The sequence below is a fragment of the Pelophylax lessonae genome (genome assembly GCF_965119305.1).
Source record: "Pelophylax lessonae genome assembly, chromosome: 4".
NCBI lineage: Eukaryota > Metazoa > Chordata > Amphibia > Anura > Ranidae > Pelophylax > Pelophylax lessonae.
Genome location: NC_138771.1, coordinates 616,893,723 through 617,037,901, shown reverse-complemented (window position 1 = coordinate 617,037,901; position 144,179 = coordinate 616,893,723). Strand labels below are relative to the sequence as shown.

Here is a 144,179-nt window from a genome sequence, read left to right as displayed (position 1 = left end):
CGAGATCTCCAGGAGAGACTCTAATGCTGTCTGACACATGTGCGAGATGAAGTGCATGATGTCGGAACACTGAGATCTTGCAGTACAATATGGGGCCTGCCTGAAGGCACTAGTGATGTTGCCTTCCCAGGGAGCATCTGTGCGGCCGAGGCTATTGCCTTCCTAGAACCAGGAAGTGGATGCAAAAAAAGTAAATAAATCAGATGATTTCACATCAAAAGCAAGAGCAACGAGTCTAAGCTGTGCTTTCTTGCTTTCGCATTTGGAAAGTCCATGCAGAAGTGAAAATGAGGTTTGGTTAACCTCACAATCTGTGATACAATAAGAACCGTAGCAACTCATACAGCTGCCATATGATGCCTAGGATTCAGAGGGGGGGCCCATTAAGAAGGATGCTGGGAAAAGTCAACTTTGAAGTTTCCAGCATTGAAGTGAAGTCCAACCTCAGGATCCTTCTCACTAATTACAGATCCCTCTGGTAAGTAAAGAGTATTTCTCTATTGCTCATTGACAGACATAGTCCTCGGTGATTCAACACCCTCGGGTTATGCTGCCCTCTACAGGAGTAGGACTAGACAGGAAAGAAAACGTTCTGGCCACACCCTAGGGGCAGTCCCAGAGGGTATATCCTCTCACTTCCTGCTCTAGCAAATCAGTTTTTTTCTGTCTAGTTAGGAGTAAGGACCTAGATACCTTGCTGGGATCTTCTGTCCTGGCAGGATTTTTTTCTTAGAAAAGATTTTTTAGACAGCTTTTTTTCTCCAGTGTTCCTGTGAGATCTTCAAGCAAGAAAGCTGAACTGGGCGACGGGCTGGATGTTGAGATCCAGTGGTCACCCCAGTTCAGCCTACGAGCGCGTGCAGGCCATAGCTCCGCGCTGGGTCGGCCGCGACATAGTCCCACTGGACGGGGACTGACCCTGCGAGTTAAACGTCTCGCTGAAACGCCAAAGACCATGAGTCACGGCGTCCGTATTGGTCGACAGCCCTCCTACCTCGGTGGAGAGGGGTACTGTCAGGAGTTGGCGCCCGCCTGCTTCCGGTATGGTGAGTAGTATGTTCCCCCTTTCCCCCTGACGGGTCTTGTGGTGAACGCGGGCCCCTCTCTGTAATGGTAAGGATGGGTTCCCCTCTATCCTATAACATGTCACAGATCCCCCTAATTGAGTGGGATTTTTGTGTACAAGAAGCCAGGAGGCTTGGTTTGGGAGCTGACAATCTAATTGTAAAAATGTGAAAATGATTGTAGTCAGTGGCAGTACTGGAACTTTACTGTGATAGTATAAGGTATCCTACCTGTCAGAAGCCACAGGGCGATGTCTATACATGTATACTGCATTCCAGATCATTCCTCCAGCTAAGCAGATGCCTCCCGACGGCCACGGACCGCATACGGCCCGCCAGGGTCCGGTACCACCGACCATGCTGACCACCATGAGGGTGAAGGGTTGTGAGGCCGAGATCCTTCTGCAGACATGCCGCTATTCTGTGCAGGCCGCCGCCATTGTCTGGTAGATCGCACAAGGCCGCCATTTTGGTGTAGCCTCGTGTCTCCAGCATGGGGGCTGCCATGTTTGAGGTGACTCAAACACCTCATGGAGTCAGGGGGAGGCGCCGGCAGGCGTGTTAAGGGGCGGAGCTGCCTCCTTTACCCAGGAAATAGGGCCAAAGACTTCCTGTCTGTAACAAGACAAGCACTGAGCAAGCTGATGAAAACTTCTGTGCATCAGGGATGAGCCTTGGGGTCTCTCTCTCTCTCTCTCTCTCTCTCTCTCTCTCTCTCTCTCTCGTCCAAAAAGGCAGGTAACACTGAGGGGCGCTGTTGCGACTGGGGGACACAAAAAAAAAAAAAAAGTTTTTTACTTTGTCATTTTTTGTCGCTGGCAAGTGTCTTGTATAATCATTGACCCTGCCGCATAGGTATCCCCACCTGATCCCCTCAAGGTGGCCGCAGGACCCTCCAGTACCCCACTTGTTTTTAATGCATTATCGGCAGTTTTGGAGTCTTTGGTATCCCGGGTGGAGGTGGCCTGTCAGGGACGGGGGTCAAGAAGCGACCCCCGCCTACCCCTATTGTTTATCAGATACTTCAGGGGCTGTTTTCTCAGGTAATATCTCCTCAGCAGTGAGGAGCACGTTTCTGCCTCCGCCATAGCACAAGAGTGGTGGATGCACTATTTGTGTCCGTCCGGGAAACCTTTAGTCTTGAGGTTACACCGGCAGAGGTAGCTGAGACTGAGATTCCTTTTTGGTACTTGTTAGCCTACCAAAAGGGCGAAGGATTTTCCTTTACCCAAATGGGGTCGTTTTGAAACGAACCCCTGTTATTTCCAAACGCATGGCTAGGTGCTATCCGTTTGAGGAATTCCTCTTTATAAGATAGACGGTACCACCTGCTGTCTTACCACAGACTGTTAGGATAAAAGGACCTCGTAACTAACGAGGACCTTCCTTTTCTGCTCATAAAGAGTTGTTCGTTCCGCGAGGGCGGGCGATAAGGCGAAACCCTCCAAAGCCCCTTTAGAGGGGTTTCAAAGGGCGCTGGTCGGCTAAACAAAAAGTCCGGCTCAGCCAAGCCTGAAGATACAGCCTGATGCGCCCCTACCCATCTCTGGGGTGGGGGGGATGTCTTCACCGGTTTCTGGAGGACACAGGATCGAGTTTCGATCACTTCCACCGGTGCGATTCTTCCCTTCTAACATTGAACGGTTTCAGGGGTTCTATTCGAACCTATTCACAATGCCCAGGAAAGAGGGCAAGGTGCGTCCAAATCTGGACTTGGGAAGAAATAGAGTCCATCCGTACAGTGGTGGCCTCCTTGCATCAGGGGGATTTCCTGGCGTCCACAGACATTTAGGAGGCCTATCTTTATATCCCCATCATCGCAGGACATCAGCGTTTTTTCGCTTTCCCAAAGATCATCCCTGGTTCTCACCAGGAGACTGAACTATCTGGGCCTAAGGTTGGATACATCCTGGGCAACAGAGTTTCTCCTTGTGGAGAAACTCCAGAAGGTTCAGTCAACGATTCGGATGTTGCTGTCCGTCAATTGGCTGGGACTGATGGTGGCCTTCTTAGAGGCAGTACCGTATACCCAGTCTCATACCCGAATTCTCCTGAAGGAGATTATTTTTTAATGGAATCAGAATTCCGATTCCCTGGACAATCGGATCCGGTTGAGCGAGCGGACCAGGAAGTCTCCGATGCTCAACCAGGGGAAGTCATTTCTTCCGATAGTATCCAGATTACCAATAAGGGTATCGGAACTGAGAGCGATCAGATTTTGTCTGATTTACTGGATCGAGCAGCTCTAGAGCAGCCCGATTCGGATCCAATCGCATATGGCCTCTTCATCCAGAGGTTTTTCACTAGCTGTTCCTTCATTGGGACATCCCGGATGTGGATCTGTTGGCACCTTGGCTTAACAGGAAGGTGCGGAGGTTTGTAGCTCGTGCCGCGATCCTCTAGCGGACGCAGCAGAAACGCTGATTGCCCCGTGGGGGCAGTATCAGCTACGGCATGCCTTCCATCCTCTCAAGTTGCTGCGGGAACTTCTTCGCAGGATAGAGGTGGAGGGAATTCCAGTTATTCTGGAAATTCCGGACTGACCTCGTCGAGCCTGGTACGCCGACTTGGTGAGGCTAGTCGCGGACGCTCCTTGGAGACTTCCTCTCAGGGAGGATTTGCGGTCTCAGGGACCGATCTTCCATCTTACTTTACAGTCGCTGGCTTAATGGCCTGGCCATTGAGACCCAGGTACTGAAGGACAAGGGAGTGTCAGCTTCAGTTATTCCTACCTCCAGTTAAAGCAAGGAAAGCGACTTCCAGCACATGGAAGTCTTATATTGCATGGTGTGAATCTATTGGATTTCCCCCACATACCTATTCGGTGACCCGAATTTTGGTCTGTCTGCAACAAGGGGTTGAGCAGAAACTATCCTTGAGCACTATCAAGGGTCAGGTTTCAGCGTTAGCAATCTTCTTTCAGAAACCTTTGGCTAATCATTCCTTGGTGCGGAATTTCATCCAGGGGGTGCGACATCTGGCTCCGCCAGTGCGTGCACCCTTACCGCCTGGGATCTTAATTTAGTGTGGTCGGTTCTTCAGAAACTTCTCTTTGAAGATATTAGGGAGATTCCCTTGCTTACATTATCCCAGAAGGTGGCCTTCTTGGTGGCCATTACTTCTGCACGCAGGGTGTCAGAACTGGCCGCATTATCTTGTCGTTCCCCATATCTGGTGGTTCATAGGGATAAGGTGGTTCTTCTTCCGAATCCATCCTTCCTTCCTAAAGTGGTTTTCAGAGTTTTTCATCTGAATCTGAATCTGAATCTGAAAGTATTGTGTTACCTTCCCCGTGTCCTAAGACTAGCCATCCTTGGGAGTTTGCATTACACTCCTTGGATGGGGTTCAGAAGGATACACTTGACTACTACGAACTTGTTTTCGTAAGACGGACTCACTTTTTGTGATCACGGATAGCCCTTGAAGGGTGTTGCCTGTGTCTGCCGCGACCATATCTACATGGATCAGTCAGACGGTGGTACAGGCTTATTCTATTAAGGGTCGGAATCCTCCGTTCCCTGTTAGGGCGCACTTCACTTGAGCGCTCAGTACTTCCTGGGCCTATCGCCATCAGGCGTCAGTGGTCCAGGTATGTAAGGCGGCCACCTGGTCGTCGGTACATACCTTTTACAAAATTTTATAAGATTGATGTGATGGCATTGGCGGATGCCTCATTTGGCCGCAAGGTTTTGCAGGCCGCAATTTGAGGAGACCGGTGGTCTACCTCGGGGGTTTTTTTCTGTTGAAAAATTTCTGTTGAGTCTCATCATTGAGGATGAGCATTGTAAACTTCTAGTTGGCACCGGTTGGGCCTTCTAGATTGGATTTGATTTCCATTTTCCCACCCCCTCATTTGTGGTACTGCTTTGGGACGTCCCGAGGGTGTTGAATCACCGAGGACTACGTCTGTCAATGAGCGATAGAGAAAAATGGATTTTTGTAAAATCTTACCGTAAAATCCTTTTCTCTTAGCTCATTGTCAGACGTAGTACCCGCCCCTCTGTTTTTGAGTTGGGTTGGGTTAAATTCTCTAAACACTGCTTTGTGACATAACTGATTTGCTAGAGCAGGAAGTGAGAGGATATACCCTCTGGGACTGCCCCTAGGGTGTGGCCAGAACGTTTTCTTTCCTGTCTAGTCCTACTCCTGTAGAGGGCAGCATAACCCGAGGTTGTTGAATCACCGAGGACTACGTCTGTCAATGAGCTAAGAGAAAAGGATTTTACGGTAAGATTTTACAAAAATCAATTTTTTCTTGTCTTATCAGTGCCTCTTATTACTTCTGAACCTCGGCCACAGTATTAAACTAACACTGCGTGCCTAATGCACTCACAAATCCCAGTTTGTCCTCTCGAAAAACCTTAAAGGGCAAGTTCAATGAAAAATTGTAAAGGTGAAATATCTTGGCCACCCCTCCAGACTGCACATAATGGCCATGATGCCCTGTTCTGCTGGTGTAGAGGTTCGTTCACCACAATATGGAGTGAGTATCCATCATAATGCTCATGATCCCGCTGACCAATGAGAAGCACTTCTTCTGGGACACCTTTAGGGGAAGAAGCCTCTGATGCGCTTCTAATTGGTCAGCGGTTTGGGTGTGTGTGGGGGGGGGGGGTGTCCCGTTTGCACCATTTGCACCATTTTATTCTACAACTATGAATTTTATCCAAGGAACTGGTTTTAGTGTGCTGACTATGCTGACAGCTCTCCTTCCTTGATTTAAGCATACTTAAACTGGGACTTCACCCCTAAAAACGAGTTCTGTTAATCCTCTTTTCCACTACAACCCCTCCCTCCAATTTTGGAACTTTTTTGGGGGGTAGAATAGGTACCTAGTTTTGTCAGGTAACCCTCTTCTGCTTGAAGTTTACCCCATCCACAACCTACTGGGACATAACATAGGCCCCAGTAGGCTGCAGGACCATTTACAGGGCACAACGTGGGTCACACATGCACAGTGGGGAGCCGTAAGAAGTCACAGCCAGATTCCAGCACTCAACATGGCGCCGCTGGATACCTGAAGACCAGGAAAGAACCGGCTTGGGTGGGCACAGCTTTGGATCCCTGAACAGAAAAGTGTCTCTTAAGTCAGCAGCTACAGTATTTATAGTCATTTTTTTAAAAAAAACACTGAAAATCCTCTTTCACCACTCAGTTCCGGAAGGTTTACTCCCCTTCATGACCAGGTCTTTTTTTTTTTTTGTGAGACGGCACTGCTCTACTTTAAGTGACAATTGCGCGGTCGTGGGACACTGTTCATAAATACAATTTCTGTTTCGTTCATTGATGGACACAGCTCCTCATCTTCTTAACCATTGGTTATACTGCCCCCTACAGAAGTAGGACACTAGACAGAAAAAGAATCTGGCTACGCCAATGGGCAGTCCCAGGGGGTATACTCCCTCTCTCTGCTATAGGTACTCAGTTTTTTTTCTGCCTAGCCAGGACTAAGGACCTAGTTCCTTGCTGGGATTTCTGGTCCTGGCAATTTTTTTCTATTTAGATATAATTTTTTCTGCTGGGTTTTTTTTTCCTGTGAGTTTTTTTTCTTTTAAGATCACAATCATTTGCTGGACTGGGCGACAGGCTTGATAATCTAGATCTAGTGGTCACCCCAGTCTGGCCAGTGAGCGCACACAGACCTCAGCTTTGCGCTAGGTCGGTCGAGACATGGCCCCACCCGACAGGGGCTGGCCTGCAAGTTAAACGCCTCGCGAGGTCGCATATGGCTGGGTCTTGGCCCGAGTCCCAGCGTTCCTGGCTGACAGCACCCCTTTTTGATGGACAGCAGGTTCTGTCTGGAGTGGTGCCTGCCTGGTTCCTGATATGTTAAGTGACTGCCCCCCCCCTCCCCCTGGAGAGTTTTGGGGTGGACATGGGCTCCTCCATGGAACGGTCGGACCCCTGGGATCACCTCCTTCCTGTTAGGCACCCCTCTCATTGGTCTAGGGGTCCTTGTGGGCCATATCGCCCCCATCCGCCCCCCCTTCTTTTCTGATGCTGGGGCTATGGGGTGGCCTTGTCCACCGCTTGGGGTGGGGGCAGGGTGCTGTGCTGGCGATTGGGGGTGGCGCCACCAGCGACCCAGGGATTGGCTGGGGGGGGCTGTACCTGGTGGGGGCTCCTGCCAGGGGCCCCCCTTCCTACCTGTCCCATTTTGAGGCCTAGGGATCCCTCCTGGGAGCCTTATGGTGCTGCAATTTTGTTGTAGCTTGTGTGCTCAATGCACGGAGGCCATGTTTGTGTAGCCGGCGGCCATTTTGCGGTGGTTTAACATTGAAAATAGCGGCAGCCATGACAGTGGAGCCCTGTGGGTGGCGATTTTTGGAGGTGGTAGCCCCGCCTCATCCCCCGGTGTTGACTCCTGGATCTTTTTGACCTTCTGATCGACACACGTGGAGTTCAGATTATCTTGGTGGCTGCAGGTGCCTGTTTCTGCTGGGTGGTGAGTCTGGTTGGGTTCTTTCCCTCTCTGCTGGGGATCGATTAGGTGCTCTGCTACTGGCGACCGAGTGGTGGGGGGTCCCTTAGCAATGTTTTTACACCTTTTCTTGTGGGGTCCTTCTATTGACTCATGGAGTCTTTGGAACACTTTTCCCCACCTTATCCCTTCTTAGAGGCTGTAGGGCCCTACCGGGTCCCAACCATCCATCGATGCACTGACAGCAGTCCTGGAGTCCTTTGTGTCCTGTGTGGAGGTGGCTTTTGGGCGACGGGCTAGCTGTCTTCTCAGATCCTGATTCTTATTCAGCCACCGCAGACTTGGGATACTCTGGGGCTGCGACCACGTGCCCTGAGTTCTCAGATAGGAAGGATGATTCCTCCACTTCTGCAACCGCACATGAAAAGGTGCTGGTGGATGCACTGATTGTATCTGTGCGTAAGACCTTAAAAATGGAGGATGCAGCTGAAGCTGCTACGGAGGCGTCTGTTCCTTTTGGCACTCACAAGCCATCCAGAGCAGCAAACTTGTTTCCTTTCCCGACCTATTTTGACAGAATTGTCGTTAAAGAGTGGGAACGGCCAAAATGTCCCCTTGTGGTCCCTAAGTGATTTGCTATGCGTTACCCCTTTGAGGAGTCCCTTCTTAAAAAGTGGACTGTTCCGGCTGACAGGAAGGCAGAGGCTGTGGCCTGCAATATGTACACCCTGGCTGATTCGGCACTGAGGCTGGTATTTACCATTGCACTGGTGTCGCAAACTCTGATGCGGCTCCCCTAGTCACTAGGCTTTCTGTTTCAGCAGTAGTCCTTCAGCATATTTTTTGGCTCAAATGCTGGTCTGCGGACCAGACTTCTAATGCCTCGTACACACGCAACGATTATCGGCTGACCGATCGGCCGTCTTTTGTCCAGTGTTGTTGTGTTGGCTGAAATGTGCTCTAGACTGCACACTAATTTTCTCGGCCAACAAAAACCAACTTCAGAAGTGATGTCATGTGCTGGTTTACTTTCCGTGTGTTTTTTCTTCTCTGAGCATGCCCAGTCTTGCTCATCAGATTTTTGTCTGCCGAAATCTGTACTGACTGACGGAAAATCGGCCGTTCTGTTAAAGCCAACAAAAATTTTATAGCCTGCACACCAGATCTTGTTCGGCCGAAAAGTCGGAGTAGGTTGTCGAAAGCATCATACTAACAAGCCGAAAATCGGGCGATCGGGTGTTGGCCAAAAATTCACGGCCAACTATCGATGCGTGTGTACGAGGCATGAGACTGATCTTCCTTTTCAAGGAGATTGCCTGTTTGGATCTACCCTGGATGACATAATTAAGGGTCGCACAGGGGGGAAGAGTACCTTTCTTCCGCAGGCTACTACGGGCAAGGACCCTCATCGTAGACATGGGCCATCCTTCTCGGCTCATACGTTTTTTTCGTCCCTCAGGGGAGACTGACAAGTGATCAAAGCCATTCAGGGCCTCCTCTGGTGGATCCAAGCGAACTTGGTCTGGGAAGTCGAGAGTGGGCTTATCCAGAGCCCTCACCCGGTGGGGAGACGTCTTTGCTGGTTTCCGGACCCCTGAATATAAGTATGGTATAAGACAAGTGGGTCCACAAAGTCCTATGGTCCGGCTACAAGATCGAGTTTTGCTCTTACACCCCCCCCCCCCCGGCAAGGTTCTCACCTTCCAACTTGTGCCTGTCCCCATACCACTTACAGGGTCTGTTTGGGGCGATACAAGACTTGTTACTTCAAGGGTTGATTGTCCCGGTTCCAACATTGGAACGTTTCAGGGTTTTTACTCAAACCTGTTTACAGTTCCCAGGAAGGAAGGAAAGGTGCATCGAAGGAAAGGTGCATCCAAACCTGGACCTCAAGGTGCTGAACTGCTTTGTGAGGATGCAGAAGTCCAGAATGGAGTCCATTGGCACTGTGGCGGCATCCCCGCATCAAGGGGATTTTCTTGTCTCTATCGACATCAAGAATGCTTACCTTCACATTCCAATGTGTGCCGGTCCCCAGCGCTTCCTCCGCTTTGCCATGGGAGAGGAACATTATCAGTTTGTGGTGTTACCCTTTGATCTTGCCTCAGGTCTTAACAAAAGTGTTAGCCCCGGTGCTAGAATTGTTATGCCAACGGGGGATCGCGGTACTGGGCTACTAGGACTACTTCCTTCTGCGAGCGGAGTCTCCTACTGCTCTGGTGGAAAACCTGGAAGTCACCATACGAACTTTGAGGGAGTTCGGCTGGATTCTGAATTTTCAGAAGCCTGCTCTGGTTCCGTCCACAAAGCTGGACTATCTGGGTCTGACTCTGGACTCGGCCTTAGCCAGAGTGCTCCTTCCTCTAGAGTCTAGACAAACTCCAGAAACTGCAGGCTGTGATTCGTCTCCTGATGTTCGGCAGATGGTCATCCCTCCGGACTTGCATGCAGGTGCTGGGCCTGATGGTGTCTACCTTCGAGGTTCCATACGAGGTCTCTGCAAAGGGAGATTCTTGCCATATGGGACAAGACTCCACAGTCTCTGGACAATCGGATCCGGCCGAGCTGGGGAACGAAAGAGTCCCTGATATGGTGGCTTCGTTCTCCAGTGCTTTAGCTGGGCAAATCCTTTCTCCCCTTGTATTGGACAGTGGTCATCATGGATGCCAGCCTATCCGACTGGGGAGGTGTCCTCGGCTTCGGGCATCTGGACACTGGAAGAGTCCAGACTACCGATCAATGTCTTGGAACTCTGATCGATCAGACTGTGCCTGGAACATTGGACTGATCATCTTCAGGGATGTCCAGTGTGCATTCAATCTGACAATGCCACGGCTGTGGCTTATGTCAATCACCAGGGGGCAACAAGAACTGTCCCTGCGGCATTCTAAGGTGGGCAGAATGGTTTGTTCCAGCCCTCTCGGCCATACACATTCCCGGGGTGGAAAACTAGCAGGCGGATTACTTCAGCCAGCAGGCGTTGGACTAAGGGGAGTGGTTCCTTCATCTGAAGGTGTTTCATCAGTTGTGTCTCCGGTGAGGCATTCCTGAGGTGGATCTGTTGGCGTCCGAGCTCAACAGAAAGGTGCAGAGGTTTGTGGCTCAGTCACAGGATCCTTTGGTGGATGCCACAGACGCATTGGTGACCCCATGAGGTCAGTATTGTCTGATTTACACCTTTCCTCCTCTCAAGTTTCTGCCAAGACTTTTACGCAGAATCGAGGCAGAAGGGATTCCGGTCATTTTAGTGGGCCCCAGACTGGCCTCGTGGGCTTGGTACGCCAATCCTGCATCTGGTCGCCGACATTCCTTGGAAGCTTCCTCTCAGGGAGAATCTGCTGTACCAAGGACCAATTTTCCATCCTGATTTGCAGTTGTTGGCTTTGACGGCTTGAGTCAGTAATTCCAACACTGTTAAAAGCTAGGAAATCTACTTCTAGGAAGATCTACCATCGTGGAAGACATACATTGCGTGGTGTGAGTCTCTTGAGGTTCATCCTCGTTCTTTTTCGGTGGCTCGGATCTTGACCTTCAACGGGGGGGGTTGAGCAGAAACTGGCCTTGAGTACTATCAAGGGCCAGGTGTTGGCTTTAGCGGTCTTCTTTCAATGGCCCTTGGCCACACACTCCCTGGTGCATACTTTTCTTCTAGGAGTTCGGCACTTGGCTCCTCCAGTGCGGGCTTTCGTTACGGCCTTGGGACCTCAATTTGGTGTTCAGTCCTCCAGAAGCCTCCCTTTGAGAATCTTTGGGAGATTCCCCTGCTTCGCTGTCCCTAAAGGTGGGCTTTTTTGTGGCTATCACTTCTGCGTGCAGGGTGTCGGAATTGATGGCGTTATTCTGTCGTTCACCTTACTGGGTGGTTCACAGATATAAAGTGGTTCTTCGCCCCTGTACGTCATTCCTTCCAAAGGTTGTCTCTGATTTTCATTTGAATGAAGACATTGTGTTTGCTTTCCCTGTGTCCCAGGCCAAAACATCTGAAGAAAATTTATTTGCATGCTTTTGGATGTGGTCTGGGTGATTAGGGTGTACCTTGCAGCTACGGAGTCTTTTAGGAAATCTGACTCGCTATTTGTGCTCACAGATGGGTCTCGGAAAGGGTTTGCTTCCTCTGCGACCATTTCCAGATGGATCAGACAGATGGTGGTTCAGGCCTATTCCATCAAGGGTCAGGTTCCTCCTTTCCCTGTCAATTTGCATGCTACAAGGGCTCTCAGTGCCTCCTGGGCCTTCCGTCATCAGGCATCAGTCACGCAGGTTTGCAAGGCGGCCACCTGCTCGTCGATGCACACTTTCACAAAGTTCTATAAAGTGGATGTGTTGGCATCTGCAGATGCTTCCTTTGGCCGCAAAGCTTTGCAAGCTGCTGTTTTTTTTTTTTTTATCCTCTTTGAGGGTGTATTGTTCTTTTCAAGTGGGCTCCAGTTGTTTTGACTGAGCTCCTGTTTACCTGGTTGGCTATAGTTTAGCCTTGGGAATTTCTTTTATCGCTTTTATCATGTTTAACACTGCTTTGGGGCATCCCAATAGTTAAGAAGATCAGGAGCTGTGTCTGTCAGTGAACGAAAGAGAAAATTGGATTTTTGACTTACCGTAAAATCCATTTCTCTGATGTTCATTGATGGACACAGCGCCCCTCACCCCTCTGTGGAGTTGTAATTCTTCAGACACTGCTTGTAACAAAACTGAGTACCTATAGCAGAGAGAGGGAGCAAACCACCTGGACAGCCCATAGGTGTAGGCAGACTTTTTTTTTTCTGCCTAGTGTTCTATTCCTGTAGGGGGCAGTATAACCAATGGTTAAGAAGATCAGGAGCTGTGTCACCTGACCGCCTGAAGATTTACCCCCCTTCATGACTAGGTTGTTTGGTTGCAATACGGCACTGTGTTACTTTAACTGCTAATTGTGCAGTCATGCAACCCTGTACCCAAATAAAATGAGTGTAATTCTCCCCCCCCCCCCCCCATAAACAAAACTTTCTTTTGGTGTTTATTTGATCACCACTGCATTTATTTTTTGCGCTATAAACAAAAACTGACAATTTTGAAAAAGAAAACAAAACTATTTCTCTTTCGTTCATTAACGGACACAGCTCTCCATATTCAGAACCATAGGGTTATATTGCCCCCTACAGGAGTAGGAAACTAGGCAGAAAAAAGACTTGGCCATGCCTATGGGCAGCCCTATGTGGTATACATCCCCCTCTGCTATAGTCCCACAGTTTCTTTTTTTCTCTGCAGGAATAAGGACCTAGTTCCCTGCCAGGATCACTGGTCCTGGCATATTTACTTTTTCATCATGTTTTTTCTCCTGTTTTTGTACTGTGTGACCAACCAATTGCCAGACTGGGCTATGGGTTGTATATCTAGATCCAGTGGTCCCTCCAGTCTTGCCAGCCAGCACTGGGTTGGCCGCGACGTAACCCCAATGGATTGGGGCTGACCTGCAAGTTAAATGCCCCGCAAAGGGCATACGACCGGGTCTTGGACCAAGTCACAGCCTACATCAGGTTCCCCCCAGACCCCCCTTTTGTTTGGTGGTCCCTGTAGGCCATCTTGGTAGTTTTTTTTTTTCATCCCTCAGGGTCCACTTACAAGGGTTAAAAACCTTTCCAGTCTTCTTCAGGAGGTTCCAAGTGGCTCTGCTCTGGCAAGCCGAGAGAGGGGTTCTCTAGACCCGCAGACAAGGCTCCTTCAGCGTGAAGGTTGCGCCATCACCCATGGCTGGGGTTGGGAAGACGTCTTCGCTGATTTCTGGGCCCATGGACCTTGGTAAACTACAAATGGGTCCACAAAGTGATACTGTCCGGTTACAAGATGTAGTTTTATTCTTGCCCTCCGAAAAGGTTCTTTCCTTCTAATGTGTGTCTGTCCCTGGAACAATTGCAAGCTCTTATCGGGGAGGTGCAAGAGCTGTTGCATCAGCGTGTAATTGTCCCAGTTCCGTTATCAGAACGGTTTCAAGGTTTTTATTCCAACCTGTTCACGGTCCCAAAGAAGGAGGGCAAGGTACATCTGATTCTGGACCTCAAGACCCTAACTTCTTTGTGTGGCTACAGAAATTCAGAATGGAGTCCATTCGCACGGGATTGGCATCCCTCCATCATGGGGACTTTCTTGCCTCTATCGACATCAAGAATGCTTCCCTGCACAGTCAAATATGTAAAAAATATGTTTTATAAACTGTGCTCGTTATGGTAAAGGTCAAGCAGCAACTTACAGTGAGAGAACACAATATGCAAAATAAAATCAAAAAAGTTGCGCTATATATGAAAAATAAATGTAAGTAACAAGGTGAATAAAATGTAAATAAATTAAACTATTTAAATTGAATTATTAAATAAATGTGTAAAAGTATCGTAAGGGTTCATTTAAAACTAATGATTAATAGTCCCAAAAAGTCCCAAAAGTGAAAAAATGATAAGCCAAGAGTCTGAGATCTTCTTAGACAGAAAATAAATGATGACTCGTGACACACCTGAAGAATGGACTTTCCACCACCAGTGAAAACCACCACCATATGAAAAACCTGCTTACCAGATGAAAGTGACCTAAAAAGGTCGGAACGCCAAACAAAGCAAATAACGCTGATGAAAACCTCGCAGTGCTGTATCCATATTAAGGAAACTCCAGAAAGAGTATTTTTGTTGTTTGTGTAGATTTGGGCGGTTCAGGTTTTGGTGTTTTTTTGCCTTTTGGATCTGCTGGTTTCATAGTCCTTTCTTGTGATGCTGGCACCTTACTGCTCGCTGCTGAAGCTGCAGTCGAGGGTGCACTAGCAGTGGCGCTGGCACTTGTACTTCCTTGCTTTTTCTCCACCACCTTCCAGCAGCCAAAACCCAATAGACTACACCGGACCCAGACAAATATGTGCCAGACACCAGTGTTTCATCCGTTCTGCTGTGGGCACTATCAGATTGTGGCATTACCCTTTGGTCTCGCCTACGCCCCTCTTCACAAAAGTTTTGGCCCCTGTTCTGGTGTTGCTAAGTGAGTGGAGGATTGCGGTACTGGGCTACCTGGACAACATCCTCTTGCAAGCAGAGTCCTCTGCTGTCTTGATGGACAATGTTGAGATCACTATACAGACCTTGAAGGAGTTCAGTTGGCTTCTAAAATTACCAGAAGTCTGCTCTGATTCCATCCAGAAAATTGGATTATCTGGGTCTGACTGGTTTCAGCTATAGCCAGTGTTCCTTCCTCTGGACAAACTTCAGAAGCTGCATGCTGCGAGTCATCTACTGCTGTCCAGCAGGTGGTGCTCCCTCCGGACTTGCATGTGGGTGCTGGGCCTAATGGTATCTACCTACGAGGCACTCCCGTTTGCACAGTTCCATATGAGGTCCCTTCAAAGGGAGATCCTGGTGAAATGGGACAAGTGTCCGAGGTCTCTGGCTGAGCCAGGAAACCAGGGGGTCCCTGGTCTGGTGGCTTCACTCTTCGGCAGGGCAGATCCTTTCTCCCCTTGTATTGGACAGTGAACACCACGGATGCCAGTCTGTCTGGGTGGGGGAAGTGTCTTGGGACTGAGCTCTGCTCATTGTTGTTGGATGCTACGGGAGTCCAGAATACCAATCAATGTCTTGGAACTTCCGGCTATCAGGCTGTGCCTGGGTCACTGGACGGATTCAGTCAGACAATGACAAGGCGGTGGCTTATGTCAATCACCAAGGCGAAACAACAAAGAGTGTGTTGGCAGCCCTGTAAGTAGCCGGCGTTCTCTGGTGGGCAGAACGCTTTGTTCCGGCACTCTCCACTGTACACATTCTAGGAGTGGAAAACTGGCAGGCAGACTATCTCAGTTGGCAGGCGTTGGACCAAGGGGAGTGATCCCTTCATCCTGTGGTGTTTCAGATATTTCTCCGGTGGGGCTACCCGAGGTGGGTCTGTTGGTGTCTCTACTAAACAGAAAGGCACTGAGGTTTGCGGCAAGGTCAGGGGATCCTCTGGCGAATGACGCAGACGCTCTGGTTGCCCCGTGGGGACAGTATCGTCTGATCTACGCCTTCCCTCCTCTCAAGCTTATGCCGCGGCTTTTGCACAGGATCGAGTACGAAGGGCTTCTGGTCATTCTAGTGGTCCTGGACTGGCCTCGCCAGTCTTGGAACACCGACCTGGTGCATTTGGATGCTGACATCCCTTGGAGACTGCCTCTGAGGGAGGATCTGCTGTCCCTTTACAGTCCCTGGCTTTGACGGCCTGGCTGTTGAAAGCCAGTTGCTAAAGGATAAAAGTTTGCCAGGTTTGGTGATTCCGATACTGCTGACAGCTACGAAGTCTACCTCTAGGAAGATCTACCAGCGTAATTTTCATGGTGTGATGGTCACCCTCGTTTTTTTTCGGTGGCTCAGATTTTGACCATCCTTCAACAATCTTGTTGAGCAGAAGTTGTCCCTGAGTACCATAAAGGGCCAGATGTTGGCCTTGGCGTTCTTTCAGTGACCCCTGGCCACGCACTCCTTGGTGCATATTTTTATTCAAGGGGTTCGACATCTGACTCCACCGGTGCGGTCCCCTCTACTGCCGTGGGATTTAAACTTGGTGCTTTCGGTTCTCCAGAAGGCTCCCTTTGGAAATATTTGGGATATTTCCCTGCTTACACTGTCCCAGAAGGTGGCTATCACCTCTGCTCACAGGGTTTTGGAGCTGGCAGTGTTATCTTATTGTACCCCCTATCTGGTCATCCACAAAGATAAGGTGGTTCTTTGTTCATGTCTGTCATTCCTTTCTTAGGTAGTCCCTGATTTTCATTTGAATGAATACATTGTGTTGCCTTCCCTAATCACAGCAAAACCGGTGTGCGTGCCCTAGGCACGAGTGCAGAATCATGTGTGTGTGTGTGTGTGTGTGTATATATATATATATATATATATATATATATATATATATATACACATACACACACACACACACAGTATCTCACAAAATAGCTTTTCATGTGACAACACTGAAGAAATTACACTTTGTTACAATGTAAAGTAGTGAGTGTACAGCTTGTATAACAGTGTAAATTTGCTGTCCCCTCAAAATAACTCAACACACAGCCATTAATGTCTAAACTGCTGGCAACAAAAGTGAGTACACCCCTAAGTGTGTACTTATAAGTGTACTTATGTACTTTATAAGTACCTGAAATAATAATAATAAGTGAAAATGTCCAAAATGGGCCCAAAGTGTCAATATTTTGTGTGGCCACCCTTATTTTCCAGCACTGCCTTAACCACTAGCTGACCGCTCACGTTGCTGCTACTGCAGCAGAGTGGCTCGGCTGGGTCGCTGGATTCCTCCCTCTCTCTATTCAGACACAGCGAGAGTCGGGCCAGGGGAGGAGAGGCAGTGATCACCGCCGCTCTTCTCCGATCATTGGGGAAAGAGTGAGGAAATCCGCCCGGTTGTGTAAACAAAGCAGACGGATCTCCTCTGTGACAGGCAGGGACAGATCACAGGATTCAGCATAGCTGAACCTGCAATCTGTGTCTGTGTCACACAACCCCCTCCCCCACACACGTCAGTAAGCATGAGGCACACATTTAACCCCTCGATCACCAACAGTGTTAACCCCTTCTCTGCCAGTGTCCTTATTACAGTAACAGTGTATATTTATAGCACTGATTACTGTAGTAATGTCACTGGCACCCCCAAAAGTGTCAAATGTCAGTAAGGGGTCTGATCTGTCCGCCGCAATGTCGCAGTCCCGCAAAAAAATTGCAGATCGCCGCCATTACTAGTAAAAAATAAACAATAAAAATGACATCTTTCCCGTAGTTAGTAAACGTGATAACTTTTGCGCAAACCAAAATATGCTTATTGTGATTTTTTTTTTTTTTTTTTTACCAATTTTACCATAAATATGTAGCGGAAAACAAATTGGCCTGAAATGTTAAAGAATTTTGATTTGTAAATATTTTGGGGGGAATGTTATATATCAGAATGTGAAAAATATTGTGTTTTTTTTTTTCAAAATTGTCGCTCTTTTTTTTCAAAAATTAAAAATCGCACAGGTGATCAAATACCACCAAAAGAAAGCTCTATTTGTGGGGAAAAAAATAACATAAATTTAATTTGGGTACAGGGTCTCACGATCACGCAATTGTCCGTTAAAGTAACGCAGTGCCGAATCGCAAAATATGGCCTGGTCAGGAAGGGGGTAAAATCTTCCGGTCTTGAAGAGGTTAAAAATACGCTTCTTGAGAATTTTTTGTCAAAGACCTGTAGCTAAATACATTTTGGCCTAAATATATGACAAAAATTGAATATATTGGATATTTTCTAACTGTCAAAGTAGAAAATGTCAATTTTTGCGCAAAATTTTCGCTCTTTTTTTATTAATATCGCAAAAAATGAAAAGCGCAGAGGTGATCAAATACCACCAAAAGAAAGCTCTGTTTGTGGGAAAAAAAGCACATCAATTTTGTTTGGGTACAGGGTTGTATGACTGCGCAATTGTCCGTTAAAGTCGCGCAGTGCCAAGTTGAAAAAAGTGGCCTGGCCGTTAAGCAGGAAAATCCTCTGGGACTGAAGTGGTTAACCCTTTTGGGGATGGAGTTTACCAGAGCTTCACAGGTTCCCACTGGAGTCCTCTTCCACTCCTCCATGATGACATCACAGAGCTGGTGGATGTTAGAGACCTTGTGCTCCTCCACCTTCCCTTTGAGCATGTCCCACAGATGCTCATTAGTATGTAGGTCTGGAGACATACACTTGTGCTCATAAGTTTACATACCCTGGCAGAATTTATGATTTCTTGAGCATTTTTCTGAGAATATGAATGATAACTCAAAAACGTTTCTTTCACTCATGGTTCATGTTTGGCTGAAGCCATTTATTATCAATCAAATTTACTCTTTTTAAATCATAATGACAACCGAAACTACCCAAATGACCCTGATCAAAAGTTTACATACCCTAGTTCTTAATACCGTGTATTGCCCCCTTTAACTTAAATGACAACTTGAAGTCTTTTGTGGTGTTTGTGGATGAGGCTCTTTATTAGGGGTGCGCATTTTCACTGGTCTCACAATTCAATTACAATTATCATATCAACGATTCGATTCTGCGATGCATCACTATTACTGCCCACAATGTGCCCATGGTTTTTATTGAAAAACTATTTTTATGTTCATCTGCTCTTAAATAAAAAAAAAAAAAAAAAGGACACTTCCCTGCATATTGCAAAGTCTGAACATCAAACATCAGTCTGTGCTAATTTAATGGAGCAATTTACTTCAGAGGCTCTCAATAAAGTGACTGTACAATCCGTGCGCAACTGCGCGTGCGTGTCAGTGATGAGCAAAACTTTAAATCCATACAAAAAAAGTATCAATTAAGTATTTGTGAATGAAACCATAATTAATGAAATAATAATAAAAGATATTTATATTATAGATACAAAGGACACAAACCGCTACAATAAAACAAATGTTCCCAAACAGATGCCATTTCATTATCTATGGTTTGGCTTATGTCTTAGTGATCGTCGATTCACAAATACTTCATTACCTTTTTTGATGATTTCTGGTTTTGGACTTGGTTTTTTGGATTTCTGGACTTTATTGTTTAGTTTGATTATAATTTGCACATAAATTAACTGATGCAGAAGATACTGTCAGTGTGTCTGTGTTTAAACAAATGATGACTACTGTGCAATTGGGTCCGGGATGCTCACTCGGGGGGTCTCCCTCTGCCCACAAAGGCCTGTGTGAGGAGGATGGAGGACAGTGGACACTGGACATTGGACACTCGCTGGAGGACGGAGAACAGACATTTGTTGGGGGAGGAGGACCAGTACGCGTGTGGAAGCCGGGATGTTCGCTCCGACACTCAGGTCTCCCACAGCAGCCGGGGAGAACTGTCGGAGTAGAGATGAGCTCCGACGTGTTCAAGTTTGCACGTGCTCGATCCCGCCATGAAGCCGACACTGCACTCAGGTAATGACAGGCAGTGAGACATTTCCAGATATGTGCAGCTGCTGATCGGGAAATGTCTCACTGCCTGTGATTAGCGGAGTGCAGTGTCGGCTTACTGGCGGGATCGGGCAGGTGCGAACTCGAACACGTTAAGAGACAATTTGCACATGCACAATTGCACAGTAGTCATCATTTGTTTAAACACAGACACACTGACAGTATCTCCTGCATCAGTTAATTTGTGTGCAAATTATAATTAACTTAAACCATAAAGTGACTGTGTGTGCACTGTGCATGTATGAGTCAGTGATGAGCAAAACTGGCTTACTGGCGGGATCGGGCACGTGGAAACTCGAACACGCCGAAACTCTTCTCTATCCGAGAATCAGTGATTCCTGTCTCCTCCTGCAGCAACGCTGGGCGGCTGGAGATGACATCAGTGGGAGGCGGGAAAAGAGGGCGCGTTTAATGACCGTTTTCAAAGCGCCATCGCTGTGCGGAGAGGGAGGGGCGGTGCTACATGACGTCATTAGCACATCATTATTAAGCAGGTCGATGCAAAATCACGGGTGGCTGAATCGTGATGCATCGATGCTACAATTAAATTCAACACCCCTACTCTTTCTTTATCTTCTCAGATGGTAAAGCTGCCCATTCTTCCTTGCAAAAAAGCCTCCAGTTTCTTTAAATTTTTGGGCTGTCTTGCATGAACGGCACATTTCAGATCTCCCCAGAGTGGCTCAAAGATATTGCGTTCTGGAAACTGAGATGGCCACTCCAGAACCTTTACTTTATTCTGCTGTAGCCAATGAAAGGTCAACTTGGCCTTGTGTTTAGGATCATTGTCATGTTGGAATGTCCAAGTACGTCCCATACGCAGCTTCTGGGCTGATGAATGCAAATCTTCCTCCAGTATTTTTTGATAACATACTGCATTCATCTTGCCATCAATTCTGACCAAATTTCCTGTGCCTTTGTAGCTCACACATCCTCAAAACATCAGCTATCCACCTCCGTGTTTCACAGTAGGGATGGTGTACCTTTCATCATAGGCCTTGTTTACTCCTCTTCAAATGTAGCGTTTATGGTTTTGGCCAAAAAGCCCAATTTTGGTTTCATCACTCCAAATCAGTGCTTTAAGTGGGCCGGTATGCACTGGTACTCAGTACCGCCACTTCCAAATATGGCTCTTAAGCATACCGCCACCTCTCCGTGCGCCTTAGCGTACCAGTACGCTCATTTTGGACATCTGCGCCCTCAATTTAAATATGGGGGTGTGTGGCACGCTTCAGAAGTGGAAAACAAGGTTAAAAGTGTTAATTGTGGTTAGAATATATGTGTAGTGTAAAAAATGTGCTGATGTTACACCATTCCTTATCCTTGTGATTGTGACTATGTTGACCTTCAATCAAACCAAAATTTAAATAAATCAGTATAAGATCTATAAAGTGTTAAACCAGGTATTCCAAACTATAAAGTGCTGAGTGCTTTCAATCTTCAATAAATACATATCAAATCAACAAAGTCTTTAAACTCATTTAAATTAATAAAGTGCGATATCGGTGAATGTCCGTTTTTTCCTTCCACCATAGAAAAGTATATTCAACTATGTATCTTCAGCTTAAATCACAAAAGTGCTTCCATGCAAGCAAAAAAAGGTGCTGTGACTTGTTCCTCCACCAGGTGTCACTTCTAGGTGCTCTAAACTCTCACCTTAATGGAGTGTAAAAATCGCCTGTGTATATATATTTGACCCCCAGTTGGGTGATAAACGGCTTATGTGTCCTGTCTCCAGAGTCCTATTCGTGGTCCCGGGATACCTCTCAGGGTCCGTATTGGGGTGCCTTTTGTCCTAAGGGGTCCTTTACTCCTAGCATGACCTCAGGGCTCATCAAACACAGAGGGCCATCATGGTGCAGTATTTAAAACCAATTTTATTCATAAAAAAAAATCATTGCACTTACATTTCATCAACTTGTTATGGGCGTAGAAACAATTTGAATAGCGTTGGGAGAACTTGGCTCCGGTACGTAACGTCACTTCCGGTTTTTTGGTGGCTCCTCCTACGCGTTATGTCACGTCACGTGACTTCCTCAGGGAATACCTGGTTTAACAATTTATAGATCTTATACTGATTTATTTAAATTTTGGTTTGATTGAAGGTCAACATAGTCACAATCACAAGGATAAGGAATGGTGTAACATCAGCACATTTTTTACACTACACATATATTCTAACCACAATTAACACTTTTAACCTTGTTTTCCACTTCTGAAGCGCGCCACACACCCCCATATTTAAATTTTGTATTAACTGGTTCCTGGTACCAGTCTTGTGGTGCAGCAATAAGAAGGGACCTAAACTACCTCAGATAGCGCAGGAACCACCCACACACACATAATGTGCCCTCAATTGCCCCCCCAAGAATATTTCCCACTCCAGAGCCAGACCAGTCACCACCAGTGAGTCCCCCTGCTCTGGAGTCCCAGCCCAGGCCGGGGGGGGGGGTGCTTTGTGAGGGCCCTGATGTGGGGTGGGGGAGGGGGGGAAATTTATAGGCTATAATAGAGTACCGGCACCTCTTTTGGGCCACTTAAAGCACTGCTCCAAATGACTTTGCGCCTTTTATTGTAAGCGGTTACTTTGTGGCATTTGTGTAGTAATGGCTTTCTTCTGGTGACTCGACCATGCAGCCCATCTTTCTTCCAGTGCCCCCTTATTGTGCATCTTGAAACAGCCAGACCACATGTTTTCAGAGTCCTGTATTTCACCTGAAGTTATTTGTGGGTTTTTCTTTGCATCCTGAAAAATGTTCCTGGCAGTTGTGACTGAAAGTTTAGTTGGTCTTCCAGTTTGGTTTCAACAGAACCCCTCATTTTCCACTTCTTGATTAGAGTTTGAACACTGCTGATTGGCATTCTCAATTCCTTGGATATCTTTTTATATCCCTTTCCTGTTTTATAAAGTTCAACTACCTTTTCCTGTAGATCCTTTGACAATTCTTTTGCTTTCCCCATGACTCAGAATCATCAGTGCAGCATTAGTATTAGAGTGCATATTACAAGGAAATTGTCATGGTCTTACCTTTATCAGCCACTGTGGTCAGTGTGAGTAGAAAATGCCCCAGCATCAGTGCCCCCATCATTGCTTTTAATGGGAGGAATAGTGCCCTTTCTTCAATGAGAAGAATAGTGACCCATTGATGGTGCCAGCAGGGGAATGGTGCTCCACCATTTCTTCTTTTTCTTGTTCTCTTTCTTTTTTCTTTTTCTTTCTTTTTTATTTTTCTCTTTCTTTTTTATTTTCTTTTTTCTTTTTTTTCTTTCTTTTAATTTCCCCTTTTTCTCCTCCCTCCCTCCCAAAAATAATAAATAAAACCTTTAGGTGATCTATACACTTAAATTTTAATTTAATGGTATACAGTGGGTACGGAAAGTATTCAGACCCCCTTAAATTTTTCACTCTTTGTTATATTGCAGCCATTTGCTAAAATCATTTAAGTTCATTCTTCTTCCTCATGAATGTACACATAGCACCCCATACTGACAGAAAAACACAGAATTGTTGACATTGTTGCAGATTTATTAAAAAAGAAAAACCGAAATATCACATGGTCCTAAGTATTCAGATCCTTTGCTGTGACACACATATATTTTACTCAGGTGCTTTCCATTTCTTCTGATCATCCTTGAGATGGTTCTACACCTTCATTTGAGTCCAGCTGTGTTTGATTATACTGATTGGACTTGATTAGGAAAGCCACACACCTGTCTATATAAGACCTTCCAGATCACAATGCATGTCAGAGCAAATGAGAATCATGAGGTCAAAGGAACTGCCTGAAGAGCTCAGAGACAGAATTGTGGCAAGGCACAGATCTGGCCAAGGTTACAAAAAGATTTCTGCTGCACTTAAGGTTCCTAAGAGCACAGTGGCCTCCATAATCCTCAAATGGAAGACGTTTGGGACGACCAGAACCCTTCCTAGAGCTGGCCGTCCGGCCAAACTGAGCTATCGGGGGAGAAGGGCCTTGGTGAGAGAGGTAAAGAAGAACCCAAAGATCACTGTGGCTGAGCTCCATAGATGCAGTCAGGAGATGGGAGAAAGTTGTAGAAAGTCAACCATCACTGCAGCCCTCCATCAGTCGGGGCTTTATGGCAAAATGGCCCGACGGAAGCCTCTCCTCAGTGTAAGACACATGAAAGCCTGCATGGAGTTTGCTAAAAAAACACCTGAAGGACTCCAAGATGGTGAGAAATAAGATTCTCTGGTCTGATGAGACCAAAATAGAACTTTTTGGCCTTAATTCTAAGAGGTATGTGTGGAGAAAACCAGGCACTGCTCATCACTAAGGATGATCGAACGGTTCGGGTCGACCATCGGTTCGACCTGAACATTGGATGTTCGATATTCGGCCGAATACCGAACTTTTTGCGGCAAAAGTTCGGTATTCGGCCACCAGAACTGCCCAAAATGCACTGGGACAGGAACTGGTCTTTAAAAGCCCGTGATTGGCCCAGAAACGTCTGCAAAAGCCAATAAGGGGGCAGGAGTCTCCTAGGAACGTGATTGGAGTGACTACGGGGACCAGAGGCCAATCAGGAGTGAATACGCCCCACACTATATAAGATGGCCCCGCCTAACCCCTAGCACAGTTATCCAGATCCTGTTGAAGAGAGTTGAAGCAGTTCTCTGACTCCTGCTTTGCTACACTACATTTCCTACATATCGAGTGGTTCTAAAGCTCCATATAGCAGAATTGTATTTAGCTTACAGCCAGTGTAGTTAGATACAGCGATTGTGCTGGTTCTTAGAGTTACAAAAAAAAAAAACTTAAGGGACAGTGTCAGTCTTCTGCTGTATGGAGCTTTCTATTTAGTGGAAAGGGATATCTAGTGTAGTTAGGGAACTTTGTACTACATTAGTTATATTTAATAATTGAGTTTCTGTAGGGAAAGTGTGAGGGTTCTGTTTAGTGAGCACGTTGCACAGTGCTGCTGTATCACAGCAGGTGTACGTGCTTGCTAGGCAGCAAAATACAGTGACAACTTAACGCCTGTTGTTTAAAGCGTTAGGTGCACTGTACAAAAGCCTTTGCAACTGTGCGTGACACGCATCTGCTGTGCTGTATCCAGCGACAACTGTGGGTCGCATAGCAGTGTGCATTTTTCACCGCACACAGTTGCCAACGCATCAGTGACAACCTAACACCTGTTGTTCAAAGCGTTAGGTCCACTGTGCAAAAGCCTTTGCAACTGTGCGTGACACGCATCTGCTGTGCTGTATCCAGCGACAACTGTGGGTCGCATAGCAGTGTGCGTTTTTCACCGCACACAGTTGACAACGCATCAGTGACAACCTAACGCCTGTTGTTCAAAGCGTTAGGTCCACTGTGAAAAAGCCTTTGCAACTGTGCGTGACACGCATCTGCTGTGCTGTATCCAGCGACAACTGTGGGTCGCATAGCAGTGTGCGTTTTTCACCGCACACAGTTGCCAACGCATCAGTGACAAATATGCCTGATAGACCAAGAAAAGGCATACGTGGCCCTGCTGCGGAAAGGGGCACAGCTTCTAGGGTGTCTAGAGGCAGGGGTGGACATGGTGGTCAGTCCTCAGCCAGGCCACCATTTGGATTGTTCTCCGGCAGTGGCCAAGCTATACGTCCACAGTATGTACAGGAGGTGGTGGACTATATGACCAAACCCTCATCATCGGCATCATCTGCAACTACAGTGACCCAGGCAGAGAAAAGTGGTCAGTCTTCTGCAGTTGGCAGAACAAATACAGATGAGTCCATGTCCACCTCACGTCCTCCCTTAGACCCAACTTCAGACATGACAGAGGAGTCAGCTGAGCTGTTTGACCACAGTGTCGGCCATCTACTCCAGCCTGATGCTCAGTCCTTTATGGAGTCTGATGTTGGGTCTGAGTTTGAGGAGGAGGCAGAGCAAACAAGAGGGGAGAGCAGACGGCCAGCTCCATCTAAGGCCGCACCTGTTGTCTCCCGGGCCACTATACACACCTCATCTTGCTGGGCCTTTTTTGAGACATCCCATGCAGACAAAACAGTTGCGATCTGCAAGATTTGTAAGAAGGGTATAAAACGTGGCAAAAATGTCAACCACCTGGGTACAAGCTGCCTAAACAGGCATTTGATAACCCACCACTCGGCCCGTTGGCAGGAGCATTTAAAGAACCCACAAAAGGGCCAAAGATCGGTCAGTCGGCCTCCTAGTTCTCCTCGCGCTCCTCCTCATGCTCCATCTGCTCCACCTGCTCCACCTGCACATCAGTCTGTTCCTGGCCCTGCTATAGTCACTCGTCACCTGTTGTCAGCCTCCACTGACAGGGATGATGATATAGCAGGCAGTGTCTCATCTACCTCCAGCACACCACCAGCTGTAACATCTAGACGCCAAATTTCGATTCCACACATGCTGGAACGAAAAAAAATGTATACTCCCCGCCACCCACATGCCCAGCGTCTAAACAGTAGTTTGGCTAAACTACTGGCTCTGCAACTATTACCATTTAACCTGGTAGAGTCTGCTCCCTTCCGTGACTTCGCAAAATGTGCAGTTCCACAGTGGCAGGTGCAAAGTCGGCATTACTTTTCCCGTAAGGCCCTGCCATCCCTATACCAACATGTGGAAGGCAATGTAGTGTCGTCCCTGGCCAAGTCAGTCAGCCGTAAGATACACTTGACGGCTGACACTTGGTCAAGCAAACATGGGCAGGGACGGTACATTTCTGTCACTGCTCACTGGGTGACACTGCTTGCCAGCGGAAGGGATTGTAGCCAGGGCTCGGTGCTGCAGCCAGTGTTGCCCCCACATCTGCAAACAACTGGTGGTGTCGCTGATCCGGGTAGATCGATCACTTCTACCCCCTCCTGCTCCTCCTCCTCTACCTCCTCCTCTACCTCCTCCATGCCCTCCTCTGCAGAATGGTCCTTTGAATATGATGAGGTACCACGTAAACGTTCAAAGGGCTATTCTATGTCTCAGGCCAAAAGGTGTCACGCAGTGCTGCAGCTTGTGTGTCTAGGGGACAGGCAGCACACTGCCCCTCAGATTCTTGGGGCTCTGCAGGCACAGGCCCAGAGGTGGTTGACACCACGCCAGCTGCAGCCAGGGATGGTGGTTACTGATAATGGGTCAAACCTCCTGGCCGCCCTTCGTCAGGGAAAGTTAACCCATGTGCCATGCCTGGCGCATGTCCTGAATCTCGTGGTACAGCGGTTTTTGAACTCGTACCCGGGAATGCAGGATGTGCTAAGGATGGCAAGAAGGGTGTGCAGTCACTTCAGGCGGTCGTACAGTGCCACTGCACGTTTGGCCGAAGTGCAGCGCGAGTTTCACCTGCCGGTACACCGCCTCATCTGTGACATGCCCACCCGCTGGAACTCCACCTTGGCTATGCTGCAGCGCCTGTACACGCAGCAGAGGGCCCTCAATGAATACCTATGCGAGTACGGCACCAGCACTGGCTCTGCGCGCCTGGGCTTCTTTTCACCACGGCAGTGGCTTTTGATTAAGGATGCATGCGCTGTCCTCTCGCCATTTGAGGAGGCCACAAGGATGGTCAGCTGGGACAGCGCATGCATCAGTGACACCCTACCGGTACTGTTTTTGTTGGAGCACACTCTGCGTGGCATTATGGACAGGGCACTGGAGGCAGAGCAGCAGGAGGAAGAGGAGGACTTCCTTGCCTCTCAAGGCCCCCTTTATCCTGAGAATCCTGACCCCATTATGCCTAGCTCCCAGAGGCCCGAGCAGGATCCAGGGGTGGAAGAGGAGGAGGAGGAGGAGGATGATTCTGCGGGAACTTTTGCAGGGTTTGAGGAGGAGGAGGAGGAAGACATGCGGCAATCTGCAAGGCCTAGTTTGACTCCCTCGGGACACTTTGGAGTAGTGCGTGGCTGGGAGGAGGAGGAGCCCGTTGAAGATAATGTCGTTATGAGTGACCCCGAGGAGTCAGCTTCTCAGGCCTTCGCTAATTTGCGACGCATGGGAAACATCATGCTTCAGAGCCTGCGAAAGGACCCCAGAATCAAGGCCATTAAAGAGACTAACCACTATTGGTTGGCCACCCTACTTGACCCCCGGTACAAGTCTAAAGTCTCGGAGCTTTTCCCATCCACCCAGAGAGTCCACAGGATCAAATCCCTTGAGGACAGTCTCAAGAGGATTCTGGTGAACACGTTCCCCGACTCCCGTAGGGTGCAGGGGCGGGGACAACCTACCATGGATTCAACGGCTGGTCACGAGAGGAGTGTTGGAGAAGGCGTGCGGTTGACGGATGCCTTTCGGTCTTTTTTTAGTCCTCACCGCCCAGGCCTCTCAGCTGCCACATCGCATCGACACCGTCTGCATCACATGGTGGACGATTACGTGAGGGCACAAAGTGACACAGAGGGCTTTTCTTGGGACGATGCCGATACACTGGCATACTGGGTCTTAAGATTAGACCACTGGCCAGAACTGGCCCAGTATGCCATGGAGTTGTTGGCCTGCCCTGCTTCCAGTGTCCTATCGGAACGGGCATTCAGCGCAGCAGGAGGATTCGTCACAGACCATCGAACGAGACTCTCCACCGACTCAGTCGACCGTTTGACATTCATTAAAATGAATCAGTCGTGGATATCAAGCTTTGATGCACCTGATGCAGACCTTGTAGACTAGGCTATCGTTGTGATGTGGCAGCTGAGCCTCAGTTTAAGCCTGGACCATGGTGCCACCCTCAAACCCTCCTCTCATTCTCTTTACGTTCACAGAACCTCATTTTGGTTACAACAAAAACTAGCATGTTTGCGCACCTGTTCCACAGGTGCACACCTTTACAATTTTTGGGCCTCCTTCAACACCAGCTCTTTGGGGTTAAGGTGGGGAGGCTATGCTAAAACAAAAACTAGCATGTTTGCGCACCTGTTCCACAGGTGCACACCTTTACAATTTTTGGGCCTCCTTCAACACCAGCTCTTTGGGGTTAAGGTGGGGAGGCTATGCTAAAACAAAAACTACCATGTTTGCGCACCTGTTCTACAGGTGCACACCTTTACAATTTTTGGGCCTCCTTCAACACCAGCTCTTTGGGGTTAAGGTGGGGAGGCTATGCTAAAACAAAAACTACCATGTTTGCGCACCTGTTCCACAGGTGCACACCTTTACAATTTTTGGGCCTCCTTCAACACCAGCTCTTTGGGGTTAAGGTGGGGAGGCTATGCTAAAACAAAAACTACCATGTTTGCGCACCTGTTCCACAGGTGCACACCTTTACAATTTTTGGGCCTCCTTCAACACCAGCTCTTTGGGGTTAAGGTGGGGAGGCTATGCTAAACAAAAACTACCATGTTTGCGAACCTGTTCCACAGGTGCACACCTTTACAATTTTTGGGCCTTCTTCAACACCAGCTCTTTGGGGTTAAGGTGGGGAGGCTATGCTAAACAAAAACTACCATGTTTGCGAACCTGTTCCACAGGTGCACACCTTTACAATTTTTGGGCCTTCTTCAACACCAGCTCTTTGGGGTTAAGGTGGGGAGGCTATGCTAAACAAAAACTACCATGTTTGCGAACCTGTTCCACAGGTGCACACCTTTACAATTTTTGGGCCTCCTTCAAAGCCAGCTCTTTGGGGTTATGGTGGGGAGGCTCCGCCAACACCAAAACTACCATGTTTGCGCACCTGTTCCACATGTGCACACCTTCATAATTTTTACGCCTTCTTCAACACCAGCTCTTTAGGCTTACAGTGGCATGGCTCCGCCAACACCCAAACAACAATTTTTGCGCACCTGTCACACAGATGCATATCATTGTAATTTTTTTCCTTACAAAGGCAATTATTGCCTTCATTACCAGCACTTTCATAGGGATATGGTGTCAAGGCATCGTCCGCACCACCAAATGCCCAATTTTTAAGCATCCTTTACTTCTATTCAAAGTCAAGAGACAACAGTATTCATCCAAAACATCTCTAATCTTGTTCACTCTGCACTACATTGTGGCCCCTACCCCTAACCCTAACCGTCAATGTATCCGTGCATATATGTCTGTTTCTTGTGAGAATTCAAGTTAAAGTGCACCAAACACCATTTTACATGAAATAAAGTGCAATTACATACATCTTTGGACTTCTTGAAAACATTTGGTAATAAAAGCCCCATTGTGGAAATACACCCGTTAATTATATGCACATTTAAAGAGACAGCGCCTTTTTCCAAAAAAAAACTCTAATCTTGTTCCCAGTGCACTGCATTATGGCCCCATCATACACATTGGCTGTGCCCTTGATTAGGAGCAAAAGAAAGGTGCGGTTAAGCAAAAAAGTCATTTTTGAAGGTTTGGTATGCTGTAATTCTGGTTCTGGACATGCTACAGAGCTGAAACTTCACATGTACACCTTTTAGACCCCCAGACACTAAATCCAAAGAAATCTCTTTTTTTTTTTTTTTTTTAATTTTTTCAATAATTGGCTCTCTATCAAAAACGACAATTTTTAAGAACTTTTTTTTGTGTGATTAATAGTTAATGGGGCATGACCCAGAACCCTAGGCACTTTTTAGGGGCATTTATTGGGTTTTAGGGCTTCAAAATTGTGTTTTTTGATTCCAGAAGTTCGGGTCCCATTGATTTCAATGGGGTTCTGGAATCCGAACCAAACTTTCGGGAAGTTCGGGTGTTCTGGTCGAACCGAACTTTTCAAAAGTTCGATCATCCCTACTCATGACCTGTCCAATACAGTCCCAACAGTGAAGCATGGTGGTGGCAGCATCATGCTGTGGGGGTGTTTTTCAGCTGCAGGGACAGGACCACTGATTGCAATCGAGGAAAAGATGAATGCGGCCAAGTACAGGGATATCCTGGACAAAAACCTTCTCCAGAGTGCTCTGGACCTCAGACTGGGCCGAAGGTTTACCTTCCAACAAGACAATGACCCTAAGCACACAGCTAAAATAACGAAGGAGTGGCTTCACAACAACTCCGTGACTGTTCTTGAATGGCCCAGCCAGAGCCCTGACTTAAACCCAATTGAGCATCTCTGGAGAGACCTAAAAATGGCTGTCCACCAACGTTTACCATCCAACCTGACAGAACTGGAGAGGATCTGCAAGGAGGAATGGCAGAGGATCCCCAAATCCAGGTGTGAAAGACTTGTTGCATCTTTCCCAAAAAGACTCCTGGCTGTATTAGATCAAAAGGGGGCTTCTACTAAATACTGAGCAAAGGGTCTGAATACTTAGGACCATGTGATATTTCAGTTTTTCTTTTTTAATAAATCTGCAACAATGTCAACAATTCTGTGTTTTTCTGTCAGTATGGGGTGCTATGTGTACATTCATGAGGAAGAAGAATGAACTTAAATGATTTTAGCAAATGGCTGCAATATAACAAAGAGTGAAAAATTTAAGGGGGTCTGAATACTTTCCGTACCCACTGTATATACACATATACCAAGTAATTATAACACCAAATAATAATCCTGTGTAAGTGATAAAAAATTTAAGGGGTGTATATCAGGTTAAAAAAACATAATTATCAGCCCCATTCCACCCTATAAGTTGTGAAAATAAAAAAAGGAATCTGCTACCATAACACGGGTATTTAATGTCAAAGTACCGACCTAAAACTGCGGCGGGCGGTCCGGAAGTGGTTCAAGGATAAGTTCACCTTTGGGAGCATGTTCCATGTTTCACCTATTTTTAGGGTTGAACATGTAACATGTTCCTGCTCCTGCAGTCAATCCCCCCCCCTCCCTGTGATAGCGGGCCGGGGATCTTCTCCCCATACCCGCTGTCACTGTTTGAAAAGAGTGTGGGCGCTCTGCCCTCACGGCCGCGTCATTCATTCACAGAGTTCTGTAAATGAATGAACTACAAGTACTGGCAACCTTTGCAGCTGACAGCTTGTAGTTCTCAATGAACTACTAGGCCACTGTTGAGCGCTCTAGGTAGCTCATTGGTTCTTTCTGTCAGTGTGTAACTGCCTGTCCGTATAATAAGACATTTCCCTTTTTTTTTTTTTGTATGAGCCTGGAAAGCAATGCAGTGTCAGCCAGCACACATTTTGTACACTTCAAAAAAAGCTCATACATAAAAAAAAAAAAAAAAAAAGGAGCAGAGCAATGAATTGCATGCCTCCTCCTGCAGCCGGATCGGTGAATCGCTCCTGACGCTCTGCATTGCAGTGTGAATTGGCCCTTACTCCAGGCTATGCACATTCCAGCATGGCAGCAATCAGACATCGTGCTTCCTTATGGAAAGGAAGGGGGGACATCAGGTTTCTCCATACAGGAGGTTCTAAGTGGTCAGATGGTTTCAAGTAGTGATCAAATGATATGGGTTTTTCGTTGCCGATACCGATATTTTGGCCAATGCATATTGGTATCTGCCGATATTTTTGTACATTTAAAAATTTTTCTTTTTTTGACAGGTACTTATATGGAGGGATCTGGGGGTCTAAAAGACCCCAAACCCCTCCTCTGCACTTAAAAGCATTCAAAACGCCAAGTTTGGCTGTTTTGAATGTTGTCATCTTTTTGAATATGGCGCCAGACAGTACCCGGAAGTTATATCACTTATGATATCACTCCCGGGTTTTTGCATGGAGACCCGATCAGAGCCGAATGTGGCTTTGATTGGGTCTTCGGTGGCCGTGCAGGCTGGTTGCCCGGGTCTCCCAGTGGGATGGGAGACCTGGGCGAGCCGTGGTAGCAGTGGCGGAGCTAGACTTTTAAAACAGGGGTGGCAAAGGGGTGGCAAGGTATTATTTTGGGGGGTCAATATACAAAGTGTTCAATGTTTTATAGCAGAAAGTAAAAAGGATTTGTCGCTAATTTTATGTTTATAGCGCAAAATATAAAAACTGCAGAGTTGATCAAATACCGCCAAAAGAAATCTTTATTTGTGGGGAAAAAATACATCAGTTGTATTTGGGTACAACGTCGCACAACCTCACAATTGTCAGTTAAAGCAATGCAGTGCCGTATCGCAGAAAATGGTCTGGTCATTAAGGGGGAGTTGAAGTAGTTAAAGGGTCAGTTTTTTCAGATAATTTTGCCCATTTAAGACTTTTTTTTTCTGAGCGGTTAGGGGATGGTAAAAACAGGCAACTCAAAGTCTAGATCACAACTGGAACCCCTCTACATGTGCCACAGCCGCAATGGTTTATGTTAAGCCTATGTGAAATTTGGCTATCCAGGTCAATGGGGCCATGCCACAACCATAAGCCAAACACTTGGCTTGCTGTTGTGGCTTATTAGCCCCATAAAAAATCTGCCACTCTGCTAAAAAAAAAAAAGCAGGATTTAGGAGAATTATTATAAATCATTTTGCCCCCTTTAATAAATCATTGTAATGCCACCCATATTCCTGTCCTTTAACCGGTTGCCGACTGCGCACAGTATATTTACTGCGGCAGTCAGCCCTGGCCAGGCAGAGTGACGTAGATCTACGTCGAAAAGATGAAATTTTTTTTATTCCAATCAATAAATAAATTAAATGAATTCAGGGCAATAGATAAACAAATTAAATCAATTCAGTGCAATAAAAGACAAATAAATAGTGCCACTGGACAGTGTGCCAGTGTAAAATTATAATATTGCTTGTAGAAGGTGCCAGTGAGGCAAGTAAAGGAAGAAAATCCCACTGTGAGAGAAATCAGTGAATGAAGGTTGCATACACTAGCGTGGCCGCTAGATGTCGCAACTACAATACGACCTGTTTGGTGGTATTTGCTGGATTAGATGAGCACAGTCATGAGGGTTCCTTCTCCACGGCGAACAAGTATTGCCAGTTGATGTCATGGAACATAAGAAAAAGGGGACCCCATTTGTGCAGTAAAATAAGCGGCAATTTGAAAAGAATATAGACACACTCACGGTGTAGGCTGATAGCGATCAGTTGCGGTCTCCCGGGAAGCTTCCACGGTCAGATGCTGTTGAAACCGGAAGTGACGTATGATGCAATGGATCCTCTGACGAAACGCGTAAGGCGGGTCCATTGCGTCATACGTCACTTCCGGTTTCAACAGCATCTGACCGTGGAACGCGGAAGGATTATTTAATTTTATATGTGCACTATTTATTTATATTTATTTTTATTCACTGTTTTTCCGATCACTCACACTATTGCACATATATTTTAAAGTGACAAGGTGTCACTTAGAGGTAGCGCCGGGGCAACTTCTTTTGCACTTTCTATTATCTTAACCCCTCGGGGTTTTGTTGCTGGCAGCTTACACCTGTCTGTTATATATTATCTATACACTTCCATAGCGCTGGTCACCCTTGCCTTTCTAGATCTACGTCGCTCACCTGTCACTGGGTTTTGAGCCAATAGCGGGCGAGCGTGCGCCCGCTGAGGCGCGCGCCCGCCTCGGCTCGCTCACGTGCGGGCGTGTGACCGGCGGACCCGATGTCCGCCGGTCACACTACGATCATCAGTAGAGCGGGAGAAAGGCAGAGCGGCTTATGTAAACAAGCCGCCTGTCATTCTCCCCTGTCTAAAAATGGAGATCAGACGGTTCTACTATGTAGAACCGTTGATCTCTGTTTTTACACCAATAGCCATGTCCCACTACAGTTAGAATCACGCCCCTAGGACACACTTAACCCCTCCCTGTCCAATACAGTTAACCCCTTCCCTGCCAGTGTCATTTTTACAGTAACAGTGCATATGTATAGCACTGATTACTGCAGTAATGTCACTGGTACCCTCAAAAATGTCAGTCAAGGGTCCGATCTGTCCGCCGCAATGTCGCAGTACCGCAAAAAAAATCGCAGATCGCCGCCATTACTCGTTAAAAAAAAAAACACCAAAAATGACAAAAATCTTTCTCTTTGTTAGTAAACGCGATAACTTTTGCGCAAACCAATCAAAATACGCTTTTTGCGATTTTTTTTTACCAAACATATGTAGCATAAAACAAATTGGCTGAAAATGTTAAAAAATTTTGATTTTTACATTTTTTTTGGGGGGAATTTCATATAAAAAAAAGTGAAAAATATTGTTATTTTTGCAAAATTTACGCTCTTTTTTTGTTTATAGCGCATGATCGCACAGGTGATCAAATACCACCAAAAGAAAGCTCTGTTTGTGGGAAAAAAAAGGACGTGAATTTCGTTTAGGTACAGCGTCGCACGACCGCGCAATTGTCCGTTAAATTCACGCAGTAAAAAATCGCAAAACAACCCCTGGTCAGGAAGGGGGTAAAATCTTCCGGGGCTTAAGTGGTTAAAACAGGGTGACTGGCAGTAAGCTGACAGTAATGTTGCACAGGTGTTAGGGTACTTTCACCCTGGTAAAAGGGCAAGAATATGGGTGACATTACAATGACTTATTAAAGGGGGAAACATTTTTGGTAAGGAGCATAGACTGTACAGGAACAGGCGCTTCTACTACTTGGGCAAAACCGTCCCTCACCTCAGTCACTGCAGGCTGCCCAGGAACTCCTTTCAGAGCTGATCCATGCCTCACCAAGACAGGAAGACCGCGGGAATCGGGATGAAGATTTAAGGCATGTGATTGACAGACAGCGCTTCTGATGCACCCATTGGCTGGGTAAGTAGCAGGAGGCGGTGCAGCCTGCAAGATTTAGGCTGCACCGACTCCTGCTGCCTCCCCAGCCAATGGGTATTTGAGGTTCTCTCCTTAGTCGCCTCCCTCATGACATCATCCAGAATTGGGAGGACACAAAGTAAGATACAGGACGATTGGCCGGTCTTCCTGTCTTGGTGTGGGATGGATCGGCACTCCCCTGTGATTACTCTGCTCCTCCTCCCTCCCTCTGCCTACCAGCTCTCCATCCGCCTACCTCCGCAGCTCTCGTACGGCGATCCCCTGTGATTCCTCCACTGCCATGCACCCGCCCAGGATCGGGGTGGCAACAGGGGTGGCAAGGACTTCGTCTGGGGTGGCAATTGCCACCCCAGCTAACCCTCTGGCTCCGCCACTGCGTGGAAGGTGGCGGGAGGGGGATGTTCCCTCCCGCTCCTTGTAATGACAGCTGAGCGGCTTCTCAGTCGCATCGGTTGTCATTACAAGACAGCCGACCGTCGGCTATGGACGCCGGTACCGGGGTGATGCCTCTAGCTGCAGACAATTCTCTGGTACAAGCACTTTCCGAAAATATCGGCAATATCGGTAACCTCAGGGGCCGATTCCGATATATCGAGGAAAGTGCAGATGGGCTCTCGATATATCGGCTTTGCCGTTAATCGGTCGATCCCTAGTTTCAAGGTTCCTCTACATTTTGCATTGTTATCTCCAATAATGTTATTAGCTCTGGTCACCACTGGACTACAGAACACCTCCCCATCTTCCCATCTCAACAACATATTGAGGGTGTTCTGTAGTCTGGGGATGAAACCGATGAGCAGGACTAATAATAGTACTTGAGATAACACTACAGTATGCTCAGGAATTTGCAAGCTCACTGTATTTCCAGATTACCCGGTATATCTCTCCATTTGCACCTCACAAATGTGAACCAGCCCTTAGACAATGTTTAGTACCACCAGCAGGATTCTAGTAATTCAAGTCAGTGGCAGTCCTTGGCTGCCCCCATATAAGAAGCTTTGATATGCAGCATAGTTTTCTGAACTACCTCAATGAGAAACTATACTGCATTGTGGCCACAAGATGGAGCTGATGATCATAGGAATAATCAATTACAGAAAATACAGTGACCATTTGTCCAAAGAATGTTTTATAAATAGACCCCCCCCCCCCCCAAGTCTGCTTCTTGAACAATTAAAAAGAAGAAAAAAAAAAAGCTTGCAGACTTATAATGTTTTAACTAAAGTTCCATTTTATAAAGGAAGTAAAGCCTGTAAAAAAAAAAAAAAAATTGGTTACATGCAAAGTAAATGCATAATATGTTTTGGGTGCCCCCATAGCAAGCTGGTTGCTGTGGGGGGGACTCAACAGGAGGGAGGGGCCAGGAGCGCCTGCATGGGACCTGAGGAGGATCCGGGCTGCTCTGTGCAAAACCCACTGCACAGACAAGGGAAGTATAACATGATTGTTATTTAAAACAAGAAACTAGACTTTACAATCACTTGAAGCAAAAAAAAAAAGGTCACATGGTTTCCACCACCCCACTGCATTCCATTCTTGGACAACCCCGGTCATCCAGAGAACGCTTGTTCAGAATTTCTCTAAGGCATCATTAACACGTGTGGTTAGCAACAATGTACATCCCTAATAGTTTTTGTATAATGCAGCAGCAGCAACAGCCACACATGTAGGACACCCAACATTGGAGATGATTTATTCTTCCAAAGCAAATATGCGTTTGCTAACTGGTACTGACTACTATTCCAATGTTTCTCTTCTCCCCCCAGTTTTTCTCCCATCACTCAGCTAATGTGACCCCAATGCTGATGGAGAGGGGCGGGGGAGGGTCAAACAAGGTTGCTGTGCAGGCAACTGACATCCTCCTTATCAACTGATCATGCCATTGGTCATTAGGATGCTGGCAGCTAGAAGTTTATAATGTTGCACAATGAAAACCAGTGGGTGGCTTTATGTAACTAAAAGGCAGCCTTCATGCTCACGCCAGTTTGTATACAATTTTTGGGCAATTTTTAGGCATTTTGCCAAGATACCAAAAAAAAAAAAACCTCAAGGCACCCTGGTTAAAAAAGGTTGGTCTATGGGTCGGTTGGTCTACGGGCTGGTTGGCCGAAGACTATCAATCCCAGCCCCAGGATTCAGTAGATTCTTGCCTCTAGGATTTTCTGCTTGTCTAAGTGCCCATGTGAATGCAGCCTTCGAGTCGGTTCACACTGGGGCGACACGACTCTGTACTACTTCGGGGGAGACTTGTGGATTCCCATGCACCACGACTTCGGAGCGACTTGCAGGGACTTCACATAATGGAAGTCTATGCAAGTCGCCCCGATGTAGTACAGGACCCTTTTTCTAAGTCGGAGCGACTTGTGTCGCTCCTATTAGAACGGGTCCTGTAGCGGTCAATGGACCGCGAGGGAGCGCGACTTGTCAGGCTGACAAGTCGCCTGACAAGTCGCACTAGTGTGAACCGACTCTTAGAGTTTTCCATGAAAGGCAAGCCCAGCCAGACCCCTGAATTTTACCAGGATCCTCTCCAAATTTGTTAAATTTCCTCCCTCATAAATGGGCATTGGCAGTTCTTTATGGTCAATGGCTGGCTAAAGTCAGTGGTCACAATCCTCTTGTCAAGGAGCTTCCTTAGAGGGTACCTGATATCTGCGTTTAGAGCTGTAGTGAGCAGGTCTGCTATGTTTGTACCAAATGATGTAGTGACTCTAGTATACCACTAGGTGCTGCTACAGGACATATAGAAAGAACACAGATGGTAGAATCTGCAGGACATATTTTATTACTTTTAGGATTTCGTAATACTAGTTACTGGAATGTCCAGAAATCAGTTTAAAATTTTTTTTTCTTCTAATGTGCCCTTATCCATGTAAAAACACTGCATAAAAAATAATGACAAGAAAAACTACCATCTGCACATGGCATTGAGGCAAAAGTGATCTTGTGTTTTTTTGTTTTTTTTTGAGATCCTGGGAGCATTGAGGATCCTAATCTTTGCAAGAAGAGGCTCCAGCACTGTGCTGACATAGGCTAGTTTCACACTACCTTTAGCAAACGCATGGCAGCGCCATTAATTGTTATTGACACTCCTGTGCATCTGGTAATATGCATGCCAAACCACATGGGGCCACAGCTGGCTCAAATATGCATAAGTAATGCAACCAGGTAACCAGCATTTTCAGGCAACAATTTGTTTAATTTAGCTAATGAACCCCTTAAGAGCAAAGGACATGATATGCCCTCTCTTCTTTACTAAGCCTCGCTCTGATTCAAATGGATTTTGTTGATGATTAGTTGTGTCTGACTCTTCGTGACCTCATGGACCATAGTGCACCAGGCTTTCCTGTCCTCCACTGCCTCCCGGAGCTTGCTTAACTTTATGTTCATTGTTTCTATGATGCTATCTCTCAATCTTGTTTTCTGTCGTCCTCTTCTTCTTTTTCCTTCTAGGTTTCCCAGCATCAGGGTCTCTTCCAATGAGTCCTTCCTTGGCATTAGGTGGCCAGAGTATTTGAGTTTAGCTTCAGGATCTGTCCTTCCAGTGAAACTCCAGGGTTGATTTCCTTCAGGATGCCGTCCAAGTGACTTTCCTTCCTTATGGTCCAACTTTACAGCCATAGGTTACTACATAGCTTTGACTATACGGCACTTTGCCCGTAGGGTGATGTCTCTGCTTTTATAATGTTGTCCAGCTTTACCATTGCTTTCCTCCCAAGAAGCAAACGTCTCCTAATTTCATGGCTACCATCACCGTCTGCCGTGATCTTGGAGCTGGAGATAAAATCTAACAAAATTTCCATTTCTTCTCCTTCTATTTGCCAAGGAGTGATGGGACCGGTTGCCATTCATCTTAGTTTTCCTAATGTCCAATTTAAGGCCATATTTTGCTCTCCTTATTCATCTTCATTAAGAGACTCTGTAGTTGTTCTTCAATGGATGTGCTGCAGCGTTACGTTGATAAAATATATCTAGATTCCACCATCTTTGTTTTTTTTTCCTCTTGAGCCTAAGGGGTGGAGGGACTTGTCAGTCAGCGGTATCTGGACCAGAAGACCCTCTAAAGTCCCTGTCACTTCCAGAAATCCAGTCCCAGTTAGCCAAACCCTGTGCACACATTTTCCAGCTTGCGGACCAACAATTCAAGCACCAACAGACAGGGAATGATCATTACTGAGTAGTTAACCCTTTACACACACATGGTGGCCACCAATTGGTTTAAAGGAAATACGCACCTCTCACAACATCGGCTGTTGCAATTTCTTTAAGAAGGTCTACATTTCTGGCTGCTACACCCAGACAGGAATGTAACAGAGTTTTACATTACGATAGCTTCTTTCCAGTAGCCAAGTTCTTTCATTTCTATTTAGGGCAGTGGTTCTTAACCTTGTTGGAGGTACTGAACTGCACCAGTTTCATATGCGCATTCACCGAACCCTTCTTAATTGGAAAAATAAAATATGATTTTTTTCAAATTCAAAACATAGGTGCACAAAATGAACAAAACCATTAAGAACAAAGAACAAAACCATTAAAACATGATTTTCACACAAAAACATAATGAATATTTACAGCAAATTAGTGTGTCTTCTGCTGTTGTCTTTCAGAGACCAGTTCAGAAATGCGCGGCTTTATCTTGGCAAGTGCCACTCTCATGTCATTATCATGTCTCATGTCACCTCACTCTGGCCTGCTGTAAGGGGGGATCTATATGGGGGACGGGACCTCACCTCACCCTGGCCTGCTGTAAGGGGGGAGATCTATATGGGGGACGGGACCTCACCTCACCCTAGCCTGCTGTAAAAGGGGATCTATATGGGGGACCTGGTCCCCCATATAGATCCCCCCCTTACAGCAGGCCAGGGTGAGGTCCCCCATATAGATCCCCCTTACAGCAGGCCAGGGTGAGGTGAGGTCCCGTCCCCCATATAGATCTCCCCCCTTACAGCAGGCCAGGGTGAGGTGAGGTCCCATCCCCCATATAGATCTCCCCCCCTTACAGCAGGACAGGGTGAGGTGAGGTCCGGACCCTGGCCTGCTGTAAGGGGGGATCTATATGGGGGACCCCAGAGTGACCTAACCTCACCCTGGCCTGCTGTAGGGGGGATCTATATGGGGGACCTCATCTCACCCTGGCCTACTGTAAGGGGGGATCTATATGGGGGATCATGTCCCCATATAGATCCCCCTTACAGCAGGTGAGGTGAGGTGAGGTCCCGTCCCCCATTTAGATCCCCCCCCTTACAGCAGGCCAGGTTCCCCATAAAATAGATCCCCTTTACATAGTCTTCTCAGTGTTCTCACACAGTCAGTCACTAGACTAGTACAGCCAGTACTACTCTAGTCCTACCTTTTTTTTCACCTGTGTCCCGAATCCCGATCACAGGCTAGGTTTTCCTCCTGCAGGCTGCAGCACCACTGTCACCACTGGCTCTCTGGCCTCTCACCTGCCGGCTTCTTCTGCTGCTGCGGCTGCCTGGCCTGGTGGTTCTCGCCCGCGCTGCTCTGGGCGGCCGCTGCACGGGTTAGTCCCTCCCCCAGACAGTCCCTCTCCGCACCGCACGTCTGGCCTGTCTCCAATCCCCCCCCCCCCCCACCACCACTCCACAGTGTGCAACGCCAGCTCCAGCTGGATCGGATTCGGCCAGGAGCCGCCGAGCTGCTCAGCCAGCAGTGAGAGTGAGCCAGGGGCAGAGAGCGATGCGAGTGCGAGCGGAAGGACTTGCCCGAAACTGGAGAAATAGTCCCTGACAGCGAAGTGGTACTAGCGGAGGGTGTGCCGAACCCTCAAGACTGACCCACCGAACCCCTGGGGTTCGATCGAACCCAGGTTAAGAACCACTGATTTAGGGTATTCAGTGATTCAGCTTAAAGTGGACCTTTAACCCCTTCCCCTTCTCTTTGAAACCTTCAAACACCATTTAACCGCTTCAGTACTGGGCACTTTAACCCTCTTCCTGCCCAGGCCAGCTTTCAGCTTTCAGCATTGTCTCACTTTGAATGACAATTGCGCGGTCATACAATGCTGTACCCAAATGACGTTTTTAGCATTTTTTTTACGACAGGGCTTTCTTTTGGTGGCATTTAATCACCACTAGATTTGTTATTTTTTGCTAAAAAACAAAAACATCTTGGAAAAAGAGGTTTTTCTTAGTTTCTGTTGGAAAATTTTGTAAATAAGTAATTTTTCTCCTTTACTGATGTGTGCTGATGAGGCTGCACTGATGATGTGGCACTGATATGCAGTACTGGTGGGCGCTGATAGGGGCTCTGATGAGCAGGCACTAATGGGCACTGAAAGACAGCACTAATTGGCATCACTGATGGGCACTGATTGGCATCACTGATGGAAACTGATAGGCAGCATTGGCTGGCATCACTGATGGGCACTGTTGGGGCTGCACTGATAATCAGTGCCTCGATTATTTGTGCAGGTCTCCCCTGTGAGGAAATGCCACTGATGGGCTCTCCTCACACGCTGTCAGTGTAAGGAGAGGAAAGCCAATAACCGGCATTTCCTTGTTTACATGTGATTAGCTGTCATTGTACACAGCTGATCAAACTAGTATAGAGAAAAAGAATTCCCCTATTGGTGGGACTTTTGAGGCACTCACAAAATACAACGATTTCAAAAAATTGACAATATTTTATTGGAGAAAACAAAATAACAATATAATATAAAAGGCAAGTAGGATAAAATACATCACATGTGCAATTGGAAATAACCACACCAGTTCAGGGAGAATACTCAAATCCCGACTAGTTTCAGAGTTTAAACATTACTCCTTCTTCAGGGGGGAGAGTAAACCCTGGATAGTGGTATTCTATGCTGTGATGAATGGCACTAAGTGCCATTCATCACAGCATAGAATACCACTATCCAGGGTTTACTCTCCCCCCTGAAGAAGGAGTAATGTTTAAACTCCGAAACTAGTCGGGATTTGAGTCTTCTCCCTGAACTGGTGTGGTTATTTCCAATTGCACATGTGATGTATTTTATCCTACTTGCCTTTTATATTATATTGTTATTTTGTTTTCTCCAATAAAATATTGTCAATTTTTTGAAATCGTTGTATTTTGTGAGTGCCTCAAAAGTCCCACCAATAGGGGAATTCTTTTTCTTGAGATTATATTGGGATGCGGCACCACTAATAGTACCCAACACAGGTATTCCTTTTTAAACTAGTATAGAGCAGCGTCATCGGCTCTTTACCAAGATCGGGGATGCACCATGTTTGCGGGACACAACGTGCCACTGATCGGCGAGTAGGCGCGGTCAGAGTAGGACAACGTCATCTCAGGACAAGAGAGCCACCTTGTGCCCATCAATTGTCTATATGGGGGGCGGGAGGTGGTAAAATCAAATCAGTCTGAATATTAAACTTATGTGCGCTATTGTCCCCTTTTCCATTTTCTCTGCCCGATTTCCCCTCTTCCTGCATTCTCCTGCTCCCCGTTGCCAATGTTTTTCAGGTTCTCTTTGTCGTCCCACTAATGATGTTTGTACAAAATCTGGCAGAGGTTGGAAAAACACATTAATGAATGGATTAACAAAATCTGTCTGGTTTTCATTCATTTATTTACTACTATGTAACAGCCTCCTTGCTCACGAGACCTCATCTTTGTCCTCTTTGCAACTTTAAAACAAGATCTCCTGAATAGGCAGTGGTGACGTGACCTTCCCAAGAGACATCTATGTGGCCAGGGATTCCTCACTGCTGCCTTGAGGAACCCACATCAGAGTCAAGGTTTAAAAAACTACAACTTTGAAAAAGAAAATTGTTAATGATTTATGAACAGAAAGCAGAGTAATATAAATTAGCAGATAAAAAAGTCACTGCTCACCCCTGGTTTTTGGCATGTTACCTTGTAGAGATCTACAACATATGTGCATGCGTGGAAATACCCCACGTGTGTGCACTGCAAACATGCTGCCGGGTCTCTGTCGGCAGAAAGCAGTGCCAAATATGCACAGGCATGGTAATCCGCACCATGCATGGACCCTCAGCAAAACATAATGCCTACAGCACAGGGGGGTGGCGATGTCATTCTCATCTAGGTAAGGAAGATAAAAGTGCTGGGCTGCAGCCCTAAAAAAGGAGTAAGTCAGGAATCTTGCAATTGCGGAAAATGGAGGTGGGGATAAACCAGTAGGGGAAAAACATCTTTTTAGGGATGAAGGTACGCTTTATTGAATTTTTAATAGAGGTAAAGTTTATTAAAATAATAAACAAGATGATGCAGCACCCTCCTAGGTAGGTAGGTGCTAGGCAAAAGCATCTATTGCTCCTGCTTATCAAGGGAGCCTGATCTGTTAGGTCGCCGGTCACATTTCCAGGTGTGATTCACTGGGTTTGAGGGAGTGTCCCCACTGTATCCAATGAGGGAGCTTGTTGGACAGTGGAGGAAACCCAGCCAGTGACACATTGGCTTTTGTGGGACTCCCAGTGGGAGGGCATTCTTGCAATGCATCCTGGGATTGCTCATAAAAGCCGGGGGGACATGTGACAGGGTGTCTTTGGCGGGAAGCAGAGTCTTAGGAGGAGGCAGACAGCTGTCTCTCCTCCTGCTGTGTATGAGGAAGGTGGTTTCAGGCAGTCGGCCTAGTGAACCAGGTGTGGAGCTGTGCTGCAGAGGATCCAGTAAAGCTGACGGTGGAGCTGGTGGCAGAGTCTCTCTGGACAAACAGTGTCTGTGAGTACCGGGAGATTTGCCTAAAGCCCCGTACACACGTACCATTTGTCGGCCGTAAATATTGGGCCGACGACTGTTCGGCCAATTGTAGGCTTGTTAGTATGATGCTTCCGACAGCCGACAGCGCATTTTCGGCAGAACAGAATCGGGTGTGCAGGCATTAAAATTTTTGTTGGCCGTCACCAGAACGGCCGATTGTGCGCCAGTCAGTACAGATTTCGGCCGACAGACAGCATCTTAGCAAAACCGGGCATGCTCAGAAAAGAAAAAAGACAAGGAAAGTTAACCATCACATGACATCACTTCTGCAGTCGGCTGTTGTTGGCCGACAAAATTTGTGTGCAGTCTTTTGCAGTTTTCAGCAGACACGACAGCCCTGGACAAAAGACGGCCGATCGTTCGGCCGACCATCAGTACGTGTGTACGGGGCTTAAGGGTCAGCCCAGGAAGCCTAGGACCACTCTAACGAAGTCAGGGGATCAAGGGGCCAGCTCACACAGAGAGTTCCAGTAAAGGGGGTGCCTTATAGAGAATCCTGAAAAATAGGGACAAAGGGGGTACCAGGAAGGGCCCTGAAGACTGTTCTACAGTACAGTTAATCTTCTTAACTGCAGTAACAAGGTGAAACAGCGGCCTTGCCACATTCAGTTATTCAGCAGTACCAGCAAATTGTGCATAGTTATTCAAGTTGGAGTATCCCACTCATCCCTTCTCCTAACCAAGTTCTCAAACAAACTACAAAAAAACAAAACCCCTAGACTGTTTTCTGACTGAGCCAAGTACTTTGAGCATGCATTATTGCCAAGTTGTTGCTAAGGGTAACCCAGGGGAATCTGTAACCAGCAGCTCCCAAGGGAGCAGTGCTACATTAGTAAGTGTGTACAACATGTCAGATATGTAGACCTGAGTAATATTAACAAAGTAGACAAATCCAGACATAATATTCTCTAAACAGTATGTGGTGTAATAAATCCAGAGAGAGCAGAAGGGGAAATTAGGGGGGAGGGGGCAAAGGCGAGAAGAATGGAGGGGAGAGAAATGGGGTACAAGCAACGATTGAACTAAATAATGATTCACAAAGCTCCCTGGGTTCCTGACCAATATACATCAATTCATTATGACCAGACCTTGTCAAATTTGAGAGTTCCTACTTTCGTAAGTCTGTTTATAAAATGGCAAAACAGCATTCACTGCAGCTATCCAGTTATCTATCGTCGGTGAAGCAGACTGCTTCCACCTAATAAGGATTTCCCTTCTAGCATAATACAGAGCATAGAATAAAAATAGAAACTAGCTAAAACATCCTCCATGTTTCCCAACAGCACCAAAGCAGGGTCCTGCCTGAGGGCACAGCCACTAAAATTGTTTAAAGCATCAATCAGCTAATGGTTGAATATGGGGGCACATCCGCATCGTAAAAGAAAGTGCCAGGGGAAGATTGGCAGCGCGTGCGAAAGGGACTAACGTTAGCGTAAATAGCAGCCAGTCACTCTGGGGTATAATGGATCATGTGTAGAAATTTTAGTTGTAAAAACACATCCTTATTAGAAATCAGCATAATAACATACACAGTCTTCCCATTCCTCCTACATTATGTCTGGAATGTCACCTTTCTATTAATCATGTGTCTTAGTCAAGGTGAAGGCATGTGCAGACGCAAAATGGAGATAAAGAGAAGATAAGGGCTTCTCCAACACCCTCGACGTCAGCAGACGCTCCACCGAATCTGGCTGAAGGGCTACCGGGTCAGGAAATTGGGCTTGTATTGCATTTCTAAGTTGGAGGTATCTGAAATACATAGAGGCAGGTTTAAGCTCTCAGAAGGAGAATCTACCAGCTGAAAAAATGTGTTTCAGAGACGTAATCCCTTTAATGGTCCAAGCCTGGGGGTCTGGCAAACAGGGGAAATGCTGAAGCCGTGGATTACCCCAAAGGGGTATATGAGGGGAAAAATTAAAGACTTCCCTAGCCTGTTGCCACACTCTGATTGTCATGTGCTTAGGGACCATGACTAAGGAGTGAGCTTTAGGCCCCCTATAAACCAAGTTGTTCAAGGCCGCATAAGACCCTAAAAGAGCAGTTTCTGGGTTGTGCCAAGGCGATGACTAAACCACCTGCGGACGGTTACCAGTACTGCTGCCCAGTAATAGGTTTGAAAATTCTGCATCGCCAATCCCCCTTGGAAAAGGGGAGGCTTGAGTGTTTTTTAGGCCAATATCTGAGTTTTCCATGCCAAAACAAAAGACACAGAGAGGCTATCCAATTTTGTAAAAATCACCTTGGGAATAGAAATTGGAGTGTTCCTAAAAAAATGTGGGCAAATAGATCCTTTTTAGCAGATTCACTCTACCCACAAGCGACAACAGTAGGGCCTCCCAGGTCTGACATTTCCTAGTAAATTGAGTAGGCAAATGAGAAACCTTATCCTCAAGGTAAGCAGTCAAATTTCCTCTAACCTGGACCCCTAGGTAAGTGAACTCCCCCCACCACAGTAGTGTGGTGTGTGTGTATCCACCCCAGAATCCGAGGAATGAAGGGAAAAGAGAACCAACTTGTCCCAGTTAGTGCGTATACCAAAGTAATGACCAAACTGTTCTCTTATCTCCAGTGAAGAGCGCAAAGAGCAACCCGCATTAGCAGGGTATAACAATGCATGCAGAGACATTTTTCTTGAAGTAGACCAAGTGGAAATCCCTTTACCCTGGGGGTTCTGACACAGGAGTATTGCCAGGGGTTCTATTGCCAGGGCAAGAAGGCCTGGGGAAAGGGATCAGCCCTGCCCTGTTCCTCTACATGCTTTTATTGATTTCTAAATATCGTTTTAATTAAAAGAAAAATTGTGCAAGAAAAATTTACATAAAAGATATTCTAAAACCGACATAAGCAACAGTAAAAATGGAAAAAAAAAAAAGGCTTTAAAAGTGAAAAATACCTAAATGGAGTTCACCTGGCCTATGCTTCAGGGCAGATTTCTGATCACTTTCAGAGTCCAGTCTTTTATGGCAGAGTCACTGGTCCCCAGAATAGTTTCCTTGATAGTTTCAATGTTGAACGAGAGCTCGGAGATGGTAATCAAACAGCTTTTCTTGCCTCTAGAGAGGATATTACAGAACCAACTCCACCCAATCAAATGGTCTGAGGGGCAGTGCTGGATTACCAAAGAGGCAGAATAGGCATTGGCCTATGGGCCCCACACCATTTAATAGCCTCAAAATAATATAATGTTGATTTTATCTTGAAAAAAAATTACAAGGAATCTTTCTTAAATTGTTTACAAAAGATAGAAAAAAAGGAATAATGTAAAAGAAATTAATACTTTACATTAAAGACTCTGCAGGGAAAATACTGTATTAATGTAATGTACCCAATAACAACTTTAAGTACATAAACCAAAGTCATCAAAAGCACATTACAGCTTGTCTCCTAAAAGATCATCTTTCAGTTGTCAGTTTGCAAAAAATGATGGTGCAACCTACCGTACGTATGTGTAATGTACATTAATGATGGTCACCTCCATCTAGCAGTCAACTTGCACATTACTTTGTTCAATGTTATCCTACTAGAGCGAATGCAGAAGAGAAACCTGTGAGGGGGACCCCAAGGTTTCAACTGACTAGGGACCTCCACAGAGTTTAATCCAGCACTGCTGAGGAGCGTTTTGTGTGCGTGGGCTGGAAAATATGTTTAAAAGCTCAGCTAGCGAACCCTAATGTCAATTCTTCTTGGTACATCTGTATTTCCACATTACAAGCTTTCACAATCCAAAAACTAACATATTTGTAGCAGAATAAAATTACGGTTTGTTAGATGCCAAATATGATATATACGTAAAATTGATGTATATTACTCTTACGAGGCCAAAAGTGTCTTATTAGTCTTCTGGACCTTGTAAATGAAGCATGTTTGGTGTCTGATTGCTATCACATTAGTGTAACCACTTTTTAAGAATGTAGCTTCAGTTTTGTAGGAATTCTAGAGAATTTATGAAACGTAACTCTGTGTAGCTCAGCTGTAGGTCAATATAGAAGAAAAAACCCTAGCATAACAGATATGCAATCTAATGCTACATCCAAGACTGTTTATGACTTGGCAATTTGTGACAGGGCCTCAGAAAAGGTAATTTGATTGGGCTAAGTTCTGTTTATTATGTTTATGCATTCCATTTATCTTCTCTGCTGTTTGTCAAAGGTGTCTGATGCTGCGCTCTGATTTGTCATTAGTGTAACCTTCCATGCCTGCTTAGCATAGACATTCGATTTAAATCTGACCGTTTTTGTTACCAACTTGTAAAGCTGCAGATGGCACTGTGTTCAGTAGTGCTCCCCCATTCTTTTCACATAGTTTGGGGTTCGTCATTACAACCAAAGACTGGCTGTAATGACAGTTCATTTTCCACCTTGCCCAAATCCAACAGGCTGGATTTGATGGCATATTGTACAGCACATCACACTGGTATATAATGCTGTTTGACATTTTTGTATTGTATGTAATGAGAAAAAGTTAATCAAGTATAAGAGGAAACTAAGCATCTGAACTGCCGACTGTGGCGGTTTTTCACTTCCTCACAGTCTGTCATGTGTTATGTCCTCAATATCTTGAATACTCAATAAAACCCAACTTCCTCCACTGTGGACTGGACTTCCTCTTCAACCACCTACATGAAAGCTGAGATATGTTTATCAATATGAGGGTTTTCTATATGAATAAAAACAACACTAAAAAAAGGAAGGCGCTCCTAATGGGTGTCCTATCTAGCACTGGGCATTCATGCGTTGATCATGCAAAGGAGGGGTACTTCTAAGGTCTATACTGTACATCATAACTTTCAGTGCACGAAATTCAGAGCCAATACTGTTTGGAACAAAGCTCCCGGTAAGACGGGTGTCTATTGACTTCTTCTACACTAACCTTCCCTGTAACACCAAACGCCCTTGTCCCTCATAGCCCCAACCCTTACACTAACCCTTCCTGTCACACTAATCTTCCCTGTAACCCTCATAGTGATCCCCCTCCGAACTAAACTCTGCCATAGCCCCAATCTTTACACTAGCACTAACCTTCCTTTGACCCCCAACCCTTACACGAATCTTTCCTGTAACACTAATCTTCCCAGTAACCCTCATACTGATCCTTTTTCTAACTAAACTCTACCATAACTCCAACCTTTACACTAACAATAACCTTCCTCTGACCTCCAACCCTTACACTAATCCTCCTGTAACACTAATCTTCCCTGTAACCCTAAACTCCACTGTAACCCCAATCTTTACACTAATTCTAACCTTTCCTATATCCACAACCCTAACACTAATCCTTCCCATAACCCTAATCTTCCCTGTAACCCTAAACTCCACCGTAACCCCAATCTTTACACTAATTCTAACCTTTCCTATATCCACAACCCTAACACTAATCCTTCCCATAACCCTAATCTTCCCTGTAAACCCTACACAAATTCTTCATGTAACACTAAATTCCCCCGTAACCCTAACCCTTACACTAATCCTTCCTATGATCCCCAACCTTAACACTAATCCTTCCTGTAACACTAATCTTCCCTTTAACCCCCACACCAATTCTACATGTAACACCAAACTCCACCATAACCCCAACCTTTACACTAACCTTCCTGTGACCCCAAACCCTAACACTATTCCTTCCTGTAACACAAATCTTCCCTGTAACCCTCATACTGCTCCTCCATAACTCCAACCTTTACACTAACCTTTCTATGACCTCCAATCCTATAACGAATCCTTCCTGTAACACTAATCTTCCTTGTAACCCCCCACACCAATTCTTCATGTAACACTAAACTCCACCGTAACCCCAACCCTTACACTAATCCTTCCTGTGATCCCCAACCCTAACCCTTCCTGTAACACTAATCTTCCCTTTAACCCTCATACTCATACGAAAAACTCCACCATAACCGTAATCTTTACACTAATACTAACCTTTCCTATAGCCACAACCCTAACACTAATCCTTCATGTCACGCTTATCGTCCCTGTAACCCTCACACCAATTCTACATGTAACACCAAGCTCCACTGTAACCCCAACCTTTACACTAACCTTCCTGTGACCCCCCCAACCCTAACACTATTCCTTCCTGTAACACTAATCTTCCCTGTAACCTTCATTCTAATCCTCCTAATAATAAACTCCACCATAACACCAATCTTTACACTAACACTAACCTTTCCTATAGCCACAACCCTAACACTAATCCTTCCTGTAACACAAATCTTCCTTATATCCCTCACATTATTCATCCCTGTAACTCTAATCTCCACCCCCAAACCTTAAAATGGAACCTAGTCCATTACAACAAGCTTTTCTTATTTAGAGCTTGGAATAAAAAGAAAAAATCACTATTACAGTATCTGCCAACTACAACACCTTTTTGGGCCGGAAAGCAGCACTTCCTGTTTCTGGCTTAGGACAAGTCCAGCTGACTCCTGGGATTGTCACGTCACATGATGGCCATGTTTTACCAAGGGCATAGGCGCACTGACAGATTCAGCATACTTGCAGACACATCATTGTCTGGGATGTTTATACACATTTATAGGGATTTCTGGGCATGCACACGGACAATATAATGCCCAAACACAAGACGCTAGTGACATTTGCTACATGTGCCAAATACCGAGCAATGGTCTACAGCACATCTACACATGCGCTGGATAGTTGAAGATGTCACTTTACCTCTAATCTTCCCTGTAAACCCCAACCCTTACGCTAAACCTTCCTGTAACCCTTACATTAGAACCCCTTGTAACCCTAAGCCTGGCCTTCCATGTAACCCTAACACTAAATTTACCTTTGAAGGCTAAGTTTACCTTTTAGGAAGAATTTTATATTCATGATAAATAGAAACCTTTTCTTATGTCTTTTCTACCCAAGCCACCCCAATGTGCTTATCTCTCACTTACCTAGTCCATAGCGGCCTTCAGTTTGCTATGGACTAGGTAAATTAGAGATGAGAACAATTATTGGCTGTATGAGAACATTTTTATTTTGTGGATAGTTTGTAACCTATTGTATTGTATAAAACCTTCCCAATAAATATTTATTATGGAAAAAAAAGAACTAATAATGGCACCTAAAGAGCGACTAGTTTATTTTAGGTGTATAAAGGGTGCCATACACTATACATTCTGATTGTATAATTTATGAAAATCATACCTGCATCGTAAGATACGGTATCAGGATCCTGGCACCTCAGTCTACTGCTTTATTCCATTGAAATCACTAAACTTTATTTGTCATAACATATAACAATATTACCAATATAGGGACCTGCTGCCCTCTACTGTCTGTTATTGTTAGTGGCCTGTGCTTCTTACTGTGGTTTTATGTACATCACTCCCTGTCCCTGCTAACTGGGTCAGAAACCCCAGATTAGAGAGTTTTGGTATCTTTATAAAGGACAGAGAGATCTGAGCCTTGTGTCCTGTTTATGGAGTTGCTGCTGTTGCATTTTCAGCCAGATCAGACCCAGATAGCAAGCAATTGAGCTGCAAGTTTGAAAATGACTTGTTAAGCTATTGCTAAACACGCCAGGCTTTACACGCTTGTTGCATGATTGCAGCAAGTTCGCATTGCATGACTAAAGATCAATTTTCTTTGCAAACATTCTGCAAGTCTGCTGCAAGTTCTGGTTCAGTTCTGTTGTTCAATAGTCATCCCAAAACTGGGGTCACTGTGGCTGAATTTTCATACTGTAGATTCACCACTGCATCTTTGCTCTTGCTAGAGACTTGCCATGAAAATTTTCTACAAATTGAAAATTTTCAAATAGAACTTGTGCTGCAAGTACTCTGCATGTGTACAACTCGCCAAGTTAACAAGACTTGCAATTCAAAGCTGCCACAAATTTGTGGCACATTATCCTTGCTATCCAGGGAAAAGACTACTGTGTTTCCCCGAAAATAAGCCCGGGGTCTTATATTAATTTTGGCACCAAAAGACACAGTAGGGCTTATTTTCGGGGTAGGTCTTATAATGTTCTGTCCCTCTCCTCCCTCCCTGCGTGCCAAGAATCCAGTGTGAACCTAGTTTACAGTAGTGTATATAAAATCCTAGGATGCACTCCACCAGTGTTTCACGAATGTCCAGTGTGTGCCCCTGCAATACAACAGTCATTACATCACCGCTCTATGCCCAGCCATGGTAATCTCCCACTCCTGTCCTTCTCCTCCTAAAGCGTGGCTGCCAGAGGGGGACCCAAGCCCCTCCCCTCCACAGCCCACACAGAAGCGCAGGGTAGACTAGATTACAATACGGTAGTGTGAAATACCTTCTTCATCGCCGCTCCGGGCTCAGCTGATCTGCTGCCCTCTCCTCCCCTGCTGACAGCTGGGGGGTCACAGAAGCGCAGATGCAAAGGCATTTCCCACAATTCTAATCGAACACCCAGCTCCATCGCGCTACACCGCAGAGGGGAGGGGCAGACGTCCCCCTCCGACAGCCACCGTATGGTATGACAGGAGAAAGACACAGTGGGGAATCAGCTGGAAGCAGTGCGGCGATGCAGGGAAGGTATTTCACAGTATTATACTACAAAAACACACACTGGACACTATCCAAAACACCAACAAAGTGCATCCCAGGACTTTTCACACACCAAACTAGGGCTTATTTTCAGGGTAGGGCTTATATTGCAGCCCTCCCAAAAAATAACACTAGGTCTTATTTTCAGGGTAGGTCTTACTTTCGGGGAAACATGGTATAAACCAATAGGTTGGGACTAAAGTGCAGACTAGATAGGCTGACTCTGAGTTCCAAGACCACACCACAGTTCTTTCAAGTGAGAAGTCACACTCCAAGCTGGTTGGAGGATACCCCCATAACTGAAGATCCTGTCTTCAGGTCTCCAACATAAAGACAGATGCTGCATCATCCTCATGGGCCCCTGCAACTGGACTTGTCTGCAACATTCATCTGTAGGTATCTGTATTAATATATATATAGATATCCAGGTATATGTGCAGAATTCACCAGGACACCCTATCGGGCCCCTTGTTGATAATACCTGGATGCATGTACATTTCTCTTTCGTTCTTTGATGGACACAGCTCCTGATCTTCTTGACCATTGGGTTATACTGCCCCCTACAGGAGTAGGACACTAGGCAGAAAAGAACTTGACTACGCCTATGGTCAGTCCCAGGAGGTATACTTCCCCTCTCTGCAATAGGTACTCAGTTTTTTTTCTGCCTAGTCAGGAATAAGGACCTAGTTCCTTGCTTGGATCTCTGGTCCTGGCAATTTTTTTCTTTTTAGATAGATTTTTTCTCCTGGTTTTTTCCTGTGAGATCTGCAATCAACTACTAGACTGGGTGATAGGCTGATTAATATAGATGCAGTGGACACCCCAGTCTGGCCAGCGAGCACGTGCAGACCTCAGCTCCGTGCTAGGACATAGCCCCACTGGACGGGGGCTGGCCTGCGAATTTAATGCCTCGTGAGGTCGCATATGACCGGGTCTCAAACTGCGTCACAGCGTTTCTCCTGGCCGACAGCCTCCCCATTTCGATGGTGAGGAGGCTCAGTCTGGAGCCTGCCATGGCCCCCCCTTCCTGACCTTTGTCTTGCCTGGGCCCTAGGGATCGCTCCTGGGAGCCTCGTGGAGTCGCACGGGGCTGCCATTTTGTTGTAGCCTATTTGCTGTATAGCGTGGCGGCCATGTTTGTGTAGCCACTGCAGCCAATTTCCGTTAGTCCGGCATTGAAATCAATGGCGGCGATTAGTGTGGAGCCTTCTGGGCGGCGTTTTTAGCTGTTTATCCCCAGTGCTGACTCCTGGGCCTCTTTCCTTCCTGGATGCCGCACTTGGAGTGCTTTGATCCTGGTGCTGCCAGGGACTGCCTGGTGGGGTGGTAAGTCCAGTGGGGTCCTCTCCCTCTCTCTGCTGCAGGATCATGGGGTGCTCTGTTGCTGGCGACCGGGTAGTGTTACCAGCACGTGTCTATGGCCGTGCCTTTTTGCACTATAGTGGGGTACCCTTATTCCTCATGGAGTCTTTGGAACACATTTCCCCACCTGACCCCCTCTCAGAGCCTGTGGGGCTTTCCAGGTCCCAACCATCCATTGATGCACTGATGGCGGTCCTACCTAGAGTCCTTTGTGTTCCGGGTGGAGGTGGCTTTTGGGCAGCGGGGTAGTAAAAATCTGATCTGCTCGCCAAGGACGGGCCCACCTTGAGGGGTCTGAGGCCATGCACCCTGAGTTCTTAAATAGTGAGGATGATTCCTCCACTCCTGTAGCCGCACATGAAAAGGGGCCGGTGGACGCACTGATTGTGTCTGTGCGTGAGACTTTAAAAATGGAGGACACAGCTGAAGCTGAGATGGAGGCACATGTTCCCTTTGATACTCACAAACCATCTAGAGCGGCGAAGGTAGTCCATAAGAAGTGGACTGTTCCACCAGTGGTGGATCCCCCATTTTACGGGTTGAATAAGGCAACCATGATTCCGGTAGAAGAATCGCCGACTTTTAAGGATCTGGCTGACAAAGGCGGAGGCTGTGGCCTGCAGTATGTTTACTATGGTTTGCTCGGCACTCAGACTGGTCTTCACTATTGCCCTGGTGTCACAAACTCGGACAGAGTGGGCTAAGCTTTTACACCGTGAACTGGAGGGTGAGCAGCTTCCCCCTGCCTTTGCTGAGCTGGAGGACCAGTTGGTCCAGGGGCTACGAGTTTATCTGTGATGCCTCTTTGGATGTGGCTCCCCTGCTTTCTAGACTGTCTGTTTCGGCAGTGGTCCTTAGGCCTGTTTTGTGGCTCCAATGTTAGTTTTCAGATCAAACCTCTAAAAAAAGCCTTAACTGATCTTCCTTTTCTAGTGGATCGCCTGTTTGGAGCTATTCTGGATGACATCATTAGGAGTCTCACAGGGGGGAAGAGCACCTTTCTTACGCAGGCTAGTAAGGGTAAGGAACCTTGTCGCAGACGTGGCCCATCCACGGCTCGCAGGAAGTTTTTTCATTCTTCAGGGTCGGCTGACAAGGGTTCAAAGCCTTTCAAGACCTCTTTGGGGGATCCAAGCGGCCTTGGTCTGGCAAGTCCAAAGTGAGTTTTCCAAGTCCGCAGACAAGGCTCCTTTTGCATGAAGGTGCACCCTCACCTGTGCCTGGAGTGGGGGGACGTCTTCGCTGGTTTCTGGACCCGTGGACTTCCCTGGTGCAAGACAAGTGGGTCCATGAAGTGATATGGTCCAGCTACAAGATCCAGTTTCGTTCTTACCCTCCGGAAAGGTTATTTCCTTCCAATGTGCGTCTGTCCCTGGACAGATTGCAAGCCCTCTTTGGAGTGGTACAAGACCTGTTGCTTCAAGGGGTGATTTTTTCCGGTTCCAACTTCGGAACGTTTTCAGGTGTTCTATTCAAACCTGTTTACGGTCCTGAAGAAAGAAGGCAAGGTGCTTCCAGTTCTGGATCTCAAGGCTGTGCCATGCTTTGTGCAGGTACAGAAGTTCAGAATCGAGTCTGTTCGCACGGTGGTGGCATCTCTGCATCAGGGGGATTTCCTATCCTCTATCAACATCAAGGATGCTTATTTATACATTCCAATATGTGTCTTCACAAAGGTGTTGGCCCCGGTGCTGGCATTGTTACATCCGTGAGGGATCGCAGTGCTGGGCTACCTGGATGACCTTCTCTTGTGAGCAGAGTCTCCTAAGGCTCTGATGGACAATGTGGACATCACTATACGGACTCTGAGGGAGTTCAGCTGGCTTCTGAATTATCAGAAGTCAGCTCTGGTTCCTTCCAGAAAACTGGACTATCTGGGTCTGACTCTGGGTCTACCGATCAATGTCCTGGAACTCTGAGTGATCAGGCTGTGCCTGCATCACTGGATGGATTGCATTCATGGGTGTCCGGTGCAAATTTAATCGGACAATGCCACAGTGGTGGCTTATGTCAATCACCAGGGTGGAACAAGAAGTGTATTGGCAGCTTTGGAGGTAGCTGGCATTCTTCATTCAGCAGAACGGTTCGTTCGAGCCCTCTCCGCCGTACACATTCCAGGGGTGGAAAATTGGCAGGCGGATAATCTCAGTCGGCAGGCGTTGGACCAAGGGGAGTGGTCCCTTCATCTGGAGGTGTTTTGTCAGCTGTGTCTCCGGTGGAGCACCCCCGAGGTGGATCTGTTGGCCTCCCAGGCTCAACAGTAAGGTGCACAGGTAAGTGGCAACGGGATCTGCTAGTGAACGCCACAGACATGCTGGTGGCCTCCTGGGACCAGTATCATCTGATTTATGCCTTCCCTCCTCTCAAGCTTCCGGAGAGACTCTTGTGCAGGATCGAGGCAGAAGGAATTATGGTCATTCTAGTGGCCCTGGTCTGGCATCGCCGGTAATGGTATGCTGACCTGGTGCTGCTGGTCACCGACACCCCTTGGAGATTACCTCTGAGGGAGGATCTGCTGTCTCAAGGGCCAATCTTCCATCCTGCTTTACAGTTGCTGGCTTTGATGGCTTGGCTGTTGTAAGCCAGGTGCTGAAGGATAGAGGTTTGTCTGGGTCGGTGATTCCTACACTACTGAAAGCTAGGGAGTCTGCTTCTAGGCAGATCTACCATCGTACATGGAAAGACTACATGTCAGTAACGCAGGAGTGCAGGGCAGGTACTTGGTCATCGGTGCACACTTTCACAAAATTTTATAAAGTGGATGTGTTGGAATCTGCGGATGCTTCTTTTGCCTGCGAGGTTTTGCAGGCTGCTGTTTAGTGGGCTTGTTCCCTCTCTGGGGGTGTACTGTTTTTTTCAGGTGGGCTCCGTTTTTTTTGGGTGAGCTTCTTTTACCTTGTTGGCTATGGTTTAGTCTTGGGACATTTTTCTTGCTGTTCCACACCCCTCATGTTTGACACTGCTTTGGGACGTCCCAATGGTCAAGAAGAGCTGTGTCCATCGATGAACAAAAGAAAAAATGGGATTTTTGACTTACTGTAAAATCCATTTCTCTGATGTTCATTGACGGGCATGACTTTTTCAATCTATTCTTATATAAAGCTTGTAATATTTCTGTACTGGTGTGCATCTATATACTTATGGTTAATGTCATCTGCTCCCAATTACTTTGTTTAGATTACTGGTAATTTCCCAGGAAGGGAATCCCCTTTGCATACAGAGGCCCTGTTCTACTTTGTTACCAAAAACCAATTCTTCCAATTAGAGAAGCTTCTGGTTCTCTTATTTACCTACAGGCCTGGATACAGGGCCCGGATAGCAAGGACAACGTGCCACAAATTTGTGGCAGTGTTGAATTGTAAGTCTGTTAACTTTTACACTGGCAAGTTGTACACTTGCAGAGCACTTGAAGCACAACTTCTAGTTGACACGTTTCCAATGTGTAGCAAATTTGTGTGGCAAGTCTCTACAACTTTGCTCTTGCTAGTGGTGAGTCTACAGCAAGAGCTCTGCAAGTCTACAGCATTAAAATTCAGCTACAGTGACCCCATGTGGCGGGATGACTATTGTACGATATAACTGAATCAGAACTTGCAGCAGACTTACAGAATGTTTGCAAAGAAAGTTGATCTGTAGTCATGCAATGCGGACTTGCTGCAATTGTGTAACAAACTTGTGAAGCCTGGCAAGTCTAGCAATAGCTTAGCAAGTCATTTTCAAACTTGCAGTACAACTGCTTGCTATCTGGGGAGTGGTTAATAGAGTCCAAAAGGTATCTCAAAAGAGCTTGTCATTTTCTGTAATGGCGCAAAAGTATCGGGAGAGTTTGATTGGGCGCCAGTTATCTAAATGCGGACCATACCGGTACTTAAGGTGGGAATGGAAGAAGCCACATCTTTGGCAAAAATGGAGGCCACAGAATGATCCTGCCTGGGCTAAGTTGAGAAAGGAGGCATCCTTATACCTTGAAGTGGGGGGGCAGATGTTCCCGGTAGGTGGGGGTGAGGAGATCTTGGAGACCCATGAAAAGTTTGCAGTACACTATGCAAGGTAGGGCCAATCAGAGTTTGGATTCTGAGGGAAGTTGGTCACAAATCCATGAGAGGCCCTGCAGAGGAAGAGTTGCTGCTATTTTTTTGAGGATGAATTACTTCACAGTGCCTGCAGCTACAGAGGTCAGTGAGGCCTTGTTTTATAGTTTATTTACTACTGTCAATAATGTGTAAATATTTGAATATCCATACCCTGGCCAAAGAAGGAGGGCACCAATACAAGCCAATGTAGTTTTCTCAGTACAGGTCCCCTGTAAACTTTACCAAGTTGCTCAAAGCCGTTTTATAAAAAAAAAAAAATTATAAACCACTGGAAGTTCCATAGCCACATTCTTATAGCACCAGCAAATTCTCAAGCTCCTAAAATAGACTTAGAGCTACGAGCATATCCCTACCACAATTATACACACACAGTTTGAATGAAAGCTGTGTAACCTATCTGTATGTTTTTGACATGCTCAAGAAAGAACATACATACATACTCTGTGCAGACAGCATCTCCATTGGGGACTGATCCTGGGACCTCAGGTCCTAGTGAGAGCCCTTGTCATATATAGTAATTGTGTATAACTCTTCCAAACAAAGAATGCATTACAGCCAATAATAGTAGAAAAGAAAAATCTATTTAATAACCCCATTGACAAAAATAAAAAATAAAAAAATATATATATATATAATATATACAGTATAAATTTATATTCAAAATAAAATCATTGACTTTATTGTCATTAGGTAAGCAAAATATTAATTTGGCACACAATCTCTCTATAGGTATACATATAGGATATTAAAGTGAAACTCTGGGCAAAATAAAAAATGACATCTATGATGCAATCTATTAATACAATTAACACAACAGTCTTTCTTTTTCTGAGTCCCCCTGTAAACATAGTTGTATTACATATTGATCCAGTCAGTAGATCTGTTGTGTTTTCAACTTCCTTTAACAGTCCACGTTGTCCAGCAAAAGTGGAAGTTTGAGGGTTGAGAAAAACCATAGATCAGTGACAGAGGTGCTTATAGTCAGCCTTTAATTATTTTTAATAGGAAAAAAAATATTTCTGTAACTGCTTAAAATGTCTTAGTTCGATTTAGGCTTTCATTTTGGAGTCTCTTATGTAAAGTCCATGTAAATCTTTGTTAGGCGATCTAATATCACCCACTCCACAGGTTGACAGTGCTGCTGCTCTAAATATACAGTGGGCTAGTGAGTGTAGACACACCAGGCTCACCAGGTAAAATGAAAGGACAAAAAGCATAAAAAAGATAACGAATGCAGACACCAATGATTGGCAAGTTGAAATATATTACATTTGTTCTGTTGGATTTAAATACCCTTTACCTTAGCAAAATTTTTTATTTTGCTAATATTGTACTCCTGAGATACTGGAGCCAAAATAGTGCTACTACTCTGGGAAAATGAGTTAGAGAAGTAAGAAATTCTGCCACGAAGAACTGTAATTTTTTTTTTTTTTATAGTTTAGCATGACTTGGACCAACTGGGTATGATTTCATGATACAACTAAATCTAAAAACCTAATTCCTATAGTGACTTTAGTGACTGTCACTGAAATCCAATTAGGAGTAACAGATATCCCTGAAAAGAAATACCAATCCTGAGCCTGTACCGCCAAATGCTTTTCTAATAAAGAGACTGTGCCAGATGAAAACTCTTCATAAACTGACTCATCCTGGGATGCCAATCTCTAGGTCCCCCACCATGCTCAGTGGTTCAGTCTGCTGGCCACTATAAAACTGCTGTGTCCTAGAGAAACGAGGATTAGTGGAATAAACCATTACAGCTCAGTGGGGGACCAGGTGATTAACACTCCGAGTTCTGTTTGTTTCCTCAGCCTAGCTCTCTTCATAAAAGTGGGTTTAGATGAGTTCTAAAAGATTTATAATTTTGGAACAGCATGCTATGAGTTGAATGATCACATGTTCTGTTTTGGTTGTGCAAATGGGAACGGAGAGAGGACATGTGTTAATTCTGCGCAAGGCAACTGTGGATGGTCAGATAACTAAGAATAGGCCTATAGACATTAGATAGTTCCCAGATATCTATAGGTGTCCATTGATATTAGATGGTTATCAGGCATTGAGAGGTGCTCATGGGCATTAGATGATGAGCAGACACCTGAAGGTGACCATAGAGGTTAGACGGTGAGCAGACATCTAAAGCTGACCGTGGACGTTAGATGGTGATCAGATAACTAAAGGTGCCCATGGACATTAGATGGTGATCAGACATCAACAAGTGCCACAGACCATAGACTTTAGGAGGTAATCAGACATCTCAAGATGCCCAAGGACATTACCTTTTGTTTAGACAGCTAAAAGTGCCCATGATCGTTATATGTTATCAGACATCTAAAAGTACCCTAGCCCATGGACTTTAGATGGTTGTCAGACATCTAAAGGTGCCCATGGATGTTAAATGGTGATCAGACATCTGATCACCATTTAACATGGTGATCAGTCAGTTAAAAGGTGACCATAGATGTTAGCTGGTGATCAGGCAACTAAAGGTTCCCATTGACAATAGATGATGATCAGACATCTAAAAGTACCCCAGACCATGGACTTTAGATGGTTGTCAGACAACTAAAGCTGCCCATGGATGTTAGATGCTGATCAGACATCTAAAAGGGCCCATGGACATTAAATGGTGACCAGACATCTACAGGTGCCCCAGCCCATAGACTTTAGGTGGTGATCAGACATCTAAAGATGCCCATGGACGTTAGATTTTGTTTAGACTGCTAAAGGTGCCCATGAACGTTAGATGTTATCAGACGTCTAAAAGTACCCTTGCCCATAGAATTTAGATGATGGTCAGACATCTAAAGGTGCCCATGGATGTTAAATGGTGATCAGACATCTAAGAGGGCCCATAGACATTAGATGGTGATCGGTCAGTTAAAGCTGACCATAGATGTTAGCTGGTGATCAGGCAACTAAAGGTGCCCATTGACAATAGTTGGTGATCAGACATCTAAAAGTACCCGAGACCATGGACTTTAGATGGTTGTCAGACCAAGCTGCCCATGGATGTTAGATGGTAACACTGGCCTACAAACTTTGGGAAATTATCAACCCCTGAGATAAAATGTGCTAATGCTTACATATTTTGATTAGATGAATTAAAAAACAAGTGATAAAGGTGCTGATTGGCTAAAGTTTTTAAGATCTTTCACAAAAAAAGATTTATACACAGGTAAGTATACAGTATTTGCCTACAAGGGAGGGGGTTGTCCGATGATCATGATGCGTCGTAACTTCTCGACAAAGTACAGTAGAACAATGAAAATGGTACCATATGGAAGTGTATAAATGTATCTTCACTTTGAGACTAAGGCTCCATTTGTGACTTGCCATACACTGTTGGGCATCAAAGTTGCATGTGAAGTCCTTCTTCATGTTTTCCAATGATAACCATTCATATATGCACCACTTAAATTTGCAGAGACTTCAAAGTACTTCATGCAACATGAGGGCCAATGCCTACAATGTTAAGCCTCAGAAGTTGCATAAAAGCCGTACCTGAATGTTCTACAATGCAACAATTGTGCAACAGTTGTCCATTATCACTGGTTTAAAGCCAAAGTCATATCCAATTTGCACCCATCCAAAGTTGCGTCAAAGTTGCACTTCAAAGTCATACACGTGTGAATGGAGCCTTACGATTATTACCGAACTGTAATTTAGTGTTATTTTCTTGGAAGGTACATTTGTCTTGGTCAGATTTATGCATCACACAGTTACAGCTGGTGGCTTGTGAAAGTATCATTGCCTAAGATTTCCAAGGAACAGTTGCGTGATATTTTTCCACAGAAGCCAAGATGCCTCAAAACTGTGTAAACAATGCAGATAACTTCTGCTACATTTGTGGCGAGGTTATATTTGCATCTCAAAAATGCAGTATGACGTCAGTGGTAATAAAGACATACCACCTACAGTATTTTTTGGATGCAAAATAGGGGGATCAGGACAAGAGTTGGGCCCCTCATTATTGTTGCATTACATGTGCAACTTATCTGCGTCATTGGCTAAACAAGCAGAAAAAGTCCATGCCTTTCGCAGTTCCAATAGTGTGGAGGGAGCATGAAAATATTACATGAAAAACCAATTAATGAATGGAAAGTTATATTATTGGTATCAATATAAAGATACATTTCTAATGATTGGTGTGGCATCATTTTCATTGCTATATCACATTTTGCAAAATAGTTGTGGAGCGCATCCCCCCTCGTAATTTTGACTTATTTTGTAGCAATTTTGACCTGAGGCTGTATCTTGGAAACTGGGGGCAATTAATACTCAGGACTTCATTTTCCTTTATTCGTGACCCAATTCTGGTAAAATTTAGCTACTTTCATTTCCGAGGCTTTCTCCTTGTAAACCAGTGTAATCAGACATTTAAAGGTGACCATGGACATTAGAAGGTGACCAGAAGTCTATGTGGCAGCCATCTTTCCCAAATGCTGTTCTTGGGGGTGGAAAGAAATTGAATCTTTCATTGATGGCCAGGTCATGTACTTCCTAAAAGGCTGACTGATGCAAGACATTTACAAAGAAGGTAAGAACTTCAAATTGCCTTTTTAGGTTGCTTTTTATTTATTTTTTATAATCCCAAACTGTGAGAGATATTGCAATCTGTTACAATATGGTTCTTAAACACAAATCAGTCTTGTCAAAGAAAAGCATTTGCATTGCACAAGTATAAATAGAGATATGTGGATAGTTCAGAAACTATTTGTCCTATGGAATATTTCAGTGCAAAAAAAATGATACATTCCTAAAAATATATACAGATCTATAATCTCAAACAATCGAACAGTAAAATAAAAGAATGTAGTAAAAAAAAAAAAAAAACTTTAATAAATTAAAAAGCACTAAATAGAACCTGCTGCTGATGTATGAAAGAGTATGTAATCCTTGTGCAGCCCTTGTGGTCACCAAACACTCACAGTACCCACAATGTGACTTCAAATAGGACATCCTCTGGATAGGTCCTGTTCCAATGACGGTGTGTTGTCTGCATTCTTGCAGCCCTGAGTGTGAGCCCCAGTGAAGGTAGCTGGGGAATTATCATTGGCTCGGAGTAGTTTGATAAGAATAGAGATCTCGTCTATTTGCAGTCTCAGAGAACCGCAGACACACCCTAACATTTTTTATTAGGTCCAAAAAGCACAATGTAAAACACAGCAAGAAAACTCCTTGCAGTCTCTTAATGATAAGGATTGCATGAATCCCTTCTCTTTACTTGGCCTTGTTCAACTGTAAAATGGTAAAGGCCCTGTTTATCAAACTAGGAAAATTTAATTGTTTTGCTTTTATCAAAATGACACCTATATCAGAGTTTTTGCAGCCCATACTGATCCTAGAGGGAGGCTTACAGGATCAGTATGGGATCGGCCTTTAATAGCCTGCAGGTTTAAATAGAAAGCCATGTGACTGCTTATACTGGCCAATAATGACATGATAAATGACTGATCAATTTCAGATGCAATTGTTGCAAGTGATCTTAGCTTGATTCACAAAGCAATGATAAATATGGATTATTTTTGCATTTGATTGGTTTTCTACGAGGACTAAAATGAGTTTTTTGGGGAAATCATTTATTGATCAAACTGCCCATTTTGAGCTATTCGTTTGTTAGGTTCCCCTTAGAAAGAGAGAGAAAAAAAAAAACAATATGCTAGTTGTAGTTAGTCACATTCAACTGGACTTGTTCACCGGTATCAAATATGTTTTGTAGCTACTCCAAGCCTCTTTTCTAGTTCCAGTTAGTGCCAGGAAGATACCCCAACACCGGATACCAGTCCCCATGGAATGTGTAGATCAGGCATCACTAAATGGCAGACCACAGTCCAAATGAGGATCGAATGACAGTACCGCCCGGACCGCTGAAGTCACGCAACTCTTTCTTTGCATGACCTCCCTGCTTCTTTTCCCCACATCCCCATGGAATGTGTAGATCAGGCATCACTAAATGGCAGACCACAGTCCAAATGCGGATCGAATGACAGTACCGCCCAGACTGCTGAAGTCCCGCAACTCTTTCTTTGCATGGCCTCCCTGCTTCTTTTCCTGAGCCAGGCCGCAGGTCCTGATGCCTCCCAGCATCAGGCTGGGAGGCGTCAGGACCTCCCAGCCTGACGCCTCTCCCGTCCTCTGCCACATTGCAGAGGACGGGAGAGGTGTCAGGATGGGAGGTCCTGGGCAGGAACTGCAAGCAGGTAATTGGTTGCTAGGACACTGGGAGGTCCTAACAATCACCAACTGGTTAACAAGTTCAACAGCTCCCGCTCTTTGTCAAGACCTGCCCTGTGTAAGGTAGAACTGCGCATGAGGCTGCAAACACTGTGAAAGGGAAGGAGGACACTAAGGACACTGCTATGAAGGGAGGGTAAAGGAGGCTATGGACACTACTATGAAGGGGGGGACTTTGCCATTAAAGGTAAGGCAGAACTGTGATCTGGCAGGGGACACTATGACACAAAGGGGGGGGGGGGGACTGTGTTTTGGGGGTCAACTGTGATGTGAAGGGGGACTGAGGACAGTGATGTAAGGGGGGGCTGTGATGTGCAGGGGGGGACTGAGGACACTGATGTAAGTAGGGGACTGTGATATAAATATGGGGGGCTGTGATGGTAAGGATCTGATTCGTCACCCAAACATGCTATTCAGACCTCTGCTGGAAGAAAATTTTACTTACTGGACCACCATGAATTTTCATTCAATACCTCTGGTGTAGGTGTTGATTGTCCAAGGACAACAGGATAGGAGGTGTATAACGTGTTGAACCACCCACAATTTTCACACCTCCCATCCTGTTCTTGGACATTTAACATCTACACATTCCATGGTGGTTGAATTAAAGTATTTGGTGTGGAGGTAAATGCTGAAGTATCTTCCTAGCACTCATTGGAACTGAAGAAGTGGTTTGAATAACCTCCACAATATTATAGAATAAGTCTATTTGAATGTGAATAACTACTAATAGATATACCATGCTCCAGATAAATGAGAACCTTTCCAGAATACTTCCATATTTGTTTCCAAATATGAAGCCAAGGGAAAATATAAATAACAGGATTTACAGAGCATAGACTGAACATTAATAGATGTCGAGCTCCCAGTAGCTTGGAGTAATTCCACAGAGGAGGTTGCTGGTCTTGATAAAGCCTGTGACGTGTCTACTGACATGAGTATGTCATTGAGGTTGGGAATGTGCAAAGACAGGTCAGGAAGGATGGTGTGTATATAGGGTGTTCAAAGCCACAAGCTGACAATAAATGTACCCATAAACATAGGAATATGTTCCGGAAATTTGACTGCCACCATAAAACTGCAGAGAATTATGGTGGTGTAAATATGGTTAATCACAGTGGCTAAGCATACTGTGCAGAAACCTCAATCGCAACCCTAATATAAAGAAAAAATACAAAGTCCATTCCTATCCATTCTTGTCTCATAGGCTCGGATGTGACTACACTGGTAGGGGTAACCTATAGCCTGACAAATATTTCCCAAACATCACCTGGATTGGACAATGATTGTCCTATACCTATGGGTAGATAGTGGAAGAAGGCAGAAGCACAGTGACACATGCCATCTCTATATAAAAAAAAAAAAAAAAAAACAGTTTTTCCTATACATATTTCCTTATGCAACAGCTTTTTTCAATTTCAGTACTTATTATAAAAGATCTGGTTACATTTCAAAATTAGTTATAATTCCTGTTTTTCATAAGCACTGTCATTGACATGTTTGCTCATTTCCTATAGCAACACGTTCTCTAGATGGTATAACCGTTACAATTTATGTTTTATACCTGTTTTTGTCTTCTTGCTGGAACTGTTTCCCCTGTTTTGACTCTTTGACTTAGTTACCAATTAGCCATGAGCCATAGTTCATTTATTCTCTATTGACCAACAACGAAAGTGTACACAGAACTGACCTCATATGTATGGAGACACTTTACTGACTAATGCCTCGTACACACGTACCGATCGTCGGCCGACCGATCGGCCGCCTTTTGTCCAGGGCTGTCCTGTCCGCTGAAAAGTGCAAAAGACTGCACAAGAATTTTGTCCGCCGACTGCAGAAGTGATGTCATGTGATGGTTAACTTTCCCTGTGTTTTTTCTTCTCTGAGCATGCCCAGTCTTGCAAATCTGCTGATTGTCGGCCGAATTCTGTACTGACTAGCGAACAATCGGCCGTTCTGGTGTTGGCCAACAAAAATTTTAATGCCTGCACGACAGATTCTTTTCGGCCGAAAGTGCGCTGTCGGCTGTCGGAAGCATCATACTAACAAGCCGACAATCGGCCGATCGGTCGTCGGCCGAATATTTACGGCCGACAATCGGTACGTGTGTACGGGGGTTAAGGGGGCACTGCATGTAAGGATGCCCTTCTCCACTGACCACTAATGCCTCGTTTCCACTGAGTGGTACGGTACGGTACTGTACGGTTCAGTACGGTACGGTTCGGAACGCTATACATTGCGTTTCCACTGCCAATAGTACCCTTTCATGATAGGCGTGGTGTAGCAGGAAAGCTGTGATAGACGATTCTCTGTCAACCAATCAAAGTTCTGCAGAGTGTAGCTCCACCCTGTTGGTACGGTACTAATGTGCTTGGTACCCCAACGAAAGGGTACCAAAAAAGTGGTACGGTACGGTTCGGAATTAGGGTACCATTCATAATGGAAACGGCATAAAAAGCGTACCGTACCGAACCGTACCAGAAAGCTCAGTGGAAACGAGCCATAAGTAATTTTGCTAATGTAAAGAGCTTTTTTACACCTCCCACCTATATAAATGGAATCTTTAGAGGAGCCTTTACAATGACCCTTACTAACCATTAAAACACATTAAAAGCAAAATACCCTACAGATTACCACAAACACAAGTAAAAATGTATATTTTAAATTAGAGTTGTAAAGAGTACCTTTTAAAATTGGTTTTGGGGACCTGATCAAAATTTTGCCATAAGGCATTGTGAATTCTAGGTACAAACTTGCCAAAATGCAATCACCTATGGACTTTAATGTGTATAACAACCATTCTTGTTTTTAAATTCTGAATAAGTGTATATTGTAAAAAAAAAAATGTTGCATAAAGGCTGTATGTGTAAGTGTGACTGATCCCAGCAGGTGCTTAACATACTACTTTGTCACATGATCGCTGTCCAATCAGAGTGCTCTATTATCACTGATGGGTACCTGGCTACATTTATGGGACCAGGTGCAGTGAGCAGCCTTTTCTAACATCACACATGATTTCGAGAGATTTTGTATGAAGTGTTGACCCATCTACTGATGTGTTAGTATCATGGAGTAACTAGTTTTCAGGAAAACAAATTATTCTCCTCCAATCATGTGGTGTATTGCAGGGAACCTTTGTGTTCTCTTCAGAGACAAAAATCCTTCTACTCTAAGTGGCGTGGTGCCATGTTCAACAGAGCAGAAGCAAGCTGAAAGCTTTGTTTTAGACCGTGATAATGGTCCAGTTCTTCTGACCTTGCTAGAGATAGAGACCGGTCCATGCGTTGTCATAATTTTTTCTGCAGATGACAGATGAGACCTCAGTCAAAGTTATGTTTGTGGAAGGAATTAGATCCTCTGGCAGCACATATATTTCAGAAGATAGATGTGCTAATTTGCATCAGACAAAACATCTCCACAAATACAACCTGAAAAGCGATGAATTGATCAGATGGTGCACTAGGATCCTACAATGGCACGTTGTATTTTAGCGTATGGACCTGTCTACTCATATATGGTGTCCACGTTATAACGTAAGCTGCAAGCCAGTAGAAGGAACAGGGTCCCAGGATAGCATACAGTATTTCAAGCCACCTTTGTGTAGAAAGCTTTCGGTTTCTCTATATGAAGTTAAGATCATATAGCCACTTTTCTGAAATATAAACCTACGGCATCTGTCATTTTACGATGCAGGTTCTTTGACCTCTATGATGGAATCTTCTGACGGTGCTGCCGTGTACTCCACAGGTCTGCTTCCACAAGGTGTATTGAATTGATTGGCCTTCTTCTTCCGGCAATAAATGCCAGTAACAACTGCCACCAAGAAGAGAACGATAACAATTAATGAGATAATGGCTGTCTGCATGTGTTTCGTCTTACTTTGTTCGACTTCTGGATTTTGATGTTCGATAGACTTATCTTTGCCTGAGTAGGAAATAAAATAAAAGTAAAACCTCGGTAAATATATTAAAAGATAAAATGGTGTTGTGTTAGACGAAATACAAAGGTTTAAAATCTACAATCATAGATTGTTTTCCCATTTGTAGAACCGAACCTAATATTGTAATGCATTCATGTTATACCTTGGGCCAGGTGGTTGTTTGCTTTGTTGGGGTCCAGTGGTGTGGTATTCAAGTCACTGGGGGCCGCAGGACTTGCTGTTGTCATAGCTGCCCCAGGTTTTTCTGGTTCTGTGGACTGCCCAATGTTCTGTCCCCAGCTTTGTGTTGAGGGTCTCATGCTGGTCACAGGCGCTGTTGTTGGAGCGTTAGTTGTTGTGGTTAAAGGCTTCTCATTGGTGCCCTTAAAATGCTCTTTCTGAGAGCTTGAGGAGGTATCCTTCAGACACGTCCTGTCTTTGGAGAAAAGGACAAAAATAAGTTCTGCACATTCCCATCATACAACAAAACTGTAAACTTTTATATTCAGCTGCTACTTTTTACCTATAACCACTTCAAGTCCGGACTCTGTTATCCCCCCCTCCCCCAGTCCAGGCCAATTCAGCTTTCAGCACTGTCACACTTTGGATGACAATTACTCATGCAACACTGTACCCAAAATTACATTTTTATTTTATTTTATTTAAGACCAATGAAGGTTTTGTTTCGGTGGTATTTATCACCACAGGCTTTTTTTTTTTTTTTTTTTTCTTTGCTTAATAAACAAACAAAAAAAAAATACCATAAACTTTGAAAACAAAAGTTTTTATTAGTTTCTGTTATAACATTTTGCAAAAAATATATATATTTTTTCATAAATTTAGGCAAAAATTGGATTTTTGTCTTACCTTAAAATCCTTTTCTCTGAAGTTCATTGACCGACATTGCTCCAGAATCTTCTTGACCCTTGGGTTATACTGCCCCCTGCAGGAGCAGGACACTAGGCAGGAAAAAGCTTTACCACACCTATGGGGCAGTCCCAGGGGGGTATATTCCCACTTCCTGCTATAGGCATTCAGCATTCAGTTTAGTTGCAAGCAGTGTCAGAATAAAAATAACCCAACTCAATAGAGGGGTGGGTGCTGTGTCCGTCAATGAACATCAGAGAAAAGGATTTTACAGTAAGACAAAAATCCAATTTTCTCTTTCCTTCATTGACGGACACAGCTCCAGAATCCTCTTGACCATTGGGATGTCCCAAAGTAGTGTCAAACATGAGCAGTGGGAAAAAACACAGCAGAAAAAAAATTCCCAAAAGGCTAAACCTTGTCAACCAGGTAACATGGAGCTCAACCAGGAACCACTGGAACTCCCTTAAAAACAAAAAACATACACCCTCAAAGAAGACAAATCCTCTCAAACGGCGGCCTGCAAAATGTTGCAGCCAAAAGCAGCATCCGCAAATGCCAGCACATCTATTGTATACCATTTTGTGAAAGTGTGCACAGACCACCAGGTGGCCGCCTTGCCAACCTGCACCACTGTCGCCTGATGGCGGAAGGCCCAAAAGGCACTAAGCTCCCACATAGAAACCGCCTTAACAGGGAACGGAGGAACCTGACCCCTGATGGAATAGGCCTGCGCCACCGCCCGTCTTGTTCATCTGGAAATGGTCACGGCAGACACGACCAACCCTTTGCGAGGTCCATCCGTAAGGACAAATAGGAAGGCTGATTTCCTAAACAACTCAGTTGCCACAAGGTACATTCTGATCGGCCGACCCACATAAAGAGAGTGCAAGGCAATCTCCTTAAGATTTTCAGGCTTAGAACACAGGGAAGGCAGCACAATGTCTTTATTCAGAAGGAAACCAGAAAAAACCTTGTGAAGGAACGACTGGCAAGGGTGAAGCACCCCTTTATCTCTGTGAACCACCAGGTAAAGTGAGCAACAAGACAACGCCGCCAGCTCTGACACCCTGCGTGCAGAAGTAATAGCCACCAAGAAGGCCACCTTCTGGGACAATGTAAGCAGAGGAACCTCGAAAATATTTCTGAAAGGCTGGTACTGGAGAACCGATAGCACCAAATAAAGATCACACGGAGGCAATGGAGATCGTACAGGGGAGCTAAGTGGCGAATACCCTGCATAAAGGTGCGACCCAAAGAATGTGTAGCCAAAGTATGGCAAAAGAAGACTGCCAAGGCCGAAAACCTGGCCCTTGACGGTACCCAAGGCCAGGCGCTGCTCAACACCTCATTATAGGAATGCCAAAATCTGAGCCACCAAACGGGGATGAACCCCAAAAGACTCCTACCATGCAATGTGCGCCTTCCAGCACGATGTTAAAACCTTCCTAGAGGTAGATTTTTTAGTCTTTTACAATGTGGGAATCACCAATTCAGACAACTCCCTATCCGGCAACAGCCAAGCCGTTAAAGCCAGCGAGTGTAAAGCAGGATGGAAGATTGGCCCCTGGGCCAATAAATCTTCTCTGAGAGGAAGTCTCCAAAGGGCATCGGCTGTACCAGATCGGCATACCAAGACCGGCGAGGTTAGTCTGGAGCCACTAGGATGATCGGATCCCTTCTGCCTCGATCCATCAAAGGAGACGCGACAGAAGTTTCAGCGGGGGAAAGGCATATATCAGAAGATGATGGCCCCAAGGAGACACCAGTGCATCCCGAGACCTTGCCACAATTCTCTGTACCTTCCTGTTGAGACGAAAGGCCAAAAGGTCCACCTCAGGAGTTCCCTACTGGAGACACAGCTGAACTTTAGAAGGCCGGCTACCTCCCGAGCCACCAGGACACTTCTTGTGCCCCATTGGTGATAGACATATGCCATGGCAGTGGCATTGTCCGATAGATCCTTAACTGGCAGTCCTGAAGGCGATTTGTCCAACGAGCCAGACAAATGTTATCCTCCTGACTAGGCAGAAAAAAAAACTGAATGCCTATAGCAGGAAGTAGGAGTATATCCCCTGGGACTGCCCTATAGGTGTGGTAAAGCTTTTTCCTGCCTAGTGTCCTACTCCTGTAGGGGGCAGCATAACCCAATGGTCAAGAAGATTCTGGAGCTGTGTCCGTCAATGAATGAAAGAGAAATGTATTTTGCTATGGTAAAAATAACCCAAATCCGTGTATATTATATAGTCTGTGTGAAATTATGGAGTCTACAAACTATGGTATATATATATATATATGTAATATAAATAGAAGAGAAATTTCCGCGCTAGATGTGACAGAAAACCAAATGATTGAGAACAATAGTGAGCAGCTGGCACAAAATCAACTAACAGTGATTCAAAAAATACAATAAAAACCAAAAAGTGCAGCGCTGAAATCAGTATACAATTATATAGCTGAAAAGCTCATATAAAGAAAACAAAACAAAAAAGGAGAGGGGATAATGTCCAAATGAATAGTCCCAATATTAAGTGCAGAGATGTGAATCCACGTGCAAAATAACTTTCTTCCAGTGACACCAGGGAAAAGTGTAGGAAGGGGACACCCTTGTGCTCAGGTATAACAAGCAGCTTACCGAAATTCCGTGGCTGCTCAATTTAATGAGACAGCCTCTCCCAGCTAGTAGTAAACCAGTAGGTCAACCGATATCAAGCTCAGGTGCTTCGAAAGACTCCAAAAGCCGAAAGCCGTTTCCGGTGTGTTGTTAAACCGATCACATTAATATGTGGCACACTTGGAACTTCTCATATACTCCATTGAACGTAAAGCCATATGTAGAAAGAAACAGAGGCCCATAGCGTAATCCCGTAAACCAATAGGTAAATTTATTAAAAAAACTACTTACAATTTAAAAGACAAAAACAGGCATGTAGTATGTGCCGGTCATGGATCTAACCGCGGCGTCCCGCAAGTCTCCAGATCAGCATATGGATAAACAGCCGGCTTCGTTGGGGGGCGTGTGGACGTTTATGTCTGGGATCGCCAACGTTTCGTCATAAGAAAGACTTCTTCTGGGCGCCCGAAACCTTGCTTCCTCATCTGGCCTCCTATGCTAACTCTATTCTGGAAGACTCTTCTTTGCGTCCGGAGACTTTGCATGCGTATGTTTCGTTAATCCCGAAAGAAGGTAAAGACCCCTCTTTATGTTCCAGCTATCGTCCCATTTCTTTGTTAAATGTCGATGTTAAATTATATGCCAAGGTAATCGCCAATAGATTACTCCCTTTTTTACCCGCTAGTATCGCTAGCAGTCAAACTGGTTTCATTCCTGGTCGTGAGGTGAGGGACAATGTGTCACGTACAATTTCACTTTTATCTTTTGTTCGCCGGCGCTCCCAACCCACCCTGTTGCTTTCCACGGATGCTGAAAAAGCGTTCGACAGGGTGGACTGGGAGTTCCTGATGGCGACACTACAGGCGTTTGGTCTAGGCCCCCGCCTGTGTCGTTTGATTAATGCGTTATATAAATCCCCTACTGCTCAGATTAAGGTTAATGGTATCCTTAGCAAATCAATTAAGCTCTCTAATGGGACCAGACAGGGCTGCCCGCTCTCCCCTATACTTTTTGTTTTATCTTTGGAACCTTTTCTGGCTAGAATTCAAGCAAACCCCTCGATTCACGGTATCACGGTCGGGTCTATGTCACAGAAATACGCGGCTTATGCGGACGATGTTCTTTTTTATGTACAACAACCCATGATATCTCTGCCTAATCTTCTTTCTGAATTTGATAGATATAGTGCTTTGTCTAATTTTAAAATCAATTTAACGAAGTCGGAAATCTTAAACGTTACAATTGCCCCGGCAATGGCACATGACATCAGCCCAGCATTTCCCTTTATATGGCAACCTTATTCTTTTAAATACTTAGGGGTACATATTACTGCCCAGGTGGAGGATCTAGCACGAGCAAATTATATTCCTTTACTTAACACAATTAGAGCTAACTTTGCGAATTGGCATCATTTAGCCACCTCTTGGATAGGGAGGGTGAATGTTGTCAAGATGAATGTGTTGCCCAGGGTGCTCTTCATGTTTCAAATGCTTCCGTTTAATATACCCGTCAATTTGGTGAGGACCTTAAATTCTTTGGTTAGAGCATATGTTTGGCGCCGCTCACAGCCTCGGCTTGCGCTCTCGCTACTTTCGCGGGGCAAAAGCCGCGGGGGGTTGGCGGTGCCGGACTTCGGGAGATATCTGAATGCCATCTCCCTGGTTCGGATAGCCGATTGGAAATTTCATACAGAGGAAAAGCTCTGGGTTCAGCTGGAGCAGAAGCTGGCAAATACAGCATTATATACTCAACTTTGGATACCGCCGGAGACTAGAAATTTTGCTGACACCATTTCGCCTTTAACCAGTTCGGTTTTCCGCATCTGGGATCGGCTTCATAGGCTCTATAAAATTCCATACAACTCACCGCTTATGCCGATTTTAGGCCATAGCCTTTTCCCGCCTGGTTATAAAGATCACTCTTTCTCCCAGTGGCTACCACAGGCCAATGCTACGCTGTTGCATCATATAACGGGGATGGAAGGAATACTCCCATTCTCTAAAATATGCCAGGCCTCACCAAAGACATTTATGGATTGCTGGAAATACCACCAACTCCAGCAATTTGTGAAAAAACTGCCTCACCCCTTACGCAACATACATTCCTTGAACCCGATTGAACAAATCCTAGCACGCCCTGAATCAAGTAAAGGTTTATTATCAAAGTTTTATAAGGCATTGGACGCATTAAGCCCCAACTCCACCCCACATTTTTTGAAACAGTGGCAACTAGATTTTAAATGTACTTTTTCGCCGACACAGGAGGAGGTTATTCTTCAATTGTCTCATAGTTCAGGAACATCGGCGAGGACAGCAGAAGCCAATTATAAGTTTCTCACTAGATGGCACTACTCCCCCGTTAAGCTACAGAGGATGACACCATCTCTCTCGGCTGCCTGTTGGAGAGGCTGTGGGCTTAGAGCTACGCACGCACATATATGGTGGTTCTGCCCAGCAATTCGACCCTTTTGGACTAGCGTACTATCTTTAATTGAAGAGATTCAGGGTTTACCTATTGCTAGGGATCCGTTGTCGGTCTTATTCCATGACACTAAACTTCCTCCGGCCCAGTATCGAAAGTCTATTACCCCTCACCTTTTAAATGCAGCCAAAGCATTAATCCCAAAATATTGGAAACAGTCTACAGTCCCCTCGATACCTCAATGGCTGCGGGCAGTCGACCGTACTTACTACCTGGAAGACATGACATTAGATCTTCATGGTCAGGCATCTCTGGCATGTAAGATTTGGTCATGTTGGTTAACATTTACCCACACTAACATATACGCTGCATATATGGCTGAGGCCTCTCTAGGTTAGAACGTCAAGACTGGTGAAACACCAAGGGACCTCCTTTTTTTTTTTTTTTTTTTCTTTTCTTCCTCTCCTCTCTTTAGTGGAGCGCTCCCGCTTAAACAACTGGTTTAAAATGCTTAATAATCCCAGAAATATTGATTTTTGTAGGTATATTAAACCGTATGTTTTTTGCATTGGTTCTAGTTATGACGAGCAGAGATTGCCTAACTGTATAAAATTTGGGGAGATCCCCCTTTTTCCTTTCTTTCTTTCATGCTTGTATAATCTGTATAAAATTCAATAAAAAACATATTAAATAAAAAAAAATTCAGTAAGAGGCATAGTTTATGTAAATTGTAATTTTTTGTCACAATTTTTGAAACATTAAAAAAAAAAAAATCAAATTTGTTTTCATAAAGTTGTCATTTTAACAAGTTATTGCGCACTTACACAGCATAAGCACAGCATAAGCATACGTATAATTACACATCAAAACACATTCTAATATTCCACCTGAGTATGGGGATATCATATGTGTAAGACTATTTCACAGCCACATAGAGAGACCCAAAATTCAAGAAACCTCTTCAGGCTTTCTGGGAGCATAAATTACGCATCTAATAATGATCAGTGATACTGTAACTGGAGTGGCGGTGATCAGGGACAATATAACTGGTATGTTGGTAATCAGGGACAATATAACTGGGGTGGCTGCGATCAGGAGCAATATAACTGGTGTGGCTGTGATCATAGACAGGTATGGCCGTGATCAGGGACACTAACTGGTGTATTGGTAATCAGGGACAATATAACTGGTGTGGCAGTGATCAGGGACAAAACTGGTGTGCCGGTGATCAGGGACACTGGGACAGGTGTGGCAGTGATCAGGGACACTGGGACAGGTGTGGCAGTGATCAGGGACACAGTAACTGGTGTGCTGGTAATCGGGGACAATATAACTGGTGTGGCAGTGATCAGGGACACTGGGACAGGTGTGGCAGTGATCAGGGACATTGTAACTGGTGTGGTGGTCATCAGGACACTGTAGCTGGTGTGTCGGTAATCAGGGACAACATAAGTGATGTTGTGATTGGCCACGGTACCATGTGATTCCTGTGACCAATCACAGAGCTCACACAGCAATGATAGAATTGTTTACTACTGTTAATGGTACATGGTACCAGGGCCCCTCACACCAGTGGACACAGCGGGTCACAGATCCTGCTGCTACGTGCTCGAGTGGGTGATAAGGGAGGATGTATGGTGCGTCCACCAGTGCTGCTCCCATCCAGCCAGTACATAAAGTGGTTAAAGCGGTAGTAAACTCTTGAATAGAAAAAAAACCCTTCTCCCATGGAAGTTATTGTCATAATGTGCTAGTATGCGAAAGACTTACCTTAAAATGAAGCCCTCCAGCAGCACGCTGACATCACAGACAAAACTTCCATATTCAACCGGTCTTCCTTCTGGGTTCGGGGGCTCCAGCCATTTGAATAGCTGAGCCACAATGACACCACTTGCACGCATGTGTTCTGGAGCCACGATCCCAGCACGGTGCTCTGAATGGATGGCATATTCTGTATGCTGTCCCTTTAGAGCACAGTGCACATGTGCCTGTGATGTCACTGGCAGCAGAAATAGTGAAAACTGCCTAAACAGTGCATACTTGGGAGATATTCCTTATAGCTACAGGTTTATTATAAGCTTACCTGTAGGTACAGTGATCAAGCGGTGTTTACCGCAGTGTTTACTACCGCTTTAAATATATTGCTCAATAGCTACAAAGGATATAAACCCACTTTATGTGAAGCAAAATGCCTTTAGGAACTCTGAATTTCCTTGTAAAAGTAGCAGTGACATCATCACTGTGCTGGACATAGCCTGTGCAGAGAGCAGAGCTGTAGGAGGGGCCCAGCAGGCTCCACCCACTGCAGGCTGCCTGTAGAAATAAACAGCAGGGGGCGGAGACAAGACCAGTCACCCTGCACAAGGGGAGAGAGCAGTAGTGAGTGGTCTTTATTGCAGGAGGTTCCTGCAGAAAGGTTAAGTCTCACATTGGATTACTGCACAGATCTGGAAGCACAAAGCACACCGAGATTCAAGAATATACGACTATTGCATTTAGACAATATTTGTTTTTTCTGGAGTTCAGCTTTAGGTTCGGTTCACACTGTCGCGACTTGGGATCCGACTTGTGAGACCCCAAGTTGCGTGACATGTGAAATCCCATCTTAGTCAATGAGAGCTTTCTTAATTAGCACTGCTGAAGTCGCTTCAACTTTACAAAAGGTTCCTGTACTACTTCAAGGCCACTTCTATCCCACTTGTGCCCACAGAGTATAATAGAAGTCGCCTCCAAGTCAGATCCTCATCTTAATTGATGTGATTTGGAACGATCCGACATTACAGGAAGATTACCCCCGGCATTCCCTGGAGTTGCTTCAAAGTCACTTCAAGTCACTTCAAAGTTGCTTTAAGTCGCCCTCAAGTCACCTAGCAAAGTCGCATTGTAAGCTGCATGACTTTCAGGTCACGCCAGTGTGATCCGAGCCTTAAGTAGAGTGTGGAATGGAGAAATGAGAAACCTTTGTCAGAAATTCTGTGTCCCTATTGGGAGATTACTTCACTGTTTGTTTGGCCACCAGGATGGGAAGTGAGGTGAAATCTCCCCGAAAGACACAGATGGCCATAGGTGTGCGTAATCTATTGCATTAGGGTGCACACCCCAAAGCTGAAACATACATGCCTTTCTCTGCAGTCTCAGCTGCACTGGGCAGTGAATGAATGTGCTGAACAACTTCCTGTTCATTCACAAACTAAAGCATAGTAAACACATTTTACTATGCTTCAATTATGAATGAACACAGTGAGTGTGTTTACTATGTTAATTTAAAAAAGGAAGGGGCTGGTAAATTAAATATTGACTAGCCCCTGCCCCATTCCCCTCCTCTCTATCCTGAAACATCCCCCGCAGCAGCCAGGGGAGAAGGAGAGGAGGGAAGCCTGTCAGTAGAGGGGGAGGCGCAACATGGGGGGAAGCCAGGGTAGTAGGGAGAATCAGCACCGCAGGTAGTGATTAGGGTGTGCCTAGGAATTAGAACATGTCAGTTTTTATTGCTTTCTGTATCCCCGTTAAGGAGATTCACCCTCCCTATTTGTCCCATTTACCATTATCATTGAAAGTGAAATTAAAAGAAGATCCCAAATTTTGGGTTGCCCCCAAAAAAGAAAATAAGAGGGGAAATCTTCCAAAGGGGACACTAGTTCTGGTGACTTGGGGGTCCTGGGGGTCAAGGCGAATGAACTCGTTCGTAAATAGGGGAATTACTGTATATAAAAACCTCATTCCAAAATTCAGTTTAGTGACTGTCACTAAAATCCAAATAGGAGTAAAAGATCTCCCTGAATAGAACATAGTAAATACTTACTTCTCCGGTGCCCCACTGAATGCCATTCTAATAAAGAGAATCTGTGAGATGAAGACTCTTCATAAACTGACTCGTCTGGGAAAGCCAATCTTCTGGTCCCCCACTGCACTCAATGGTTCAGTCTGCTGGCCACTCCATCACTGCATCACTCCTAGAGATGTGAGGATTGGTGGAACGGACCATTACAGTGCAGAAGGAGACCAAGAGATTAACACTCCCGGCTGTAATTGTTCCTTCAGCCTAGCTTTCTTCTTTAGAGTGGTGCAGGTGAATGTATATTGGCGCAGGATACCAATAAAACCGAACGGTTTCATATCATATGAATGACCTGGCAAGTATACACTACATTACCAAAAGTATTGGGACACCTGCCTTTACACACACATGAACTTTAATGGCATCCCAGTCTTAGTCTGTAGGGTTCAATATTAAGTTGGCCCACCCTTTGCAGCTATAACACCTTCAACTCTTCTGGGAAGGCTGTCCACAAGGTTTAGGAGTGTGTCTATGGGAATTTTTGACCAGAAGCGCATTTGTGAGGTCAGGCACTAATGTGGACGAGAAGACCTGGTAGATGTCAGTTTTTATTGCTATCTGTATCCCCGTTAGTGAGATTCCCCCTCTCTATTTCTCCTATTTGCCATTATCATTGAAAGTTAAAGAAGATCCCAAATTTTGGGTTGTCCCCAAAGTATAGTAAAAGTAGGGGGAAATCTTCCAAAGGGGACAATAGTTCTGGTGACCTGGGGGGGGGGGGGTCCCCAAAGGGATTCCCTTAATTTTGAAAGGATTTCCTCCCACTTCCTGTTTGGCTATGGGACAGGAATGGAAGGGAAATTCCACCCTTGCTCTGTCCAAAAAAAAAAAGGTGGAACTGTGCAATGGGTGGAAAGCCATAATTTTGACTTTTATTGAAAATCTTTTCTTAAAATTTAGAATTACAGTTAGATTATTTTTAGTTGGCTCCAGTCTACCCTGAGATATTCACCTCTCACCTTGCCCTGTAAGATGATCACAATACTTGAAGTCTGCAGAATAAATATGAGTGCTAGGAATGCTATGCTTTTACTTAGTCACAGAATTTATCCAGGCCACTTTATTGTATTCAGCAGGATCTCTTCTTAAGCCTCGTACACACGCAACAATTATCGGCCGACCGATCGGCCGTCTTTTGTCCAGTGTTGTTGTGTTGGTTGAAATGTGCTCTAGACTGCACACGAATTTTATCGGCCAACAAAAACCAACTTCAGAAGTGATGTCATGTGCTGGTTTACTTTCCGTGTGTTTTTTCATCTCTGAGCATGCCTAGTCTTGCTCATCTGATTTTTGTCTGCCGAAATCTGTACTGACTGACGGAAAATCGGCCGTTGTGTTGACGGCCAACAAAAATTTTATAGCGTGCACACCAGATTTTGTTCGGCCGAAAAGTCGCAGTCGGTTGTCGTAATCATCATACTAAGAAGCCGAAAATCGGCCGATCGGACGTTGGCCGAAAATACACGCCCAACAATCATTGCATGTGTACGAGGCATAAGATTCAACCAATACATTTAGTATTTGACCATATTACTGTACAATTTACTACAATCAACTATAGATTTACCAATTTGCAGGACCTACCCAATATATCTAACCAGTTTGTATCCAATCAGGATTGCCCTTGTACAACATAGATCTAAAGGAGTTTGTACAGTCAGATTGTAATATATGTGGTGAACTTAGCATGGCTAGCATTGTGCACAGCCTTACCTCCGTCAAGGCACTCCATTAGATTTTTCACCCAGGATAGATGTTTTTTCGCACAGATGCTTCCCTCAACCAACTGAAATCTGGAAGAAATAAAAAATAAATTATGAGCTCAAATATTAAATTCAAATCTAAAACAGTCCTAATAAAATTGAAAAACATAAAAAGAAGTTCCTTGTAAAGTGTATCTTAGTGGCGGTTCACATTGGAACACTGCAAATCCATTGCGGGGTTCCCACATCGCACCCCCAACTTGCAGGCAGTTCACACCCCTATATGCGAACTGCTGGGGGTGTCAATACAAAGTTAATGACACCTCCATATTAGTTTGCATATCGCAGTGCAAACTGCCAATTCGGACAGGAACAAAGGATCAGGTGAGTTCTGTGTTTACCTCTAGACCAGGGGTGTCAAAATAAATTTAATCGCGGGCCACACCAGCATTATGGTTGCCCTCAAAGGGCCGGTTATATCTGTAAGATTAGATGTATAGGAGTACCCCACGCCCCCTTACATGAGATGTCAAGAGCCCCCCCCCCCCCACCATCAGAAGTCAAGAGTCACCCACCCTTCCTTACATCACAATGCACCCCCTTACCTTGTGCCGCTGCCAGGAAGAAGATGCAGGTGAATCTGGGAGGAAGAAAGTACAGGGTCTGGAGGAGGCCCAAAGGAGGGCTGGAGTCAGCTTCCAGAGTCTGCTGAATGCTGAGACCAGGGGAGGCAGAGAAAAGGTGGTGTTGCGGCAACACAGAGAGGTGCACAATCTGTAGGAGGAGTTCTGCCCTCCTCTCTGCTGCGCACTGCTGAGAAGGGAGGGGGGGTGGTGGTGTTCAAAGACGAGTCCACTAAACCTTGTGGACAGCCTTCCCAGAAGAGTTGAAGCTGTTATAGCTGCAAAGGGTGGGCCAACTCAATATTGAACCCTACAGACTAAGACTGGGAAGTTCATATGCGTGTAAAGGTAGGTGTCCCAATACCTTTGGTAATATAGTGTATATAGAAACCTACCGATTCAAATCATATTTTTCCCACGATCCTTCCATCTCCAATGTAACAGGAATGGTTTCTGACCAGGCCTCCGCCACGGGAATCTTATGACTGCCCCCCCCCCCATACCCTGGGTATTTCCATTCTGGCTATCTCCTTTCCGACTTCTAATTGTCTACTGCTTTTTCCTATTCTCAATGCTGTTTCTTTAAATAAGAAAAAAAACTCTGTACCTGTTTATGTACATAAATGTTTAAGCATAATGTTGACTTGGTCTACAAATGGGTTCAGCCAACTTATGTATCCAAATTTTTTTTTTTCTCCCAATGATTTTTGTCCGTACTGTACGGTCGGTGACCCACTTGTATGACTTTGTCCTGTCTTTTCCTCATAAATTCTGATTGGACTAGAGTGCAGGCAGTGGGAGAGGTAAGCATTGTCTATACAGTGAGACTTTTAAGATTCAATTTTTGTCCAATATTGAAATTTAGGTTTGGCTCCATGTGTTATTGTAACAGATAGCAAACTGCTTTTGGGTCTTGCTGTCTATTTACTCAGTTAATGCGGCACATGTCAGCTTTGCTAATTCTTCCCATGGTTTTACCTTATATTCTCTGATGGTGGTGGACATTTTATATAACTTTGCACTTTGCTGTGTATCACATTCAGGAATGTCGTAGGAATGTCCTTTTTCAGAGGGTTTGTGCAATCCTTGCAAAGTATGCGTTGTACACCTTGCTGGGAGACACCTGAGGAGAAAGCAGAGAAACTTCATAAATGACTCATCTATGGACAGGTCACTGGTTCCGTTCAAGTGGACCTTTCATGAGCCTGAAAAATTCCTAAATCAGGATGGCTCCATCCTTCTGGAGAGAAAAGCACAATAAGGCAAAAGGAAGAAAAAAACACCTAATTTCAATTGAAGGCCCCTTCACACTACGTCCATTGAGCTGTCTTGATCTTCATTGGCCAATGCAGGGTCAATGCAAGGGCACTGTTCAACCATACAGGTGTGTCATTAAGGGGATAAAACCTTCCTCAGCTGAAGTGGTTAATTGACTTGATGCTATACTCTGATTAAAAAGTGTTCCTTTAATTTTTTCGAGCAGTTTAGTTGTGTCCCTGAAGAGTTTCTTTTGCTGAAAAGTCAAGTGGGCATCCCATCATACCCCTATCCCCATCCAAGTTGAATACCACCAATAAACAAAGTTGCTGGACTGTTTCAAGTGTGCTGTGGAAATTGGGTGTGTCTGGCTGTGCAGGGTTAGGGATTTCTTTTCACCAGTGGCTCCTAGGGGGGTAGCGCTACACTTGATAGTGTATTACCATCCAAATTTGTTTTCTAATGAAGACAGATACTTAAAAAACAAAGTAAACAATCAACATTATACATGTAACCTCCACCAGACAGAGAGCATGACAGCTGGCCGCTCCACAAGCTAATCTCCCAAACGGAGCAAGTAGACAGACAGGTACGCCCACTGCTCTCTCCGCCACTGATGCGTTTCGTCAGCACTGACTCTTTCAAAGGAGAAAAAGTCTGTGCTGATGAAACACACTTGTTTGTCTTATTCAAGGTTGGGGAGTTATTGCAGCAGCTGTGTATAATTTCCTAATCAGTTTGTTTGGTGATATTGTGATTTAGAGCACTGTTTTTTAAGGGCGGAGTTGGGTTTATGTTTATATCAGTATGATTGTTAAAGGAGAAGTACAGCCAAAGCTCATTTAGCTGTACTTCTCCTGTGGATCACAGGAGTGCAGTTTGTTCTGCACTCCTGTAATCTGTTTTCAGCAGACAGCGGGTTGGCGTCACAGAGCCGGTCCAGGCTCAGGGAAGATTGTAGAATGGGATTGGTGCAGCGCTAACACAATTGAATCCACAGTCCATACAAATGTTCAAATGGATCAAATACAAAAGTGCAGTAAACAAAAGTTCATCAGAGAGTGCTCCAATAAAGAAGGGAAACTGTCCACTACTTCAAACTTGGAAAAAGCCCCGAGTGCAGGAACCACCACCAAGATAATAAATGGCCTCTTACCAAATTGCAATGACCCCCATTACAAGGATCAAAGACAGCCTGTGTGATCAAATCAGTGCCCAGATCGACATGTATCGATTCCCAGTGTTCCCTCAGCAGCTCCGACCGGAACAAGTGAACATAAGGAAAAGAGGGACAACTCCAATAGTGAAGTACGTTCACAGGTTTATTCAGTAAAAGCAGAGTGGCAACTCACGTTTGCATGAAGAAATCACAGCATGTCTCGGAGCTATACTCTCAGAACCTTTGTTTCCAACCAATAAAATGGCTGCCGTGTCTCCTTGCTGGCCTCAGCACGACGAACCGCAGGCTCCTCCTGGAGACACGGCAGCCATTTTATTGGTTGGAAACAAAGGTTCTGAGAGTATAGCTCCGAGACATGCTGTGATTTCTTCATGCAAACGTGAGTTGCCACTCTGCTTTTACTGAATAAACCTGTGAACGTACTTCACTATTGGAGTTGTCCCTCTTTTCCTTATGTTCACTTGTTCCGGTCGGAGCTGCTGAGGGAACAATGGGAATCGATACATGTCGATCTGGGCACTGATTTGATCACACAGGCTGTCTTTGATCCTTGTAATGGGGGTCATTGCAATTTGGTAAGAGGCCATTTATTATCTTGGTGGCGGTTCCTGCACTCAGGGCTTTTTCCAAGTTTGAAGTGGTGGACAGTTTCCCTTCTTTATTGGAGCACTCTCTGATGAACTTTTGTTTACTGCACTTTTGTATTTGATCCATTTGAACATTTGTATGGACTGTGGATTCAATTGTGTTAGCGCTGCACCAATCCCATTCTATATTGCTATTTAGATCTGGTATTTCTGATTCTAGATCAGGTGCTGGCTGCTTTCATTTGGTCTGTTGACTTTTTATTCATGTATGTTTTTATCTTTACATTTTAGCGCAGCAATATCCCCATTTTTATATTCAGGGAAGATTGTGACCATATGGTCGGGATCCACCCAAGATCCTGGACCGGCACCTGGCTCAGCCTCCACAGCCCAGCACTCCAGCGAGGGGAGGGGGGCAGAGAAAGACAGCAGTGACTGACAGTCACTAGCTCTCTACCCACAGAGCACTGAGAACCGAGCGATCAGTGGTCTTTGATTTCTCGGTTCTCAGTCTTATAACCAGCGGCGGACAGATGCAGCATCGGACTGATGAAGCATCCACCTAGGTAAGTATAATTCTTAAAATATAAAAATTCCCAAACTCCTCTTTTGAGTGTATGGCATATCAACCAATCTTTATGCTCTCCTGATCATGTATTTTTCCTGGACAGTAATCCACTTGACAATACAAATGTATACTAAATCGTTCAGTGTATGGTCACCATTACAAACCGCTAAAAAGATCAGTGGTAACATGCCCATGGCTCTGCCAAGTGGCGTTGGACCCAGTGCTGTGAAGGCATCATTAGATGGAAGGTCAATCAGCCACAGCTCAAGGAACCCATGGGAATCTCTGGAGGAACTCTAGTTGAGAATGGCTGATCTAAAGGGAGAAGCTTAGGTGGGCGATGTGACTTTTGTGAAATAAACACCTGGAGTGGAGGATATTGGAGTGTAGCACATGTATCTTTTGGGGATTTATTGGCTGGTGAGTAAAGACCTGTACAGAGCCACTATTGAGATTGTGAACTGTACCTTATCGGATAATGCCTGTTTTGTGGTATGCACTAATTTCTTACACTTCATTGCCAAGCCCATGACATGATTATGCAATTCAGCTTTCCATGTCAACCCTCCACCTTAAGTGCACTCACTGAATCATCATCAACTCCGCAGGGAGGTTGCACAGAAAGTTGTAAAGCAGGAAATAGTAGAGTCATCAGAGGTGTATAACAAGAATGGCTGGCCAAAAATAACAGTTTCCGCTAAGACAATTCCATGAGCTGCGTTGATACTGTCAGGTGCATGGCTAATGAGGTCAACACCTTATCTGGGATTATTTCCAGTCATTTTTTTTCCTATAAATAACATTGCCAAAAAGTCCCATTTTACTGGTCAGGGCGGTTAAAAAAATTGGTAATGTAGCGTCTTTAATGACTACGTGCTGAAATACATCTATAAGTGTTCTTTGTAACTTTGAGGAGTCAGCAGTTTGTGTGTGAAACTCTCATGCAGAAAACAAAGGTTTGTATCTGCTTCCGTATAAAGTCCATGAGATGGAATGTGGAGAATTTTAGCTTTCACACACAGGAAATATTTACCTTCAAGGGGATTTCCAGCAGAGAATAAGATCAAACCGTAAGATCAAATCATAACTGCCACTTTCTTCACGTTTTAAAGTGGAACCCCAGACAGAATTTCTGTTTTTGAACAAACACAAATGAAGTGCTGGATCCAGATTATCACTAGATCCATTTTATTGTAATAAGGCACAGTGGCTCAGGTAAGGTAACTCTTAATAAATGAGGACGTCCCTCAAACAAGAGGGATAAATATTCGCATGTACTGTTACAGCATTCACAGGATCCTTGCTGGGTCTTCCAGGATTTCCCAGATTCGTATGACCTCCAATACTGTTAAGATCCCTGATGGGTCTTCCAGTGATTCCAGGATATCCAAGACTTCCAATTTTCAAAGGATCCCCGTTAGGTCTTTCAGAATTCTTAATACCTCCACTACCATACTGGGCATGTCTTCTGAGCAGAAGGGTATTTAGAATACAGCCTTTGAATTGGCTGGTGCTGTGTCTTATCACCAGCTACTTCAGAGCTAAAACCCTATAATATCTGTCTGCTATGTGCCTTTCTGTTGCCTGCCTGGACCTGACTACTCTCTCACACTTTGACCCAGTCCTTGACCTGACTACTCTACTCTTGCCTGCCTTGTCTTCTTTTAGGAACTAACTACTCTCTTGAATATTGCCAGCCTCAGCCCATGTTTGCCCCTGATTACATTCTCACCTGCTGCTTACCTTGACCCCTGTCTGGACCTGACTACTCCCTCACTTGCTTTCAGCTTAGACCCAGTTCTTGACCTGACTACTCTACTCTTGCCTGCCTTGTCTTCTTTTAGAAACTAACTACTCTCTTGAACATTGCCAGCCTCAGCCCATGTTTGCCCCTGATTACATTCTCACCTGCTGCCTACCTTGACTCCTGTCTGGACCTGACTACTCCTTCACTTGCTTTCAGCTTAGACCCAGTTCTTGACCTGACTACTCTACTCTTGCCTGCCTTGTCTTCTTTTAGGAACTACTCTCTTGAATATTGCCAGCCTCAGCCCATGTTTGCCCCTGATTACATTCTCACCTGCTGCCTACCTTGACCCCTGTCTGGACCTGACTACTCCCTCACTTGCTTTCAGCTTAGACCCAGTTCTTGACCTGACTACTCTACTCTTGCCTGCCTTGTCTTCTTTTAGGAACTAACTACTCTCTTGAATATTGCCAGCCTCAGCCTATGTTTGCCCCTGATTACATTCTCACCTGCTGCCTACCTTGACCCCTGTCTGGACCTGACTACTCCCTCACTTGCTTTCAGCTTAGACCCAGTTCTTGACCTGACTACTGTCTTGCTTGCCTTTTCACCAGCCAGGAAGTGACTACTTCACTGCTACCTGCCTCAACCCCTGCCTGATTACTCCACTGCCTGCCAAGGACTTTGCCGACCAGGCCACTCTCTTGTCTGCAGCTGTATGTACAGTCTTGCTACCATAGCATTTATGTTCCAGCCACAACCCATTTGGAAAGGGGGGGGCGATCCTAAGGACACTGACCTAGTCCCGGCTTGCAGCAAAGAAAACCAGGACCAATAGGCTTTCGGGCTCACTTCCGCCATCAGGGGTTCTGGTGAAGATTAACTGCCACTTAGCCATCATGCCTCGGGTGAGCCAGCGTTACCTGCCAGGGGGAACCATAACATGTACAAATAATAATTTCTTAAAAAAAAAAAGAAGTGGAACCACCAACAAGTTAGTGGGATTCAAAGAACTCCCCTTCTTCAAGGCTACAAAACCAATCTGAAAACATACAAATTCCTATACTGACTCAGGACCAATTTAATCAAAATAGAAATTCACGTATCTGTATATCTGATCTAACCCTGGCTCACTCTATAAAATAAGTTTTTATTTGGTGTTCCACTGAAACTGTGGTGGGTACACGCATGTTTCTGTTTTACTCACTGTACCAGACCATCATGAGTCATTTTAAATCTAAATTGGTTTGTTAGATGCTACACTAATGCTGAACATTTGCTGAAATAAAACCAGCTACAGAACAAGCTACCTAGATCGTCAATGGTTTTCAGATTGTTAAACGTGCACTGTGAAAGTAAGCAACACCACCGTACAACCAGCTCCCTGCGTGCATACGGATTACCTGCAATCTATATATAAAAAAATTAAAAAAAAGAGGTCTCTTGCAGTAATATTAGCCATAGGAATTAGTCCTTCTCCACTTTACTAAAAAAAAAAAAGGGCCCCCACCCACCTATGTCCCTTCTTTGAAGAAATTACCATTTCCTGTCCTGGTGACACAACAGGAAATGAGGGGAACCTCCCTAAGGGAAACGCACTGCAATAAAAACATGACAGATCCTCCAGCCCTTTTCCCACCACATCCAAAAGTAAAATAAAAAGCTCTGGACGTAATCCTAATTATATATTTATTTACGCAGCTCTAGATGTCAAACCCAAAAAGATGGGCTTTGGAGAAAAAGGGGACAGAGGGGTGTGTGGGCCCTAAAGTGGTGATGTCCCTCCAAATTATTCATCAGCCATAATGGACTGTACATGCTCCAGCTAGCCAAATACAATACAATCTCTGTACGTTTGGAGTTACTAAATGTAATACGAGGTGAAACCTAAAGAATCTTTTACATTGGTATCCAATCAGGCAGGCCCATCGATGATGGCAGAACCACAGGAGATTGTATGTATGTGTGTGTGGCCACCTTCAGCTGATTTTCTAGTATGCACCAGCTTGGAGAAACTTCGAACTCTTACTGCAGTACACGCCTAAAGCTTATCCGCCTACTGTGCATTGTGTCAGATGTGGAAGTCCCCTTGTGGATGTTGAAATAAAACAGGCGTCTATCAGCCAGATGTTACATAAGGAGATAACATGGGTGTTGATCCGAGTTACTGTTTAACTCAGACAGAGCATGGGGAAGATGGGAATTGGTGAACCCTTCTCCTTTCTTAGCAATATGCTACTTGCCGTGCTACTAAGCCAAACCAAAGCTCCCTGAGACACCTTCCTGGAACAAGGATGTAGAAAGGGCAACCTAAAACCAAAAACGTAATACTTTGCAGCTTAGCACTCCTCGGGCTGCATTATTGTTTAGGCTTCTTTGTCCTATAATGGCGCTTTTCCACTGCATGGAACCGAACGGTTCGGCTCGCTTTTGTGCTTTTCCACTGCTGGTGCCGCATGGTACGGTTTAGGAACGGTTCGGTACGGTACGGCGGCGCTTTTCCACTGCATGGAACCGAATGGTACGGCTCTCTAAAACAGTACCACCTCGATTGTTGTTCCAAGAGGTACCATACCCGGTACCATATCCCACAATCCTTTGCATGCAGTCACTACTAGCCACTGATTGGTCAGAGAATCGTTGTTATCCCACCCACTTAACTTTAGTACTACTATAGTGGAAAAGCAAACCGTACCGAACCGTTCCAACACCGTACCATGCGGTACCAGCAGTGGAAAAGCAAACCGGGCCAAGCAGGGCTGAGTAGAGCCGAGCCGGTAATTGCAGTGGAAAAGTGCCACTAGTGACCTTGCCAATAACAGACTTCCTGGCCCTGGGTGACAACGCCCACTGACCCTACTGTGTCAGGATAACCGAAACAGGACAGGACTACAGGAACCCCCCCCCCTCTTCTCTATAACACAGAGGGTGGGGCGCTGTTGTCCTCTAAGCAGAGAAGAAGTCATCAGATCAGCGGATTTTTGGCAGGATCAATGGGCATTTTATTGTGCTTTTCAAACAGATATAACAAAACACTTTCAACGATAAATCAATCAACCCAAAAGAGACCAAATAAGTGAAGCTTGTTGTGACCCAGAATAGAGTTTGGGGCAGAGAGAGATCGATCCTCCTGATCCTTTAAAAGTATGAGTGCGGGCATATACGCTCCCTTATCCAATCTGTGTACAAGAACAACCCCGACTGTCGTGTGAATACAAGTGTAAGACAGCCTCAGCCCCAGGTCTGCTCCACAAACCATGCCCTCCCGCCGACGCGTTTCACCCCACCTGCTGGAGCTTAGTAATAGAAGTGGGGCATTAAGGCCTGGTGGGTGGGGCGAAATGCGTCAGTTTGAGGTAAAGGGCCAATCACAGCTGGTCACATGTAAACAGACTTGGCGGCCATTCCTTTACTCACACACATTTGTTATGAAAGGACAGCCGCTAACCAGCAAGGCTGACAGGGCACAATGAGTACATTGTTTACACTGATAATCGGGGCACTGATCATCAGAGTCCTAATTATCAGTGCAGCCCCATCACTGCAGATCAGTGCAGGTTATTAGTTATCATCAGTTTCGCTTATCAGTGCTGCCTCATTAGTGTCTCCTCATCAGTGCCCATTAGTGCAGCTTATCAGTGCTCATCAGCACACATGGATGTCCACAATGGGGGGGGCGCAAGTGCCCCGCCCTGGAAATTTCCTGGTCTGCTCTAAGAGGGGAATCTATAGGGACCCTGCTCTAAAGGGGGATCTATGGGGGACCCTGGCCTGGCCTGCTCTAAAGGGGGATCTATGGGGACCTGGCCTACTCTAAACGGGATCTATGGGGATCTTGGCCTGCTCTAAAGGGGGTCATATTGGCTAAACATATATATATATATATATATATATATATATATATATATATATATATATATTATTTGCAGGGAGACCCTGGAGTACCTGGTGGTGCAAGAAAACCTGGTAGCATGGGGAATATAAGTGAAAAGGTAAGACTAAAAAGGGATCTATAGGGACCCTGGCCTGCTCTAAAGGGGATCTATGGGGGACCCTGGCCTGGCCTGCTCTAAAGGGGATTCTGTGGGGGCCAAAATGGATGGAGCATGGGTGACCTTAAAATGATGCCCCCTAAATAAAAATTCTGCGGACACCCCTGTCAGTGCCGCCTCATCAGTGTCGCCTCATCAGCGCCCATCAGTGCAGCCTCATCAGCGCACATCAGTGCAGCCTCATCAGCGCACATCAGTGCAGCCTCATCAGCGCAGCCTCATTAGTGCCCATCAGTGTCGCCTCATTAGCGCTCATCAGCTCAGCCTCATCAGTGTCCATCAGCGCAGCCTCATCAGTGCCCATCAGCGCTCATCGGTAAAGAAGAACAATTACTTGTTTGCAAAATTTTATAAACAGAAACTAAGAAAGACGTTTATTTTTCTAATTTTTTGGTCTTTTTTTGTTTGTTTAGCAAAACCCCAGTATTGATTATATATCACCAAAAGAAAGTTCTATCTGTCTAAAACAAAATGCTAAAAATGTCATTTGGGTACAGTGTTGCATTACTGAGTAATTGTCATTCAAAGCGTGAGAGCGCTGACAGCTGAAAATTGGCCTGGGCAGGAAGGGGGAGAAAGTGCCCGATATTGAAGTGGTTAAGGGCAGGGACTGATGTGAATGTACAATGTATGGGTACTGCGTATATTGATGGCGCTGTATACACATCTGTATTAATACTTGTGATCTTATGTGCGATTCCTAGAAAGTGGCTGAAATTGACTGAAAATTGCCACATGTATGTCATCTGATTATTTTGGTACAGGCAGCAGTTCTTGGTTTGAATGGTTTAATCAAATATCTTTGGTGACCATCAATGTCCCAGAGGACACCAATAACAGCAGCACTGAGTGATGGAGTCACATGTCTACGCTGACCTTATATGTGGACAATACTGGATTTGTCTGCTGCTGTAGGGATAATCCCGGATGTCATAGAACATAAAAAACTGGCCACACGCCCAGCACAGGAGAGAATCTTCTTCCCATTGTGTGAGAGATACGATGGTCTATGATGGTCCTTGTCTGCTGAACAGGCAAAGGATATCACTACAGACAAACAGTTATCTGAACAAACATACCACTTTGATGAAATCATCGGTTTGTGCATTGCACTGTATTACATATAGTATGCTGCACAATAGCACAGGTACAGTGTACACATGGCAAGCTGATGCATGCTACATAATGTGTCTGGGCAACACTTCCAGGTGTGTACGTATAAACTTTTACACCAAGAGTAGGCAAACCTGAACTGGTGAAGGTCTACCTGAACCACATGGAAGAGATGAAAGATCACAAGGGTGCTGGGGGCTTTTTTTCCCCTAAGAGATAGCCCAGTAAGGCCACATTAAAAGGTAAGGCAGCATTAAGGAGTTTAGGGGTCACAAGTATGTAATGCAAACTACAGGTGTCAATACTAACACAGAGTTTAGAGGTCAATAGAATGAAACAAAATGCTGGGGTCAGTAGTAACTAACACACAGTGCAGGGGTCAGTAGTATGTAATGCACAGTGTTGAGGTCAGTACTATGTAATGTACAGTGCTGGGGTCAGAAATAGGTAAAGCAGAGGTTAGTGGTATGTAGCACAGAATGCAGGAGTCAGAGGTAAGTAAAGCAGAGGTCAGTGGAATGTAGCACGAAATTCAGAGGTCAGGAGTGAGTAAAGCATAGGTCAATGGTATGTAATGCAAAATGCAGGGGTCAGGAGTAAAAAAAACAGAGTGCAACAGTCAGCAGTAATACACACTGTTGTAATGCACAGTACTGGGGTCAATAATAGGTAAAGCAGAGGTCAGTGGGGTTTAGAAGTAAGTAACACAGAGTGTAGGGGCTAGTAATATGTATTGTACAGTGCTGAGGTCAGGAGTAAGTAAAGCAGAGGTCAGTGGTTTGTAATACAAAATCCAGGGTTCAGGAGTGAGTAAAGCATAGTTCAGTGGTATGTAATGCAAAATACAGGGGTCAGGAGTAAAAAACAAAGAGTGCAACAGTCAGCAGTAATACACACTGCAGGGGCAGTATTGTGTAATGCACAGTACTGGGGTCAAGAATAGGTAAAGCAGAGGTCAGTGGTATGTAGAACAAAATGTGGGGGTCAGAAGTAAGTAACACAGAGTGTAGGGGCTAGTAATATGCAATGCAAAGTGCTGAGGTCAGGAGTAAGTAAAGCAGAGGTCAATGGTATGTCAAGCAAAATGCAGGGGTCAGAAGTAAATAACACAGAGTGCAAGGGTCAGCAGTAAGCAATGCACTCTGCAAGGGTCAGTAGTATGTAATGCAGAGTATTAGGGTCAGAAATATCTAAAGCATAGGTCAGTGGTATATACAACAAAATGCAGGGGTCAGGAGTGACCAGAGGTCAGTGGTATGTAACATGCAGGGATCAGGGGTAAGTAAAGCAGAGGTCAGTGCTATGTAGCACAAAATGCAAGGGTCAGGAGTAAGTAAAGCAGAAGTCAGTGGTATGTAACGCAAAATGCAGGGGTCAGGGGTTAATAACACAGAGTGCAATGGTCAGCAGTAATACACACTTCATTGGAGCAGTAGTATGTAATGCATAGTACTGGGGTCAAGAATAGGTAAAGCTTAGGTCAGTGGTATTTATCACAAAATGCAGGGGCCAGAGTAAGTAACATAGAGTGCAGGGGGTTGGAAGAAAGCAAAGCAGAGGTCAGTAGTATGTAACACAGAATTCAGAGGTCAAGACTAGGTGATGCATGGGTCAGTAGTGTGTAATGCAGAGCATAGGAATCAGGAATATGAGTGGATGGCCATGCCCAAAGATCTCTCCATGTGCATAGGATAGCTTGTGGTCCAATACTTAGAAACACAGCTGTGTTTGCATACGTACGTGTTCACTAATGCAGTCCAGCACTGGCTTTTAGCGCCCAGAGGCCAAAAGCACAGAAGAACTAAGAATTGCTGAGTGGACGTTAGCTGCTGTGACTCGTGACCAGACTTGTATCCTGTTATCCTGTGTTTGACCCGGCTTGCCTCTTGACCCTGCCTTATCCTGATCCTATTGCTGACCTTGGCATGTGTTCTGACTCCATCCTCTGCCTGCTGTTTTTATAAAAGACAAGAAAATCGTACGTGCTGCCAGATGACAATCAGCTAAAAAAGAGCTGCCGCAAGCACCCCAATGTGTTCCCACCCTTTTAATAAAATAACAGAAAATGATGCTGCGCTACTCCCTAAGTGATAAACGGTGATAATAAACACACTACAGAGGGGGTAGGCCTCCTCCAAGTGAACTAAACAAAACCAATAACAACCCTCACAGGTAAATGTGTAGACTAAATAAAATAACAAATTCACCAACAATCAATCTTCCGTGCAAAAATATATATGTATTTCTATAGTTTTTGCCTATTTTTGCACAGAAGATTGATTGTTGGTCAATTTGTTATTTTATTTAGTCTAAACATTTATTACCTGTGAGGATTGTTATTGGTTTTGTTTATTTCACTTGGAGGGGGCCACCACCCATCTGATGCTGCTGACCCCAGCTTGGCTTCTGACCCGGCTCCTGTCACCTGGTTGTTGCTGACTCTGGCTCATCTTGACTATGGCTTTGCCTTCTGCATCTGCAAATTCCTGTGCTCCACCTGTGTACCACCATTCTACACAGACTGCAGTCTGAACATTCGCAGCATCCTGACTGTAATCCAGTCACCCGCTGTGTCACAGCCTTTCACAGGCACCAATGCCTTTCCTCGTCATGCTACACCCTATGACCAATTTTTGAGGGGTAATGAACAGGAGTTGCAAATGAAGCCTTCTTGTCAGTAAGTTATGTGGAGTGTAGGGGTCAGGAGTAAGTAATGTAGAGTGCTGCGGTCAGTAGTCTGTGAGGCACGGTGCAGGGGTCGGGAGTAAGTAATGTAGAGTGCTGGGGTCAGTACTCTGTGAGGCACAGTGCAGGGGTCAGGAGTAAGTAATGTAGAGTGCTGGGGTCAGTAGTATGTAATGCACAGTGCAGGGGTTAGGAGTAATGTAGAGTGCAGGGGTCATGAGTAAGTAATGTAGAATGCAGGGGCCAGGAGTAAGTAATGCACAGTACAGGGGTTGGGAGTAAGTAATGTCGAGTGCATGGGTCAGTAGTATGTAATGCACAGTGCAGGGGGTCGGAAGTACGTCATATAGAGTGCAGGGGTCAGTAGTCAGTAACACAGAGTGCAGAGATCAGTAATAAGTAAAGCACAATGCAGGGCTCAGTAGTCAGTAACACAAAGTGCAGAGTCAGTAGTATGTAACACACGGTGCAGGGCTCAGTTGTCAGTAACAAAGAGCGCAGAGTCAGTAGTATGTAACACATAGTGCAGGGCTCAGTAGTCAGTAACACAGAGTCAATAGTATGTAACACACAGTGCAGGGCTCAGTAGTATGTAACACACAGTGCAGGGCTCAGTAGTCAGTAACACAGAGCACAGAGTCAGTAGTATGTAACGCACAGTGCAGGGCTCAGTAGTATGTAACACACAGTGCAGGGCTCAGTAGTCAGTAACACAGAGCGCAGAGTCAGTAGTATGTAACGCACAGTGCAGGGCTAAGGAGCCAGTAACACAGAGCGCAGAGTCAGCAGTATGTAACGCACAGTGCAGGGCTCAGTAGTCCGTAACACAGAGTGCAAGGGTCAATAGTATGTAATGCATATTGCAGGGGTCATGAGAAAGTACAACAGAGAGCAGGGGTCAGTACCACAGCACAATTTTCCCCCTCCATCTGTAAAATGTTCTCCCCAGACCTCAGATGCAGTAGTGTCCAGCAGAGTGAGGTAAGTACACACAGGTCCTTCACTGTGCAATATACACATCAGAACTGAGGAGACACCTGGGGCGTCCTTTGGCTTTGCATTACACATTGTCTGAAGTCTGAGAGGTGGTAAGCAGCGCCAGGAGCTGGCAGTATGGTGGGGCTGCCAACTACCAGTTGCTAGCCGACGTTCTTCAGAAATCTTCCTGATGATAACGCCTTTATTCTTCCATAAGGACAGCGTTAGGTGGGGGCTAGGGTGGATTGCAAAACTCTTTTAGGTCAGGCCAAGAGTTCCCTGAGTGAGGCCGCTTCCCTTGAGGGTCCTGAGAGAGAAGGTGACTACAGAAAGCACAGTCCTGCGAGTACTAATGACCCCCTGGTGGAAGATGTTAGATGGAGATGGTTGCTAAAGGTGTTGCATATGCTTTCACATGTGACTACTGTGAACCGTCCACTAAATGTCATTGATTGTGTAATGTCAAATGATTCTGGATTGTATGTCGATGTGATATGACTTTTATTGCCTTACCTAAATTCCATCAGCAAAGTGAAGCAAATCTAATTTTATGTGTGGCCAGTCTTTCTTTGGGATATGAAAGTCAATGGCTGAGAATGTTGTCAGGAGGCCTCTGACATGGAGTGGGGCACAATATGGGGGAGAATGTTGTCGGAGAGTGTGAACTCAGTACGGTAGCCCTTCTCTTCTTTCATTATGAATGCACAGTGGAGCTTCCTTTTACTTTTACTAACCACAATCAAAGTGAGCTGACAAACATGTTGAATACTTATTATAAATTCCATCTCTCACCATAGGGGTATTTACTGTTCCTGTGACATTCTGCTGAAAAAAAAAAGATCTTGATCTACTAAAGCAAGTGAGATCATGTTTAACAGAGGAGCTGATAAAATCATCAAAGTCTAGGTACACCATCAGCTTGTGAAACTTTCCATTCAGTTTAAAATAGAAATGAAAGACAAAGATTTGTGTATACTGTAGATAAAAAAAATATTATAAATGCCTTTTTTCCCTTGTTTTATAGGTGATCACGTTCTCTCTAAGCTACTTATGCAGCTGAGAGAAGAGAGCTGGGGGAAGAGAAACAGCAGCACACTAATCTTCCCAGTGAAAGGCTGTGCAGGGAGGGGGAGGAGTTATCCCAGGACAAGTCTGATTATTTGGGGAGAGCAGGCTGAGTTCCCAGCACAGCTGAAAAATCATCATGTGTGCTCTCATGTCTGGTGTGGTCAGTTTTTATTAGGAAAGCAGAATACCCCTTCCACGTCAGAGTCATCCCCTCATGTCAGAATACCCCTTCCACGTCAGAGTCATCCCCTCATGTCATAATACCCCTTCCACGTCAGAGTCACCCCTTCATGTCAGAATACCCCTTCCACGTCAGAGTCATCCCCTCATGTCATAATGCCCCTTCCATGTCAGAGTCACCCCTTCATGTCAGAATACCCCTTCCACGTCAGAGTCATCCCCTCATGTCATAATACCCCTTCCATCTCAGAGTCACCCCCTCATGTCAGAATACCCCTTCCACGTCAGAGTCACCCCCTCATGTCAGAATACCCCTTCCACGTCAGAGTCATCCCCTCATGTCATAATACCCCTTCCATGTCAGAGTCACCCCCTCATGTCAGAATACCCCTTCCACGTCAGAGTCACCCCCTCATGTCAGAATACCCCTTCCACGTCAGAGTCATCCCCTCATGTCATAATACCCCTTCCATGTCAGAGTCACCCCTTCATGTCAGAATACCCCTTCCACGTCAGAGTCACCACTTCATGTCAGAATACCCCTTCTACGTCAGAGTCACCCCCTCATGTCAGAATACCCCTTCCACGTCAGAGTCACCCCCTCATGTCAGAGGCCTCCCATCACATGAGTCCCCCTATACATCAGAAGCACCCCTCTACATAAGCACCCCCTCATCATATCAGAATCCCTATACATGAGCCCCCCCAGTACATCAGAGCCACCCCGTCACCACAAAAACCCCCATCACATAACTCCCCAATCACACAGTCCCCACTTCACATCATAGATCTACCTTTTGACTCTAGCGAGGTGGCAAAGGGCAGGAGGTGGAGGAGGCCCTGAAGGAGGAAGACTTCTGTCTTCTCCTGAATGAACATCTGCATGCCACCTGCCCTGGATCATGGAGTCATGCATTGCAATGGTGTGGACAACCTGGCCGCCATCACTATAGTAAGAAATGACACCATGCTGGCCTTGGATCAACATTGGTTGTTCTGGTGCAGGTGGCCGGCCTGCCCACACTACGCCCCATAGTTGTACAGTTCCTGACCACCTGGTTGCTGTGATATCCTGTGATTGGCTATCACAGTGGTCAGTCACTGTGCAGTCTGCTGCTGTGGTTTCTCCTCTTAAACGGAGATAAAGTTACATTGTAGTCAATTCATCAAAGAATATCTCATGAGATGATTCAGTCAGGGGACACATTTTCTCCAAGTATCTCGTCAGATGCTGAAAATGTCAATTCATGATCACCTCATGAATTATTTACCTCACAATCCATACGCATGAGGTAAATAACCCATAAAACAGTGTTAATGTCAATTGACTAAGGCAATAAATAAATAAATGGCTGAGGTAAAACGGTCATGGTCCAGGCTGTGGCATTTAAGGAATGTAAAAACATAACCGCCGTTATGGAGGAGTCTCTATCTTTTTGGATCAGTTTCTCAACGGATATGCATAGAAATCTAAAATATGAAAAAAAACACAGAATCATCGGGGCGGATTCACTCAACCACTTTGCCTACCGGGCACTTAAACCCTCTTCCTGCCCAGGCCGGTTTTCAGATTTCAAGGTTGTCGCACTTTGAATGAAAATTGCGCGGTCATGCAACACTGTACCCAAATTACATTTTTATCATTTTCTTTTCACACATATAGAGTTTTCTTTTGGTGGTATTTAATCACTGCTGGGTTTTTATTTTTTTGCTAAACAAACAAAAAAAGACCGAAAATTTTGAAAAGAACACAAAAAAAACAGTTTTTATAGTTTGGTATAAAATTTTGCAAACCGGTAATTTTTCTCCTTCATTGATGTGCACTGATGAGGCTGCACTGGTGGGCACTGATAGGTGGCATTGAAGGGGTGGCACTGGTAGGTGACACTGATTGGCAGCACTGATCAATAGCACTTATAGGTAGAACTGATGGGTGGCACTGATGGGCGCTGGTAGGTGACACTGATTAGCAACACTGATAGGTGGCACTGGTGAGCAATGATAGGCAGCACTGATTTGCACTTGTAGGTAGCACTTGTGGGCACTGATAGGCACTGGTAGGTGACACTGATTGGCAACACTGATAGGTGGCACTGGTGGGCATTGTTGGGGGAACTGGTGGGCAGTGATAGGTAGCGCTGGTGGGCAATGATAGGCATTGTTAGGTGACACTAATTGGCAGCACTGATAGGTGCTACTGATCGGTAGCACTTATAGGTGAAACTTATGGGCACTGTAGGCATTGATAGGTGGCACTGATTTGCACTTGTAGATAGCATTTGTGGGCACGACACTGATTGGCAACACTGATAGGTGGCATTGATAGGCGGCACTGGTGGGCATTGATAGGTGGCACTGATTTGCACTTGTAGATAGCATTTGTGGGCACGACACTGATTGGCAACACTGATAGGTGGCACTGGTGGTTATTGTTGGGGGCACTGGTGGGCAACGATAGGTGGCACTGGTGGGCAATGATAGGCGGCACTAATTTGCACTGGTAGGTAGCACTGGTGGACAATGATAGGCGGCACTGATTTGCACTGGTAGATAGCACTGGTGGGCAATGATAGGCGGCACTGATTTGCACTGGTAGCTAGCACTGGTGGGCAATGATAGGCGGCACTGATTTGCACTGGTAGATAGCATTGGCGGGCAATGATAGGCGGCACTGATTTGCACTGGTAGGTAGCACTGGTGGGCAATGATAGGCAGCACTGATTTGCACTGGTAGCTAGCACTGGTGGGCAATGATAGGCGGCACTGATTTGCACTGGTAGCTAGCACTGGTGGGCAATGATAGGCAGCACTGATTTGCACTGGTAGGTAGCACTGGTGGGCATTGATAGGCGCCACTGATTTGCACTGGTAGGTAGCACTGAGGGGCAATGATAGGCGGCACTGATTTGCACTGGTAGCTAGCACTGGTGGGCAATGATAGGCAGCACTGATTTGCACTGGTAGGTAGCACTGGTGGGCAATGATAGGCGGCACTGATTTGCACTGGTAGCTAGCACTGGTGGGCAATGATAGGCAGCACTGATTTGCACTGGTAGGTAGCACTGGTGGGCAATGATAGGCGGCACTGATTTGCACTCACTCTTTGGGATCCCTGTGACAGAAACCGGTGATTGGCTTTTTTTTCTTCTCGCGTGTTAGCGTGAGGAAAAAAAAAAAAGCTGATTACCAGCTCTGTTTACATCACGTGATCATCTGTCATTGGCTGACAGCTGATCACGTGGTAAAGGGCCAGGGATCGGCCCCTTACTCCGATCTGTGATCAGCCATGTCTCGTGGACTCGCTAATCACAGAGCGCGCAGGCAGCTCATGCATGGGAGGATGTACATGGACGCCCCCCCGGCAATTTAGGCCCGCGCTGTAGCCATCTTTCATCTATAGCGTGGTGAGGAAGAGGTTAAAATCGTGTAAACAAGACATAGAGGTACAAAAATGTGTTCTAATACTCTCTATATTTTCTAATACTCTCTATACTCTCTATATTTTCCTCATCAACCCTACTACAACCTGGTTCTGGTGACCTGGGGGGCCAAGGGATTCCTTTAAATTTGTAGGGATTTCCTCTGACTTCCTGTTTTGGCTATGGGACAGGAAGTGAAGGCAAATCTCCCCCAATGACAAAGCTGTCTTTTTTTAATGGTATAAAAATGGTATTTACATATGTGTGTGATTTTTAAAACTATTTTCATTTAATATTTTTAAAAATATTTTGTATTTGCATAATATACAGTAAAATTTGTTGTTTTTGATATGTGAAAGCAGCTTCCCTTTGATTGGTATTCTAGTTATCTTTTTTCTTTTGTATTAGGAATAGTTCACACCACAAAAATGTCCTACAGATCCGTTCCAGATGAGTTTCTACATGCGCATTTTTGATGTGTTCCAGTGCGTTTTTGAGGCGTGTAGGTGCGTTTTTGAGGCGTGTAGGTGCGTTTTTGATGCATTTTTTATGTGTTCCAGTGTGTCCTTGATGCGTTTCTGAATGCATTCCAGATACTTTTTTTTCTCTTTTTCTTTTCCTGTTTTTTTTCACTGTACTGGGGTTGACAACAGCGGGAGCCAAGGGCTACGAGTTATTTTTTACCACTTGCTGACCAGCAGCCGTGTATTAACTGTGGCAAAGTGGCACTATTGCGCAAATTTGCATACCTGTACATTGTTCCCATCAATAGCCACCAGATGGCGCCATCGCGCTAGTGGGGATGTCAATCAATGGGTCCAGAGGACCCGATGTCCGCCGGCCACCCGCGATCATCCCCGGGAGAAGATGGAGATCTTGTGTTCCTGCTAAGCCAAAACCTGGATCCCTGTCTTTCCCCAATCAGTGCAACCACACATTTAGTAAGCACCCCCAAGGGACACACTTAACCCTTTGATTACCCTTGGTGTTAACCCCTTCCCTTCCAGTGTCATTAGTACAGTAACTTTTTTTTTTTTTTTTTTAGCACTGATCACTGTAGTAATGTCACTGTTCCCCAAAAAGTGTCAAAAGTGTCAGTTAGATGTCCAATTTGTCTGCCACAATGTCGCAGTCCTGCTAAAAATCCCTGATCACTGCCATTACTCGTAAAAAAAATAAACAAATAAAAATTCCATAAAAATATCGCATTATTTGTAGATGCTATAACATTTGCGCAAACCAATCAATATATAACAGAATACATATTGGTCTAAATTTATGAAAAAAAAATTATTTTTTTACATTTTTTTTATTATGTGTGTTTTGTAGCAGAAAGTAAAAATTTTTTTTTGTTTTTCAAAATTGTCGCTCTTTTTTGTTTATAGTGCAAAAAATAAAAACTGCAGAGTTGGCCAAATACCACTAAAAGAAAGCTCTATTTGTGGGGAAAAAAAAGGACATCAATGTTATTTGGGTACAGCGTCGCACAATTGTCAGTTAAAGCAACGCAGTGCTATATCGCAAAAAATGGCCTGGTCATTAAGGGGGGTAAAACCTTCCGGTCCGGAAAGAGGAAAATAACCCTTTGTGAACTGAGCCAATTGCATCTTCTTCTTCTTGCTAGCGGAGAAAATTTGTAAACAAAAAAGTCTGTATAAAAAAAAAAAAAAAAAGATATAAAAAAAGTTAAAATAGCTAGGTCAGGGATTGATTTAGGTCAGTATTAGGGTTAGGGTGAGAGGTCATGGTTAGTGTATTTTAGGCAGGATTAAAATAATTAGAGTCAGTTAGTGACGGTGTTTTTTAGGTAGGATAAAAAAAAAAAAAGCAAACTGTGCACTATTGTTTCCGGGTACAAACAACAAATAACACACATATGTGTTATCGCTGCGATCGTCAGAGGCAGGAGAATTGTTTTTGGGTTGTTCTTTGCTGATAGGTCAAGATAATATCAAAAAAATATACAGCTACATTTTAAGAGAAAACATTTTTTTTTTTTTTTTTACTGTTAGGAGGCAGTTTTTATTTTGATAAAACAATTTTAAAAAAAATCAGGAGATACAGTATCACCATTTACCACTAAATGAAATTCCAATTTGTCCTGGGGAAAAAATATGGGGATCATACACCTGGATGCACAAAGTAGTTGGGATGATCCGTACAATTTTACTAGCACACAGGGTGGATACAAATCGATGATTTAAAAAAAAAAAAAAAAAAAAAAACATTTAAAGTTAGATTTTTTTTTTAATTTAAATCAGATTTGTTTGATTTTTATCAAATATGTTTTAATAAAATGCTTTTGGAGTAAAAATCTAAAGATAGTTTTCTATTTAGGATACAGTAATGATTTAGTTCATTCGGCATGAAATGGAGCTTTGTTATTTTATATATATATATATATATATATATATATATATATATATATATATATATATATATAAAATTATTATTATACAGGATTTATATAGCGCCGACAGTTTGCGCAGCGCTTTACAATATGAGGGAAGACAATACAGTTACAATACAATTCAATACAGGAGGATTTAGAGGGCCCTGCTCGTTAGAGCTTACAATCTAGAAGGGATATATATATATATGTATACTTAATTTTTTTTTCTGCATATATGTATATTTACAAGTATGGTAAACTCATACTGATACATTAATAATTTCGTTTATTAGGCATGAAATGGAGATTAGTTACATAGCATGAGGCTGTATATTCTGCAATTTTTACATTTATGGTAAACTCATTCAATGACTCCAAGCTCTGTAAGCGGAGATAACACGCACTGCATTGATGCATTCACACAATTTCACACCAACTATTAGCAAGAGTTGTTACATTTAAAGAGCACCTGTCAGCTCAGATCCATCATGGCAGCGCCTGTTAGCGGGCATCCACTCACCTGTTGCCGCCACGTCCCTCACCTTGTTGTGTCACTGCCGCATCACCAGCCGTCCCATTAAATTAAATGAGACTGTTGGTGAGTCAACAGCGGGTCAGAGGAGGAGGCGGCGGTGCGGGACAGAGATGACAGTTGCTCTTTATAAATTATGATTTAAATCAAGCCTTTTTACTAGTGATTTAATTCATGATCCAAATTATGTTTTAAATTGACTTTATTTAACCATTTCAGCCCCAGAAGGTCTTACCCCCTTCCTGACCAGGCCCAATTTTTTGGCACTGCGTTATTTAAACAGACAATTACGCGGTCGTGCGACACTGTACCCAAATGAAATTGATGTCCTTTTTTTCCCACAAATAGAGCTTTCTTTTGGTGGTATTTGATCACCTGTGCGATTTTTATGTTTTTACGCTATAAACAAAAAATGGAGCGACAATTTTGAAAAACAAAAAACATTATTTTGCACATTCTGCTACAACACATTCCCAAAAAAAAAAAAATGTAAAAATCAAAATTTTACATTTTAGGCCAATTTGTTTTCTGCTACATATTTTTGTAAAAAAAAAAAAAAAAAAAAAAAATCGCAATAATCGTATTTTGATTGGTTTGCCCAAAAGTTATTGTGTCTACAAACTACGGGAAAGATTTATGTCATTTTTATTGTTTCTTTTTTTTTACTAGTACTGGTGGCGATCTGCGATTTTTTGTGGGACTGTGACATTGCGGCGGACAGATCGGACCCCTGACTGAGATTTTTTACACTTTTGGGGGGGACCAGTGACATTACTACAGTAATCAGTGCTAAAAATATGCACTGTTACTGTAATAATGACACTGGCAGGAAAGGGGTTAATACTGTTGGTGATCAAGGGGTTAAATGTAAGCCTAGGGGAGTGATTCTAACTGTGGTGGGGCAGGGCTTGTGAAATGACCATAGAGACATGTGATCCTATATAGAAGGATCACATGATCTCTGTGATCATTTCAGGGAGGACGGATGGCTGTGTTTACAACAGCCGACCGTTCGTCTCTCTCAGCGGGGAGCAATCAAGAGTGTCAGGCGGCAATCGGAGCCGCCTGTCACACGTGCCAGCTTCCCCACTAACGTGCGGGGGCAGGACTCCACCGGCGGCGCGCGGTCGCCCCCTAGCTGCCTGTGCGCGACCGACGTAGAGCTACGTCGGTTCGCCCAGGAGCGGCTGCCTTCCGCAGTAAATCTGCGGCGGGCGGTCATCTAGTGGTTAAATCAAATCCACCCTGCTGACGCATGTCAAAGTTGCAAAACTGCATTCAGACGTTGGGATTTGTTTTATGTATGTCATGAGGGGTTTAGCGGTAAATCTTGTCTCATTTTAGTTATTTGCCGCTAGATGTGTTTATCGTATTTCAGACAGACAGCAGGACACAGCTGTTTGCATGACTTCTGAAACCCTTTAAGCGATTGTCTTCAAAATGTTTTCCCCTTCGGAATTAACTGATATTTTTGAATGGACAATCTAAGCTACGTTTGCCAAACCTCTAATTATATCCAGACGATCGCTGCAATAAAGAGAAATCCAAGTTTATTGAAAAAAAGACCTCTTTTGTAAATGTTGGAAAGATATTCAGCAAATATTTTTCTTTATAGGATTTATACAGCGCCAACAGTTTGCACAGAGATTTACAATATGCTGTAAATAAAGGGAGACAATACAGTGAAATTACAAGAGGTTTAGGAGGCCTCTGCTACAGGGAGCTTACAATCTAATAGGGAGGGGCTGGTGGAACAAAAGGTAATAACTGTGAGGGATGAACTGATAGGAGAAATAGAAGGTTTGGTTATTAGCAGAGGGCAGGATAGGCTTCCTCAAAGAGATGAGTCTTCAGGGATAGCCTAAAAGAGGGCAGTAAAGCTTAGTTGTAGTGGATGCCAAGTGAGAGTTCCGGGATAGAGGCAGCCTGAGAACCTGGTTCTGAGCGCAGGAGCAAGGTGCTCAGCATCGCAATTTTCTTTTTGGAGTATAGCCTAAAAGTGAACAGAGTAGGAGATAGCCGGGCAGATTGGGGTAGTGAGTTCCAGAGGATGGGAGAGGCTCATTTGTGCTGGGGGCATATTGGGAGAGAGAGGATTTGAGCTGGGTGCATCAGGGAGGTGCAGTCAGGGGAGGCAGAGCCTCACCTACAATGAACATAAAAAACAAACAAACAAACAAACAAACAAACAATCGAGCTTCCAAGGGTTGTAGCTGGGTGAAGTCCTACCCCACCACTGGTCAAAATTTGGGGCTCCTAGCACCCATGGTTCTGGAGATACGTGTCAGAAGCTACATACAGCGGGACCAGTTTAAATACGAGCTGGCAGACGCTGTTTGCAGCAGACTGAGAGGATGCCCTCAGTCAATGGACAGCTTGGAGGCTTGGACCAATGGTAAAGCACCATTGGTCCGAGCCGTCCAATAAAAATGCTGCAGTGGAGGCTCTCCTCTCACAGAAGTGTCATAGAAGGGGGTGTGTCTAAAAGTCACATGCTCCCTTCCAGCCCAACCCTCTTACCTACAAGGAAAAAACATTGGTTTATGGATATAAGGTTTACCCATAATTCCAAGTTTTTCTCACACGGTTAAGAGGGAGAATCTGCTGCTGCTGAAAAGGTACTTTAACCACTTGCTGATCGGCTGCAGTACATATACTGCGGCAGGTCGGTTCTATTGCACAAAATGATGTACCTGTACTTAATTTCCCGCAATAGCCAGCAGGAGCGTGTGCGCCACTGGGGGAGCCAATCAGCGGGTCTGGCGAATGCTATGTCCGCCGGCCACCTGCGATCGCTCCTCAGAGAGACAGAACGGCGGTCTGCCGATGTAAACAAGGCAGACCACCATTCTGTCACAGATGAACACAGTGATCTTGTGTTCCTGCTATTTAGCAATACTGATCTCTGTGTTCATCTATTCCAGTCCAGTCCATCCCCCACACAGTTAGAAAGCACTCCTTAGGGACACACTTAACCCTTTGATTTCCCCTGGTGTTAACCCCTTCCCTGACAATGTCATTAATACAGTAACAGTGCATATTGTTAGCACTGATTACTGTAGTAATGTCCATGGTCCCCCCAAAAGTGTCAAAAATGTCAGTTAGATGTCCGATCTGTCTGCCGCAATGTTGCAGTCCCGCTAAAAATCGCAGATTATTTATTTATTTATTTTTTACTAGTAAAAAATAAATAAATAAATCTGCAATGAATCTTTCCCCTAGTTTGTAGACGCGATCACTTTTGCGCAAACCAATTAATATACATTTAATGGGATTTTTTTTACCAAAAATATGTAGCAGAATACATATTGGCCTTAAATTATGTGATTAAAAAAAAAAAAAATTATTGGATGTGTTTTATAGCAGAAAGTTTAAAATTGTTTTTTTTTTTTCAAAATTGTCGCTCATTCTGTTTATAGTGCAAAAAAAAAAAAAATGCAGAGGTGATAGTGACGGTACTCACTATGACTGGGAGTGAAAGACATACATAATGGTTTGGATTGCTTCAAATGGGGTCTGTGTTTACACTTATACTAATGTGTATTGTACTTCAGTGTCAGAGACAGGCTCTCCCTATTGTTTGTGCATTGAGGTGGGATGTGGCTTCTATTAAGCCTGTCTGTCCCATTGTTAATTGTTAATGAACTTGCATATTGTTTCCGTCCAGATTGCTAGATAATTAGTTCAGGTTAATTCTATTTCTGTATACAATTTCATCTGCATACGATAATGCAATCAGGCAACCCCTGACCTGATGTGGTAATTTGATCAGGAGGGGGATGTGCTCATGTGTGTATAAATTGAGTGTGAAACTGTTCAATAAAGGAGAAGGTTCCAGCACAAGCTAAGTTGTCGGCTAGCTTTGTATGGGGGAGCGGCTGGAATATTTGATATCTATGTTCAAGACTGAAGGAAGCCGTTTACTGACAGAAGTCCACAAGCACAGTGTGGGTCACGGTTCCGTTGCAGTGATCAAATACCACCAAAAGAAACCTCTATTTGTGGGGAAAAAAGGACATCAGTTTTACCTGGGTACAGCGCCGCACGTCAGCGCAATTGTCAGTTAAAGTAACGCAGTGCTGAATCGCAAAAAATAGCCTGGTAAGGAACAGAAAGGGTGACTGAAAAACATCTTAAAGGGACAGCGTTTCAAAATACTTTTGTTCTATGAGCAGAACTAGTAGAACTGCAATGGCCTACATAATGAGAATCGAATACGTAACTAGTGAATATGTAACCTGTGTGTATCTGGCTCTAATACTAGCCAGCAGGGCCGGGACAAGGGGTGGGCAGGAAGGGCGGTTGCCCTGGGTGCAATGCTTTATTGCAGGAATGGGGGACGCCTTGACCCTAACCCTAAGGCAGTTTAGCATCCTTGCCCTGGGGGCTGGATGACCTTGTCCAGGCACTGCTAGCCAGTGCCTCACCAGTCACTGACCTCACTGCACGTCCCTGGGGTGCATAGGGGATGAGCATGTAGATTAGTGCTTGAATGATTTGGGGGGGGGGGGGATTTTCGTTGACCCAATGCTTATTCATCTTGAAGGGGGGGGGCGCAATCTAGCATGTTCGCTCTGGGCTCCAGATGACCTTTTCCTGGCACTGCTTTTGAGAGACCAACGTTGTTGTGATTCAACCCAAATGGGAGACGCAGCATCCTGAAAACAACCATCCCAGTAAAGAAAAGTCAGCCCATTGGGATGTTTGCTGGTCTCATAGACTTGGTCAAAACTGGAAAAAAAGTGACAGCACACATATGAATCTGCTCAACTGACTGCCCCATGTAAGCAATTACAGGAATTGCAGCGAAGAGGAAACAGACAGACGTTGCTCCAGCGGGAGGACAAAGCTGCTAATCCCTTCTTATTGTAAATTCCTTGGAGCGGCTTTAGGTTGGGGCCCAACGCCTCTGAAAATGTTTTACACCAGAAACCTCTGTCTCCTGGGGATTCAAATAATGTGCTGATTGCAATGATAATATCTATGAAGAAATAATGATTCCCCTAAAATCAGGACAGACAGACTTGATGTCACCCCCGTTTGTTCCTCTTTCACATTTAGTCAGACGTTCACACGAGTCATCAGACCGAGAGATGGAAATTTTACTGGAAAGCCCCCTGAAAATTACATTTCTGCTTTAAAAGGAACCTAATTCTTAGCTTCATCCTCTTTGTATTTTTATTTTATAAGATTTTACATCTCTTGCCACTTCTGCCCCCTTGGCCCTTTAAGAGGACCTAAATGCCAGGAGGTGGTGAGGGACTTTCAGATGATGTAATTGGCTGTCTCATGATCGGAGGCTCCCAATCAGAAGTTTGCATCGTGAGCTTCCAGTGACATCTTAGTTACTGTGAGCGCGGTCTAAGCACAGAAAAGCCTTTCCCATAGATGTGACTGCTCAGCATTACTGCCCACCCGCCCAGCAGCCGCAGCAGGAAAAGGTTAAAGTGCATCAGTAGACACAATTTCCTGGGGGGCTAATGGAATCGGAAGGGGTAAGAGCCTCTGTCAGGCTTTTATTCTTATGCCTCTATATTTGTCCTGGTGACCACTGTCGCTGGGACAGAAACTGATGGGAAACCCGATATCTTGCAGTTGTCACTGAAATAGGAAGTGAGGGAGAAAAGGTTCAATGGGGACACCCATTCCAGTGACCACCACCTATTAGGAAGTGAGGGGGGAAAAGGTTCAATGGGGACACCCATTTCAGTAAACACCGTCTATTAGGAAGTGAGGGGGGAAAAGGTTCAATGGGGACACCCATTCCAGTGACCACCGCCTATTAGGAAGTGAGGGGGGGGGGGGAAAGGTTCAATGGGGACACCCATTTCAGTGACCACCGCCTATTAGGAAGTGAGGGGGGGGGGGAAAGGTTCAATGGGGACACCCATTCCAGAGACCACCGCCTATTAGGAAGTGAGGGGGGGAAAAGTTTCAATGGGGACACCCATTTCATTGACCACCGTCTATTAGGAAGTGAGGGGGGAAAGGATCAATGGGGACACCCATTCCAGTGACCACCGCCTATTAGGAAGTGAGGGGGGGGGAAGGTTCAATGGGGACACCCATTCCAGAGACCACCGCCTATTAGGAAGTGAGGGGGGGGAAAAGGTTCAATGGGGACACCCATTTCAGTGACCACCGTCTATTAGGAAGTGAGGGGGGAAAAGATTCAATGGGGACACCCATTCCAGTGACCACCATCTATTAGGAAGTGAGGGTGGAAAAGGTTCAATGGGGACACCCATTTCAGTGACCACCATCTATTAGGAAGTGAGGGGGGAAAATGTTCAATGGGGACACCCATTTCAGTGACCACCGTCTATTAGGAAGTAAGGGGGGAAAAGGTTCAATGGGGACACCCATTTCAGTGAACACCGTCTATTAGGAAGTGAGGGGGGAAAAAGTTCAATGGGGACACCCATTCCAGTGACCACCGCCTATTAGGAAGTGAGGGGGGAAAAGATTCAATGGGGACACCCATTTAGGTGACCACCGCCTATTAGGAAGTGAGGGCGGAAAAGGTTCAATGGGGACACCCATTTCAGTGACCACCGTCTATTAGGAAGTGAGGGGGGAAAAGGTTCAATGGGGACACCCATTTCAGTGACCACCGCCTATTAGGAAGTGAGGGGGGAAAAGGTTCAATGGGGACACCCATTCCAGTGACCACCGCCTATTAGGAAGTGAGGGGAGAAAAGGTTCAATGGGGACACCCATTTCAGTGACCACCGCCTATTAGGAAGTGAGGGGGGGAAAAGGTTCAATGGGGACACCCATTCCAGTGACCACCGCCTATTAGGAAGTGAGGGGGGGGGAAGGTTCAATGGGGACACCCATTCCAGTGACCACCGCCTATTAAGAAGTGAGGGGGGAAAAGATTCAAAGGGGACACCCATTCCAGTGACCACCGCCTATTAGGAAGTGAGGGGGGAAAAGGTTCAATGGGGACACCCATTTAGGTGACAACCGCCTATTAGGAAGTGAGGGCGGAAAAGGTTCAATGGGGACAACCATTTCAGTGACCACCGTCTATTAGGAAGTGAGGGGAGAAAAGGTTCAATGGGGACACCCATTCCAGAGACCACCATCTATTAGGAAGTGAGGGGGGAAAAGGTTCAATGGGGACACCCATTCCAGTGACCACCATCTATTAGGAAGTGAGGGGGGAAAAGGTTCAATGGGGACACCCATTCCAGTGACCACCATCTATTAGGAAGTGAGGGGGGAAAAGGTTCAATGGGGACACCCATTCCAGTGACCACCGCCTATTAGGAAGTGAGGGGGGGGGGGAAAGGTTCAATGGGGACACCCATTCCAGTGACCACCGTCTAATAGGGTATTTCCACTCACTTTAGAGAGATTCCATAACACTTTATGTTGTGTCCTCAGGACGCATTATAGTTTTTTTAAAGTCCATATTATTTTTATTATTTTTAGATTTGGACAGAGTTGGGGAAATTGCTCCCTGGCTGGAGGAGATTATCAGCTTTTCAGTGGAAACGAAAATACCCTTAAATAGCTTGATAACACAATTCACATTCCGAAAGTGACTAACCCTACCTACACTGTTAATTAGTAATCCAGTAACTGGATGTGTCATAGTCTTGCTATTTGTTTTGTAGAAATGAAAATGTATTTTGGGAGTACAGAATGATGAGGTATGGAATAGGGAATGTACAGTGCAGTGTACAGAATGAGGAGATGTGGAATAGGGAATGTACAGTGCAGTGTACAGAATGATGAGGTATGGAATAGGGAATGTACAGTGCAGTGTACAGAATGAGGAGGTATGGAATAGGGAATGTACAGTGCAGTGTACAGAATGATGAGGTATGGAATAGGGAATGTACAGTGCAGTGTACAGAATGAGGAGGTATGGAATAGGGAATGTACAGTGCAGTGTACAGAATGAGGAGGTGTGGAATAGGGAATGTACAGTGCAGTGTACAGAACGAGGAGGTGTGGAATAGGGAATGTACAGTGCAGTGTACAGAATGAGGAGGTATGGAATAGGGAATGTACAGTGCAGTGTACAGAATGAGGAGGTATGGAATAGGGAATGTACAGTGCAGTGTACAGAATGAGGCGGTGTGGAATAGGGAATGTACAGTGCAGTGTACAGAATGAGGAGGAGTGGAATAGGGAATGTACAGTGCAGTGTACAGAATGAGGAGGAGTGGAATAGGGAATGTACAGTGCAGTGTACAGAATGAGGAGGTGTGGAATAGGGAATGTACAGTGCAGTGTACAGAATGAGGAGGAGTGGAATAAGGAATGTACAGTGCAGTGTACAGAATGAGGAGATGTGGAATAGAGAATGTACAGTGCAGTGTACAGAATGAGGAGGTGTGGAATAGGGAATGTACAGTGCAGTGTACAGAATAAGGAGGTATGGAATAGGGAATGTACAGTGCAGTGTACAGAATGAGGAGGTATGGAATAGGGAATGTACAGTGCAGTGTACAGAATGAGGAGGTATGGAATAGGGAATGTACAGTGCAGTGTACAGAATGAGGAGGTATGGAATAGGGAATGTACAGTGCATTGTACAGAATGAGGAGGTGTGTAATAGGGAATGTACAGTGCAGTGTACAGAATGAGGAGATGTGGAATAGGGAATGTAAAGTGCAGTGTACACAATGAGGAGATGTGGAATAGGGAATGTACAGTGAAGTGTACAGAATGAGGAGGTATGGAATAGGGAATGTACAGTGCAGTGTACAGAATGAGGAGGTATGGAATAGAGAATGTAAAGTGCAGTGTACAGAATGAGGAGGTATGGAATAGAGAATGTAAAGTGCAGTGTACAGAATGAGGAGATGTGGAATAGGGAATGTACAGTGCAGTGTACAGAATGAGGAGGTGTGGAATAGGGAATGTACAGTGCAGTGTACAGAATAAGGAGGTATGGAATAGGGAATGTACAGTGCAGTGTACAGAATGAGGAGGTATGGAATAGGGAATGTACAGTGCAGTGTACAGAATGAGGAGGTATGGAATAGGGAATGTACAGTGCAGTGTACAGAATGAGGCGGTGTGGAATAGGGAATGTAAAGTGCAGTGTACAGAATGAGGAGGAGTTGAATAGGGAATGTACAGTGCAGTGTACAGAATGAGGAGATGTGGAATAGGGAATGTACAGTGCAGTGTACAGAACGAGGAGGTGTGGAATAGGGAATGTAAAGTGCAGTGTACAGAATGAGGAGGTGTGGAATAGGGAATGTACAGTGCAGTGTACAGAATGAGGAGGTATGGAATAGGGAATGTACAGTGCAGTGTACAGAATGAGGAGGTATGGAATAGGGAATGTACAGTGCAGTGTACAGAATGAGGCGGTGTGGAATAGGGAATGTACAGTGCAGTGTACAGAATGAGGAGGAGTGGAATAGGGAATGTACAGTGCAGTGTACAGAATGAGGAGGTGTGGAATAGGGAATGTACAGTGCAGTGTACAGAATGAGGAGGAGTGGAATAAGGAATGTACAGTGCAGTGTACAGAATGAGGAGATGTGGAATAGAGAATGTACAGTGCAGTGTACAGAATGAGGAGGTGTGGAATAGGGAATGTACAGTGCAGTGTACAGAATAAGGAGGTATGGAATAGGGAATGTACAGTGCAGTGTACAGAATGAGGAGGTATGGAATAGGGAATGTACAGTGCAGTGTACAGAATGAGGAGGTATGGAATAGGGAATGTACAGTGTAGTGTACAGAATGAGGAGGTATGGAATAGGGAATGTACAGTGCATTGTACAGAATGAGGAGGTGTGTAATAGGGAATGTACAGTGCAGTGTACAGAATGAGGAGATGTGGAATAGGGAATGTAAAGTGCAGTGTACACAATGAGGAGATGTGGAATAGGGAATGTACAGTGAAGTGTACAGAATGAGGAGGTATGGAATAGGGAATGTACAGTGCAGTGTACAGAATGAGGAGGTATGGAATAGAGAATGTAAAGTGCAGTGTACAGAATGAGGAGATGTGGAATAGGGAATGTACAGTGCAGTGTACAGAATGAGGAGGTATGGAATAGAGAATGTAAAGTGCAGTGTACAGAATGAGGCGGTGTGGAATAGATAATGTAAAGTACAGTGTACAGAATGAGGAGTTGTGGAATAGGGAATGTACAGTGCAGTGTAAAGAATGAGGAGGTATGGAATAGAGAATGTAAAGTGCAGTGTACAGAATGAGGAGGTGTGGAATAGGGAATGTAAAGTGCAGTGTACAGAATGAGGAGGTGTGGAATAGGGAATGTAAAGTGCAGTGTACAGAATGAGGAGGTGGGGAATAGGGAATGTACAATGCAGTGTACAGAATGAGGAGGTATGGAATAGGGAATGTACAGTGCAGTGTACAGAATGAGGAGGTGTGGAATAGGGAATGTAAAGTGCAGTGTACAGAATGAGGAGGTGTGGAATAGGGAATGTAAAGTGCAGTGTACAGAATGAGGAGGTGGGGAATAGGGAATGTACAATGCAGTGTACAGAATGAGGAGGTGTGGAATAGGGAATGTACAGTGCAGTGTACAGAATGAGGAGGTATGGAATAGAGAATGTAAAGTGCAGTGTACAGAATGAGGAGGTATGGAATAGGGAATGTAAAGTGCAGTGTACAGAATGAGGAGGTGTGGAATAGGGAATGTAAAGTGCAGTGTACAGAATGAGGAGGTGGGGAATAGGGAATGTACAATGCAGTGTACAGAATGAGGAGGTGTGGAATAGGGAATGTACAGTGCAGTGTACAGAATGAGGAGGTGTGGAATAGGGAATGTACAGTGCAGTGTACAGAATAAGGAGGTATGGAATAGGGAATGTACAGTGCAGTGTACAGAATGAGGAGGTATGGAATAGGGAATGTACAGTGCAGTGTACAGAATGAGGAGGTATGGAATAGGGAATGTACAGTGCAGTGTACAGAATGAGGAGATATGGAATAGGGAATGTACAGTGCATTGTACAGAATGAGGAGGTGTGTAATAGGGAATGTACAGTGCAGTGTACAGAATGAGGAGATGTGGAATAGGGAATGTAAAGTGCAGTGTACACAATGAGGAGATGTGGAATAGGGAATGTACAGTGAAGTGTACAGAATGAGGAGGTATGGAATAGGGAATGTACAGTGCAGTGTACAGAATGAGGAGGTATGGAATAGAGAATGTAAAGTGCAGTGTACAGAATGAGGAGGTATGGAATAGAGAATGTAAAGTGCAGTGTACAGAATGAGGAGATGTGGAATAGGGAATGTACAGTGCAGTGTACAGAATGAGGAGGTGTGGAATAGGGAATGTACAGTGCAGTGTACAGAATAAGGAGGTATGGAATAGGGAATGTACAGTGCAGTGTACAGAATGAGGAGGTATGGAATAGGGAATGTACAGTGCAGTGTACAGAATGAGGAGGTATGGAATAGGGAATGTACAGTGCAGTGTACAGAATGAGGCGGTGTGGAATAGGGAATGTAAAGTGCAGTGTACAGAATGAGGAGGAGTTGAATAGGGAATGTACAGTGCAGTGTACAGAATGAGGAGATGTGGAATAGGGAATGTACAGTGCAGTGTACAGAACGAGGAGGTGTGGAATAGGGAATGTAAAGTGCAGTGTACAGAATGAGGAGGTGTGGAATAGGGAATGTACAGTGCAGTGTACAGAATGAGGAGGTATGGAATAGGGAATGTACAGTGCAGTGTACAGAATGAGGAGGTATGGAATAGGGAATGTACAGTGCAGTGTACAGAATGAGGCGGTGTGGAATAGGGAATGTACAGTGCAGTGTACAGAATGAGGAGGAGTGGAATAGGGAATGTACAGTGCAGTGTACAGAATGAGGAGGTGTGGAATAGGGAATGTACAGTGCAGTGTACAGAATGAGGAGGTGTGGAATAGGGAATGTACAGTGCAGTGTACAGAATAAGGAGGTATGGAATAGGGAATGTACAGTGCAGTGTACAGAATGAGGAGGTATGGAATAGGGAATGTACAGTGCAGTGTACAGAATGAGGAGGTATGGAATAGGGAATGTACAGTGCAGTGTACAGAATGAGGAGGTATGGAATAGGGAATGTACAGTGCATTGTACAGAATGAGGAGGTGTGTAATAGGGAATGTACAGTGCAGTGTACAGAATGAGGAGATGTGGAATAGGGAATGTAAAGTGCAGTGTACACAATGAGGAGATGTGGAATAGGGAATGTACAGTGAAGTGTACAGAATGAGGAGGTATGGAATAGGGAATGTACAGTGCAGTGTACAGAATGAGGAGGTATGGAATAGAGAATGTAAAGTGCAGTGTACAGAATGAGGAGATGTGGAATAGGGAATGTACAGTGCAGTGTACAGAATGAGGAGGTATGGAATAGAGAATGTAAAGTGCAGTGTACAGAATGAGGCGGTGTGGAATAGATAATGTAAAGTACAGTGTACAGAATGAGGAGTTGTGGAATAGGGAATGTACAGTGCAGTGTAAAGAATGAGGAGGTATGGAATAGAGAATGTAAAGTGCAGTGTACAGAATGAGGAGGTGTGGAATAGGGAATGTAAAGTGCAGTGTACAGAATGAGGAGGTGTGGAATAGGGAATGTAAAGTGCAGTGTACAGAATGAGGAGGTGGGGAATAGGGAATGTACAATGCAGTGTACAGAATGAGGAGGTATGGAATAGGGAATGTACAGTGCAGTGTACAGAATGAGGAGGTGTGGAATAGGGAATGTAAAGTGCAGTGTACAGAATGAGGAGGTGTGGAATAGGGAATGTAAAGTGCAGTGTATAGAATGAGGAGGTGGGGAATAGGGAATGTACAATGCAGTGTACAGAATGAGGAGGTGTGGAATAGGGAATGTACAGTGCAGTGTACAGAATGAGGAGGTATGGAATAGAGAATGTAAAGTGCAGTGTACAGAATGAGGAGGTATGGAATAGGGAATGTAAAGTGCAGTGTACAGAATGAGGAGGTGTGGAATAGGGAATGTAAAGTGCAGTGTACAGAATGAGGAGGTGGGGAATAGGGAATGTACAATGCAGTGTACAGAATGAGGAGGTGTGGAATAGGGAATGTACAGTGCAGTGTACAGAATGAGGAGGTGTGGAATAGGGAATGTACAGTGCAGTGTACAGAATAAGGAGGTATGGAATAGGGAATGTACAGTGCAGTGTACAGAATGAGGAGGTATGGAATAGGGAATGTACAGTGCAGTGTACAGAATGAGGAGGTATGGAATAGGGAATGTACAGTGCAGTGTACAGAATGAGGAGGTATGGAATAGGGAATGTACAGTGCATTGTACAGAATGAGGAGGTGTGTAATAGGGAATGTACAGTGCAGTGTACAGAATGAGGAGATGTGGAATAGGGAATGTAAAGTGCAGTGTACACAATGAGGAGATGTGGAATAGGGAATGTACAGTGAAGTGTACAGAATGAGGAGGTATGGAATAGGGAATGTACAGTGCAGTGTACAGAATGAGGAGGTATGGAATAGAGAATGTAAAGTGCAGTGTACAGAATGAGGAGGTATGGAATAGAGAATGTAAAGTGCAGTGTACAGAATGAGGAGATGTGGAATAGGGAATGTACAGTGCAGTGTACAGAATGAGGAGGTGTGGAATAGGGAATGTACAGTGCAGTGTACAGAATAAGGAGGTATGGAATAGGGAATGTACAGTGCAGTGTACAGAATGAGGAGGTATGGAATAGGGAATGTACAGTGCAGTGTACAGAATGAGGAGGTATGGAATAGGGAATGTACAGTGCAGTGTACAGAATGAGGCGGTGTGGAATAGGGAATGTAAAGTGCAGTGTACAGAATGAGGAGGAGTTGAATAGGGAATGTACAGTGCAGTGTACAGAATGAGGAGATGTGGAATAGGGAATGTACAGTGCAGTGTACAGAACGAGGAGGTGTGGAATAGGGAATGTAAAGTGCAGTGTACAGAATGAGGAGGTGTGGAATAGGGAATGTACAGTGCAGTGTACAGAATGAGGAGGTATGGAATAGGGAATGTACAGTGCAGTGTACAGAATGAGGAGGTATGGAATAGGGAATGTACAGTGCAGTGTACAGAATGAGGAGATGTGGAATAGGGAATGTACAGTGCAGTGTACAGAATGAGGAGGTGTGGAATAGGGAATGTACAGTGCAGTGTACAGAATGAGGAGGAGTGGAATAAGGAATGTACAGTGCAGTGTACAGAATGAGGAGATGTGGAATAGAGAATGTACAGTGCAGTGTACAGAATGAGGAGGTGTGGAATAGGGAATGTACAGTGCAGTGTACAGAATAAGGAGGTATGGAATAGGGAATGTACAGTGCAGTGTACAGAATGAGGAGGTATGGAATAGGGAATGTACAGTGCAGTGTACAGAATGAGGAGGTATGGAATAGGGAATGTACAGTGCAGTGTACAGAATGAGGAGGTATGGAATAGGGAATGTACAGTGCATTGTACAGAATGAGGAGGTGTGTAATAGGGAATGTACAGTGCAGTGTACAGAATGAGGAGATGTGGAATAGGGAATGTAAAGTGCAGTGTACACAATGAGGAGATGTGGAATAGGGAATGTACAGTGAAGTGTACAGAATGAGGAGGTATGGAATAGGGAATGTACAGTGCAGTGTACAGAATGAGGAGGTATGGAATAGAGAATGTAAAGTGCAGTGTACAGAATGAGGAGATGTGGAATAGGGAATGTACAGTGCAGTGTACAGAATGAGGAGGTATGGAATAGAGAATGTAAAGTGCAGTGTACAGAATGAGGCGGTGTGGAATAGGGAATGTAAAGTGCAGTGTACAGAATGAGGAGGTGTGGAATAGGGAATGTAAAGTGCAGTGTACAGAATGAGGAGGTGGGGAATAGGGAATGTACAATGCAGTGTACAGAATGAGGAGGTATGGAATAGGGAATGTACAGTGCAGTGTACAGAATGAGGAGGTGTGGAATAGGGAATGTAAAGTGCAGTGTACAGAATGAGGAGGTGTGGAATAGGGAATGTAAAGTGCAGTGTACAGAATGAGGAGGTGGGGAATAGGGAATGTACAATGCAGTGTACAGAATGAGGAGGTGTGGAATAGGGAATGTACAGTGCAGTGTACAGAATGAGGAGGTATGGAATAGAGAATGTAAAGTGCAGTGTACAGAATGAGGAGGTATGGAATAGAGAATGTAAAGTGCAGTGTACAGAATGAGGAGATGTGGAATAGGGAATGTACAGAGCAGTGTACAGAATGAGGAGGTGTGGAATAGGGAATGTACAGTGCAGTGTACAGAATGAGGATGTGTGGAATAGGGAATGTACAGTGCAGTGTACAGAATGAGGAGGTGTGGAATAGGGAATGTAAAGTGCAGTGTACAGAATGAGGAGGTGGGGAATAGGGAATGTACAGTGCAGTGTACACAATGAGGTGTGGAATAGGGAATGTAAAGTACAGTGTACAGAATGAGGAGATGTGGAATAGGGAATGTAAAGTACAGTGTACAGAATGAGGAGATGTGGAATAGGGAATGTAAAGTACAGTGTACACAATGAGGAGGTGTGGAATAGGGAATGTACAGTGCAGTGTACACAATGATGAGGTGTGGAATAGGGAATGTACAGTGCATTCCCTATTCTATAGGGAAGGGGTTAACATTAGGGGCAAATCAAAGGGTCAATTGTGTTCCCTGGGGGTGCTTACTCACTGTGGGGGAGGTGCTTTGACTGGGGGAATGTAAAGATCCCTCTCCCTTAGCAGGAACACAGGATCAGCACATTCTCCTCTCACAGAACGGCGGTCTGCCTTGTTTACATAGGCAGATCGCTGTTCTCCCTTTCTCCTGAATTATCGGCGGGTCCCGGCGGACATCGCGTCCGCCGGACCCGCTGTGTCCAATCACAGTGGGAGGGGGGGTCGCCGGCGGCACGTGCTCCAGACCTGGAAGTGTCAGGTCACATACTAGGCATGCAATCTGTCACAGAGCGGCTATCCAGCTGCGGTAAATGTATATGGGGGCGGCCGCTAAGCAGTTAAAGAAAGACAATGTACAAAGGGGACAGTGTACAAAGAGATTACATGGGGGGGGGGGGGCAATAAAAAGAGGAGCAATGAGGGTACAGTAACTGCATCATTACAGATACAATGAATACCACCCCGAGAACATGGGCACTCGCACAACACACAGATATATGGACACCAATAATATTCAGAGTGACCAAAATAAAAAGGGGAAAAGGGGGAGAGGATATCTCACCCAAATTACTATGTAGTTCCATAAAGTTGAAAACGGGTATAACCCCAACCGTAGGTGCGTACAGGGCCGCTAATAAGGGGGGACCAGTAGTCCTCCAGTAGGGGGCCCAGGCACACAGGGGGGCCCCAACAACAGCATTGGGAATCGGTGCTGTCGGGCAGAGGGGCAATTACAGAAGGATCCCCTCCCTGTGTGCCCCTCTTTCCCTGTGCCACCCTCCCTCCATGTTCTGCCTGCCCCTGACCCCCCCTTCCCTCCCTGGTTGCCCCCCTTTCCCTGTGCCATCCCCTCTCCCTGTTCTGCCTGCCTCTGACCCCCCTCCCTTCCCCTTGTGCCCCTCTTTACCTGTTCTGCCCCCCCCTCCCTGTTCTGCCTGCCTCTGGCCCCCTCTCCCCTCTCTGTGTGCCCCTCTTTCCCTGTTCCGCCCCCCCCTCCCTGTTCTGCCTGCCTCTGACCCCCTCTCCCCTCCCTGTGTGCCCCTCTTTCCCTGTGCCGCCCCCCCCTCCCTATTCTGCCTGCCTCTGACCCCCCTTCCCTCCCTGTGTGCCCCTCTTTCCCTGTGCCGCCCCCCTCCCTATTCTGCCTGCCTCTGACCCCCCCTTCCCTCCCTGTGTGCCCCTCTTTCCCTGTGCCTGCCCCCCCTCCCTGTTCTGCCTGCCTCTGACCCCCCCTCCTCTCCCTGTGTGCCCCTCTTTCCCTGTGCCGCCCCCCCCCCCTCCCGCAGCGCTGCAGGCTTCCCTGCACTGTAATAAAATAACAAATAGCAATAAAAAAATAATTAAACATTGTAATCATTTAAAAAATTGTAAAATATAATAACTGTAAACATTTTTAACTTTTTTTAAAACAAAATGTAAATTCTTTTAAATGTAAAAAAACAATAAAAAATTACTTATTCACACGGGTTCTCTGTTATGTTTGTGTCCGTAATAATGATTTTCGTGTATTTTTTGTGAACATATTGGGGGGGCCCTGCCCGGTAGGCTGTACGGGGCCCCATGATTTCTAACAGCAGCCCTGGACCCCTATATTCCCAGTACAAAATAGAAGGAAGAAAAGAAAAGAACAGGAGAAAGAGAGGGAGACCCAATCAGCACGTAAGACCACGGGACCCAAAAGACAAGAAGAACAAAAATAAACTAAAGGCTAGAAAATGGAGAGGAGACAAAGAGAGAAATGAGGAAGAAAGAGACCGGAGGAAATAAGAGATCTGGAAAAATCGAAAAGTTTCCGATGCTGGCATCTTGCAGTGGGACCGCGAGGGGTGCTGATTCGTCCCTTTTATGAAGGCACAAAAGCAGTTGTTTTAACCACTTGCCGACTGCCTAACGCCGATCTACGTCGGCGGTCAGCCCCTCACAGGCAAAGTGACGTAGGGCTACGTTGCTTGCTTGTGAGGGTCTAGGGAGCGAGCGCGCGCTCCCGGAGGCGCGCTCCCGCTCCCGCGTGGTCACGGACCCCCCCGCGCGTGTGACCAGCGGACCCGATGTCCGCCGGTCACTCGGCGATCGGCGGGGGGGAAGGAGAATGTCAGGCAGCTTGTGTAATCAAGCCACCTGTCATTCTCCTCGCTGTAAAGACACTGATCACACGGATCTAGTATGTAGATCCGTTGATCAGTGTCCTTACAGCTCAAGCCACAGCCAATCACAGTAGAAAGCACGCCCCTAGGGACACACACAGCCCCTCCCTCCCAAATAAAGTTAACCCCTTCACTACCAGTGTATTTTTACAGTAACAGTGCATATCTATAGCACTGATTACTGTAGAAATGTCACTGGTAACCCCAAAAGTGTCACAAATGTCAGTCAAGGGTCCGATCTGTCCGCCCCAATGTCGCAGTACCGCAAAAAAAATCGCAGATCGCCGCCATTACGCGTTAAAAAAAAACAACAAAAATGACAAAAATCTTTCTCTTTGTTAGTAAACGCGATAACTTTTGCGCAAACCAATCAAAATACGCTTTTTGCGATTTTTTTTAACAAACATATGTAGCATAAAACAAATTGGCCGAAAATGTTAAAAAATTTTGATTTTTACATTTTTTTTGGGGGGAATTTCATATAAAAAAATGTGAAAAATATTGCTATTTTTGCAAAATTGACGCTTTTTTTTGTTTATAGCGCGTGATCAAAAAATCGCACAGGTGATCAAATACCACCAAAAGAAAGCTCTGTTTGTGGGAAAAAAAGAACGCCAAATTTGTTTAGGTACAGCGTCGCACGACCGCGCAATTGTCCGTTAAAGTCACACAGTGCCGAATCGCAAAATACCCCCTGGTCGGAATGGGGGTAAAATCTTCCGGGGCTTAAGTGGTTAATAGAGCGCTCCAAAACAAATAAATTCATTTTTTTCAAGTTTACATAAAAACAGTAAAAAAAAAAATCATAGAGCTTAGGTAAGAAGGTTAAGGTAAGAAATTAACATTAACACAAATCAGATCTCCTGCCCTGCCAGACAGGGGAGTGCTATGCAACTGAGCTGTGTAAATCTGAAGACTGGATGGACAGAAATACACATCCTTTGGCAAATAAAATAGCTCTTGTATATCGATTTAATTCTCGTGCCTAGAGTTAACGATTATTCTTGCTGCTTACAAGCTCATGTCAAGTAGCGTGGTATAAAAGCAGAATAGAACTCATGCATTAATAAAACATTGACGTGATTTTTGCTAGACTATAAGCAGCTGCCCCAATTTCTGCACAGACAAGTATGAATCAGTTGTTTATAAAGACCAATGAAAAAAAAGACTAGAAATGACATCACTGGTTGCTAGGTAAGACTGGACCTCGAAGGTTGTATCACGAAGTCTGTGCTTCTGTTGATTTCTGCCCGTGTTTTACAAAGTTCTGGCCTGAAAGGATTTGCCCCCTTAATGACCAGGCCATTTTTTGCGATTCGGCACTGCATTATTTTAACGGAAAATTGCGCAGTCATGCAACACTGTACCGAAATAAGATTGATGTCCTTTTTTCCTACAAATAGAGCTTTCTTTTAGTGGTATTTGATCACCTGTACAATTTTTATTTTTTTGCGCTATAAACAAATAAATAGCGGCTATTCTGAAATAAAATAAAATAAAAAAAAAAAAAAACAATATTTTTCACTTTCTGCTATACAACATTCCAAAAAACAAAAAATTAAAAATCACATTTTTTCATCCCTTTAGGCCAATTTGTATTCTGCTACATATTTTTGGTAAAAAAAAAAAAATCCAAATAAGCGTATTTTCATTGGTTTGCGCAAAAGTTATCGCGTCTACAAACTAGGGGAAAGATTTATGCCATTTTTTTTTTTACTAGTAATGTCGTCGATCTGCAATTTTTAGCAGGACTGCGACATTGCGGTGGACAGATCGGACCCCTAACTGACATTTTTTACACTTTTGGGGGGGACCAGTGACATTACTACAGTAATCAGTGCTAAAAATATGCACTGTTACTGTAATAATTACACTGGCAGGGAAGGGGTTAACCTAGTGGTGATAAAAGGGTTAAGTGTGAGCCTAGGGGAGTGTTTACTAACTGTGGGGGAAGGGGCTTGTGAAATGATCACAGAGACCTGTGATCCTATATAGAAGGATCACAGGTGCTCTGTGATCATTTCAGAGAGAAGAACGGTCAGATGTGTTTACAACAGCCGACCGTCCTTCTCTCTCAGCGGGGAGCGATTGCGGATGGCCGGCGACAACCAGTGCAGCTGGTCCTAAGCATCAGCATCCCTGCTGCCTAGTGGAGGTGGGAGCGCGCCGGCGGCGGCACGTGCACTTGCCCCCCAACACCATGGGCGTGACCGACATAGGGCTACGTCAGTTCACGCAGGAGAGGCTGCCTGCCGTAGTAGATCTGCAGCAGGCGGTCTTAATGGGGTTAGGGAGGACCAAGACTTTTTAAAATAAATGTCAGTTTTTTTTATTATGTTTATTTTTTATTTATTTTTTTTTACAATTTTTTTTAGGAGCACTGTTAGGGGGATTTTGGGACAGAAAAAGGGACTTAGGACAGAGATTCCCGAGTCCCTCTCTCTGCAGTCTCAGCTGCACTGGACAGTGAATGAATAGGAAGCGCTCTGTGCTGAGCGGCTTCTTGTTCATTCACAACAAGAAGCATAAAGTTGGCCAGGTGTGTAGGGATAATTAAAATATTGTGATTAAGAGCCGGTTCACACTACTCCGACTTGTCAGGCGACTTGGTCACCTGACAAGTAGCTCCCAATGCTGTGCAATGGAACCGTTCTAATCAGAGCGACTCAAGTCGCTCCGACTTAGAAAAAGGTTCCTGCACTATTTTTTGGCAAAGTCGGAGCGACTTGCATTGACTTCTATTATGAGAAGTGGTTTGCAAGCCGCGATGAAGTCGCACTGCATCGGTGACTTCAAAGTCGCCCAAAGTCGGGGCGACTTTGAGTCGGATTAGTGTGAACCGGCTCTTAGGGTCCTTTCACACAAACGATCCGATCAGATCCGCCTGTCAGTTTTTTAGGCGGATCTGATCGGATCCTCCATGCATCCCTATGGGGCAGCGGATGTCAGAGGTGACATTTCCGCTGACACCCGCTGACAGCCGCATCCGATCCTGTTCGTAAAAAAATGTACGGATGGAAACCTTATTTTCCATCCATCCAGGGGATTGGATCGGATCGGATGAGAGTGGGCAGGTGGTCCGCTCTCATCCGATTCCCCATAGAGAGCAGCGGAGAGTGCGGAGACGGAGCTGTCATCCGCCGGCTCAGCGGGGATTGGCAGATCGATCCCGACCAAGCAGAGAACGGTCTGCACCAGACAGCGGACTGCGTGAAAGGAGCCAAAAAAAAAAACATGTTTTCTTTAATACAATGAACTATTTTTTTCCAGTTTTTATTCCATTCTGATGGAAATTCATACTATGTGGCCAAATATTTGTGGTGAGGAAGTGATCTAAAGATTTTTCGTATGAGATTTGTTGTATTGGTTTTATGATATATTCCTTTGGACCTCTTTGTTGGAATTAGCGCACCATTATCCTCAGAATTCATTTTATTATTAGTGTGAGATCACTAGTTAAAGCGGTAGTATCGGAGTATACTTAACTTTTACCTACAGGTAAGCCTATAATAAGGTTTACCTGTAGGTACAATTAATATCTCCTAAACCTGCACAGTTTAGGAGATATTCGCCCTGCATGCAGAGTTTCTTGATGGCTACTTGCCGGAAAGTGACTCCCGCACGCATGCGTGGGAGTGATGTCATCGCGGCTCCGGCCACTCACAGCGCGGGAGCCCCTGAACCCAGAAGAGACGCCGAGGGAGCATGACAGCTCCCACAGCGGTGTCCGGGCGTCTGCGTTGGGGCCAGCGTTTTAAGGTAAGTATTTCATAATGAGTTAGTATGCGATGCATACTAGCTCATTATGCCTTTGTCTTGCAGGGTTTGTTTTTTGGCGAGGATACAACCGCTTTAAATGGTTACAGTTGGTTGGTATATACACTCATTTCTTATATACACATATTTTATTTTGTTATATTAAATATCATTTTCACAGAGTAGCGCACAAGTATTTTTCTCACACACCTACACTACTTTGACTTGATGAATATTTGAAAGTACTTCAAAATGTATTTTTCGTTTTAACAATCAGTTTTGGGATGAATGTCATTTCAAGATTAAAATTCACATTTATTGTTCGAAATTTGTTTGTTCGAGAAAAATTTTCTCCTTCGAATCGTCTTGCAAATTGGGTTGAAAATGAACGTTGAGTTGTCCTCTACTAACGTTCTTAAAGCTAAAAACGAGTGTTCCTGAAACTAAAGCTGTCAAAACAAATTAAATTCCTGTAATGTAGAGCCAGCTTTACCCATGTTTTTACCTCCAAGGTATAGAAGTCCAGACAAGTCGTTGCAGCGCTCTTCTATTCTTCATCCAATCCACTTAGGATACAAAGTAACAGTATCAGTTTCCTCAGCAGAGGACGTAAGAGCAAGGTATGCCTAAAACTGTTGCTGTTACTTTGTATTCTGTGTAGACTGAATTGAATTAGCCTCCGTTCACGCCAGTGTAATTTGTCGTGCAATTTGACAGTTCCAAACCACCGGACAAGTCACACCGCCATTGTCGGCAATAAAAACGGTCAAATTGCCGCAACTCATGTTGCAGAAACTTTGTAAACGTTTCCTGAACTCTTTTTTTCCTGCATCATTTACAAAGTTTTACCCAACAGCAGTGTTCATTTCATCGACTAAAATGTTTTCGTTGACTAAATTAACACAATTTTAGTCAACTAAAATACGACTAAAACTAAAACAATTCAGATGACTAAAATACGACTAAAACTAAAATGGGCATTTTAGTCATAAGACTATAACTAAAACTAAATTAAAAATTGACATCATCAAAATGAACACTCCTCCGCTGGCCATTTCTAAATTGGCAATGCAATTCCATACAGAGCATGTAATAATCGCACATTAAAGTTTAAACATGTATTGCACCACTGCATACACATAAGTAAGGGGCATCTACTAAGCTGCTGAAAACTAAACAATTAAGAAAAGGGCTTTTCTTATTGTTTTCCCTAATATTTAATGTTGGTAATATATTCAGGTAATATAAATATATATATATATATATATATATATATATATATATATATATATATATAATATGTGCAATGACATTACAGCCAATGGAGTTTACAGTTTTTGGGGTTTTTTTGTATTTTAAAGTTGCACTTCGGTTTGTCAAAAAGCAATATTTCTGTTTGTTTATGAAACTTGGTTTTATTTATAAAGATGTTATATATCACAATGGCTTAGTGCCGGTTCACACTACCGTGGCACGACTGCACTGCGACTTCGGCGCAACTTGCACGGACTTAATATAATGAATGTCTATGCAAGTCGCCCCGAGGTCGCCCCGAAGTAGTACAGGACCCTTTTCTAAGTCGGAGCGACTTGTGTCGCTCCTATTAGAACGGGTCCTGTAGCAGTCAATGGACCGCGAGGGACCGCTACTTGTCAGGCTGACAAGTCTCTCTAGTGTGAATGGAGCCTAAGTCGTGGCGACTTGAGTCGCTCCTATTAGAACGGTTCCCGTAGCACTGCATGGACCGCGACTTGTCAGGCTGACCAGTCGCCTGACAAGTCGCGGTAGTGTGAATGGGCACTAAATCTGTGTCTGTAGTGCATGTTCAAACCTTATAATAACATATTAGATTTTTACTCCAGGAGTATACGATTTGTTTGGAAATGCTAGAGAAATGTTTAAATAATGCATTACAATTAACCTAAACCTATTCGATTTGTAGTTGACTAAAATGTATGAGATTTTAGTCGACTAAAATGTAATGGAGATTTTAGTCAACTAAAATAAAACTAAAACAATTCAGATGACTAAAATATGACTAAAACTAAAAATCGCATTTCAGTCAAAAGACAAAAATACAACTAAAGCTAAAATGGCATTTTAGCCAAAAGACTATAACTAAAACTAAATCAAAATTTGCTGCCAAATTTAACACTGCTCAACAGGCAGGTTTTCTTGTAACAAAATTACTTCTATTGCTAAACATGGGCACAAACATATATATGTGTATATATATACATATATATATATATATATATATATATATATATATACACATATATACACACACACATACATACATACACACACACACATACATATATATATATGACAAGTTGTTGCAGCACATTTCTATTCTTAGCCCCTGTTCACATCGCCGCTGCTTGCTGAAGTATTTTTCCACTGCGGATTGCATTGCGGCTTGCGACTTCATACAACAGAAGTCTATGCAAGTCACAATGAAATTGGCAAAAAAAAAATGAGTGCAGGAAACGTTTACAACGTTTCTGCAACTTTGCGTTGCGGCAATTTGAAACTTTGTAAACGTTTCCTGCACTCTATTTTTTGCCAATTTCATTGCGACTTGCATAGACTTCTGTTGTATGAAGTCGCAAGCGGCAATGAAATCAGCAGTGAAAAATCGCACCGATGTTCGGCTTTGAAATTGCGCTACTTCAGCAAGCAGCGGCGATGTGAACAGGAGCTAAGAATAGAAATGTGCTGCAACAACTTGTCATATATATATATGTATGTGTGTGTGTGTATATATGTATATATATATATATATATAATATATGTTTGGTGCCCGTGTTTGGCAAGAGAAGTATTTTTGTTACAAGAAAAGCTGCCTGTTGGGTATTGTACTTGAACAAGTCCTGCCTTGTCTACATTGTACAGTGACATACCTTCCAGCAATCTGCACACCAAAAAATTGTCTAATTTACAACTTAACAACATCTACAAGAATACAATTTATTGCTTAGTTGTAGCGCTTTTGCAATTTTTTTTTAAATTTGGCAAGGTGCGGAATATTTAACAACCCTTTTATCACGATGAACATTTACCCTACATCATGGCTGGAACCCTTGCTGGACAACCGACAATGGATTTAACGCAGCTGTGGACTCTTTTTAAATGAACCCGGTGGCCTCTTCGGTATACACAGAAGTTATTTTGCAAAGATACACATTTTTTTTACTTACTTTTTTATTATTATTAATATTATTTGTGCAGTTTTATCTTTTAGATTTAGCAGGAATTTTTTGAGATTGTTTTTGAATTGGCATGAATTATAAACCTATTCTTTGTACTGATCCTATTGCTTTTTCAGATGCAGCAGTAATTATAATTCTATATTTATTTATTTATTACAGGTACCTATATAGCACCATCAGTTTACACAGAGCTTTACATACACACTCACCGGCCGCTTATTAGGTACACCTTGCTAGTACCGGGTTGGACCACCCTTGCCTTCAGAACTGACTTAATTCTTGGTGGCAAAGATTCAACAAGGTGTTGGAAACATTCCTGAGAGATTTTGGTCCATAGTGACATGATAGCATCACACAGTGGCTGCAGATTTGTTGGCTGCACATCCATGATGCCAATTTCCCGTTCCACCACATCCCAAAGGTGCTCTATTGGATGAGATCTGGTGACTGTGGGGACCATTGGAGTACAGAGACCCCTTTGTCATGTTGAAGAAACCAGTGGTGAGATGATTGGAGCTTTGTGACATGGTGCATTATCCTGCTGAAAGGACCCACCAGAAGATGGGGACACTGTACTCATAAAGGGATGGACATGGTCAGTTTAAACTATGCTCAAATGGTACTAAGTGGCCCAAAACGTGCCAAGAAAAAATCCCCCACATCATTACACCACCACTACTAGCCTGAACTGTTGATACAAGGCAGGATGGATCCATGCTTTCATGGTGACCTTTCCAACTAAATGTTGCAATTGAAATCAAGACTCATCAGACTAGGCAACATTTTTCCAATCTTCTATTGTCCAAATTTGGTGAGCCTGTGCAAACTGTAGCCTCAGTTTCCCGTTTTTTGACTGAAAAGGTGGCAACAGGTGTGGTCATCTGCTGTTGAAGCCCATCTGCTTCAAGGTTCAATGAGTTGTGTGTTCAAAGATGGTATTCCGCATACCTTGGTTGTAACGAGTGGTTATTTGAGTTACTGTTGCTTTTCTATCATCTCAAACCAGTCTGCCCATTCTCCTCTGACCTCTGACATCAACAGGATATTTTTGTCCACACAACTGCCACTCAATATTTTCTCTTTTTCAGACCATTCTCTGCAAACCCTAGAGATTGTTGTGCGTGATAAAATCCCCTTAGATCAGCAGTTTTTTAAATACTCAGGCCAGGCGGTCTGTCACCACCAACCATGCCACGTTCAAAGTCACCTAAATCCCCTTTCTTCCCCATTCTGATGCTCGGTTTAAGCAAGTTGACTTCACCACATCTAGATGCCCGAATGCACTGAGTTGCTTCCATGCGATTGGCTGATTAGCAATTTTTGTCACCAAGCAATTGAACACGTGTATCTAATAAAGTGGCCATTGAGTGTATATTGTACATTCACATCAATCCTTGCCCTCAAGGAGCCTACAATCTAAGGTCCCTAAAGCCCCGTACACACGCGTCGATAATTGGCCGTGAATTTTCGGCCAATGTCCAATCGGCCGATTTTCGGCTTGTTAGTATGATGCTTCCGACAACCGACTCCGACTTTTCGGCCGAAAAAAATCTGGTGTGCAGGCTATAAAATTTTTTTTGGCCGTCAACAGAACGGCCGATTTTCCGTCAGTCAGTACAGATTTCGGCAGACAAAAATCTGATGAGCAAGACTAGGCATGCTCAGAGAAGAAAAAACACACGGAAAGTAAACCATTACATGACATCACTTCTGAAGTAGATTTTTGTTGGCCGAGAAAATTTGTGACAGTCTAGGCACATTCCAACCAACAAAACGACACTCTGGACAAAAGTCGGACGATCGGTCGGCCGATAATCGTTGCATGTGTACGAGGCATAACTCACATTCATACATACATATACTAGCGCCAAGTTAGACAGAAGCCAATTAACCTACCAGCATGTCTTTGGAGTGTGGGAGGAAAACTGAGTCTTGCACTTGCAAGATTTGGCTTGGGGGACTTTTTGCAAACTAAACAAATAGTAAGCATATGGTTTAAACGAGATGATACTAAGTTCTCCAACCACATACCCTGATGCCATAATCATAAAAGTAAAACAAACCTGATAGAAACTAAAACACACTCTCTTACAACCTGTGTCAACAGGCTTTCGTTCACAAGGTTTTTGCATACCAATGCAATTCTACGGGAGAGCAAAATCTACTTGAAACATATTAGACGTAAGTCAACTGCAGGTCAGAAGGAGGTATACTGTAGATCAGATGAAAGTCCACTATAGGACAGAAGGACGTCAACTTCAGAATAAATCTACGTCAACAGTAGATCAGAAGAAGGTCAACAGTAGATCACAGGAAAGTCCATTATAGGTCAGAAGGAGGTCAACTTCAGATTAAATTGAAGTCAACTGCAGATCAGAAGAAGGTCAACAGTAGATCATAGGAAAGTCCACTACAGGTCAGAAGGAGGTCAACAGTAGATCACAGGAAAGTCCACTATAGGTCAGAAGGAGGTCAACTTCAGATTAAGTCAAAGTCAACTGCAGATCAGAAGAAGGTCAACAGTAGATCACAGGAAAGTCCATTATAGGTCAGAAGGAGGTCAACTTCAGAATAAATCAAAGTCAACTGCAGGTCAGAAGGAGGTAAACTGTAGATCACACGAAAGTCCACTATAGGTCAGAAGGACGTCAACTTCAGAATAAATCAAAGTCAACAGTAGATCAGAAGAAGGTCAACAGTGGATCACAGGAAAGTCCACTATAGGTCAGAAGGAGGTCAACTTCAGATTAAATCAAAGTCAACAGTAGATCAGAAGAAGGTCAACAGTGGATCACAGGAAAGTCCACTATAGGTCAGAAGGAGGTCAACTTCAGATTAAATCAAAGTCAACTGCAGATCAGAAGAAGGTCAACAGTAGACCATAGGAAAGTTCACTATAGGTCAGAAGGAGGTCAACTGCAGATTAGACTAAAGTCAACTGCAGGTCAGAAGGTCAACAGTAGGTCACAGGAAACCCACTATAGGTCAGTAGGATGTCAACTTCAGAATAAATCAAAGTCAACAGTAGATCAGAAGAAGGTCAACAGTAGATCACAGGAAAGTCCATTATAGGTCAGAAGGAGGTCAACTTCAGAATAAATCAAAGTCAACTGCAGGTCAGAAGAAGGTCAACAGTAGATCACAGGAAAGTCCACTATAGGTCAGAAAGAGGTCAACTGCAGATTAGACTAAAGTCAACTGCAGGTCAGAAGGAGGTCAACTGTAGAACACATAGAAATCAACTGCAAATCACAAATAAGTCAACTGCATGTCAGAAGGAGGTCAACTGCAGATTGGAAAGAAGTCAACTTCAGCTTACAAAAATGTCAAAGGCAGGTAAAATGCCCCAGTAAGTGAATTTTAAATGATCTCAGAGGAGTTTTAAACTGATGTCATACTGATGCCATCAACACAAGCCCAAAGCCTGCCAAAACAGGTCCTTATAGTGTCCCAATATCTCTAGCTGCCAAATAAATGCAGAAATGGGACATTCTGGACTAGTTCTCATAGATGTTTGGCCCCTGTATGGTCACAGATTTAATGACACTTGATCACTTCACCACTACTGCTGTATGGGCTTGTTGGACATTTCAGTATTAAACAATGGCTATTAATATAAAGTTTCCCCCTTTTAAGCTTTAACATTCTTTTGAGAAAACTTTCCACAAGATATTGTAAAGTGTCTGAGAATTTAAGACCATTATGCGAAAAAGAGCATCAGTGAGGTCAGGTAGTGATGTTGGATCACAATATGCTTTCCAAAGGTGTTCAGTGGGGTTAAAGTCAGGGATGTGTTGAAGGCCACTCAAGCTCCTCCACACCAGAGTTAATTTCGTCTACAAAATTTACACTATTTTAGTAAACTAAAATACGACAAAAATTAAAACGAAAACAATTCAGATGACTAGAATAAGACTAAAACTAAAATACATTTTATCCAAAAGACTGACTAAAACTAAAAAAACTTTGATGACAAAATTAACACTGGACTTTTCTTATTTTATTTTCTTAATAGTTAACAGATTTAGGTAATATGTGCAATGCCATTACAGTCCATTGAGTTGACAGTTTTTTTTTTTTTTTTATATTTTAAAGTTGCCCTTCTGTTTGCCAAAAAGCAATAGTTTTGTGTTTGTTTATGAAACTGGCTTTTATTTATACAGACGTTATATATCACAACGGCTAATCTGTGTCTGTAGTGCAGTTCATACCATAAATAATAACATGTTGTTAGATATTTACTCCAGGAGTATATAATAAGTGTGGCAAATCTAGAGAAATGCCTAAATAACGCATTACTAAACACAAACTAAAATAGCGCCACCCATGTGCCAGTGCCAATTTAACTAAAACCATTTGATTTTAGTTAACTAAAATAGGACTAAAACTAAAATAATTCTTGCACTGTTTGGACTATTGTCTTTATTCAGCCGTACCTACTATAAAACTATAAATTCAAATGAGTAAAATACAACTAAAACTACCCCAGGAGTATATAATGAGTGTGGCAAATCTAGAGAAATGCCTAAATAATGCATTACAATTTAACTAAACACAAACAAACTCTAATACAGCACTAATCTCTTGCCAGTGGCAATTTTACCGAAACCCATTAGATTTTAGTTAACTAAAATAGGACTAAGACCCCATTCACACTGGGGCAACGCTACTTGCTGGGGCGACCTCACAGGTCGCGGTGCGCAGCTCGCACCGCGACCTCGGAGCGGCCGGCATGGACTTCATATCATTGAAGTCAATGCAGGTTGCTCCAGGTCGCCCCAAAGAAGCTCAGGACCCTTTTTCTAAGTCGGAGCAACTTGTGTTGCTCCTATTAGAACGGGTCCACAGCTTCTCTATGGCAGGCGACCTACGGCGATCTGCCAGGCGACCAGGTCGCCTGACAGATCGCCCCAGTGTGAACGGAGTCTAAAACTTAAAAATTCTTGAACTGGATGGATTATTGTCTTTATTCAACCGTACCTACTATGAATTCAAATGAGTAAACTAAAACAATTCTGATGATTAAAATATAACTAAAACTGAAACAATTCAGATGATTAAAATACAACTAAAAGTAAAACAATTCAGATGATTAAAATACAACTAAAAGTAAAACAATTCAGATGATTAAAATACAACTAAAAGTAAAACAATTCAGATGATTAAAATACAACTAAAAGTAAAACAATTCAGATGATTAAAATACAACTAAAACTGAAACAATTCAGATGATTAAAATACAACTAAAACTGAAACAATTCAGACGATTAAAATACAACTAAAACAATTCAGATGACTAAAATACAACTAAAACAATTCAGATGACTAAAATACAACTAAAACAATTCAGATAACTAAAATTCAACTAAAACTAAAACAATTCAGAAGACTAAAATACAACTAAAACAAACAATTCAGATGACTAAAATACAACTAAAACTATAACAATTCAGAAGACTAAAATACAACTAAAACAATTCAGATGACTAAAATACAACTAAAACTATAACAATTCAGAAGGCTAAAATACAACTAAAACAATTCAGATGAATAAAATTCAACTAAAATTAAAACAATTCAGATGACTAAAATACAACTAAAACTAAAATGGCATTTTAGTCAAAAGACTATGACATAAACTAAATTGAAATTTGACGTCATAATAACACTGCTCCGCACCAAACTCGTCAAACGATGTTTATACAGAGTTTAGTATGTAGGTAAGTAAAAACTGTATTATGTTCTCTCTAGAAAAAAAAAAAATGTTTTTCTTTTTCTTTTTTGACTGATTGATTTCCCCACTTTTTCTTCTTTGACTGTCATCGAATGTCTATGGACAGCTTTAGTGCCGGTTCATACTGGTGCCCTGCGAATCCACTGCATCGCACCTGACTCGCAGGCAGTTCACACTGCCATATGTGAACTGCTGGGAGTGTCATTACAAAGTTAATGACACCCCCAGATCAGTTCGCATATCGCAGTGCGAACTGCCAATTCGGACAGGAATCGGATCGCATAAGTGTGAACACCCATGCTATCCGATTCTGGTGCGAACAAGAAAAAAAAATCCTGCACGACTTTGGTCTGAATGCGATGCGAATTCAGCCATACAATCTGTATGGCTAAATTCGCATCGCATGTGATTTGCAGAGCAGTGTGGTGCGAATCACATGCAATGTCTGTCATCGCTATAGTGTGAACCGGCACTCAGACCGCCTCTGCAACTTTCAAGGCTCTCAGTGTATACTTGGGGAAAAAAAAAACATGCAACTTGACAATAAAGATATCTACTGTATCTTGCACTTTGTGCAAGTCATAGTTACAGAGATATATACATAGGTAGGTACTTCTCTTTTTCTGAGTAATCACCAGGACAGGAGGGGGGGGGGGATTTGAGAAATCTTGCCAACAGGGGGCTCAGATAGCAATAATAATAAAAAAAACCTGTCTGGGGTACTAACCCTAGAATTCTTCTATCCAAAACTCATAATTGTTTTACTGGAGCTTCACTCTGACAAGGAAAGATTTCTAACCTCTAGTCTTCTTTTTTTTTTTTTTTAACTGACTTATAAATGTGTATATCTATCTATCTATATATATCTATATCTATATACATACACACACATATACATACATCTATACACACACACACACACATATATATACACACACACACATATATATATATATATATATATATATATATACACACACACACACACATACATACATATATTATATATATATTACACACACATATATATATAAATTTGAAAATAGAGTCACTCCTGCTGTTACACATTTGTCGCTGGAGATCGTGTCACTGGTGGGCTCCCATTGTTCCACCAAAACAAACATTCATCAAACGTACATCTTCATAAGAAAAATAGCCTGACTGTCCCATTTCCAGCATAGCATTGCTTGTCACAACTGTTACATTGCATATCACAACTGCAGCTTGATGAAGAACAATGATATGCTTGAAACTGCACAGTCGTGTTCAGTTTTGTATGAAGATGTACATTTCAAGTAACAAGACCTGGGATCCTGTTCCCATTTTTCTTACATACAAATATATATATATATATATATAGCTTTACAGGTGAGGCAAACGGCACTACGATGTTCTTCCAGTGCATGTACCTAGGCCCTCCCAAAGGCCATATGTAGAAACCAGTCCAAGGATTGCTGCACCTACATTTTTTTTTTAAAGAATATTTACATACAAACGAGTTACGTATCGTTCCACACAGCGGTTTCGGGCTGTAAAGTTTGCGCCCTTCTTCAGGTAGAAACAAACATGAAATGACAACACTTTAACATTCTGTTATATTGATACATTTTACACCAGAAGTTAATTAGGTATCAATTAGGCAATTGAACGATACAAAGAAATTTAAACTGAATTTACATACCCGAGTCTGGAATCAGCACCAGAGCCAGGAACAGCGAGATGAGCGGAGGAATCCACATGGTAGAACCCCATTCACTAGATGTACACAATATGAATATATTCCAGTGTCACATGCCTCTAGATGATCGGGTGTGCAGAACTCTGTAGTAAGGAAGCCCAAAGATATTTATATCAGATTCATGAACTTTCTTAAGATTCTCAGTTGTTTGTTTTATTTCCCATGGCACCGAGACTCCCTGCTTCTCTCTTACATTACCTAGAACTCTTCCCCTCTAACTTTTTCAGTCTGTCTCTTTTTTCCCATCTCTCTATCTCTCTCGTGTTTCTTCCTCTTTCTAATGTTTCTCTCTCTCTCAGCTCTCTCTCTCTCTCTCTCTCGCTATCGTTTCTCTCTCATGTATCTCCCTCTCTATTGTGTTTCTCTCTCTCTCAGTCCCCCCTCTCTCTCTCTGTCCCCCCTATCTCTCCCTCGCTCTCTCATTCCCCCTCTCTCTCTGTCCCCCCTCTCTCTCAGCCCCCCTCTCTCTCTCTCTGCCCCCCCTCTCTCTCTCTCTGTCCCCCCTCTCTCTCTCTCTGTCCCCCCTCTCTCTCTCTCTGTCCCTTCTTTCTCTCAATCCACCCTCTCACTCTCTCTGTCTCCCCCCTCTCTCTCTGTCCCATCTCTCTCTCTCTGTCCCCCCTCTCTCTCTGAGTAATCACCCCCCTCTCTCTCTGTCCCCCTCTTGCTCTCTCTTAGTCCCCCCTTCTCTCTCAGTCCCCCTCTTTCCCTCGCTCTGTCCCCCTCCCTCAGTCACCCCCCTCTCTCTCTCTCTCTCTCTCTCTCTCTCAGCCACCCTCTCTCTCTTTAGTCCCCCCTCTCTCAGTCCCCCTTTCTCTCAGTCTCCCTTCTCTCTCTCCTCTCTCTCTCTGCCCCCCTTTCTCTCAGTCCCCTTCTTTCTCTCACTCAATCCACCCTCTCACTCTCTCTCTGTCTCCCCCCCCTCTCTGTCCCATCTCTCTCTCTCTCAGTCCCCCCCTCTTTCTCTGTCCCCTCCTCTCTCTCTCAGTAATCACCCCCTCTCTCTGTCCCCCCTTCTCTCTCAGTCCCCCTCTTTCCCTCTCTCTGCCCCCCCCTCTCTCTCTCAGCCACCCCTCTCTCTCAGCCATCCTTCTCTCTCTCTTTAGTCCACCCTCTCAGTCTCCCCCTCTCTCTCAGTAGTCCTCTCTCTCGCTCAGTCACCCCCCTCTCTCTCAGTCGCCCCCCCCCTCTCTCTCTCAGTCCCCCTCTCTCTCTCTCTCAGTCCCCCTCTTTCTGTCTCTTAATCCCCCCTCTCTCTCAGTCCCCCTCCTCTCTCAGTCCCCTGTCTCTCTCTCTCACCCTCTCTCTCTCAGTCCCCTGTCTCTCTCTCTCTCTCTTTAGTTCCCCTCTCTCCCTTTAGTTCCCCCCTCTCTCTTTAGTTCCCCCCCTCTCTCAGCCCCACTCTCTCTCTCGCTTTCTCTCTCTCTCAGTCCCCCCTCTTTCTCTGTTCCCCCCTCTCTCTCTCTCAGTAACCCTCTCTCTCTGTCCCCCCTCTCTCTCTGTGATTGCCCCCTCTCTCTCTTTATCAGTCCCCCTCTTTCTCATGCTTCTCTCTCAGCTCTCTCCCATCTTTTGCTCTCTTATGTTTTTCTCTCAGCTCACTCTCTCATGTCTCTCTATCTCATGTTTCTCTGTGATTCTCAGTTCTCTCTCTCTCTCTCTCTCTCTCATCTCCCTCTTATGTTTCTCTCTCCTGTGTCTCTCTCATTTCACTCAGCTATCTCTGTCTCTCGTGTCTCCCACTCATTCTTTCTCTTTCAGTCTCTCTCCCTCTGTCCCAGTCTATGTCCCATTCTCTCTCTCCCTCTCTTTCTGTGTCTCATTCCCCTTACCTCTCCATGTCTCTGTGTGTCTCTCTCTATGTCTGACTGTGTCCCTCTCAGTCTCCCCTCTTACCTTTGTCTCTGAGCTCCTCTCCTCTCCTCGCTCATTGAACACTGACCATGCGTTACTCAGTCAGTCTTACTTCTCTTTCTGAAAAAAAAAAAAGAAAATGTAGTTTCACTTTTGCCTTGGACTTTCCCATGATACGTCACCATGAATAAATAATTCTGTTCCCTATCTTCTGACTGAATCTACGGAGGAGGAAGATCATAGAGAACTCTCTCATCCTATATATACCTTTATTATAGGAGCAATGTGCCAAATTCCCCAGAACTCCACCCTAGACATGTGCAATAAATATATTCAGACAAATTGTTATTCGGAGATTCGGATATGTCCGAATACACAAATTACTGTATAAAGTTTACTGAATTAAACTAAATTAGTCCGAATTTCCAAAATTCTAATTGAAATTCGATTGGAATTTTACATCAAATTTGAAACAGATTTCTGAAATCAAAGACTGTGCGTGTTATCAGAGTCCCATTTCCAAATAATGCTGCTTTTGTGAAGCCAAAGATGATTTAACCACTTCAGCTCTAGAAGATTTTCCCCCTTAATGACCAGGCCATATTTTGCAATTCGGCACTGCTTTACTTTACCAGACTATTGCGCGGTCGTGCGACACTGTACCCAAATAAAATTGACGTCTTTTTTCTCCCACAAACAGAGCTTTCTTTTGGTGGTATTTGATCACCTCTGCGATTTTTATTTTTTGCGCTTTAAACAAAAAAATAGCGACAATTCTGAAAAAAAAAAAAATAATAATAATATTTTTCACATTCTGCTATATAACATTCTCAAAAAAAAATAAAAAATTAAAATCAAAATTTAACATTTTAGGCCAATTTGTTTTCTGCTACATATTTTTGGTAAAAAAAAAAAAATCACAATAAGCGTATTTTGATTGGTTTGCGCAAAAGTTATCGCGTCGACTAACTACGAGAAAGAGAAAATAAAAAAAATAATAACCCTTCTGGTCCTCCACACACACATACAGTGTGATTTTTTTATTTTCTTTTTGCCCAATTAATATGGATGTGGGTATGGAACTGGCGTTTTTTGGTTATTGGCAGCCTTGTCTATTTTCCCAATAACTATGGGAAAGATTTATGTCATTTTTATTGTTTTTTTTTTTTTTTTTTTACTAGTAATGGGAGCAATCTGCGATTTTTAGCAGGACTGCGACATTGCAGCGGACAGATCGGACCCCTGACTGACATTTTTTACACTTTTGGGGGGGGACTAGTGACATTACTACAGTAATCAGTGCTAAAAATATGCATTGTTACTGTAATAATGACACTGACAGGGAAGGGGTTAACAGTGTGGGTGATCATTGGGTTAAATGTGAGCCTAGGGGAGTGATTCTAACTGTGAGGGGGCGTGGATTTTGAAATGACCATAGAGACATGTGATCCTATATAGAAGGATCACAGGCACTCTATGATCATTGCAGGGAGAAGAATGGTCAGCTGTGTTTACAACAGCCGACCGTCGTCCTCTCTCAGCGGGGAGAGATCGCGGGTGTCAGGCGGCAATTGGAGCTGCCTGACCCATGCATCGGCTTCCCCGCTGCCGCGTGGGGGCGGTAGCGCCCCTAGCTCCCTGCTCGCGACCGACGTACCACTACGTCGGTTTGCCTGGGGGAGCCACACTGCCGCAGTAAATACACGGCGTGTGGTCGGCAACCGGTTAAATAGTCGTTGTAATCATTTGATAAAGATTTATCTTTTGTTTGTTCACTTTTCTGCATTCAAATCGAAAAACAAAATCTAAAATTTTAATTTGAACCGATTCTAAATGTCATCGATTTGAACGTTTCGAATCGAAATTATCGTTCAATTCAAAGAAAATTTGAAAAGACATAAAACGAGTTCCAAATACAAATTCCGAATACGAATCCCGAATGCAAATTAAACGAATCAACCAAATTTAACAAAATTAAATAACTAGATTAACGAATCTAAACTAAACAGAAAAGACTCACCCAACACTGCTCACCTCTGCATCCCCTGCCACCCTCACCCAACACTGCTCACCTCTGCATCCCCTGCCACCCTCACCCAACACTGCTCACCTCTGCATCCCCTGCCACCCTCACCCAATACTGCTCACCTCTGCATCCCCTGCCACCCTCACCCAACACTGCTCACCTCTGCATCCCCTGCCACCCTCATCCAACACTGCTCACCTCTGCATCCCCTGCCACCCTCACCCAACACTGCTCACCTCTGCATCCCCTGCCACCCTCACCCAATACTGCTCACCTCTGCATCCCCTGCCACCCTCACCCAACACTGCTCACCTCTGCATCCCCTGCCACCCTCATCCAACACTGCTCACCTCTGCATCCCCTGCCACCCTCACCCAACACTGCTCACCTCTGCATCCCCTGCCACCCTCACCCAACACTGCTCACCTCTGCATCCCCTGCCACCCTCACCCAACACTGCTCACCTCTGCATCCCCTGCCACCCTCACCCAACACTGCTCACCTCTGCATCCCCTGCCACCCTCACCCAACACTGCTCACCTCTGCATCCCCTGCCACCCTCACCCAACACTGCTCACCTCTGCATCCCCTGCCACCCTCACCCAACACTGCTCACCTCTGCATCCCCTGCCACCCTCACCCAATACTGCTCACCTCTGCATCCCCTGCCACCCTCACCCAACACTGCTCACCTCTGCATCCCCTGCCACCCTCACCCAACACTGCTCACCTCTGCATCCCCTGCCACCCTCACCCAACACTGCTCACCTCTGCATCCCCTGCCACCCTCACCCAATACTGCTCACCTCTGCATCCCCTGCCACCCTCACCCAACACTGCTCACCTCTGAATCCCCTGCCACCCTCATCCAACACTGCTCACCTCTGCATCCCCTGCCACCCTCACCCAACACTGCTCACCTCTGCATCCCCTGCCACCCTCACCCAACACTGCTCACCTCTGCATCCCCTGCCACCCTCACCCAACACTGCTCACCTCTGCATCCCCTGCCACCCTCACCCAACACTGCTCACCTCTGCATCCCCTGCCACCCTCATCCAACACTGCTCACCTCTGCATCCCCTGCCACCCTCACCCAACACTGCTCACCTCTGCATCCCCTGCCACCCTCACCCAACACTGCTCACCTCTGCATCCCCTGCCACCCTCACCCAACACTGCTCACCTCTGCATCCCCTGCCACCCTCACCCAACACTGCTCACCTCTGCATCCCCTGCCACCCTCACCCAACACTGCTCACCTCTGCATCCCCTGCCACCCTCACCCAACACTGCTCACCTCTGCATCCCCTGCCACCCTCACCCAACACTGCTCACCTCTGCATCCCCTGCCACCCTCACCCAATACTGCTCACCTCTGCATCCCCTGCCACCCTCACCCAACACTGCTCACCTCTGCATCCCCTGCCACCCTCACCCAACACTGCTCACCTCTGCATCCCCTGCCACCCTCACCCAACACTGCTCACCTCTGCATCCCCTGCCACCCTCACCCAATACTGCTCACCTCTGCATCCCCTGCCACCCTCACCCAACACTGCTCACCTCTGCATCCCCTGCCACCCTCATCCAACACTGCTCACCTCTGCATCCCCTGCCACCCTCACCCAACACTGCTCACCTCTGCATCCCCTGCCACCCTCACCCAACACTGCTCACCTCTGCATCCCCTGCCACCCTCACCCAACACTGCTCACCTCTGCATCCCCTGCCACCCTCACCCAACACTGCTCACCTCTGCATCCCCTGCCACCCTCACCCAACACTGCTCACCTCTGCATCCCCTGCCACCCTCACCCAACACTGCTCACCTCTGCATCCCCTGCCACCCTCACCCAACACTGCTCACCTCTGCATCCCCTGCCACCCTCACCCAACACTGCTCACCTCTGCATCCCCTGCCACCCTCACCCAACACTGCTCACCTCTGCATCCCCTGCCACCTTCTTCCAGCACTACTCACCTCTGCATCCCCTCCCATCCTCATTCAACCCCTCTCACCTCTGCATCCCCTGCCAGCCTCATCCAACACTCCTCACCTCTGCATCCCCTGCCACCCTCATCCAACACTCTTCACCTCTGCATCGCAACGGTCACGGCACGGGGCTCTGAAGGAACGGCACGAGCAGCCATTCCTTCAGAGCGCATGCGCCAGTGACGTCACTGGCTGCATGTAAGGTAAATATCTCCTAAACGGTACATGTTTAGGAGATATTTACACTACCTATAGGTAAGCCTTATCATAGGCTTACCTATAGGTACAACTTGCAGAGGAGGGTTTACTTCCTCTTTAACTACAAGGAAAAAACATGGGCTTATTGGTAAAAGGGTTACCATAATCCCAAGTTTTTCTCACACATTTATTACCAATCAAAATAATATATTATTATGCTATATGTTATAATCATCATTTTTTTTTTTATCTAATTACTGGTTTGAAGTCATAACTTCAAATTTCAGTATTTTGCTCATTAAGACACCTGCTTGAGTGCAGTTTTTTAAAAATATATTAAATTATCTTAAAAACAATATATAATAATTATTTGTATATGTAGCACTGCCCCCTTGAGGGCTGCTAGATTTCACATTTTCGGGTCCCCCTGAGTTACCATTAGCAACCTTGATATGCACATTCTCTCACTTCTCCTCCTCGGCTCGCTCCAGTAACCAGTCCAGGGGTATGTGGTTGTTTTTGTGTTTTAATATAAATTAGGGATGGGAGAAGGTAATAGTGGGATACTCCAAATTAACTATTCACAATGTTGGAGGACCTTTATCTTTAGATACAGCCAGGCTGTTGATTCACCCTGCCACTGTAATGAATCTAGTTTTGAGTCTCTTTCTTAAGATGACTTAATGAACTACGTGTTATCTTCAGGACACTCTCCTCAGTATCCTCTCTCTTGATTGCCGACACCCGTCCACTGACTATCCTACTCCTGAGGTGGCCCCCCTCAGGTCAGGCCCCTTGACACGATCCCCTGTACTCACGATACTGTTTTTCCAGGGCCTCCAGTGTCTTCCCTGTTCAGTCAGCTCTCCTGAACCTCTAGGTTCAGCTCTGTTCCTCTGGCCCCCCAGGACTACCTCCTGCGGCCATGTGCCACTGCTACAGAGGAAGAGGCAGCCACCCCTTCCCTCCGGTACTCTGCTCTCCAGCCAAAGACCCCGCAGCACATGTGCTCCTGGCTTTTATACAGTATCCCAGAATGCACTGAAGCGACACGCCTCTGCCAATCACCAGGACTGTATCAAAGCCTATGCACCCATTTGTCAGGTTTCCTCCCACTGTCCAACATGCCTCCCTATTGGGCCAGTGTGAAACACTCTCTAGACACAATGAAACACATACTGAGCACAATGAGCAGACCTCACTAACAGATCCTGCTCTCTGGTAAGCAAAGAGCAATACAGATTTGCCTGCTGCTCCTCTAATAAGTAGACAGAGCCAAAAACTATACTCTCTCAGGGTGCTACATATATTGCTTACTTATGGTAATTACCACTTGCCACCCAGGCCAATTCTGACACTTCTCTCCTACATGTAAAAATTAGCAATTTTTTGCTATTTGCTAGAAAATTGCTCAGAACCCCCAAATATTATATATATTTTTAGTTGGACTGTTTCACTGTTTTACTGTTTGTTTTAAATTCTCCTGCATTTCACCTTTTAGTAAATAACCCTGAGTGCCGGTTCACACTAGGGCGACCTGTGAGGCGACCTGGTCGCCTCACAGGTCGCCTCCCATAGGGAAGCTGCGGACCCGTTCTAATAGGAGCGACACAAGTCGCTCCGACCTAGAAAAAGGGTCCGGAGCTTCTTTGGGGCGACCCGGAGGCGACCGCCATAGACTTCAATGTTATGAAGTCCGTGGCGGCCGCTCCGAGGTAGCGGCGCGCTGCTCGCACCGCGACCTCGGAGGTCGCGGTGCGAAGTAGCGTCGCTGCAGTGTGAACCGGCGCTGACCCTTTATTGTTTACTTGTTTATTATTGAATATTCCTGTTATAATTCTGGCTTCGGAAAACAAAGAGATGTTTTATTTTTTTCTACAATCTTTATTGTCATCTTTGCTAGTAATATTGTTTCCAGCATCAACAAAAAGGGTGACTAAAAAGTATCTTAACCACTTCAGCTCTGAAAGGTTTTAACCCCTTAATGACCAGGCCATTTTTTTGCGATTCGGCACTGCGTTACTTTAACGAAAAATTGCGCGGTCGTGCGACACTGTACCGAAATACAATTGATGTCATGTTTTCCCCCCCACAAATAGAACTTTCTTTTGGTGGTATTTGATCACCTCTGCGGTTTTTAGATTTTGCGCTATAAACAAAAAAAGAGCGACAATTTTGAAAAAAAAAAAAAAAAAACGCCATATTTTTTACTTTCTGCTATATAACATTCCCAGTAAAAAAAAAATAAAAAAAAAATAAATTTTTTTTTTTATCAGTTTAGGCCAATTTGTATTCTGCTACATATTTTTGGAAAAAAAAACCCAAAAAGCGTATTTTAATTGGTTTGCGCAAAAGTTATAGCGTTTAAAAACTATAGATTTTTGGAATTTTTATTTATTTTTTTGTTTTTATTAGTAATGGCGGCAATCAGCGTTTTTTTTTTTTTAGCAGGACTGCGATATTACAGCAGACAGATCGGGCCCCTAACTGACATTTTTGACACTTTTTGGGGACCAGTGACATTAACACAGTAATCATTGCTAAAAATATGCACTGTTACTGTTATAATGACACTGGCAGGGAGGGGGTTAATGTGTACCTAAATGTGATTACTAACTGTGTATGGGAAGGGCTCTGTGACATAAGGTGACCAGATTTTTTAAATTAAATCCGGGGACATTTTTTTTTTTTTTTTTTTTTGGCAAATGGTAAACTATTTTATAAGCATATTTTCTTGAAATTATATATGCAGTGTATGTGGGATGTGCTTATGAAATGATTGTATGATATATACGTTATTTCTCACTTTTCATCCATGAGATAGAAAAAAAAAGATACTGTTTAGAATTTTTTGGGATAGGACTACCAAATGTTAAGAAGATAAGATAGAGGAAAAACTTGGAGGGAGGGATGGGGTGACTAAATTCAAATCCAATCTGGGCAGGGTTGATGGTGTCACCCTCTCTGCAAAAGGTAAGAAATATTGCAGAGCTGCAATGTGCGAACAGTGGTGAAACACCCTATATACAGTCATATTAAAATGAAAAATATCATACATATAAAAACATCAATTGTACATTTTATTATGATTATATATATGGGGGGTTCATAACTATTTGCATATTGCACTCTGCGATATTTCTTACCTTTTGCAGAGAGGGTCTATGCATCACTACTATGTTCTAATACACTGGTTGATTAGCATCTCTGTTATTATTATATGTGGGGGGTTTCACCATTATTTGCACATTGAAGCTCTGCAATTTCTCAAAATGTTTTTGCAGAGAGGGTGACACCATCACTACTATATTGTAATGCATTAGTTGATTTGCACAGGATATTCATTCATAGGTTTTACCATTGCACAAGTCCATTTGTACAATTTTATAGATGAAGTGAAGGGCAGTGCTGCATTGTTTTCTTTTTATTGTTGCACGTTAGATGAGGGAACCAGCTAACAATATTCTCTTATCGCTTTTGAGATTTTTTTAGTTGCATGTTAGTTGTTTTACTTGATTTGTTATGTCCCCTGTGGACTGGTAACCAGTGGCCCTGCATATTGGTGGTCAGTGTGCCCCCTGTATGCTGGTGCTACGCGCAGGGTTCAGCAGGAGGCTACGTGCAGGGCGCAGGGTTCAGCAGGAGGCTACGTGCAGGGCGCAGGGTTCAGGAGGAGGCTACGTGCAGGGTGCAGGAGGAGGCTACGTGCAGGGTTCAGGAGGAGGCTACGTGCAGGGTGCAGGAGGAGGCTACGTGCAGGGTTCAGGAGGAGGCTACGTGCAGGGTGCAGGAGGAGGCTACGTGCAGGGTGCAGGGCTATTACTTTTTTTTCTTCTGTATGTAATGACAGTATACATGTATCGTTTTGGGGTTAGGTACCTCAGGCCTAAGGGTTGGGGGGACTTTATGGGCAAGCTGTGAAGAGTAATGAAAATACAAATAATAATAAAAATGAGATTTTGTTTACTGTATGAAAAACATTATATATACAGTACACCGTAGTAAAGGTGAGGGGTTGTAGACCCCTGAGTGAAGAGGGTGATAAAGATAATGAAAGAGTGACAGATGTGAAGATTGTGACTTGGTAAAATAGGAAGCTTCTCTATAGGATTTAGAGAGTTTTCCTCTTTTTGCGTCCCAACGCGTTTCGGCTCAATCCTGGAGCCTTTTTCAAGGGTATAAGTCACACTT

At 44.6% G+C, this 144,179-nt stretch overlaps 1 protein-coding gene across 1 annotated transcript; it reads right to left on the bottom strand.

Annotated features, from left to right (window-relative positions):
- Positions 1 to 67,604: 67,604 nt before the first annotated feature.
- Positions 67,605 to 134,049, bottom strand: LOC309552840 (uncharacterized protein; the record flags this gene model as incomplete). The annotated part of the gene is made up of 5 exons (XM_082253749.1): positions 133,858 to 134,049; positions 80,886 to 81,030; positions 79,295 to 79,374; positions 68,005 to 68,277; positions 67,605 to 67,846 (listed from the first exon to the last, which is right to left on the bottom strand). Exons 1-5 carry the CDS (start codon positions 133,913 to 133,915, stop codon positions 67,605 to 67,607), a joined length of 798 nt encoding a protein of 265 aa, XP_082109875.1. The 5' UTR covers positions 133,916 to 134,049.
- Positions 134,050 to 144,179: the final 10,130 nt, after the last annotated feature.